Below are 101,685 nucleotides of genomic sequence, written 5' to 3'. Positions count from 1 at the left end.
ATAAGACTTCTACGTACGTAGAATAAATTTACCTGACGTGTTATACAACAGGTACATACAACCGTTAATAGCAGTGTTCGACTATCCTGTGCCGTAACCCATAGTTTTCATGAACATTCATTACAAAAGTGGTTTTGTTACTTAGCATCCTAATTGTTCTTAATTTTCGGGTAGACGTCACAACATGTGTTAACTAGGAAACCTACCTACCTACCTACTGTTTTCTTGAGTTCGTTAAATAGCATTCAATAGAAATAAGTGTTGCTGTTTACATTTCTGTATTCTTCAAGAATAAGTTTAATTAGTTTCCAATAGAAACGTAACAATTTTTTATGCAAAGGTTTCATTTTATTTAATTAAGCTTGTGATATCTTGGTGCTCCAGTACTATTAAACATGTTCTTCACGCTTCGAACTTATTTAAATATCAATTGGTACTTGTTTTCTTTGCATCATGCTTACTCATCTCTTAAGTCCTATAGTTTTCTGGTAGTGCAAGCCATAATGCATCTATTTGCCTATTAGTACATTCCTGTGGTTTGTTATGTAGCTCCTATAACTATTTTCTTATTAAATAAATAAAAACAGTTGACATCAATGCTATTAGTGGTGGTAGTTACTACGAATTATTCTAATACCTTCGTTTTGAGTTTCAGGCACCATGTCTTCACCGGAACCTCCTGATCGGGGTTCTAGACGAAGGCTTCAGACCCCAAATGACGTGGAACCAAATGAAGCCAGAGAAGCCACGCGAAGTCGAAGTCCCAGTCCTACGTGTCATCCTCGTCGAGAATCTGGCAGCATGCGATGTCACATGCTGGAAATGGAGCTGAAGAGAGAAAGAGCAAGACTTCGGGAAGCTGAAGGCCGGCGTCGTTCTTCAAGACGTAACTGCGACAGAAGATCAACGAGTCGGAGGCACCGCAGCCGGTCTCCACCTGCACCTCTAGCACATCTTGCATCCGCGACTTAGACCGCGACTCGAGTCGCTATTCCCGCGGCTGTCAAATCTGTCGATTTCCGTAGCATAACTTGTACCCGCGACTGCAATAGCCGCGTAGAGAACTCAAAGTCGCGGCGCGACTCGTCAGTGTTACCCGGCGAAATCAAAGTCTAAACAAATCGATATTTGCAAGTGGCAACACTGAATCGGAAACCAGGGATGCGCTAAATCATTCGTTCTTTGGTGGTAAAAAATCTAGTTTTTTGTCGATGGTTAAGTTTTTCCTGTCAAAGTCAAGGAACTTTCAAATTTTGCCAACATTTAATTACGGGAAAAAATATGAAAAAATGTAAGTAATAGAGCCTTATATAATTAATATTGATAATATCCCTTAAAATATATATTGTTTAAAAATTTCTGTTTAATAAACCTTTTAAATAAAATATTTTTGTAAGTAACTAAAATAATGGAATTGCTATTATTGGGTTTGTTCTCATATTCCTGTTGTAAATAGTGTTTTTTTTTTCAGAATAAGTTCAGCATTATCCTAGATACGATTGATATCCCAGCACCCAAAGGAAAATATTATTAACAGGAACGTGCCAACGGGACCCGAAGTGGAGATTCAGGAAAAGAAATACAGTAGGCAAGCTTGTAGGTTTCAAACGCGGAGCTGTCCCCTTTTCTAAATTAACTAAGATGTGAGAAGCGCTTTAGCTTTAAGAACACCACCGACGAAGTGAACTATTAATAATAACCCCGATGGTTATGGCATACCTATCGAAGCTTCCACAGTAACTCTCAAATAAGTTTCATATAGTTTTTCTTGTGCCAATAATGGATGGCATGTGTGTGTACTGTGTACCTAACTGTTTATGATTTGACAAATTGATATGAGAAGCTTATTTCATAGTCCTCGATGAAGTCATGACCATATTTTATTGTCTTGTTTATAAACCAATTTTCTTTCCAGGGTGATATTTAATTGTCCTACGCCGCATGTCGAAGAAAAAGGAAGAGAGATAATACTTTTCAAGGGTAATAAAGAAGATTCTTACAATTTCTCTATAGTGGTTCTAGATGTTAATATATATTAGGTTTAATAATAAGAAGTCGAATATTGCAAGAATATATAAGGCAAAGCAATATACTATTAATTTAAATATTGTTTTTTTTCTCTCCTGTATTTTTACCTGAAAAGAAACAAAAATAAAGTAGGTAGGTCCCTAGAACTCCTAGAAGCCATGATTAATTAGCTCCCCAAGGCCCAATTCATACCTAATGCTGACAGCAACGTATCATAGCATGATCGTATCAGGCCCTGTCAAACATGAAGTGAAACATCTAGAACACGGGTTTGATCTAGAGGAGTTTCAATATGGTAGACCATATGATAACCGTACCTATGCTACCTACGCAGACTACGACATGAGCGTAATAACTCCTTCAAAATATTGTTGGTCGGCTCGGTCCAGTCACGTCACGGTATGGTGTTGGCAGGGGACGGAATGGTTTAGTGGGTGATGACTGATAATATTTCATACAAAGTATGATTTTGAGCCGGACATGATCCTGTTATAGCCACGTATTACATCATTATGTTACAGTACGATGCAGCGGGCACAGGCCACATGTATAGTTCGTTTTTTTTAGCATTAGAAAGAACTCCACAGAAGCAAGCGTGCAGTTTTTATCAGGTTCGTTATTTGTTAATAATTATCGAATTATCTAATGTAGCATGGTCAATACATATAATTTACTTCAAATTATTACCGCTAAAAGTGCCGGATTTGGAACCACAAGCTTACTTCTGCGAAGTTCTTTCTAATGCTAAAAAAAACGGACTATAGGTATGTTTTGTTGAAGTCGAGGAAGGTTCCAAACGGTACCTAAATAGTAAGAGATTGTTGAAATTAGACATCTAACCGTGATCCTAAATATTACTACTAAGACTATGGCTTACTTAATAAGTTGGATAGTTTGTTTTGAACATTTGTACCTACCCACCTCATCGGCTTCATTTATGTACACTACAAGCAAGCGGGCTCCGTTGTTAGGTTGATGAAAGTTTTGTGTAAGGAAGTCTTAGGATTACTTTTACAAACTTACGAACCTGAATTGAAATTTAAAAATCCTATATGTACCTAATTACTTAATTGAGTACCTACAAACTAGCTGTTTGAAATTAAAGTTGTAAACATGATGGGTGTGTTGTGGTACTTGTAGGTATCACCGTGCATAATCAATATAAGAGTGCGTAAAACGCATTTAGTGATTGTTCCATACTTCCTTATTCCTTAGGGCAATAAGTAATTATACAAATTGTATTATTACATAATATATGAAACTTGTTTTTAAGTTATAATTATCATGAGTTTAGTTAAAAAAGTACAAGCAAACCACCCGCGAGAGCGAGTCGCGTTATAAAGTCGCGTAGACTTCGACTCGCGGATTGACATAAAGACGAGAGAATATTTTGTCTCAAAATAGGCAGTTGTGCTACGGATTTTAGTTCAAAGTCGCGATCGTTGTCATTTTCTGACAGTGACACCTGATCGCGAGTTTGTCGCGGCTCTCGCGCGTAAGTTGTGCTGCCAACACGCGACAAGCCGCCAAGTCGCGCCGATCTGTCACTTCTCACGCCTGTCGCGGCCAGTTGTGCTAGAGGTGCTGGTCGGCACCACACCTTACCCCACGCTGAGCAACGTGTCACAAGCCAAGCTGAGCAGCAGGTGGAACAGCACGCTGAGCATCGGCCTGAGAGACGGGCCAAGCGACCAGCCGAGCATCGTGACGACGCTGGACGATATGAAAGGTCACGTAGCCCTTCTTTTTCCAAAAAGGATTTAGTTGATATAATTTTGCAATTAAGGGGTGGTCTTACATCCCAACCACCTGCACAGCCCACACAACAGCCTTTACAGAAAATAGACCACAAAAACATCTTGCCTGGCTTTGACCCTTCAACCAAAAATCAACGTATGGATATTTGGTTGAAGAAGGTTAATGAATGCGCTGCTGTGTATGGTTGGGATGAGAGGACTACCACGCATTTCGCCATGCAGAAATTGCAAGGTCTGGCCAAGACGTGGTACGAAAGCCTAAATACGATTCTCTTTAGTTGGCAAGAGTGGCAAGCAAAGTTGCTGGACGCGTTTCCTTGTGACCAAAACTATGGCCAGATCTTGGAAGACGAGCTCAAAAGAAAAAGCAAGTTTAATGAACCCATAGAAGTATATTATTACGAAAAACTGAGTCTAGTTAACCAGTGTGACATAGTAGGGAAACGCGCCGCGGATTGCATAATACATGGAATCACGGATCGAACGCTTAGGTCTGGTGCTTTAGCGTTGCGCTGTACTCACCCGGATCAATTACTGCCTTTTCTGATGAGTTACAAAGAATCGAGTCAAATTAGTTCAGATCGTTACCATGTCAGAAATAGAACCATGGGTAATACTTTTGTCGGGGGAAATAGTACAGCTCAACCTAAACCTGGCCCTAAGCCGGGGCAACAATCGGGTTGCTATAATTGCAAGGAACCTGGTCATAGTTACCTTTACTGTACTAAACCCATCATTAAATGCACAAAATGCAACAGGATAGGCCATACAGCGGAAAAGTGCTTTACTAAGAATAGCGTCCCTGGCGATAAATCGACTAGTTCTAACACTACCGTACCAAAGGTCATGAAAATTAATCTTGTTGACTCTGATGTTACCTCTAGACCCAGTTCTAAGTATTTCAAGGATGTAGTAGTGCAGGGTAGGACTCTTAAGGCATTTATAGATTTTGGTAGCCAGCTCACCTTGATTAGGGAATCTACGATAAAGGAGTTGGGTATATCGCACGACCATATTCCAACACTAATGAAGGGTTTCGGTAATGGCCTAACTATGTCGTTGGGTAGCCTGACACTTGATCTCTCGGTTGACGGGGTAGGAGCCACTGTTAGTTTCAGAGCTGTCGACGACGAATTGTTGGATAGGCCCATTTTGGTAGGGCAGTCTTACACGGAGCAGGCTCATATAACAGTATACAAGGATGCCAACAAACTGCAGTTTTTCAATATTACAAATGAATTCACCTGCGTTGATGTAGTTGAAGACGACGAATCATTGTTGCGGTACCACACTTTCAGCGTTGTGCAGCTTCATGGTGCAGCTTCAGTTAGGGTCGGGACAAAAACAGCATTCGATGGCGATGTCCTAGTGAAGCAGTCTATAGCCGGTAGACCTAACGAGACATACATTGTAAGTGGCGGTCTTTATCATCCTGTTAAGGGGAGCATATATGTATTGGTAATGCCGTGCGCAAATTCTTGTCAAATTCTGCCAAATGTTGTGTTTTGTCGTGCAGAACGCATGCATATGGTTTAATAAAAGCATGTAACAACGAACTAACACCACCGATCACATTATTAATTAACCAGTCCTTCCATGAATGTTGTTTTCCTGACAAGTTAAAAATTACAGCTATAAAACCAATTTTAAAAAAGGGCGGAAACCAGCATAATCTTGCTGACTACAGACCAATCGCTCTCCTACCCACAATCTCAAAAATATTTGAAAGATGTATGGCAGACCGAATTTATAACTTTCTCGAAAAGTTCAACCTATTAGAAGAGAACCAATTTGCCTTCCGCCAAAATCGATCAACCACCTTAGCAGTCTACACATTTATCCAAGGAATACTGGAACACCTTAAAACTAAAAACTACGCAATTGGTCTTATGTTGGACATGTCCAAGGCCTACGACAGGGTCTCTCACCCCATATTACTCACCAAACTGTATGAAATAGGAATTCGCGGAAATGCTCATAATTGGCTAAAATCATATCTGAACAATAGACAACAGTACGTACAAATAGACCACCACTGTAAAGACTCCGACAAACTAATAAAACCGCAATCTAACTGGCACACTATTAATAGCTCTATTCCCCAAGGTAGTGTATTAGGATGTTTGCTATTCCTAATTTACATTAACGACCTCTCTAAAATTACCAACCACAAATCTATCATATTTGCTGACGACGTTACCCTCCTGTTTAGACATGACAACGACTCCAATGACTACTCGCACATTAAAGAAACATTCACAAATATCTCTGACTGGTTACAGGATCACAATTTAGTAATAAATACAAATAAAACAAAGTTAATACAATTCAGGCCCTACCAGAAAAAACCTACCGATTTAACACCGCTGTTGAAGGATCTAAAAATAAAAGAAGACAAAGACTGCACTCTATTAGGGATAACTCTTGACACCCATATCAACTGGAAAAAACACATATCAAAAGTAAAATCTAAATTATGTTCTTTCCTTTTTGCCCTGAGCATCCTAAAGGCAAACACACATACTGAGTGCGCCTTGTCCGCATACCACTCATACGCTCAAGCTTGGCTTCGTTACGGTATTATATTATGGGGTCATAGCAGTGACGTTCATGATCTCTTTATAGCCCAAAAAAAATGTGTCCGCATACTTACTAATATACAACAAATCGACAGTTGCAAGAAACATTTCACCAACCTCCAAATTCTGACTCTCCACTCTCTGTACATTCTAGAAATTTCAATTTTTGTCAGAAAGAATATAAAATTATTTGAATATTGTAAAAGCGCACGTAGAAATAATAAGCTCGTCCCTCCGGAACCAATTTTAGACATCTACAAAAAAGGCCCTTATTTCAGGGCCATCCAGATTTACAATAAACTGCCTAACAATATCAGAAACATAGAAAACTTAAATTCATTCACATCAAAATTAAAATTCGTATTAATAGAGAAGGCATACTATTCCGTCCAAGAGTTCATGGAAGATAACTTTCTTTTGTAACTACCAGGTACTAATACTAATCCCCTGTGTAAATAATAATGTAGTTAAGTAGGTACAACTATTTAATTGTAAGTAGAAAATGTTTTAATTTAATTTTAAATTAGGCATAGTCCTAATGCTTATAAACTACCTAGATGTAAGATTTTATTTGCAATGCCCTAACAGGGTGCCATGTGTTCTCACAACCTTTTACTGTAACAACAAAATGTACCATGGTTTCGCAATAAAGAATTCTATTCTATTCTATTCTAAGCAAGTTGCCCAGGTCCCCACAGATACAGGTATCGAGACAGAGTTTGATGTAAAGCAGGTCCGGATAGGCGACGGAGTGTCTTCCGATGATAGAGATAAATTGTTAGACTTACTGAAGAAATATAGGCATTGTTTTGCTTCTTCTCTTGCTAGTCTAGGTTGCACCAACGCTGCTGAGATGAGTATTGAATTGAACAGTCAACGTCCGGTCGTTTATCGTCCCTATAGGCTATCTCATCACGAACGAGAAAAGGTGCGCTCAATGGTAGGAGAGATGCTAGAGGCTGGCATAGTCAGAGAGTCTGTGTCCGACTACGCGAGTCCCATTCTTCTTGTTCGAAAGAAAGATGGATCTCTTCGGTTATGTGTCGACTATCGAATGTTGAACTCGGTGACTGTGAAAGAAAGATACCCTATGCCCATTATCGAGGACGAGATAGCTCGCCTCGCTGGGCAGTCTTGGTTTATCACTCTCGACCTCGCTTCTGGGTATTACCAAGTTCCCATTTCAGAGCATAGCAAACACTTCACCTCGTTTGTTACCCCCGACGGTCAATACGAGTTTAATCGCATGCCGTTCGGGCTAGCAAATGCTCCTGCTGTCTTTCAGCGCATGATCAATTCAATACTAGGATCGGCCCGATTTGGTAAGGCGACAGCATACATCGACGATATTCTCATTTATGGTCAAAGCCCCGCGGAATGCTTAGAGCGCCTCGAAGACGTGTTGAAGGCTGTCGAAAGCGCGAACCTTACTCTCAATATGTCGAAATGTCACTTTTTGCGTCAGGAGATTGATTATTTGGGGTATGAGGTTAGTGCTAGAGGAGTTAAGCCAGGTGAAAAGAAAATCTTGAGCGTGTCTAAGTTTCCCCGACCTGAGAACGTTCACAACGTACGTCAATTTCTAGGGTTGGCGGGTTATTTTCGGAAGTTCGTTAGGGATTTCGCTCAGATATCATTGCCGCTCAGCAAACTGCTAAAGAAGGATTCTATTTGGGAGTGGGGAGATAGTCAGGAAGAGGCGTTCGAAAATCTGAAGGCAAGGTTAGTTGAAAGGCCCATACTCTCTATTTACGATCCGGCAGCCGAGACGGAGCTACACACGGACGCTAGTAGGCTAGGTGTCGGGGGCATACTTCTGCAACGATCCTCAGATAACGATCCCTTTCACCCCGTTGCTTATTTCAGCCGTCAAACTTCTCCAGAAGAGAAGAATTTCCACTCATATGAGTTGGAAACTCTGGCAGTGGTATGCGCTCTTCGTAAATTCAGGGTCTACTTGTTAGGGCGAAAATTCAAGATTGTTACAGACTGTAGTGCCTTGCGGTCGACGTTCTCGAAAAGGGATCTTATCCCTCGGATAGCGCGCTGGTGGTTGACACTACAGGAGTTCGACTGTTCCGTCGAATATAGAGCTGGCACGAAAATGGGACACGTAGGTGCTCTTTCTCGTAACCCAATTGCGGAACCGTCAGATATTCTTGTGGATCAATTTCCAATCGTAATGTCCATCAGCGAAGAGGACTGGCTGCATACTCTTCAGTTAGGTGATTCGGAGTTAAATAGGATAAGGGCAATTTTGAGTGACGGGGTGGACGAAAAGGGTTTGCGATATATAAAGGACAATTATGTCATAAAGGAAAACAAGCTATACCGTTATTTGGGTGGTGATAAGGAAGAAGTTAGATGGGTTGTACCGAAGGGTGCGAGGTGGCAACTTTGTCGATTAAACCACGACGAAATTGGTCATTTTGGGGTAGAAAAGACCTTGGAGAGAATCAGAAAAAGTTATTGGTTCCCCAAGATGACCAAATTCGTTAGGAAGTACGTCAACTCTTGCATTGAGTGTGCGTACGGAAGGAACAATGTAAGTACTCGCGAGGGTTTACTTCACCCTATCGAAAAAGTGGAAGTACCCTTCCACACGCTACATGTTGACCACCTTGGACCCTTCGTCAAATCCAATAAAGGCTACACCCATTTGCTTGTTGTTGTGGATAGCTTCACAAAATTCTGTTTTTTGAAGCCTGTTCGAAATACTAACACACAGAATACAATCAAAGCCTTAGAAGATATATTTTGCACGTTTAGGAACCCTGACCGTCTTATTAGCGATCGCGGCAGTTGTTACACCTCTCGCGCCTTTGAGCGTTTTTGCCTTGACAAAGGTATTAAGCACATCCTAAATGCGGTAGCTAGCCCCCGATCAAACGGTCAAGTCGAGAGGTATAACCGCACCGTGCTCGACTCTTTGAGGTCGCTGAGTGTGAAGTTTGGCGAAAAGAACTGGGATAGCCACCTGGGGAAAGTTCAGTGGGGCCTCAATAACACTATTCAAAAGACTATTGGGCGAGCACCTTCAGAGGTAATGTTTGGTCCGGGTATGAATAGTGAGGTGAACCCCGCGTTGAACATAATCACTCGTGATACCAGAGATGATAGGGATGTATCCGATATTCGTAGCGAAGTAAAAGCTAGGATAGATGCAGAACAGGATAAACAAAAAAAATATTATGACAAAGGTAGGAGACCAGCTCGCTTGTACAAAGTAGGAGACCTTGTCAAAATAACTAAGACATGTTTTAACAACGACGGTCAGAGTAAAAAACTTATGCCATCATTCATAGGGCCTTACCGTATTATTAAGGATTTAGGTATGGATAGATACACGGTTGCTCCCGTGCCAGGGCTGTCATGTACAGAAAATCGACGACCTACGACGGTTGCTGCGGACCGTATAAAACCTTGGATCAGTATTGCTGCCCTCGAGGTAAATGACGATGATTCGGACTCTAATAGTAACAGTAATGATGATGATGATAATATTCGAGACTAATGTCATAAGTCGATTATAAATATATATTGTCATTTGTATTCCAACATAGTAAAAGTAGCATGTAACTACAGGATGATTAATGTTGTTTCAGACCACGACGATTGACTCGTGTTTCGATGCTGCGAAAGTCCTCCCGCACCTTTAGGAGTATTCGATCGGCTCCTAAGGTCAACGGCGAGGCAACTCGATCAAGTCCTTCCGCGCCCGTCACGAGTAATCGATCGGCTTGTGGGGCCAACGGTAAGGCAACCCGATAATCGATCGTTCGGGGTTTTAGTCGGTTTTTCGTTATTCGATCGGACGAAAACCAAGGTTCTTAAAGTGGATACCCATAATCGATCGTTGGGTACTCCACTAGTTTTGCAAGCTACTGCTAATCGATCGGCAGTAAGTCTTAAGTGATTTTTCGAAAGTTGCTTTTTCTATTGATCATGAAATTGTATGAATGATTTGCTCGATTATACAACATATTTTGATTTGTAAGCTAGTCGATTTATGTCATCGAGACATGTTATTGGCATTTATGGTCACTGACTAATGTATTTAATCTTCAATCAAGTAAATTTATCTATGAAATAAAACAATTATTTAATATATTTTTACTCAATCAGTTCGTTGACTATCGGGGCTCGAAATATCAGAATGTGATTAAATTCATAGGTATTCATAAATGTAATCTAGCCAAATTGTTTTATTTCATATGAAAGCCATTTTTGCCATTATTGATAGTTTTGATCTGATTATTCGAATTCATAAGTACATGTCGTGATACGCGAGTCGAGTTTGAGATTTATAAAACTGTAAAAGTTATTTAAAACGAGTGTAATATAATATAGTTGTTGGTTCTTTGACAACTTGAATTGAATACTATTTAATTGATTTTAAATATATATAATTTGTATGTAAAAGTAAGATTAAAAATATTCAATTCTAGTAGTTGTTAGTGTTGTTACTTAACAATACTAACAAATACGTACCTACCTAAACTTTATGATGTGAAGTTTGTGCAACTGGTCAAGATCCCGATTGTTAGGGTTTCCACCTGGGAACGTGTTCCGGGACGGAACCGTCATCAGGATGGTCGATTGTTAGGGTTCGTGTATAGCAGCCTTAATTTGATTGTTATTTTCAATAAAAAAACATGGAAACACCGTTTCAACATAGACAATTTCGGTCTATATTGAAATGGCGGGTAAATACTTATCGAGGATTGGTCGATGAAATGCGCGGTACGCCATACGCCATTATACCATAGACAGCCGTCTATGGCGCGAAAATACTGATCGGTGATTGGTGGAAATTCTGACAGGTGATTAGTGATTGGAAGGGGGAAGGGAGCAACGATGGGGAACCGGGCCAGTTGCGACATTCTAGTGTTGGTCGTGGAAGTAGGAACAACCTTGTAATAATACCTAAGCTAGATTAATGGAAGAGAAATAATAAAAGTATTTAATCTCAAGTCTGAGTTTTCTAGTAACCTCCAAATCGACGATACCCGAGTTAGCAGTAGTTCGAGTGAGTGGTATTTATACTCCCTTAGCTACGATTTTTACAGCAACATTTTAACGATATAAAGACATTATCATTTGTTCGGAAAATACATACATAATTATTATAGGCAAATAAACTACTTCAACGCCATCCTACGATATCTAACTTCAAATCAAAGCGCATTATTTTTTCCCCATTCCTAGTATCCGAAATAACTCGGAGCCCACTAAAATTTGCGAAACTTGTGTCCTTTAAATAACATATCGTTTCATAGGTATAAATCGATATTGCTTTAGGGCAAAAAATGTAACATTTTCTATGGTCAGTTTAGTTATGAAGTAATAAGCGGGAATGCAGTAATGGCCGGTTGCAGAGGTGAATGCGTGTAATGTGCAATTTGCGGGCAGCCATTCAGCGGTCACGCGACTTCACCTCACACAAAACAATATTAATGAACTGTTTTCAATAGGAAATAGAGTTGAAATTGCTTTAGCTAAAAAGCCACGTGTGTGTGTCGCGTGCGCAGTCACTTTACTACACGCGTCATGTAAAAAAAATGTTTGTTAGGAAAGCAATGAACTGCAATACCCCGGTATTGTACCTACTGCATGGTTTCGATAAGGACTAATAAAATATATTAGATTTTTTTCCCTATATTTTAATTTGTGTTATTTCAACTAGAAACATTGCTATGTAAATTATAAACCCTCCGTGTTTGCATATATACGTTGGAAAAATTCGACCCATGTCGGTGTGATCCGGTTGGCCGAGGGGTTTCGGCACCTGCCGCCGCGATAGCAGAGGACGCTGGTGGATTCCAGCCCTGGGCACTTTTTCTATGTACATACATATATTTTAACATTTATTTCGGGCTGATAAATTATTGAGTGCTCCGTATACGTATTTTCGAATTTCACGTACCTACCTATACAAGTATACGTATTTGAGGTAACAATAAATTATAATAATATAGCTGTAATAGTCTAACTAAACCCTAAATCTTTGAATTAATTCTCAGATAGTGTTTTAATTTATATTAGTTGTGACTCTCGAAACGTGTGCCAAAATTTCGAGGTAGTAGTTGTTGTCCTGCTGACATATGTACATATGAACTGTAAGAAAGAAAAAGCTGGTTGATGAATTTATAAGGTTAGTAAATTCATTTTTAACATATGTAACTAAAATCTAAGTAACTATTATTTGATATAGGTACATTCATCAGTTAAGCCGTTTTAAGTTCTCCCTTTGTAAAAACCGGCCATGAGCATGTCGGGCCTCGCTCAGTGTAGGGTTCTGTAGTCAACCAGAAATCCTTACATTTCCCCCTATCTGTACTTATTGTAAGTAAGTATACGCAGTATATTAAGAACGTCCTTTTTTCTAGACGTCAAGAGGATAAAGTTGAACAAACAGCCGTATTCGACACTTGTTTGACACTGACATATCCGACCCACATCGTTTCAAAATCTAGTATTTGACGTATCTCATTGTTCGAATACGGCTGATAATCTCATTAAGACAAAACATTTGCCTACTTGCCTTAACCGTTCAAACCCATTAAAAGCTACATTCTAGCGCGGCTGTCTAGAGATGCCAGCACCGACATAGAAAGTTCCACAATATGTTAGCGCTCCAAATGGTAACACAACTAGAAACTAGGCAAAACAAAGTAAATAAAAGTTATCCCGGTTGCGGTGGTCGGCAGAAAATAAATTGGTGTAAACCATTACTACGGTGTTGTACAATCCACCTGGCGTAAACAAAGCTCGGCCGTTTTAAAAAATCGAAGCCCTACTTCTTTCAGAATTTGGAAATTTATTTTTATCCTTGGTTAAATAATGAAAGATTAGAAGGTTAAGTAAGGTAAATTACCTTTGTACGGATTTCACAAAAAATATTCCTTAAAAATCCCACAATTTCCAAACATCATTATTTGTATCTTTATTCGACCTGGGTACCATGCCATACAATGAGATAAGAATGTGTTTACTTAAATGACCGAGCGTAAGCGAAGGTCTCCGTTTCAGCTTGGGCAAAAATGCTTTCGTATGTCCGGATGTTCACCTCTACAGGTCGCAATTCTCAACAGATTCTCGTGAAATTTTGTGAGCATTTTCGATGGTTAAATTATTGTTTTTTTGTCGATTTTTAAAAATATTTTAATTTTGATTCTAAGTACCTAGAAACAAAAGTTTCCACGAAGTACAGTAGGAATAAAAGAACCTTAAGTAGGTACTTAGTTAAGTTTTTTTTACATTTCCTAGATTAGAAGTTCTTCCCGTTTAGTGTGTAGGTACCTAATAGTGAAACGTAAAGTAAAACATGAACCCTTCATCCTTTAAGTAATGAGAAATGTTACGTCTATAAATCAGAAAGTAAGCCCGAGTTTTTGGGCACTGTCGTCGTGCCTGTGCCTGACCCATCTGGGAAATAAAGCTGTGACCCTGTTTCCTGTTACAAGATACACGTACACAATAGCTGCAAATATAACATCTTTATAAAACATTTATTGTGTTAGCTCTATGCAATCATATGAGTGTATTGCAACAAAGTACGTAATTAAGCGCAGTTAAGAAGCTGTCATTAGTCTTAACTTAATTGATTCACTTGTGTTGCGAAAATTAACTATGTAAATTGTATTTATTGTACATCATTCGTACACATATAAGTCTATAGCGTACCTACGCTAAGAAACTTTCATTCATCTAACTTAAATAGAAATAGCTTAACTGTGGTAACACAATGGAATCAATTAACTTTAGACTAATTAGGTGTGTGCTTAACTATGTACAATTTTTTTGTAATTTACTCATAATACGACGTGTACTATACCTACTTAAAACCTTAATTAAGTATTTATAATTAAACTATGTATTTCTTCATATATTAAATATTGCGCATCTTAGAAACTCGTATATTTACCTATTAATGATTTTTAAGTCTCGGTTTCTTAACTCAACTCTTCGTTTTTTCCTGTCGGCAATACTTTCAGCAATGGCTGATGATGAAAAGATCTAAACTAATCTTGAAAAACGTACGATTGAATTATAATATTTTAGTAAGTTAACATGAAGTTTCCAGGCCAAGCTTTCGTCCATAGGTATTCAATACTTAGCCCGCAACCGGCGCCGCTATGAGTATGCAATAGCCCTGCAGCCTCCAGGCCGTCTATTCGCATTGCTTGCACGAGCCTAGGCAAGTCGAGTTCTTCAACGAACCATAGAAACTTGACCTCTATTTCCATAACAAGTATTCGAGATCGAAAAGTGATCTTAAAATGTATTCGCCTAAGCGATCAACTTCGCAAGCGCATGGCATATCACCCCAGGCTGCAGTCCATAGCCCACGCCGTGCACTCGTAACATTTAACCTTTACTTTTGACATTTCACTTATGGGACGGTCATTATTGCGCCTAGTTTCCAGCAAATGAACCGCTTTTGTTCGAAGCGGGCTATTCACTAGCTACTCCTTAGGCGCTTTCTCCAAGTTTCGCAAACTTCCTAGTACAGAACACATTTGCCATTTAAGTACCATTTGCTTCAGTTGGCCTAATAAAGACTTCCAACAAGATTGCGTTCGACAATTGCATCTATTGATTCCTTATAATCCATCGGCAGTTAATTTAGCAACTGCCTAATACCTTCACTTTTTGTTCCTATTCGATGCAATTGCGTGTTTGATTGCGAATTTACATTTACGAACAGTTTCGCTATTTAAATTGTGCCCATTTTGGGTAAGAACCTGTCGGCCTTATCTTTTTACGAGTACATGTAGTTAGTTTATAAATGCATAGCCTGAAACTATTTTCTACTTTTAAGGCTGCTGTGATTACAATATTAAATAAATATTACCTACATTACTACCGACGCCGGGGAATAAGTATTGTCGGCTAATAAGAGGCCGGCAATTCTTTTCATGTCGATGTATAATATAGTGTTTTTCTCCGGCGATCCATTAAAATGCCTACATATTGATATTTGCAGCCTATTATCACGAACATAAAGACTATATTTCCCCATACGTTTAAGAAAAATGTTTTTTTGTTTGATCCAGTTATAAGACCTGTAGGTATTCATATTTGCAGCCTATTATCACGAACATAAAGACTATAATTTTTTCCCCATATGTTTAAGAAAAATATTTTTTTGTTTGATCCAGTCATAAAACCTGTGTTTGTCTAATAAAAGTATTCTGATTATTTCCCGGAATGCAAATTCGTTAGTTATCAATGTCATAATAGCCAATCAATTTTGATTGCTTAACTCTTAACTATGTTTGTAGTTCATATTTTTTTTATAATGGTCCCGTCATGCGCATACTCGTTTTAGGTACAGTCACCAGCAATAATATGTTACTGTGACACGCTCTTACGGCTCTACAAATAAGATCGTGTCAGATATGTTTGCGGCCTTTCTTGTGTAACATATTATTGCCGGTGACTGTACTCGTGCCTACTAGAAATTGGTAAGTTAATTACCGTCCTTGTTGTGACAAAATCACACCTGCGCTGCTATGCCCCTAGGCTCTGTGCCCACAGTACATAGTGCCCTAGATTTATCCCTTGAGCTGTCAAAATACCGTATCTGGCCCTTACGACCCTCATAACGCGCATATGAACTTTGGAGTTGTCCCCTTACCTAGTGTATTTAAGTGGAAGCTTTTTCGTTACGGTCATGTTGGCTGGTTTCGGCGCTAAGAAATACTGAACACAACATAGGTAATGAAAAAAGTATTTCAAAATATTTACTGTAATGAAGTTAATAATGTGCTTGAGCTAGACCAAGCAAAGTTGACAGCGATTTTGATAAATCGATCCAGCTAGGTCTTACTTATCTCTGTGAAAACGCGCATGTTTGAATTTTTATATATTTTCCAAGCAAAGCTCCGTCTCCCAGATATTAAGCTTTAATAGCGTAAGATTTTCCCATCTAATGTTTATTTGAGTCCAATGTTTATCTCGTAATTCAAGCTTCAAAAAAAAAGTATATTAGAGTCAGAACTTTCAAATTAAAAAAACGCAGCGTCACAGTAGATCGAGTGCAGCGAGTCGCGGAATGTCGCGCGGCTAATGTCGCGGAAACTGATAATGAAGGGTGTTCGCTCGTTACGAGCGCGCCGCGCCCGCTGCCCGACGTTTACCGCTTTCACGATACCGCACACTTTAATTGTACGATTTTTCTTCTTAGATGGCAGATAGTTATTAACGCATTCACTGCCAACGTTTTCGTGCGTTCTCGTGGCCGGTCCCAGCGTTTTCCCGCTTTGTAGAGGAAGGCGACTACGAACAGAGAACCCGCCAAGCGAATTCCGGGCACTCAAAGTGTTAAGCTATAAGCAAACAAGTTGTCAGTTCAGTAACAATCGATGAACACCGTTAGCATGCATGAAAAAGTGTCACGTTGTGGACAGATCTCCATGGTAACCCTGTGGACAGAACTCCATGGTAACGTTACGGCCACGTTTTCTTATGACGTTATCACGCAAAATTATCGTCCGTAAACCGACTTTACATACAAACATTTTTTTGGGGTTATAATAGGTATTAGCATAAGAAAAATACAGTATAATTATTTTTCCCTGTGCCCCATTGGTAAACAACCAGACTATGTATAAATGAAGTTCGTAAAAGGACAAGAACACTCGAAAGCTCTAATCAAAGGGTTCAACAGTAAAACTGCTAAGGAGCTTCTAGGGCTCAAAAGACACAAAACTTGTGCGGTGACTAGAATTTTGACTGGACACTGCAAGTTGAACAAACACATGTTTCAAATAGGGAAAAAAAAAGATGCGACATGCAGGTTCTGCCAAGAGTCAGAGGAGACTGCTATGCACATTCTCTGCTCCTGCGGACCACTAATGTCCAAAAGAAGTACCTACCTAGGGCGACATATACTGGAACCCTATGAGGTACAGAGCATTACGGCCCAAAGAATCTGGAATTTCCTGGATTCAACGGGCATTAGTAATGAACTTTAAAGGGCCGTCACAATAGATCACAGCTTGGTCGAAGCGACACTCATAGGCCCATATAAAACATAATAATAATGTATAAATGAAATACATATGTTACATATGTACTTACTTACAGTAAGCAAGCAACCCACTGCGGTGCATACAAACACGCATTTTCTAGCAAGCTTTTTGTACCTTGAACTCATAAGAGTGCTCGGCGAACTTTAAACAGCGCACATTTCACTTCTACTTTTACGGCTTCTCGCCACGGCTCATGGGAACCTTGGGTCTGCGTCCGCTCGGTCATTTTTCCCCAGAATTGGCCTAACTACTAGTTTTTACAAAAGCCTATGCCATCAGACCGTGCAACCCTGAAAGGAAACTAAGCCTTGGGGTTAGTCCTTTTCCCTCGCGATGCTTTCGTTCACCAAAAAGCGACTTGAATAATTATACCAAATTATACTTCGTACATAATTTCCAAACAACTTGGTATACTAAATTTATTTTTGTTTTAATTTAATTAGCATCGCTATACAGCGGGGAAATACGGCCAGCCTTCTGGGCACCTTGCCCGTTGACGGCGATCTGGGGCAAATTTTTTACCTATAGTTTTTGTAAGTTTTATTATGTTTGTTAATTTATTTCTTTGTTTCTATCAATAAAATTTAAATCACAATTGTATTTAAATCGAGCTTTTTTAACTGTAATTGTGAAAATACATGTTTCAGAGTAAAAGCTTTAGCCCTAGCAGCGATTTCTCTATCAAGTACCTACACTCTAAAAAATGAAGACCAACTAAGAGCAGTTTTCTCTTAGTTGCCGTTAAGTTAATTACAACAATAACGATCTTATATAAATCAAAGAAAGCTGATTACTTAAAACAATAAGTGTATCTGTGATTGAAATAATAAAGTAGGTATGTTATTAATCCTAACAATTGTATACTTTGCATCTATTATTAACTTGTTGGCATAATTATGTAACGTAGGTTAATTCAATCCTTAACAAACTAATAAGAACAGATAAATATGTTAATAGTTATGAATATTTTAATAGTTCATTGGATTATTTTGTCTTTGTTGATTTACATAAGATTTGGTAGTTCAATCAACTAAACATATAATATTTAGAACAACGAAGATAAAACATTCAATCCTATTATGATCAAGTTGTTGTATTAATTACGAAACTAATATTCCATTCTACTAAGAATTATTTGTTAAATCAATTTTCTTAATAATTAAATTAAATAATCCGTTAATCCGATCAATCAAGAGATAAGTAAGTACCCGCTCTTCGCCCCGCCCGCGCTCCTCTCAGGGCGCATGCGACCGTGCGACAGTCAGTCTCAGTAGCATGCAGTTGCGTTAAGCTCATTCAATTAATTGTTCCTCTGGAAAAACCTGGTGTATACAAAGTTGAGTGCAGTTGTGGTAGTTCGCACATTGGGCAGACCAAACGCACTATTGCCTGTAGAATTAAAGAACATATCGCTGCGGTCAAGAACAATAACGCAAGTCAGCTATTGCTCAGCGTCTCCTTGGGTCGGGTACAAATCACTGCTGGATCGAGTTGCATAGTCCCAAGGTCATTTCGACAGAACGCCACTATATACCAAGATTGGTAAGAGAAGCCATTAAAATTCACAAAAACGAAAAATTTAATCGTGAAGATGGGTTTTTAAACTGTAAAATGTGTGGAATACTGTGATTTGTTTGTATAAAAAATAACCAGTGACATCTGAACCAAACTCGCGTAGTAATACTGTGAGTGTAGTGTGCTTGGATAGACCAACAAGTGTGAACGCGATTGGACCAACGAGTGTGAATGCGTCCAGTGGTAACGCTGAAAGCGAACTGTTTATATGAATAAATAACGTCTTATCTTATTGTAATATTTTTTGTTTTATTCATTAACCCCCTTTTTATAAAACTTTACGGGCCTGATTTAGTTTAATTATGTTTTATCTCTTTCTTTGTTGTTATATTTTATTAACTACTTATTGAATTAAATGAGACAAAGTAAGTACAAATTGAACAAGAATGGTATTGTACTAAACAAGCTTCATAGTTGAAATGATTAAACAATTAAGATTCAAATTGACCAATATCTTAGTTCAGGCTACTAAATAAGATGCATAAGTCGGTGTAATCATGTTCTTAGTTGAACTTATTTGGGTCAAATAGTTAATACAGTAATTCTTCATGTTAACATTGATTTACATCTTAGTTGAAATGATTAAACAATTAAGATTCAAATTGACCAATATATTAGTTCAGGTTAATAAGGTGCATAAGTCGGTGTAATCGTGTTCTTAGTAGAACTTATTTGGGTCAAATAGTTAATACAGTAATTCTTCATGTTAACATTGATTTACATCTTAGTTAAAGTAACTTGTTTGTTTTAATTGGTACAGTTAAGTATCATGATAATAATTATCAAGCCCTTAGTTGATCTTGCTAAGATCAATTAGTTAGCATAATTATTTTTCGTGTAAATATTGAACAACATCTTAATTGGTTCAGTTACATAATAATAGTAATAGCAATTAGAATTACCTTGTTTGATGTATCTAAGTTCTTGTTAGGCTCGTATGGAATCAAGATGCTTGATTACGAACATCAAGATATTGATAGGGTCAACCAAATTTTTTTTAGAGTGTATATGAGTATAGCCACGTCCAAGATTCATGACAGAGCAGCAAAAATACGTAATGTAGCAAAGGTGAGGTGAGGTTGCTTTTGACGGCTGAGGTTTACGACCCACTTGACACCTTCTAAGTACGGCTACCACCACGGCATCTAAGTAATTTATTTTCTATGCATCTCGCTCGTACTCGCATATTAGTGCAAGCGAGATGTATAGAACGTAATTTACTTAGACACGAGCGTATCTGTCAATGTCAAAACTGGTGGCAGTGGTTCTTGAGACCTTCGTTACTTAGGGTACGGGTATGCCTGTCAAATGCGCGATTGTCCTTAGCAGCTAACTATTTATCTCACTTCTTATCCAACAATTAGCTACTTTCATTCTCATTGTTTCACTCTCTTCTCTCTCTCTCTCTCTTTCTCTCTCTCTCTCTCTCTCTCTCTCTCTCTCTTCTAATCTCTCATTATTTTCATTACAGTGAAAGCATATATTTATAACGGACAATTGAACTTTAACTGTCAAAATATTTATTTGTTAATGATGGAGACAGTAAAACGTATAAAAATATAATTGATAATATTATCATATGAACTTAGTTTCCAACAGGCAACAAAAGAGCGGTTAAGATAAATTGAAATGTAAGTGTACCAAAGATGTGTATCATCTGGAACTACCACTGGCGCTATCGTAATTAGATGATCACGTTAAGCTCCCCTCATTAGGCGATGATATACGCTTATCAGCTGGTAACATGGAAGTTAACTACTACGTGAATAGAGTCGAAGATGTACGGTTATCGCTCCAGTAGCACAGGTGTGTCCTAACTCACCCACTGAATTTTCAGCAGGTATCTACATATTTACTTAAGCACTTCAACTCAAATTCTTAGAAAAACATTTAAATTAGACCTGGATCAAAATTTAAAACAGGCAAACGAACATTTTGTGTATGAATTTTAACAGAAATTACAACGCCGAAAATTTCCTTCTGTTTTTTACGGCACCGTTTTATACATAATGAACGCCGTACAGATTGCCGCATATTTTACCCAGTCGAAAAGTACATACACATATAAAGTGGCACTCCAAGTTTCTCGGCAAATGTTGCGAGTGCGGAGAACTCCAGCGGGGTTAAGGCAGTGCGGTGCGGCGCGGGGCCGGAGGCTGGGCCCTCATTGATCGCACCCGCGCAGCATCCCCCGCCCCGGCCCCGCGCCCGTGCCAGCAATGCCTGCAACGCCGCAGCCCCGCTCGCGCTCGGCTCAACGTCAACAGAACTGCTGGATATTAGGAATACTCCTAATGGCGCACAGTACTAACAAATCAAACTTATTTCATGTATATTTTAAGCGTCTTTCACGTTCTTAATTCAAAGGCTTCTCTTAGTTTAGCAGCAATAAAAATTTGTAACAGCTTTTCAAAATCAATTAATACGAGTACATGTATTAATTAAATCAAGGTTGTTTGATTTATTATGGTATTATACAATAGATCATGCTTTATGTAAAAATTAGTTCGGAAATTCTATTTTCTGGATGTATTGTATTGACGTTCTAGATTCATTATAAATCTAGAAATCAATTATGAAAACTGGATTTACTATGGGTAGCTGTGCGCCTTGGCCTACCTCACCTTAAAGATATGAAAGGAGGACTGTAAAATATTACTTTACGTTTAATAGGCATGAATAGCAATAGTAGTCCCAATAGTCCCATATCCTATCAAAATTGTATCCGCCTCATTAAAAATAGATACGCACACTCGCACCGTATTCATCACATAAGCTCTCTACTTTTATGAAAACTTGATGCAGGTCAGTGATATATAGCTATCCATGCCGTAATCGGCAACGGCGACCCTAGCTAATAGTTACGAGCGTGAGCTCGAATGTGGCTTGCAAAGCCGAACTTACTTTTAAAAATTCTATCGCAGGTGGGGCAGTACAGTTGACCAGATATATTGTAGGTGTAATTATAAGAGGGTTTCGGCCGGGACTTTCGTATCTGACGTTTCGCGTCAAGATCAGTGAGACGAGCGTCTTCAAAGTTTTTTACACTCGTTTTGACACGGGAACGCCATTCTGGCCGCAGGGAAGCATACTCCTCCCATTTGTCAGGTGGTATACCGCAGGCAGTTAGGTGGCGCTTAAGCACGTCCTTGTAACGTAGGTGTTGCCCACCTTGGTTCCGTTTACCAGCTGATAGCTGGGAATAGAAGACGGCTTTCGGTAGTCTGCAATCACTCATACGCCAAACATGCCCACACCACCTTAGCTGACCCTTCATCAAGAGCGCCTCCATGCCAGGCATCTTACAACGACGAAGTACTTCAGTGTTGGGGACGCGATCTTGCCATCTTATACGCAGAATGGAACGCAGACAACGTAAGTGGAACGTGTCTAGCAAGCGAATGTCGCCTTTGTACAAACACCATGTTTCCGAAGCATATAAAAGAATCGGAAGAACCATGGCTTTGTACACCGACAACTTCGTGTGCAGCTTTAGATCATGCGATCCCCAGACACGATGCGTTAACCGACCGAAAGTGGACGCAGCTTTAGCAATCCTAGATGGGATCTCGGAGGCTAGTCTGTTATCCTTTCTGATCTGGCTCCCAAGATACTTGAAAGAGGGCACTTCGGTTAGGGGTTTCCCTTCTATAATTAGATTGGAAGTGTCCGCTTCGCAATTACGGGCTGGTTGTTTTAGCACTTGGGTCTTGGATATGCTTATTATTAAGCCAAATCTAAGGCATGACCTTTGCAGAGCATCCATGTAGGATTGAAGCGCCTCCATGCTATCGGCCATTAAGCAAACGTCGCCGGCATAGAGAATCTCGAGAACGGAGAGCTTCTTGACTTTCGTTTTAGACTTGAAACGAGTTAGGTCAAATACACTTTTGTCAGAACGAACACTTAGTTGTATTTGTCCAGAGCATCCAAGGAGTGAGTCTTCAAGCACTGTGGAGAAATATAACGCAAAAAGAGTTGGAGCCATCACACAACCCTGTTTGACTCCACTGGTGACTGGAAATTATTTTCCCCCTGTGCAAAGCATAATCAAATGTTCTCTGAAAAGCAATACCTATTAGCAAATTAGCATAATTTAGGTGGTGAGTGTCGGAAGGTCTTCGACAATGTGCGGGTGAAGCGTGAGCTTAGGGAGGGGATGTCATGCTCCCCGCGCTTTTTTGCCCTTTAATTTGAGATTTACTTAACTTGATTTATTAGACATTAACACGGGAATATACGCCTAACATTGACTACCATGACGATATGTAGCATGTACTTACTTATTAAAACTGTACCTAATAAATGCGGCTAACTGAAGTATCTCATGATGTGTAATCAGGAAACAAGGGACCATAGTTTTCAGATATTTATTCGTTCTGCCGATGCATCACGGCCTAGATCTACTGTCGTGATACATCGGGATACTGTTGATATCGGTTTCAGCGAAAAGTGTATTGGGCAACCCCGTCGTTGGCGGGAGATGGCAAGGTCGGAGGCTGCGTGCGGCTCGCTGGCGGCGGCGCGACTTGAATGGGCGGCAGCGGTGCGGGGTCGGCGCGGGGGTCGCGGCTGCGCGCCCACCGCCGCTCCGCCAGTCCGCACACCGGCGGCTCCGCTGCCCCACGGTCGGCCGCACTCCGCTAAACAACAATGCTTTAAAACACACCGTAACTACAAACCTCACCGTAACGCAGTCGGCGATGCTCGAGATCTGGGCGGCGAGCGAGGCCGTCGGCGAGCGGTCGTGATCATTCTAATTTATGTTAACGCCAAAAGAATTAAATTTTAAACTGATCGTGTTTAACAGAGGGTCGGGAGTGTAGTTGTCGTAGCGCGAGGGTGGGTGTCGCGCGGAAGCGGGCGCGGGCGCGGGCGCGCGGGCGGGCGATGGCGCGGCGCGGCGGGGAGGCGGCGCGCGGCGCGGCGGCGGCGCGGCGCTGACATGGGCGGGCGCGCGCGCCGCGCTCTGCTGGCGGCGCCCGCGGGCCTGCTGCTGCTGCTGGGCCTGCTGTGGCCAAGGGGTGAGTCGACAGCGCACCTCCGTACCTAAACTGTCATCCTAAAATCACGGTTAAAGCCCGTTTACATCAGACTCATTGAAAGCGATACCTACATAAAAATTTGGGGATGAAACAAGTTTAAGGTCTTATCGAGGCCAATTCGAACGTACATATCGATATCTTTAATGATATCATTTTGTTATCATCCGCACGTGCATTTCGCTCGTAGTATAATAAACATTATAGATGTCCGTACATTTAGCACGTAAATACGTTAGTAGATGTCAAAATGTAAATTTGAATTAACCTCCTGGTCTGTTATATCAATAAGCTAAAGCTTATATGCCTTGGTACATTTTTGTCACAAATTGGACCATTTTTGCTATGTAACTTACATGGAAAGCATTGCTACGAGCTACGGCGTAGCGCTCGTAGCACAGTTCAGCAGTGAATATTTTATCCGAACATTAAAGTACGCATTTATGAAGTTAAAACTAAAATAAGCATCATTCTCGTATTTATCGTATCTATAGGTATATAGTTAACATCCGGCAAATTTCTCATCTCCCAGGCCTCCGTTAATTGCGCTCTCGGATCCCAATTAGTTATTTAAACACATTGCCACCTCCTCCTCCTTGCGACGATACCCTAATGTTGAGGGTTGTGACCCATCAGAGCATCAGTTTCTTCCGTACGTAATCTCTCGTTCGCGATATCTTAAACCTTAATATTAAGTGTGGTGCAATGCAATACCTATTTGTCGACACTCCGCATTGGGCCAGCTCAGCTCAGCTACCTACACACCGATTTCATTAAGAAAATAAGCCCATTCTACGGAGTTTGCTTAGATTTTGCTAAAAATACTCTTGGAATATTGTAAAATTATTTTTACTTAAAGTACTCGGTGTTCTTCATCGTTAGCAATATTTATCCTTTGTTACATACTACGATAGTACAGATCTCCACTCTATCCTATTTTATTTAACCTCTGTTTTCTAATTTAGACAATATTCTTTCCATTCGAGCATTCGTCTTTCTCAATATTTCAAGACCAGAAACGTAATCTCTAGGTGTCTTCTAGTATTTTATATGTTTAATAATAGTTGTTAGTAAATAGAATAGGTAACCACTTCGAAGCATAATTGTACTTGCTATTATTATATTTTTATTCCATCTTAATCCTATCTTCTTATTATGTGCGTCAACACGTCCTGCCATTTTTCCAAACAAACGCTTAGTCACGCACGGAACATCAAAGATTTTCGTCCCGCCCCGACTACGAGCTGTAATTCCACAAAAGACTGCCTTGAGTTCCACTTGATGAAAATAACCTCAAGAGTCTTTCGGATAATGTACGTAACGAGCATTTAACCGCCCCCAAGAGGCCTATAGTGGGGTAACAGGACGCCGAAAGTGCTTTAGTTGCCGCAGCCGGATTTTAGAACAAAAGCCTTTTATTTTTTGATCGGGCTTAGTCTAGAAATGTCATGATAGAAAAGCGAAAGATCAATCATTCTAATCTTCTTTGAACGATGACCGGATGTTACCGATCAGTCAAAGCGCGACGTTATATTATTAATGCTTGTTAATTGTAAAGTAAACTGGGAAGTGTCCAAAGGTAGTGTCGTTTATTCTTCTATTCAGCCTTTTTTTTCAATTAATCTTAAACAATCTGTTCGAACGAATGATGCCCATATATTTTCGTATAAACTCAACACATCAATTGATAAGTATAGGTACTTACTGAAGTATCTACCTACCTAAAGAATTGTATTTTATCTCCTCATTTACTTTATTATCAAATGGACTACACTTACTACTGATTTGACTACATCAGTAACTATTAGCGACCCGGCCCGGCTTCGTACGAGTGCAATAAAGATATCTACTTAAATCATCATATTTTTTCACCCAATTTACATCCTCTTGAATAATTTTATCTATAGATGAATGCATCATTAAAATCCAATATTTCGAATATCTATTGTACGTTAAGTAGGTATTGAAAAGAATATTGACGTTTTTACCCAAGAATACTTTTCGAAATGGGTAGTGCTTACCTCAATATTTTCAAGCCCAACAGCAGTTTCGTATTGATGTAAGATTATGGCGTATATTTTTTACATCGGGTTTAAATGTAGGTACTTACAAGGAACCTAAGGTAGGAACTTAAAAATATATCCCCAAATTGCTTAGACTTTTTTAAATCATGTGAGATAAATAGTTTGAAAGTTTATCTGGTTACCTCGTGAGTATATTAGTATGGAGCATTCCATGAAATTGTCTACCGTTGTACCGTACAAACGCGAAGTTTCTGAAGATTTAAAGGTATAAGAGATTCCTTTTCTATGACAAATGGTCAAAAATATGCACAGAAAAATAATCGCCTACTTTAAATGCCGAGAAAAAAGTCGCAACACAGGAAATAAAATGCGTTTGTATACGGGACAGCCCGTGGAATGCTCCGTCTTTCGTCCTTATATACCTAGCCTATTAGACCATCATGTAAATAAGCACACCTCCGGAATTACCTTCACCAGCATAATAATTGCAAAACTTTCTGGCCGTTTTTTTCAGTAGGTACTATCACAGTGAGGTGTGAAGTGACACATTTTATATAGCTGTCTATCAAATCCCAAGCCAATTTCCGATACCATCTGCACAGTCAGGCACATAATTTCACATTCCGTTTTGACAGTTTGACTGTTACATCGCAAATTTATGACAATTGTTGTTGTGGTTTGACAATATTACAACAAAAACTTTCTTAATTTAACCACAATCGAAACAGCTATAGGGCCCGATTCGGATTTTGAAATAGACATCTATTGGATATCTTTTAGACATCACCGCAAGATACGATAACGATATGTTTAAGATCTAACCTGTCAAATTTGACATATGCGCGATTCTAGAGATACTCTTGAACGATTTCCACAGGATATGACTTAGAGATCCAATTCACATCTAATAGATATCTTACTCTCTCTAACGTAAAAGTGACATTGGTTGCCCGAATTGCGCTGCAAAAGAGAACTAGTTGATATCTAAACTATAACGTATCTAGAATGGATCTAATACGTGTCGTCTCTTGTGAATATCTTGAAGTTCGAATACGGCAGATACTCTGATGGAGCTGTTGTGTCAGGGTACACCCCAGTCGCTTTAGTATAAATCAATTGATGTAAGACGGGTAATGAAAGCAAGATTGATTTTGTTGTATCTTGATAACATACATACAACTTGTTGTATGATAAAATCATGAAACATTTCAAGTACCTACCAGATAGAAAGTTTTGATTATTTTTGATATTTCACTGAAACCTGTAAAATGTCTGCCTCTTTGCGTGTTAAAAGTTGAATGTCCTAGTGGCCAGATCGAATATACATTTTGACATCAAGATGATATCATTCGCCCGTGCCTGCGCCAAGTGTACGGACCCGTACGAGGGAAATGGACATAGAGCAGGAATATATTTTTTTAAATTTTAATATAGAATTAAATACATACAATTAACTTAGAACTAATCTTACATTTTTAAGATTATCAGAACTAACAATGATACTCAATTTGATGTCAAAAAGTACGTTCGAATTGGCCTCATATTTCGTCTTTTATGTTTTCGACGTGTTTAATAAAAGAACCTGCAATTGGTTTCATTAAGTGGTTGTGCTATCTTTCCTTTATTTGTGTTTGCACATAAGTAATAATTGTATTTTTTAACAACGATACCTAATTGGTAGAAATGCCTTAAGAAATTATATTTTCCAGCTGATATGACGATGAAGCTAATTTACACATAATTCGTAGGGTTTGCTACGAGTGTTCATGCTATCATAAAGCACTAATAATAAAGAAACTTTACCCAGTTCACTATAAAGCAAATGGAGCATTCCACGGGCTGTCCCGTACAAACGCATTTTATTTTCTGTGGCTTTTTTTCGGCATTTAAAGCAGGCGATTATTTTTCTGAGCTTATTTTTGACCATTTGTCATAGAAAATGAAACTCTTATTATACCTGCAAATCTTCAGAAAATTCGCGTTTGTACGGGACAAACGGTAGCCATTTTCCAGAATGCTCCATGTAATAAATTTATACATAGTTGTATAAGCTAAGAAAAAGTTAAAAAAAAAGTCAAGTAAAGTAAAAAGTAAGAGCGAATCGCCTAGCGTGGTACGGGCATGTGATGCGGAGGGATGAAAGTCATGTGACGAAAAAGGTATTACGAATGAATGTGGAGGGAAGTAATGGGAGAGGAAGACCGAGAAAAAGGTGGATAGACTGTGTGAGAGATGATATGAAGCGAACGCAAGTGAATGATGAGATGACGGGCGAGAGAGACGTATGGAAGAAAAAGACATGCCGCGCCGACCCCAAATGAATGGGATAAGGGCAAGCGAATGATGATGATGATGATGACATAGTTGTATAAGCTCTAAACCAGGTGATGTTTGTACAGGGGTGCGCGGCGGCTATCACGAGAAGCGGCTGCTCCACCACCTGCTCGACCACTACAACGTGCTGGAGAGGCCGGTGGTCAACGAGAGCGACCCACTGCAGCTCTCCTTCGGCCTCACGCTCATGCAGATCATTGACGTGGTACGTACAATGCAACTACCCTCTAAGGGGCCCACTGATTAACAGTCCGCCGCACGGTATCGGCCTGTCAGTTGTTCGGAACTGTCAAAATTTTGTTCTAACTGAAAGGCCGATACCGTCCGGCGGACTGTTAATCAGTGGGCCCCTACGTTATAACTAGAATGTGTAGGAGAAACCAACATAGCCAATGTGGTCCACTAAGACGTAGTTGTACCTTACCCATCCTACCCTGCTTCTTAACCATGTTGATGATGATCATCTGGATCATGATGAGAAGAGAAACATAATGCAAATTTATAATTTTTATCATGAAATAAAGAAATCTATATCTAAAATCTAAATCTAATTAAGGGTGCATACATTACCAGCGCAAAGATGAATTATCGTTGTTGAAAATGTACGCCATCCGTTCAGTTTAAGTTACATCGTTTTCTTCGTGAATAATGAAAGAACTTTGTGAGTTTAGCTTAGCGTGTTGTTAAATGGCTTTACCATCTAATAGAGATTAGAATTGTTATGTTTATATGTTTAGCTTGATGAAGGCAAAGGGTCGTAGAAGGTCTGTTTGTAAATAAAGGATCAAGAAATTCAAAATTAAATTCTGAAAATTACTTTTAAGAATCCCAATTCCAAATATTAACTTTCCTTTAAGAAGAAAATCACCGCGTATTATTTGCCAGTAGACTGAATTTTAAGGGAGCCGTCATGATCAAAATTTTTTTATACACCAATTCTATTATTATACATATATCAATCGATTAAAACCTTGGATTAAAATGTGTCTCCACTTTTCGATTCGACTTACAACAAAAATGGTAACCAAATAAAAACTCGCATGATTTACTGACTAGGTGTGAATCACCTGACATTTAAATCTCGTGGTAATCTGTTGGAATTGTGTTAAGCCTTGATTAAAATGAGTGTTAAGGATCGGTTTGTGGGTGATACGTAATTGCTTGCAATTTAATATCGTTTAACATAATGTCAGCGGTTAAAACGCTCATATGTTTTGGAATGTATATTCAGCAATTCAATTTTGTTCGCAGGATGAAAAGAACCAGCTATTAATAACGAACATCTGGCTCAAACTGGTGAGTATATATATTATATATATACATACGTAGCTATAGGTACTCTTTATTTCACCTGACATGACCTAATGTGTTTATCTGTTTGTTCAGCAATTACGCAATTAGTTAGTGTATCCATTAACTCAGTATGTTTACATGGAGTGCTGTTACTATTCTTTTTAAAAGCCGCAAAATTTACTTAGTTATACCTACGACTAGCCCATCTACTGTATCCATGTTTGCTGATCGAATTAAACTGCATGGCATTTATGTTGACATTATTGTAAGTAGGTAGTTTTAAAATGGACACAAATAAAACACTCATCATATAATTGTGGATATTTACTTACGTAACCGGCCAAGCCAAGAGTCTTACTCACGCCCCATGGATTCCGTACCATCACAGGATTTTCGGTCTAGGTCACAGTTTTAAAGATACAGCCCGCTAATAGACGGATAGGCAGACGGACGGATGCGGAGACTTTGTAATAGGGTTCCATTATTTGTCTCCCTTTGGGTACGGAAGACTGAAAAATCTTGCCTAATTCTTCTTTTAACCAGCTCTACATACATCTGGTCTGGAATAACGTAATAAGTAAATATATATAATTCTGTATAACAAGGCACTATATACTTCTTTTTTGTATAACCCTTCGTCTGCCAGACGGCATTTTGCACAATACATATCTGGACATCTGTCGTTCTCCCGCTGCTGTCAGGAAGGAGGATCGCCATTTAATTTCCTTAAATGTGCATAGCCATACGCCGAAATTAACGGAGCTTTATAAGAACACTATGTATTAAAAAATAAATAATAAAATTTAATTGAGTCAAATTAATTATTCTGATAAACTAATGAACGATGATCATTACTGTGTACGAGTTTAGAGATTACATTAATGTAAAGAGACTCAGTTAAAAACCTACCAATTTACTTATAACCTGAGGAACGAATTAATTTTCTTATTTACATGTACCTATATGTTTGTCTCTACAGGAATGGAATGATATGAACTTGAGATGGAACACGTCTGATTTCGGCGGGGTCAAAGACTTAAGAGTGCCACCCCACAGGCTATGGAAACCAGATGTCCTCATGTACAATAGGTAAACAACATTTACAACAGCTTTTTATAAATCTCCTTGTTTATACTAATGAAATCGTCACTTATTCCAAAAAATTTATAGTTTCTAAACTACAATAACAAATAATAAACCTAAGTAGAGCATTTCCGTCATATCTTGTCTGGCTTGAAGTTAAGTAAAACGTTCTAAATACTGTCTAAACCGTCAGCTTAGTTATGTTACGAAACAGACAAATTACGGCCTAGTAGCTTGTTAATCTGATAACTTTGACACAGAAAAGTGTATAAATATTTATTATATACATTGCTGTTCATATTATAACACATTGCTGTTCATAAACCTATTTTCTCTTTCATAAAATACTTATAGACAATCTACTGCAAATGGATTGAGCCTTACGGGCTTAACGATACTTTTGTAAATAAGTCATTGTAATTAACTTTATAAACAATAATAATTAATACAAGAACTTTAAAATTACCAGTCGCTCTTTGCAGCATGAGCAGAAAGTGACAGTTGAAAAGATAGATATACATCGATTCCTTGTATAACGCTTAAAATATCTGGGAGACCGAGCTTTGCTCGGAAAACATATAAAAACTCAAAAATACGCGTTTTCCCAGAGATAGGACCTAGCTAGATCGATTTTTCGCCCCCTAAAACCTCCCTATAGCAAATTTCATCGAAATCCTTAGAGCAGTTTCCGAAATATATAAAATAAATAAAAGAATTTCTCGGGTAAAGGTATTAGATAGATAGATAACCTAAATAACAGGTACATTATGTGTGATATAGCGCCGACGAAGGCTTCGACAGCACATACCCGACGAACGTAGTGGTGCGCAACAACGGCTCGTGCTTGTACGTGCCGCCCGGCATCTTCAAGAGCACCTGCAAGATCGACATCACCTGGTTCCCCTTCGACGACCAGCGCTGCGAGATGAAGTTCGGCAGTTGGACATACGATGGATATCAAGTGAGTTCTTTTGCCTTTCCAAACTGCTACCGCATCATTTCAAGATTTGGAGAGGTGTATGCCTTTTTTTTGACGGAGTGGGAATGCATTTTACGCACGGTGTGTGGGACTCGCCGCTCTCCTTGTCCCTCTCTTGGCAAGAGGAGAAGCGTATGCCTAACAGTGGGCGTATACTCGCTGAGGAAGAAGAAGACCGCATGATAAGATATGAGAAATTGTTATTCTAAGAAATCATTTATCAACATTTTTATTCCTGGGAACATTGTCAGTTGGAATACTAACGAATTTTTTGTTGGCATTGAACCTATGAAGTTAGGTACAGCCAGCCAAGAAAGTGGTTTACCACTTTTCAACTCTATCAATCAGATGATAGAGTCGAAAAGTGGTAAACCACTTTCTTGTCACTCTACTCACCACAAAGATTAGACATAATTTTCATTTTTGCATTGGAAATATATAAATATTTCTTAAAATAATTGATACAGTCAAGTATTAATCTGTTAAAATGTGACACTAATACTTACGGGTAAGTAATAGAACGTATACAAACCTATAATATATTGCTCAGAATATATAAATTCAATTAGTATAATTTTGAATGGCATAACGTGCAATTAGTATAACGTGCGATACGTATAACAATGAATTCTATAATTTTATATTGTATAATGTACTTTACATATAATATCGTTTATGATAAGTAGGAAAATGTATAACATTGAAATAATATAATATACACACAATAAATATAAGAGATGCAATTACGACGATAGCATGGATAGTAAAGTTGCTCCATAAAATGTTTTTCTAATTATGTGTGGGTAAGAAGAGAAATTATATTCACTCTTAATTTTTTTTTGTATAAACAATATACTTTGAGTTTGCCGTGATTAGTACGTAATTACGTGTTTTCCATAACCTAACCTAACCTAACCCACTTTTCTGGTAGCAGTTTTTTTTCTCTGAGGGGTCGCAGTTCAAACCTAACCTAACCCACTTTTCTGGTAGCAGTTTTTTTTTCTCTGAGGGGTCACAGTTCAAACCTAACCTAATCTACTTTTCTGGTAGCAGTTTTTTTTCTCTGAGGGGTCACAGTTCTAACCTGACCTAATCCACTTTTCTGGTAGCAGTTTTTTTTCTCTGAGGGGTCACAGTTCAAACCTAACCTAATCCACTTTTCTGGTAGCAGTTTTTTTTCTCTGAGGGGTCACAGTTCTAACCTAACCTAACCCACTTTTCTGGTAGGAGTTTTTTTTCTCTGAGGGGTCACAGTTCAAACCTAACCTAACCCACTTTACTGGTAGCAGTTTTTTTTCTCTGAGGGGTCACAGTTCTAACCTAACCTAACCCACTTTTCTGGTAGCAGTTTTTTAGTGTTCCGTACAAAACTTTGTTTACGGAACACTTATGGGATCACTTCGGTCTTGCAAATCAGTTAAATACGTTTTTCTCAGAGAACGTTTGACATAGATACCTAAAATTTGGAACAGTTATAGCAATTACCACCACTCATATTGTGAATAAGTCAAAACTGCTTATTTCTTATTAAAGGGGGAAATTTAGGGGGTTGAGGGGGGTAGGCTGAAACTTTTTTCATTTGTAAGAATCGTGTGGGGTACCATTAGAAAGCTTGCAAAAAATTGAGTCGATGGACTGATTTTGACTTCATTTTAGACTGCAATAGTTTCGTCAAAAAATGCATTTAAAGTTGCAAGTTTTCATACAAAAATTTTCACCTCTGTCCTGGCGATTTTCGCGAAAACTATAGCTAACAGGCAGCTGACCAGTCAATACCCAACTTAAAGAAGCATGGAGACGGCGGGAAAATTATCAGCTTAACTTTATCTTTATTAGTTTTTCAACTGCAGCTTGACCTTTGGTTGCTTAGGGCTAGCTAACTGATGCTTACACTGGTCAATTCATATTAGGCGAGAAACATCCTTAGTTAAAACTTTGGCATTGAAATTTATGACTTATGTCTTTGACACAAAGTTTTTCTGCTTGCTTATTTTTGTCGGATATTTAATTTTATCTCAATAGCCTACTATAAGTATGAGAGAGATCTACAAAATACGACCTTATTATATTGCAAATAAGTTTCAATTTCGAACGGGCTTTCCAAGCAATGGACTAGCAATGGCATCTCAAAAATCTGAAAAATTCAAATTAAGAATTCCGTTCTTGACTGTCGTTGTGTTTTTTTTTCCACAATAGGACACATAGAGTTGGTAAGGCGTATAGAGATAATAAAGTCATTTAATATTTATGAACAGCTTTGGCCTCATGTATAGATTTTATTGAGAGTATCTGATTCGTCGAAACAATATACACAATATTCCTTTTCATTAAGTACCATTACATTTCTGTATTAATTGTATAATTATAATATCTATTAATTATATTCAGTACTTATGTATATTTTTGAACGGATTGGTGAGCAACAAGATTCAGGGCTATAACCGCGAAAATAGAAGTTCGAAAATTGCGAGCATTTTTCTCTGTCACTCTAATTACGCCTTCATTGGAGTAAAAGAGAAAGATCCCCGCAAATTGCGAATTTCGGTTTACGCGGTAGCCCCTCAGTCCTGTTACGAGAAAATAATTTTGGAAGACATTAATAGTATATGACAGTTAAATATCACAGTTTATAGAAACAAAGGTAAAATTGACGAAATATTTAAAGTAAGCCGATCTTGTGTTTTAGCAGTTCTAAATAATATTAAAGTCTATATATATGGCATAGAACTAGAAACAAAATCAAATAAAAAATAATAATGAGTTCTAAATTCAAATTGAAGGAGTATGTTACATTTTAAGGTATTATAGGCCAAGCGCGCACCACGATATTAATTTTTGCGACACAATTTTAGAATCGCGCTGTAATATATCGCAGCAAATTCACTGCGCGCACTGCGATCTCTCTTCCTAGCTATCCATCCCACATGGTGGTGGGGTCAGCTTTCCTGCTTAACCTTCTCCACTTCGCCCTATCCACGACATCATCCTCGGATAACTTGCACTCACTCATGTCCTTTAGCACTACATCCTTCCATCTTGTTCTGGGTCTGCCCCTAGATCTTCGACCTGGGATGGAAAGTTGCAGCGCCAAATTTCCTACGTAGTCAGAAGGCCTTCTTTTTACGTGACCATACCATCGCAGCCTGCTCTCCTGCATTTTATCGGCAATGTCGCGCACGCCCAGGCTTCCTCGTACGTACTCGTTACGGATTCTATCGAGCCTGGTAACGCCGCACATCCACCTCAGCATTTTCATCTCGGCAACTTGGATGGTATGCACGTGTCTTTGAGTCGTTGCCCACGTCTCGCTGCCATACATAAGGACCGGCCTTATTATACTTTTGTATACCAGACCCTTGAGTTTGACCGGCATTCTCCTGTCACACGTAACACCAGTCACTTCCCGCCATTTTAGCCAAGCAGCGGCTATTCGGTGTTGAATGTTGCATTCCACATTCCCAGAATGGTGCATCATACTACCCAGATACTTGTACTGATCGCACATGGTGACTAGTTGCCCATCGATGGAAATTGGGCTATTGTCGCATGGATCTGGCTCGTTCAGGGACATGAATTGGGTCTTTGCAACACTCAACACTAGGCCACCGGCCTGTAACTGATGCTTCCATGACAGGAGTGCTTCCTGTAACTCAACACGGCTCTCGGTACAAATAGCCACATCGTCAGCGTAAACAAAAGTCCACTTTGCTGAGTTTTGCGCAGCCTCGGTGAGTGAGTCCAAAACTAAGCAAAACAGGAAGGGACTCAGAACTGAGCCTTAATGAACGCCTGCCTTAACCGCTATAGATTTTGTTTCACCCACTACCGTCCTTACCATTGACCTTGCACCCTTGTACATGTCGGTTATGATATGGACATACTGTTCTGGGACGTTCTTCTTGCGAAGGCTCCACCAGATCGTGTCCCTTGGGACTCGATCGAATGCCTTTTCCATGTCCAAGAATGCAATGTACAATGGTTGTTTTTTGGCGCGGTACTCCTCAGCAATCGTGCTCAGAGCGAACATAGGGTCGGTAGTAGATAAGCCAGGTACGAAGCCATAGTGATGCTTAGACAGGGAGCATTCTGCTCTTAGTCGACTATCTATCACTCGTTCGTACAGCTTCATAGTATGGCTTAGAAGCTTGATACCGCGATAGTTATTGCACTCATACTTGCTTCCTTTTCCCTTATAAATCGGAACAATGGTACTCAATCTCCATGCCTCTGGCATTTTGGAGGAGAGTAGAACACGGTTGAAGAGATTGGTAAGCAGCATGACTCCTTGTTCGCGAAGGCATTTCCAAACTTCCACCGGGATACCGTCAGGGCCAATGGCTTTATTGTTGGACATCTTATTTAAAGCTTTCTTAATCTCACCAGGGAGTATTGGAGGTATAAGGCCTATATTGGTTTCCATTTCTGGAAGCGATATAGCTGCTAATGTTGGATTTAGCAGTTGTTCGTAATATTGATGCCAGGCTGTTACAACATCTCTATCACGATACAACAATTCTCCATTTGAGCCCTTAATGGTTTTACACCTGGTAGGATCCTTTGCGCTCTGAGAACGCTGCTTCGCAAGTTTGTAAATATTCTTTTGACCTTCTTTGGTAGCTAACTGTCCGTATAGGTTTTTCTGGGAGTTCGCTCGTGAGATAGCTATAATTTTCTTGGCGTCTTTTTTAACTTTCTTGTATACTTCGCGATCTTCAGGTGTCTGGGTGGACTGCCAGGCCTTGAAAGCAGTTTTCTTGTTCTGAATCGCGTTTTGCACTTCAGTCGTCCACCACCAAGTTTCCCTATCGGTCTTTCTTCCCCCTTTTGTACGACCAAGAATTTTGTTTCCTGCAGTTATGATGGATTTTCTTAGATATTCCCATAAGGTGTCAACGTTCGACTCGTCATCTACAACAAGATTTTCCAGTTGCTGGCAGAACTCAGGAATTTTCTCACCTTTTAGTTTCCACCACTTGGTGAGTTCTGGAGTTTGAGTTGGTTTCTCCTTGGATGTTTTCTTAAACACCATGTCCATCACAAGAATGCGGTGTTGGGGGGTAACACATTCTCCCGGAATAACCTTACAGTTAGTCACTCGACTGATACAGGTTCGGTTTATTAGGATATAGTCTATTTGTGACGATGTCTGGCCACTTTTGTATGTTATTTTATGTTCTGGCTTCTTAGCAAAGAAGGAATTTACGATGGCAAGATCGAAAGCGGCTGCTGTTGTGAGAATGACCTTACCAGCATCGTTCAGTGTACCATATGCGTGACCTCCGTGTACTCTTTTAAATGCGTTATTTGCTACTCCTATGTGGCCATTTAGATCTCCTCCTGCGAAGGACTGCGCGCACTGCGATGAAAATGAAAAAGTCGACCAGTCGCTTGTCATGAAACTCGTCTTTAATATGCGATTGCTGTATGACTTTGAGCATAACACAAAGGTGATCCCCGTCTATTTCCATAATTAAATGGTCAACATCTAGCGTCTCATTTTGAGACTCCATTGGAGATGCAGGTGCCGAGATGTGGGGGTTTGGAGAGCGAAATGCCGACTGAGGTCCGGCCGGGGTGCGATTTTATTATCATAGTGCGCGCGGGGCCATACAACTCCGCATGCTGCAATTCACTTTGCGACAATCGCGTCGCGAACAATCGCGGAAAAATGTGACAAATCACAATTTTAAAATCGCTGCGATTTTTTTGTCGCGTATGCGCGCACTAACATATAAACACATACGTTGCATTTCTGCGACAAAATTATCGCAGGACAAAAAATCGTGGTGCGCGCTTGGCCTTACTCTAAATTATTATAATACATCAAGCATTCGCGAGATGCTCGACTTCGGTATTCAATAGTGATGTGCCGACTATTGATTTGGCCGACTAGCCGACTAGCCGACTAATCGGCGCTCGGATGGCCGATTAGTCGGCCGACTAGTCGGCTAGTCGGCCAGATCATTAGTTTCGTCTAAGTTCGGTTCAGATGCACTTAAAAAACAATTGTTTTACTCCTTTCGTCGCGCTATTCATCATATTATAGTAACGCTATAAAATAAAATAAATAAATCCTAAGGCTATATTTCATACGACAACCGGACAATCGGACATACGAAAGCGATCACATGGTCGATAATTCGAACAAAAGTTTTCGAGAGCATCCTAAATAGGAATTTGGGTAAAATAGGTGAAAATAATCTTTTCACCTATTTTATACTATTATATATAGTCAATTAATTGCTGTTTATTTCTTTTTGCCCTGTTTTTCTGTCACTTATAAAGTGCCGACTAATCGGCCATTTTTGCCGACTAGTCGCCGACTAATCGCCGACTACAAATCAGGCCGGATAGTCGGCTTTCCCGACTAGTCGGCGACTAGTCGGTACATCCCTAGTATTCAAACACAAAGCAATAGTACAAGAATCTAACTAAATGCAAAGGCCGAAGGAGCGATTCGAAGATCCGAAGCGTCCGACAGACGCGCGCCTCCCGTAACTTTTCCAAGTATTTTTAAGTACAAGTGTCTAAGTCGCAAGATCCAAAGGCTGAAGTCGCATTGGGCCGAAAGCCCGAAGCATCCAGGAGGTCAGTTCTAAACACAGGTAATTAATACAAGTGTCTAAATGCGAAGGCCGGAGGCCGAGCTCCGCGTAGGGCCGAAGGCCCGACGCCTGCAAGATGTCAGTGGTTAAACACAGAACTGACAGCCTGGACGCTTCGGGCCTTCGGCCCTACGCGGAGCTCGGCCTTCGGCCTTCGCATTTAGATACTTATACTATTGTTCTGTGTTTAAGTACTAACATCGTGGACGCTTCGGGCCTTCGGCCCTACGCGGAGCTCGGCCTTCGGCTTTCGCATTTAGACACTTGTACTATTGTTTTGTGTTAAAGCACTGACATCCTGGACGCTTCGGGCCTTCGGGCTACGCGGAGGTCGGCCTTTGGCCTTCACATTTAGACACTTGTACTATTGCTCTGTGCTAAAGCGATGACATTTTGTTAAAGCTCGGCCTTCGGCCTTCGCACTTAGACACTTTGTACTATTGTTCTGTGTGTGTAGTTGAATACGGTACCCGGTAACAGGCAAACAACCTCTGTAAAATGTAACGATGCGAGCGGTACGGCTACCATCAGTTTGGCATTGACATAAACGCTTCCGTGGGCGTGAACGTAATTTACTTTCTATGCATCTCACTCGTACTGACATATTAGTACGAAAGAGATATACCTATAGGAAGTAAATTACGTTCACGATATCGTTTATGTCAATGCCAAACTGATGGTAGCCGTACGGAACACTAAATGCCTCGAGCTATCTCGGACTTGGCCAAATTATTTTCTCTAAAGGTCACAGTTCAAACCTAACCTAACCTACTTTTCTGACAGTTATTATTGGTTAAGAACTATAAACTTTAAAATTCTGAGCTATCCTATCCAAATAATTTTACCAATGTTTTGTTCAGATAATTATATGAAATTTTATTAATTATTTTAATTTATATGCGTAATAAATGTTATATTAAATATAGTTAGTTTATATGTATAGTATACCAAACAACGATATGTGTACAGAATGTTATATTATTTTTATTTTATACTAATTGAAAATATACATTTAGTGCATTATACATAAGATGATTATACTTTTTGAACGTTTATAAACTGAAATTATACCAAAAGTGCATATTCATTATGAGACGCACCCAATACTTACTGATCGTTCTGTCATTTGTTAACAGTTGGACCTTCAACTTCAAGACGAAGCGGGTGGGGACATAAGCAGTTTTGTCACGAACGGTGAATGGGAGCTTATAGGTGAGCGTCAAACGTAATATATCGTGTAAATAAGTATATTATTTTTGTTTTAACTTTTCCATGTAGTTGTTTGTGGCTCACATACACAAGTTAACATTGAACAAATTGGGCTTGAGGATAAAAGCGAGACCACCCTGTACGCCTGCCTTTAAAGTTACCTATCTATTTTATTTAAAATATTAATCGGTAAAATATATATTGAAGTTATAAAGACAAATTTAGGAACCAGAATCTGTGTATAACCAGTAGGGTGATTCAAAAAATAAAATTCTTGATTATGTATTTTCCACAAGGCTCTTTTTGTTCCATATCACCTCTTATATCCCTATGCAAAATTTAAACGAAATCGAATAATATTTAGGGGTCGCTATGAAATGACACTTTTTCGAGTACAAAGAAAAGCAGTATTTTTTTTGTATATGGTACTTTTATTGCAAATTTTTAACTTATGTTATTAACATTTAAGTAAAATTATAATCATATTATCTTTAAATCAATAATTCAATACCCTACTTTTCCTTTTCTCCCGAGCTCATTTTCAATACGTTAGATTTCGACGCAACTGGATATTTCTTTCTGTGAATATCAACGACACGGAGAAGATATTGTTTTTGTTGTTAATTTTTTGTGATGCTAGAATTGTATTTTTGTATTCAAGCAACACCTCGCTCTGCGCAGTCATTTACTACTTTCAATTGGTGGACTTTTTCCTGCATTTCAGTGTAAATTTCATCAGTATGCCACTCTGAAGGATCTTTCACTAGAAATGCTTGTGACTTGTCTTGGCCCTCATTGACAAGCAAGTCAAACAGAGTTTTCCTTCTTTGAGTAAAAAAAATCTCTAATGGCAATGGCTGCTGTATTTGAAAGGTTTTTCCCTCTGGTCTTTTCAAAGCTTTTTTTGTTGGCGGTTTTTGGAGATTTTGAACCATTATTCTTTTTGTCTCGGGTGTAATTCTTGGATCGAATAAAGAAAGACCGATCAATTGCTCTGAAAAGTACCAGAGGTGACGGCGAAATGCTTTCAGAGCAATGGTGCTAATCTTCTTGTTAGGATAGTCTTGAAGCTGTGATATAAAGTTTGCATCGTTAAGAGGTGCTTTTGCTGCTAGCGGAGCTTCGTTCCAATATCGCCCGTAGAGGAGACTCTCAAACAGGGATAGCTGTGTAATCGATCGTTTTTCTGCTGCTGTCAGTGTGAATTGGTCTTGAAATAGATATATTTTTAGACAGTAAATACTCGTAGCTTTCGCCATCCAACGAGCTTGAAGTCCCGGGCTTGCGGAACTTAGCTTCAGCAGTTATTTCCGAGCTGCCGAGGAAGATACGGCACAAATTCAGCAGTTCAAGGTAATCATCTCTGGGTTGTTGATGGTTTATCGCCTCATTGTAGTATTGACTCATTTCCTGGCGTAATGCAATGAGTTCCGCGTTCTCATACAAATACAAATGTGCGAATAAAATGCCATACTTAGTAAAATAAAATTTACCTGCAAATCATAGCGACCACTAAGCGTTGTTAGAATGGGCTGATTTTTGGTGCACATACGTTTTTCGATCAAACGAACAAAATAAAACTTGTGGAGTAAGTAAGGAAAAACTAAGATTTTTTTTTTCCTTAGTAAAGTGAATCACCCTAATAACCAGGGGTGCGAAACTCCTGACTTCGGCCAATCTCGGCTCCGCTCGGCTCAGCATTGCTCCGAGCAATTATTAGGATTGACACAGCTAGACATCCCTTTGCGTGCACGATCACAGATAAGATTATGGGTTGAATTTTGACAAACCGGAAGGGATAGTGTCATATATTAGAAAGGGACAGCATGATTCGACCCTGAACCGCTGTCAAACTTCGGTTTTGTAGGAAGATTCCTTTCTGTACGGTAGTACTATTATTTATTATGTGTCATAAACTCAGGGGTGCCGGGCAAGCGCAACGAAATCTACTACAACTGCTGTCCGGAGCCGTACATCGACATCACGTTCGCGGTGGTGATCCGGCGCAAGACGCTGTACTACTTCTTCAATCTGATCGTGCCGTGCGTGCTCATCGCCTCCATGGCTCTGCTCGGGTTCACGCTGCCGCCGGACTCTGGCGAGAAACTTTCGTTAGGTAAGTTTGTCTGCTACACCGTTTAGACGATGCGAGAACTCGCATGCGAGAGTCATACCATTGCGAGTTTTGATTGGTCGGTTGAATTGGGTGTAATCCACTACAGTCCGCAATGTAACTAAAATCGCACATCATGCGACTTTGCGCGCCGTCTAAATCAGCGCTTAAAGTATCTTCCCTGATACAGGTATACATATATACTTACAAGGAGGACTCATCTATTTGTATTCCAATTGTACATAATAAACATTTTTTCATTTTTTTTTCATCTTACCTACGGAACATTATACTATGCATTTGAGCGCAGCGTATGCGTCATGCGTAGTGTTTATTATTGTTTATTGTCGATCATTGAAATAAAATGCTTAACCACTAAAGTTGGTAATATCTAATCCCTTTAGAAAAGCAAAAGAAACGGATGAATTTATTTAGAATTGCAGTAGGTATAAGTGGTATAACTACAATAAGCTTATTAATACATAATAATTTCAGTGCTAAATAAGGACAGTTTAAACTATTCACTACGTTTTAAAGGGTAACGCTTCACAACACTTTAATACGATTTCAAGCTAATTATAAGTCATTTAGATTGCGAGTATAACAATCAGCTAATCCGAGAAGATGGCATGTGCAACCGTTCCGACATATCAGACTCTCGAAATCAAATACATAGAGTAAATAAATACCCCTTTTTAACCGACTTCCAAATCTCAAAAGGAGGAGGTTATCAATCCGGTTGTATGTTTTTTTTATGTTTGTTTCTTCATATCTCCGTCATTACTGCACCGTATTTTAGGGTTCCGTACCTCAAAAGGACAAAACGGAACCCTTATAGGATCACTCGTGCACCTGTCTGTCTGTCCGACCATTCCCTCCCCCGTTTATATCCGAAATTACGGGCTCTAAAATTTTGAAAAAAATACACAATATAGTTCTTTACCAATGACATCAGGAAAACCTATTAGAAATGTGCAGTCAAGCGTGAGTCGGACTTAATTACTTAGTTTTTGATTCGAACCCTACGGGTTTTTTTAAAGACGTTTCATTACACGTTACGAACGCGAGTCCGACTCGCACTTGGCCGGTTTTTCATAGTACCTACATGACTCTCCGATGATGGATCGATGGATGGATGATCATGGTCTCAGGTGTAACGATTCTGCTGTCGCTGACGGTGTTCCTGAACATGGTGGCTGAGACGATGCCCGCGACGTCGGACGCGGTGCCGCTGCTGGGCACCTACTTCAACTGCATCATGTTCATGGTGGCCTCCTCGGTCGTCTCCACCATCCTCATCCTCAACTACCACCATCGGCACGCGGACACGCACGAAATGAGCGATTGGGTAAGTCTGTTTTCTTTTCGTTTTTTTTGTATTATATTAGGTACAGGTGGACCAAGCTCACTTTGCATGGCATTCAAAGTGTAGAGTCAAATTCCTATGAAAATTCAGATTCAAATTCAATGACGTTTATAAACAAACATGACGTTTATAATGATACACCCTCACTTTGTTATATTCAAGTCGGTGCAATTAACTTTAAGGACTCTACATTCGACTTATATTTATTTGAAATCTTTATGCTGGTATTTTTATTATGAAAATAATGACATACATAAATAAAAGACAATGTGGCCTCCGATGGCCAGGGCTGGCAAAATATTAAATAAGTCTTACAGTATTTTTCGGCCCTTTCTCATAAAATAACTAAACGAATTATGAAAACCGTGCTCGAATATTTAACTTATACGTGTGGTTTTACGCAGATCCGATGCGTATTCCTGTATTGGCTGCCGTGGATCCTGCGCATGTCGCGGCCGGGCTCGGCAGCGACGCCGCCGCCGACGCGCGCGCCGCCGCCGCCCGACCTGGAGCTGCGCGAGCGCTCCTCCAAATCGCTGCTCGCCAACGTGCTCGATATCGACGACGACTTCCGACACGGGCACGCGCAGCAGCCCCCCTGCTGCCGATACTACAGGTCCCTCGACGATCTACACGAACACTACTCGCCGCCGTAAATAGCACGGTTTCGATATTTTACCCCCGCCTCGAACGTTCCGCAGTCACCCGGCCCTAATAGCTATTAGTCGAATCAGTCATCAATCAGTAATTTATAAGCTTTTGTGGGTCATGGGTCTCATTAAATTTTTGAGCATAATTCCTGTAGTTCCCTTGAATCCTCGGTCCCACCTGTAGTGTAGAGCGCAGGCATCCGCATTGTCTACAGAGCCATAACTGTTGCAGGGGGGGCGGAGAGGAGAACGGGGCGGGGATAGCTGCGCACAGCTGCTTCGGTGTCGACTATGAGCTGTCGCTCATTCTCAAAGAAATTCGAGTCATCACAGATCAGGTAAATGTTAATGCCATTATAGATGAACTTTAATTTTGATAATATGAGTGCATACTTACTTGGCTACTTTGTTCCAGATGCGCAAAGATGACGAAGACGCGGACATTTCGCGCGACTGGAAGTTCGCCGCCATGGTCGTGGACAGACTGTGCCTTATTATCTTTACCCTGTTCACAATCATCGCCACGCTAGCCGTGCTGCTGTCCGCGCCCCACATCATGGTGTCGTAGCGACCCGCCCGCTTGCGGCTGCGGCTGCTCGTGCGTAACGATCTGTGATACCGCGAATACTTGTTAAGTTGTGATGTGCGAGTCGGCGCGGGCGCGGCCGCTGCGGCGATGAAGTTGCCGCCGTTTGCCTCCGCCCCCGCGCCTCCCTATAGTAATAAGTTAACGCTGATCGAACTGCCATCCCCCTGCGCTCAACCGAATACTGCCCATCTTAATCCCCTTAAAGTTTTCTTCCTTCCACCAGCAGCTCTTGCTCTTGTTATCTGAAGAATCGTTGTCACGCTAGGGGAAGGTTTCACTGACTGGTGCGCGTGCACACCATAGCACGGCGACAGCGCGATGCCCTTCTTACATAAGTGGTCCCAAGTTCACCATCCTGTCCGAGACACCGTGGCGATGGCGGCAGCCAAGAGGTCCACGCTAGAGTACTTACAATTGAGAATGGTTGCAAGCCGATACGGCGGCCGATTATAAAAATGTTAGCACAAAAACGTCTTCCTTCATACCGTTGAACGACCTGGTTCGCATTTAAAATTTAAACTTTGTTAAAACTTTCTCGATTCTTGAAATCTATTGTACAGTTTAGGATTTGGGCAGTAAGGCAATGGCCCTTTGTTTCCTTATTCTTGTTCGATTCCGTGAATCGTGGTTACGACCCTTATTTATTTTCGGATGTATTTGTGTCCGTAGCTAGTATAGAACTTTACAAACAATGTTGATTCAATTGGTACAGGTTGTGATATGCCTCGTTGTGAACGGGTCGATATTGTTATAAATGGTAAAATATCCATGGCTTATAGCTTAATAAAACATTCGTTAAAAGTTGTAGTTAAACAAAGTATTATTTTATTAAAATCGTACCTGGTCTTTCGGAGCGAGTTATACAAATAATAAATTAACATACATGATAACACGTTTATACATCTTTTCAATACCGTTACCGTATCTTAATAACAAGCAGTTCGTAAACTGCCGATCTTAGCTTTTGCGCTCCCCATTATTAAAATTTTGACAATTAATAAACAAACAACCTATCCTAAGAATTAAGTAAACATAACGAATTTGAACATTTATTCATATGAATCAGTCAAAAATCAACCAGTCTACTCACATCCATTTTATGTTGTCGTATTACCTAATGTACGACTGACGTGCCTATTACTGACGACATAGTACAATGAGTCAACGCATAAGTACCATCTTACCCATTTCACTGCCACCGGCTATACCTCATCAAGTAACATTATTATTCTTAAGATACGACGCAATAACGATTATGTTCGATGAATTATGTAATAAAATCCTTAAAAGTCATGTTAATAACGATACAGTTTATACTTTAATGTTTAGTTCTAGAAAACATTGTTACCCTTTTAGGAGGAAAACATCGCATAACAAAGCGAGTGCGCGGATACACGTTTGGAAAGCAATGTACCCTCGCATCGCTTTTTATGTTTTTCTTCTGCAAGGCAGCGCTTGTATATAATCTAAAACGGCCCATTGGAAGTTGCGGACCGTCTATGATTATGAAGCCAATGTTTTCGTTCGGGAACGCAGTTTCCTTGTTTACTTATTGTTGTAAATATCGTATCATCGACCACTCTGTGTCGGTTGCGTGACGAGAGCGAGCCGAGTGGTGGCTGCCGCGTAGCGCGGCCACGGCGCCTGTGGCCACTAGCGGCCGCTGGTGCCAGCGCGGTACGCGGCCTCCGACGGCGACGGACGACCTCTGTCCCAATGATTTGTACAATTGTTAGGGTTAATAATCTGAATTGCATTTTGTTTATTAAATATAAACGAATGAGAATGTGAAGTTTTATTACTATACGATGACCTCGTAGATTTTATTGTGTGACCGAGCAACCCTGACCTATTTATTCCTGGCAGTCGGTTAGGGAACGCATCGAGCACCGTGGTTGAAGACAATCGATGCTATCCCGTGGGATGTTGGCACATGCGCAGAGGGCCACGGCGCCGCCGGGCGAGCTCCCGTGCATGCCTTCGACTGCTCAGCCTGATTAACGCAGTGCAGATAACGAATTCAATTCTGTTTTTAATGGGAAACTAGTTTTCTAAACTAGAAATAATACGGACGTTTCCAAGAACAAGCTATTTTATAGATTTCAATTTAAATTTTCCGTCTATTGCTCCTATAAAATAAATCTTGACGAAATCGTTAGAGCCGTTTACGTGATTAGGTACATTTACATATCTATTTCACAGTAAGTAGGTACTCGTATTGAATATAGTCCCTTTTAGCAGTAGTAGTTTTTCCTAGGTATTGTCTGGATAGTTAGATGCCTCTAGGTGTGCAGGATGCCATATGAATATGCAGTCTGTTGAAGTCACAAAAATTTTAAAATAATGAACCGATATTTTAAGTACAAGGTATGTATATTATGTACCTATAGTTCTAGTTAATGGTCACTATTACTGATCTGCAACCGTAAAAAAAACCTCTGATTTGAATTGGAGATTATTTAGCGCGTACCACGTCCACTAGCTGGCACGTTTGCACAGAGCGGGCGTACGCACACGGGTGCCAATAGGTATAGATACGAGCACAGAATAATTAGTATTATCATATACGAGTAAAATCCATCGCACGTGGCCGGCCCAGCACAGAATAAATAATGCGCCAGTTAGCGTTGCTCATTCAATTTTTCGTTAACCCGTTCACCCGCTCTGTGCAACCGCGCCAGCTAGCGGACGCCCTAAAATAAATAAATACCTACAATAAACCAACTCGAAGAAAATAAACAATGCAAATTAAATTGGATGCCGATTTGATTGATTACGTAAACCTAACCTATATAAGTGAAAAAGCTAGCGAGGCAATGCTACACGGACATTTTAGGTCGTATCTACACACAAAAAATTTACACTTTTTTTTATCAACGACATTGGGTTAAGTATATCTATATACATACCACTATTGCGTTGTGTTACCAATTTTCTTCACTTTTAAGTACTACGTACAGAAAATATAAATTAAAAGCTAAATCCGTGTATGACCAGATATTTAGACTCTAAATTTTCCCATTGTCGCTATGGTATGTATTATGTATGGTATGATCAGTGGCGGATTTCCCATAAGGCACAGTAGGCCCGGGCCTAGGGCGGCGTGATTTTAGGGGCGGCAAATTGTGACAAAAAATTAGCTGATGATAACAAAAAATAACTCAAAATTAGGCCAGGCGACGAATTCTCAAAAAAAGATACCTATAGAGGGAAATGCTTGAAACACAATTTTTGACTTCGTACCTAACTTTATTTGGACTATCTAGGAGGTGAACATATCAAAAATCCCCGGCCGTAACCCTTGAGCCGGGGGAAGAGAGAGGTTTGAAGGTCACATTTTTCAGTTTTTTGCTTAGGTATATCTCGGAAACTATGCGTTCTAACGACATGATCATTATACAAAATGAAAGTTAGTTAAATTTGCTACAAGCTACAATTTTTATGATATCTGGAGGGCCCTCCATACTTGTGCGCGGCTCTGGCTGTCCGTCTGTCACAGCCTATTTTCTCCGAAACTGCTGGACCAAATAAGTTGAAATTTGGCACACATATGTAAGTTTGTGACCCAAAGATGAACGTGTAACGTAAATAAATGAATTTTAAATATGGAGGCCATTTTTGGGAGGTAAATGAGAAAATTTAAATAATAAAGTTTTTCAAACTATATCGTGTTACATATCAAATCAAAGAGCTCGTTGTAAGAATCTCAAATATTTTTTTTATAATTTTAGGATTAATAGTTTAGCAGTTATTCAAGAAACTAGGCAAATAAAATGATTTTCTTATGTTTCTTTTTTAGATTTTTTGAGTGTTTTTGTAGGTACATAAAAAGTCAATGTTATTGGTAAAACTGTCGCTTAAAATGAATAAGTATTTGCTTATTTTTTTCGTAAAACCTATGTTCCTATGATCATGTCACAAGGACGTATACTTTCTGAGATATAATAAGCGAAAAACCGAAAAATGTGACCTTCAAACCAAACCCCCCTACTTTTGATATGTTCACCTCCTAACGAGTCCAAAAAAGTTACTAAGTAAAAAATGTGTCCCAAGCATTTCTCTCTTTAATATATCTTTTCGTTGCCTGATCTAAATGTAGTCAATATGATGGGTGCTGATGCTGAGAAAGGGGCGGCTACAAGGCTTGGGGCCTAGGGCGGCAAAGACTGCAAATCCGCCACTGGGTATGATAAACATATTTTGTTCTCGTACATGAACCTAGGTATGGAGGCAGTATAACTCATTCACTGCCACTAACGCATATTATGCGTTCACTGTCATATGTCATACAGCTTGTATGATACAAGTTAATTGTTCCTAGGCCACGCCCCCTGGCAGTGAATGCGATAAAACAATATGATAATTCAACGTTTGCATATAGATATTTTATAAATAAGGAAAGTAAGATTTTTTTATCTCATGCACTAATATGCAAAGATAAAGAATAAAGAAAACATATATTTTCCTTATTGTTTATCTCTCGGAAAATAAGTACCTACCCCGAATTTACTGCTGACGTTTACGATGAGTACAAATGTATTACAGCCGAAAATACCATTAGACAGGTGTTGCAAAATTCGTAGGTACCCATGAATCGCAAAATCGTAAGTCTTTCTTGAGCATGTCTTGTCTGTATTGTACATTTTAGCGCTAAGTGGTGGTTGGGCGGGCGGGCGGCTTTAGTAGAGTGCAGGGTCATTGCAGGTCACTGGAACCGCTCTTATAGGTACTGCTCTGTATTCGCTCTATCTTCGCCTAGTTATCAAAGTAAACTACTGCATTTAGCAATTAGTTAAATGCTTAAGTACTCTACTAAGTATTAAATTCAAATGTTAAGGGTATAAGGGTATAATAAGGTACTCTCATTGACACCTTATGAAACTAATTTACGAATTTAAACTGTCGTGACTCATCATACTAAAATAAAGTTATTTTACGTTTTAATTGACGTATTTTTAGTCTGAAACATTATTGCGCGAGTAACTAAAAACGCGTGAGTTTAAAATTCATATAATATTGATACTAATATGTTCTTGATACAAAAAGTGTGTACATTAGAGTGTGTTGTTTTACCTACTCATTTATTTGATAATGCCTTATGTATGTCTTATCCAAAAAACGCTATAAGTAAATAGAAAAGTTTATCCCTTTAAACGATCTTTTGCCCTTTTACCTTTGATGAGGGTCAATCTAAAAACATGGACTTAAGACAACAAACGCCAGGAAGTAGTGTATTCCCTGAGTGCGAGAAAACCTCTGTTACTATCAAAATGTACTAAGGAAAATGCAGTATGTATGTCTTGACTTGAGCTACGTTATAACGTTTTCGGTTAAAAGGCAGAGCTATTATTCAAAACCCTGCCAGAAATCTTTCCAAAGACATCGCCACAAGCGGACCTGTATAAATTTGAGCTCTGGTTAGCGTTAAGTTGTTGAATTTAGAGGGTAAGAAGGGAAGAGCTCCCGGTCGTGTAAGGAATGGTTTGTGAATAGATAGGGAGTGGGCCGGGAGCCGGCGCGCGGCGGTACTCGCGGCAGAGGGCCGCCATGACGGGCGGGACGCGCGCTTGCCTGCTGCTGGCGGGACTGCTCGCTGTGCTCTACTCAGGTCAGTCACGATACCCAAAAAAACAAAACAACATTGACAAAATAAATATACCTATGCTTCAAAAAGTAACAGAGGTGTTTATTAAAAGGAATTGTTTGTTAAGGAAAACCGATTTACTAAACAATTACTTATATATTTTTAGTTTTGTGTATTAAACTATTTGTGTGACTCGAGTTTTAACTAAGCAAGTTATGTACTGTAAAGCTCAATAATGAACAAATGCAAACCAACCACGAACCGATTAGTAAAAACTAAACAGTGTCACAACAACTAGGTACCTATAATCTTAGGCAACGATTCAATTTCCATATATATATTATATATTACAGTTAAAGTGTTTTATGAAGAATATCATAATATTTTTTAATACCTGTTCAGTTTTCACGTAGTTATATGCACATTCATCTCGCGGTCGTGTCTTATTGATCTGCGAGCGCTGCAGCATCACGAACCAAGCGAGTGACAGATTACGTGCGAATCTAAGAATTCCGCTATTATATGATTAATCGAAAGAAAACGTTTATATACTGGTACATTGTGGATGTTTTAACAGGATGGTGTTCAGAAGACGAAGAGCGCCTAGTGCGCGATCTATTCAGAGGTTACAACAAACTCATACGGCCGGTGCAAAACATGACACAGAAGGTCGACGTGCGGTTTGGCCTAGCATTCGTCCAGCTTATCAACGTTGTATGTCACATTGCCCATTTTACTTGCCCATTGCTAGAATGTCCTTTAGATTTAATAAATACTTTGGAAATCAATGGCACCCTACGCATCTCTATTTACTTCGAAATCGAAAACGTCTTGTAGACAAACAGTAAGAGATATCAGATGCCCATAAAACATTATTCCTATAGTTTGCCAATTCTAAATTACATCTAAGTTCTGACGTGATTGACCAACAATCATTAACTAAAACACCCAATAGGTAAGTACATTTCTGTTTATTATATTAGAAAAAATTACATTTCAGAACGAGAAGAATCAAATTATGAAGTCTAATGTGTGGCTACGTTTAGTATGGATGGATTATCAGCTGATGTGGGATGAAGCTGACTACGGAGGCATCGGTGTGCTGCGACTACCCCCTGACAAAGTCTGGAAACCGGATATAGTGCTTTTCAACAAGTTAGTATCAAAGTTTTTCTCTATACGCGGGTATTTATCATAAGTAATAGTTAGGTACCTACATAAATAATATGTACATACAAAGTACCGATATATCCGCTCTAACGTTTTATTTTTATATTAGACGAGGTCAGGTAATATTGCACTGAGTGCAATTCAACATCGATTTATAAAAATAGCATTAATATCCGTATTAAAATAAACAAAATTATTACGGAAGCTGCTAATGTCAACTTTAAGACTTATGTCTAAGATACATGCTTTATTACATTCATTTCTAACAATATTTCTCAGTTTATCAGTGACACCAGCCATATCACAATTTGATAATGCAACGATTGATGTCGTTCTTAAATGATGCTGTTAATGACATTGTTGATAAATAAACACACTGTTACAGCGCTGACGGCAACTACGAAGTGCGATATAAATCTAACGTTCTCATCTACCCTAATGGCGAAGTACTTTGGGTACCCCCTGCCATATACCAGGTAACCATAACAAAATATTTGTAAGATCAAATGACGGAGGTAAGGCCTTCTAAGGGCAAGTACCTCTACCATAGACATATTGGTGTCTCTTGCAAATACTTCCAATACTCTCTACTTACTCTCGTAAGTAGTGGTGCAGACACTATTAGCCATTACGCCGAATAGGAAAAGAAGTGACCTAATTTTTTTTTTGTATAATATTTGTTTTAATTTTACAGAGTTCATGCACTATCGATGTAACATACTTCCCATTCGATCAACAAACCTGCATCATGAAATTCGGATCTTGGACTTTCAACGGCGATCAAGTGTCTCTCGCCTTGTACAACAATAAGAATTTCGTTGATCTGTCTGATTACTGGAAATCTGGAACATGGGATATCATAGAAGTGCCCGCGTATTTGAACATCTATGAAGGAAACCATCCTACTGAGACGGACATTACGTTTTATATCATTATAAGAAGGAAGACCTTGTTCTATACCGTCAACTTGATTCTGCCGACCGTGCTTATCTCGTTCCTTTGTGTGTTGGTATTCTATCTGCCTGCTGAAGCTGGGGAAAAGGTAACGCAATCATAAGTACTTTTTTTTATATTTAAACTTCTAAAGACCTAAGTAGGTAGGAAATATGACAAATTATTAATGTATTTGAGATAAGATCCGCCCGTAGATATCTCGCAACTCGCAATACTATTAGTTATTCTGTGGCAATAGTCTCAATGCATCTAGCTCGTATCAACAAATAAGCACCCTACAAACGAGATTACTTTCAATTAATTTCAATAAGTACAATATAAAAACAGGTACCAAAAATTTATTACATTAAAACAATCATAAGTACATAGGCAAAGGGTTAGGTAATATAAAACAATATAAAAACAAGTTTAATTTTTAAGTTCAAATTAATATAAAAACTCTGGTAGTTTTTTAATAGGTTCGTATTAAATTAAGATTAAAAGCAGGTATAAATAAATTGTAATTATTATTTTAGGTCACTCTGGGTATCAGCATTTTGCTGTCACTGGTTGTGTTTCTACTCTTGGTATCGAAAATCCTCCCGCCGACCTCTCTCGTGCTGCCCCTCATCGCCAAGTACCTGCTCTTCACATTCATCATGAACACCGTCAGTATCCTCGTCACGGTCATCATCATCAACTGGAACTTCAGAGGACCTAGAACTCATCGGTGAGTGTCATTAATACTATAAGTTAGACACATTTAAGCTACGCTTTCCAAGTCATCTGAAAAACGTCCTCTGCAGGACAGAGGCCTCTCCTAAAGATATCCACAATAACCAGTAGTGCTCTGAGGGCCTACCGCGAACCACATTCGACGTGTTGCCTCTCTGTCGCACTTGTAAATTCTTACTTAAGTGTGACATGGAGACAACACGTCGAACGTGGTTCGCGGTAAGCCCTCTACCTTCATCTATACGCAGATCGTTTATGAGATCGTCGGTACATCTTATGCTTCTTGTCCAGTACCTGTACCTATTGACCTTATATAAATATACTCGTAAATAGAAAGCCTTAACTGTAACTTTTATTTTCAGCATGCCCCTTTGGATTCGAAGTGTGTTCTTGCACTACCTGCCTGCCGCGCTGCTAATGCGGCGTCCACGCAAAACCCGCCTACGTTGGATGATGGAGATGCCCGGCATGGGCGCACCGCCGCACGCCGCCGCCCCGCACGACCTACCCAAGCACATCAGGTAATGCACGATATTGTGGGCTAATCAAAACATTAACCTCTTCGCGAATGAACCTATATTTAACTTTTCAGTGCTATCGGTGCAAACCAAAGCAAAATGGAGGCAATGGAGTTGTCTGACTTGCATCATCCTAACTGCAAGATTAATCGGGCGGCTGGAGGCGGTGGTGAAATGGGCGCTTTGGGCGGTTTAGGCGCGCTCGGCGGGCTCGGCCTCGCCGAGAGACGAGAGTCAGAGAGCTCTGACTCCCTTCTTCTGTCTCCTGAAGCCGCCAAAGCAACTGAAGCGGTCGAATTCATCGCAGAGCATTTAAGAAACGAAGACCTTTACATTCAGGTAAGCCCAACTTACATGGTGTATTCCCACTCGGCTTGTGCCCGCCGGGTACAAATTAGAATACTTAGGTGCATTCATATGAATCTGTCCCCGACTCACGTAGGGGACAAATGGGAATACACCCTTACATTACCTATCTAACTACCATTATATAAAAGTATTTTTCTATTGTATGTGCTTTCGTTCACTGTTGCTAATTAATGCCACTTACGATGCCGCAACCTTGCTCGCCTATCGATACTTTATGTACCTATTTAGCATTACATTGAAGTACCTACAGTCCTACACCAATTTATCGGTTTATAGACATCTTTTGTAACATCATGTTATAAATCCCTGCAGACGCGCGAGGATTGGAAGTACGTCGCCATGGTGATAGATAGATTGCAGCTGTACATCTTCTTCATCGTGACCACTGCTGGAACTGTCGGCATCTTAATGGATGCACCACACATCTTTGAATACGTTGACCAAGACCGTATTATCGAAATATACCGGGGGAAGTAAATGCGAACTGCGAGAAACAGCTAACTATAATTATCACATTCAGGGCCAAGGACCCGACTGTCGGGTACACTGTTTGTAGCGACTACGCGCTACATACGGCGAAACCGTGGCTACGCGCTACGAGCGTAACCCGTAGCTCTTAGTGGCAATGAATGTGTTATTATACAATTTTTTTAGAGATGCTTACTGTTTATTAGTCAACCCAGTTAAAAAATCTTCCAGAGCAACTTACTTCTTCCTTTAAAATAATAATGTAATTGATACCACTATCTATTAACAGATATTGTTGATTTGCAAATTAAGTCCAAACAATGCTCAGTTTTATTCAAATAAATTATTAAGTATTAAAAATACCTACTTAATTATATTTTAAGGCGCTCCAGCTTTGTAATAAAAGTAATAAAATATAGGTATGTATATACATATTTGTACTTACACATGCTTCCAATACAATCTCCATAACTAACGACTAGTTATCATTAAATTGGCCAAGGTTATTGGCAGTCAATCAATTTGGTTAATTAATTAGCAAGCTTAATCACTTAGACAAAGAAAGCTAAATATTGTGTAGGTATGTATTGCTTTTACAGTAGTTATGTCTTACATAATATTTCTTAACATTGTAATTGTGGTGGACAACACTGCCCATTCTCTTACGAGTAAGCTTTCGTGATTCCCTACATAAATATCCATGGAAATAACAAGCTTAAATACCTACTTGGCCGCAATGTGCGAAAGAGTAGACCTAAAGCCGCAAAAGCTCTCTGCGGCATATGATGGGCATGTAGCTACCTGACTTTGATAATGACACAGACCAACCCCTAACCCCTTAATAGGCGTTTTTCCGTGGATAACGATAAGCCTTGTATGAAAAGGTGGATAATCAGCGACACGTTACGTACCCTGCGTAGGTATATCTAAAAAGCGCCTTCAAAGAAAGTCTCGACCTAAGCAGTCCTACGCTTACACTTATAACGACCAAGGGCAGCTTTATTGTGCACAGTGCGATCGGACATTAAAACTAAGTTCGGTTATACGTGCTTATCAGAGGAATTTGTAAAGGTCGCCGTTGTCGGACACGACATGGAGGACTATATAGGTATGTCTAATAATTGAACTCACATGGTTTCATACCTACTTGCGAGCTACTCCAGCAATGTCAATCTAGAGCTTCAAAACGAATTAGGAGCCGGAAGTTTAGGTATTAAACAATAAAGCACTTAGTTATTAGTTCAAATAAGATTATAATAGGGTTATTACAATAAATTAATAGAAATTAAAATGGCTGTGTTCGAAGTTTACCTACCTAGCGTAAAAGCACAATATGTTTCGACATAAGTTTGTATTTTGACATGTAATTAGGGACGAGGTAATAGCGAGGTAATTTAAATCATAGTCTTAAGAAATTTTATCAAATGTACTATTTCCTTTCATTAATATACGAGTTAATTCCGGAGATTATTAAATTTATAACTACTTATTAGGCTAACAAAAATATAGTTGAAAATGAAAATATATTATGTTGCTGTTTATAACAAATTTTGTTGCTAACCTATTTAGTTTTAAGAGCTTACCGAGAGATGAAAAGCCATATATTTATTGTTATAATTTCTGAATATAATTAGAAATAATGTTCAAGCAAGTAAACATAAACATAGTTGAGTATGAGTAAAAATGTATATCGACTGGGGTCTCCTATAGAGTAAGGCAATCATATTAGCGTTATACTTAGATGTTTCTGAAGTTTTTGTTTTTATCATTAGAGATAATTAGAATACTGTTAAAGCTGAGAAATGAGCAAGTATCATCGTAAATCAAAATCTCGATATGGGCTTGTAAGATCCTGGTTTTAGTTGGAAACTATGGCATAAGTAAGTTATTTGTAACTCGGCCTATAGCACTAACTATACTTACGCACTTACTGTAAAATATCTTGTCCACTCATTACTTTTATATCCATGTTGTTTTAATAAATTTTTACGTGCGAACAACTGATACTTATTTGCTTCCTTTTCCATTCCCAAATAAAACTCAGTATCATTTTTGTCATTTTATTTACACTAACATTATGTAACACAAATTTTATTATTCCTTACACCGAAAACAGTCATTCTTTCTTATCCTAAATTAATATTTCTTAAATACTTTTCGGCAAAGCTTTTAAGCGATGCAGATTTCAAATACAATGTATGAATTAAAAATTGTATTTTTAAGATAGGAAATTCGTTTTACCGAATATATATTATAAATCAATAACAATAATTTTAAGTAATTATAACCTAATCGTCATCTTCGTTATACGACGGTGAAGTCGGCGAGTAGTTTGGTGAAGTCGGGGAGTAGGAGGTCGGACCGGCGGAAGAAGGAGAGTAGGCAGGGGACGAGGGAGAGTAATTCGGCGACGTAGGGGTATACGTTGGCGATGTCGGCGAGTACTTGGTGGACGAGGGCGAGTAGCCCGGCGACGACGGCGAGTAGTTCGGTGAAGACGGGGAATAGTTCGGGGAGGACGGCGAGTAACGCGTGCTGCCCGGGTGTTGGGGCGATGAAGGCGAGTAAGCCGGGCTGGCCGGCGAGTACTGAGGACTCGTCGGCGAGTATTGCGGGCTGGTCGGCGAATATGTCGGACTGCCGCCCGCAACCGACGGGGATGTCGGCGAGTAGTTCGGCGAAGTCGGAGAATATTTTGGCGACGACGGCGAGTAGCTGGGCGAAGTAGGTGAATACGCCGGAGACGTGGGTGAGTACGAAGGGCTCGTCGGAGAATAAGCGGGAGAAGTCGGCGTGTAATTCGGCGACGATGGAGAATAGCTCGGTGACGCGGGGCTGTAAACGGGGCTGGTCGGCGAGTAGCTCGGCGACGACGGCGAGTATCCCGGTGATGCGGGCGAATACGCGGGACTCGTCGGCGAGTACGACGGACTCGTAGGCGAGTAGGAAGGACTCGTCGGCGAGTAACTGGGCGAAGTGGGCGAGTAACTCGGGGACGTGGGAGAATAAGCCGGGCTGGTCGGTGAGTAGCTCGGCGATGTCGGGGAGTAGCTGGGCGACGTGGGCGAATACGACGGCGAGGTCGGCGAGTAGCCGGGCGACGTGGGCGAGTAGCTCGGCGAGGCCGGCGAGTACATCGGTGACGTGGGGGAGTAGTTGGGTGAGGTCGGCGAGTAGGACGGGCTGGTGGGAGAGTAGTGCGGGGACGCCGGGGTGAGGCTCGGAGAAGCGGCAGCGTACACGGGGCTGGTGGGGGAGTAAGACGGGGAGGCGCCGGCCGGGGACGCGTAGGGGGAGAGCGGCGGGCCGGGCGAGCCGGGGGAGCCGGGCTGCGGCGACCAGGCGCTGTAGGCGGGCGACAGCCCGGACGCGTCCGACGCGCCGGACGGCGAGAACGATGGGCCGCCAGGGGTCATGATGCTTCCAACTGGAATACAATTTCAATAAAATCATTATTGATTTACAATGTGTTAGCGACGCAGTAAGTTAATGATCCTACTATAAGCGGATTCGTTCTTTCGGAGCAACCACCACATAACTACCGGCTAAAGTAGCTTAAGTTCATCATTACCAAAAATAATTGTCAGTACAGCAGCAGTGTGGTTAACATTGCAGGTTCGAATCTCACTTAAAACAGTTTCAAATAATTATGGATAAAATCATATTGAAATACAGTAGAGCCCGCCTAATAAGATCACGTTTATAATTTCTCGCCCATCCCTGCAACTGTGTGTTGTTTTCATAAATTTAAATGCGTTTCTAACATAGCTTCTGCGTACTGCGTTGCGTTAAAAAAGATTAAGATCTCTATGTAGTTGCAGACATTACGTGAACAGATACGAATCTACTTTCACTCCCGAAATTCCGTGTAAATATTTTCCATAGCTACAACACATTCTTTGACTAGAAGACCAGACTGAGTGGACCAGGGCGCCATGAGTGGCGTCATGGTCAGCCTATGCCGAAGCACATGCCGCCGCCTATGCCCATGCCAACGCACAGATGCCGTATTTACATTTCTCGACGTCAAGGAGTAAATCGAAGCAACTTTTCTGTATCTACAACACATACCTTGACCAGGAGACCAGACGCTGCTGCCATAGCCCGGCGTGTTCTGCGTGGACCAGGGCGTCATGAGCGGCGTCATGGACGGCGTGCCCACGCCGAAGTACATGCCGCCGCCGACGCCCATGCCGACGCCGAGACCTCCCATTTCCATGCCGTGCTTGCATTTTTCGGCGTCGAGGAGTAAATCGAAGCAACCTGGAATTCAAGGCTGTTATGTTTACGACTGCAGTCTTGGCTTATAACATGAGAGAGATCCAAAGTAATAAAAGCAAAAACTTAAGATACAAGTTGCAAACAAGAATTTACAAAAAACAGTAGTAATTTATAATATGTGTTCATGAATTTCTTTTCATTTGAAATCTGTGGTTATTAAAATACAGGTAATAGCAATATGTTACTTGAATCTTACCTGTGCCCATTCTTGGCAACTGTCCCATGATAATATTTTCCGACACGCCTCTCATCGGATCCACTTCAGCATGACTGGCCGCGTCCAGCAGCACGTCCACCGTTTCCTCGAAGGAGCATCTCATGAGCGCGCCAGTGTCCTGTCTGTTGATACCGTGACGGGTGATAGCCATAAGGTGACCTTTAGCCGTCATGACGTCACAAAGCAACGCAAGATGCCGGTAGTTCACGTACAGACCGTAGAACTGCAGCACAGCGTTCATTTCCTTTTCTACCGATTTACGCACAGCTTCGATACCCAACACTTGGAATATTTCACAAATGTCGTTACTGAACGTCCTGATCGGATCAACGTCTCTCTCGGACAATACTTTCATAAGAGAAGTACCATCAGTTTCCAATAACCATTCGGCAATAGCCTTGAACTCTCCCTGTTCAGTGATAATGATGCGTTTCTTCGCCTCCGTTTGAGGCAAGTGCATGTATACTTTAGCGATAGCTTCTATACCCTGTAGAGTCATGTCTGACAACATGTTGGCTTCGATACAACGCAAGAACATATCGTCTTCCATTTTATCTACCGTCTCTTCGTCATTGTCTTGGAATTTGCTTTCTTCGTTATTCATGATTCTGATACGCAATACAAGTTTTTCCGCGTTGTCGTCGTTGAAGATACAGTTCAAATCATCTCCAAATCCGGCGTTAATTTTCTCTGCGATCTGCTCCATGGTAAGTTTCTTGTCTGTCATCCTCTTACGATCCAACTCTATACGCAGAAGCCAGGGCGAAATCTTTGTAGGATCGAAGTCAGGCATTTCATAATAGACGTTTACGAATTCTTGATCTTCAGCAATAACTGTATTTTGAGGATCAGGATCATAATAAATAGCTGTATTAGCCGTCACTTTACGCAACGTCGTGTGTTCCAGCCTGCAAAGCACATTCTTAGCTTTTTCAGCATCTCGAGCCGCACCGCCTGTTAGAAACACGGTTAGAGAAGGCGCCTTTGGTTTCTTGGAAATGTTGATAATTTCCTTCAGACGTGGCACACCAAGGGTTACGTTTTTGGACGACACACCAGCAAAATGGAAAGTGTTCAGTGTCATCTGCGTGGCAGGTTCTCCGAGAGACTGCGCGGCCAGGGCGCCCACCATTTCTCCAGGGTTCACTTGAGCCTGTTGGAAGCGAGTTTCAATTTCTCCAATCAACCATTCAAACGCTTCACTTGACAATCTGTATTCTTCAGCAACAAACTTAGTGCAAAGTGTAGATCTCACTAGACATTGGAACAACAAAGTGGCATTCTCATTAGCTTGTACGGATAAGCGATCATCGCCAGCTACAATGACACACTTTTTCAAAAGGTCCTTGACTCCCTGTATAACTTTGATGGGGCTCAGGTCTGTCGGCATTCGTTTGTTTATATGGAAAATCTTTTGAACATTCCAGATCATTCTCTTAAAGTTGCATGGGAGTACAACTTTAGATTCTCCACTGGGGAAGATTTGACGCAACACTTCTCTGTCCTTGTTCAGTTGTTCCCATTCGCTTTCAAGATCGGCAATAACATATCCGGATTCCGTAAGCTCTTTAATAATTTCTTCATTGAATATCCTCTTTAGATAACGTTCATTTGAAGGATCAAATTTGAATTTCTTTTCAAATGCCTTGTTTGACAGTTTCACAGTTGGTAAATTTTGGAACTCTACAGTTTCTCCAGCCAGGCCGTCCTCGCCATATCTCAACTGGATAAGCTGTCCGACAGAGTTACGCACGGTTCCATCATAGTGAACCATTACAGACTCCATAGCCTTTATGAGACGACGTTGGATATAACCGGTTTCAGCAGTCTTTACGGCAGTATCGATGAGACCTTCACGACCTCCCATGGCGTGGAAGTAGAACTCTGAAGGAGTCAAGCCGGCAAGGTATGAATTTTCTACAAAACCTCTGGACTCAGGACCATAATCGTCTTTGATGAAGTGTGGTAGAGTTCTCTTTCGAAAACCGAATGGAATACGTTTACCCTCAACGTTTTGTTGCCCCACGCAAGCAATAACCTGGGAAATGTTAATGTTGGAACCCTTGGAACCTGATACCACCATAGCTTTGAGGTTATTGTACTCAGTGAGTGATTTCTTAGCTGATCCACCAGTTTTGTCACGAGCGTCGTTAAGAATACGATTCACTTGATTTTCGAATGTCTGCCTGAGAGTATTACCAGGCGTAGGCTCCAACTCCATATTGTGAGCTTTTTGGATGACCTCTATTACATCATCCTTGGCTTTAACTATAGCTCTCTGAATTTCTTGATATGTTTGCGGATCGGCAATAGTGTCTCCAATACCGATGGAATGGCCTTCCAGCAACAACCAGTTGTTAATCACAGTTTGAATATTACCATAAAATCGGCCAGCAGTCTCATGGCCCAGCTCCAACATGCAAATGTGAAGAAGAGAACCAGCAGAGGCACCAAGTGACTTTTTACATAATATGCCCATGAGGAGCTCTCCATGCTCTACTACTACTTTTGTGTCTCCGGGAGAAATCCATTTGTAAGGCCCATCATCTTCTTCATCAGGATGTGTGGAATGTGTGCGAATCATGTTTACATTACCTGGGATGATCAGGGTAAATATTTGCTTTCCAGTCCACAGTGGCTGGGGTTTCAGAATGCAAGGCTGAGGAATTTTACCATCCCAAGTAGGTAAGAACATCAGAAGGTTCATGACCTGTTCTTTGGTTAAGAACACATCTCTCTTAGTCATTTTTCGAACCGCAGTAAGAGTGTCCTGCACAATACCCATAACGGGTTTGTTAGCTTGTGGAGTAATAATCTGTCGGGGTGTTATGTGAATATTTTCTACCTCGGCGCGAGTCTCCATTGACTGGGGCACGTGCAAATTCATTTCATCACCGTCAAAATCGGCGTTGTAAGGAGAAGTACAACTCAAATTCATACGAAACGTTGACCACGGCAGTACTTTTACTCTGTGACCCATCATACTCATTTTGTGTAGTGTTGGCTGACGATTGAAGATAACCAAGTCATCATCTCTCAGATGGCGTTCGACTTTGTATCCATATTGTAAATGCAAATCTGATGGTTTTGGGTGGAATCTCAAGTCTATCCTCTCTCCATTGTCACGAACAATATACTTAGCCCCTGGGTATTGAGCATTGCCTCGCCGTACAAGCTCCTGCATTCTGTCTATATTGAATGGTGTTACTAACTCTGGGAATGTCAAGTTTTGAGCAATAGATCTGGGTACTCCTACTTGATCAATACGCAAGTTCGGATCTGGCGTAATGACAGTACGTGCTGAGAAATCAACACGTTTTCCCATGAGATTTCCTCGAATCCTTCCTTCTTTGCCCTTCAGTCGCGCTTTGATTGCTTTAAGTGGTTTTCCCGATTTTTGCATGGCTCTGAAAAGGAAGCAAACCAATACATAAGAGATACTATGAAATATTAATGAGGTCAGTAACAAAGATGCTACATGAGGGATTTTTCATAGTGTAATAAGAATTGCCCAGTTTAATTTAACCACATGAATGCCATATGAATGAGTTTAAATTTACCACTACAACTTCCAGCCGTATATATGTTTATTACCTTTTAATGTACTAACACATTGATAGGCAGAGATTATTGAAGTCCTTACTTACTAAGAGAGTCAACACTCAGTTCACTAAAATTACAAAACTGAACAAGATTGACTAACTTACTTTGGCATACCAGGCATGTCATTATCAACAAACGTGGCCACATGGAACTGAAGCATTCTAATGTTGTCAGCAAGAACATGAGCTGCAGCACCTGACTGTTCATTCCTTTGTAATTCATTGTTTGCTTTGATGATGTCAGCAAGTTTGTGTGTCAAATCATCCTGATTCTTGGCGGCCCCAAACATGACCACAGCGGGCCGCACTGACAATGGTGGTACAGGGAGAACGGTGACTATCATCCAATCTGGTCTGGCGAATTTGGGATCCATTCCCAAAATAAAGGACTCCTCATCTAAAAATAAAACAGTTGTTACCAAAACATTTGTATATAAATGGATACAATAAGTTATTTTCTATAAAGGTATCCTTAACGCAATGCTCCTTTTCATGCCTTTAAAATTTTTCGTTATATCAAAATGCAATATAAATTATATTAATTACAAACATATCTTCTCTGCCTTACATCAAATAGGAAAATAAATCAGTCTTGACAATTAAAGTTAGTGGACAAAGATAATATCAAAACCCTTTTGTCTAAAGGGACAATCAGTGTTAAAAACATGCATGGAATATAATTATTTAAAAAATGTCCACCAAGTGGCGTAACTCAATCCTTACCAGTAATGTGTTTTAAAATTTCCCAAACTCTTTCTGCAGTAATGATGATCTTTTTCTCTTGCGAGTCTTCATTGACATGTTTCCATTCAGCAGAAAGGTCAAGTCCCTGTCTCCTGATTGAAGGCTGGTAATGACCACAACCTCCGTGGCCGGAGCCTTTTTTAGCCTCCTCTCCTTCTTTCCCTAAATCCATGTCTTCTCCACCCTCACAAATATTTTTGCCCTTACACAAGTCATACACATATGTTAATCTTTTACGGGGTTGTCCTTTTGACTTCATTACAACTTCTTTTATCTTTGGATTTGTCTGGAATAAAAAAAATAGTATTGATTATTCTTCCCCAGCACTAAACTTACGAAATGTAACATGGGTACATAAAATGGATATTTATTAAAATTGAAATTAAAATTTGGAGTGAAAATCGTGTCAGTTTAAATCAACATAAAATGGATAACTTACCGGACTGACAAGCAGTTTTGAACAATAAAAACAAACACATCTTAATATTTTTATAGTTTTTGTTATGAAACCAATATGAAATACTGGTTTGGCTAGATCAATATGGCCAAAGTGTCCAGGGCATTCTGTCATATTGCCAGCACACGTCTGGCATCGAGAGCTTCTGTCGATCACCCCTTGACGAGGATCCATAAGGCCCCCAAGCTTGGGCCTTCCGCCTTCCATGGTTTCGGGGAAGCGGATACCCCCTTCCGTGACTGACATACGTCGCTAAAAAAGTGTTTACATATTTGATATACATAGCACAGCATTACACGTATTTCACAATAAATATCACAAAAACGAAAGGTCACTAAAATTATGACCGTGATAAACAAAGTTTTGAACAAGGAAAACAGATAACATTTACACCATAATACAAGCGCAACTGCGTGACCAGTGAATACATGCGTCTTAAATACAAATCCAGCCACTACACCGTAACTTTATTTTATTGTTATCAGAAAGGGAACTTAAAATAACACTGTTTTCATAACTTACTATTTCATCTGGTGAAATTATACCAAACTGTACCCTTTTTACTTGGCGCAAGGGCGCCTTAGAGTCATTCGTGGTAGCCATTTTGAATGGCTCTGACTAGTAACATGGAACATGGAGTATTTCTCCATGACTAGTGACAGTAGTGACTCGCTCGACATCTGGCAACTTTTTTTGGTAGATTTCACAGTTGTTGCCACAGAAAAAAAAATTACACCCTATAAAAAGTTGCCATGCTAGAAGTTGCGAATACCCTTGTTAAAAAAAATGTTGCCTGGATAATAAACAAAGTATCGATAAGAAATGTAATAAATTTAATCAAAGTACCCCGTCGCATCTGTCTGTATATTCGCGATAAACTTAAATATTACTGAATGGATTTTCATGCGGTTTTCACCTATCAATAGAGTAATTCTTGAGGATGGTTTAAGTATAATTTGTTACCCCGTGCGACGCCGGGGCGGGTCGCTAGTTTAAAATAATATTATGTATCAAAAAATACAAAAACTAATTAAACTTTATTCCTTTATGAATGTAGGAATCAAGTGGTATAAATTAACCATGACTTTCATGAATGTGAAACAATCGTAAATTAACGCATCACTGCCGTTTTATGATGAAAAAGTGATATGATATAGCATAACTTTTTGAAGCACTGTTTCGCGCATGGCTAGTATATACCTATAACATTATAGTTAACATTAACAATAAAAAACAGATGTTGCCATTTTTTATTATTACTTAAATATTATTGCAAATTCTTGTTTATAAATATACTTTGGCAGAAAAAAAAATCTAGCTCTCATAATTAATATACAAGGGTGCTGTTACATAGTTAACTACTAACTTTAAAAAAATGCGTATCATCATACTGAGGTTTAGTTATGCTTTACTGCTGGAAGCACTATTTGTATTAAATTCTAGGAAATCTTTGAGTAATGTAGTGCGTCTTTTCTCTGCTATGTCCATTTGATTCTCTAAATCGCCGCGATCCGTCGTCTCTGCCCGTTCTACCTTCCATGATAGGTTTTCAATCTCTGCTTCCAGCTGGGCCTGCAAGAAACAAACAAATCGTCATGAACAACAACACGTAAGACCGTCGTTTGCGGGACTAAAAGCTCCGTCACATTGACGCGGTAGCGGAACCGACGCGGATTACGCGCGTTTCCGCTTCACTTCTAGGACTTAGGTAAATGTGACGTACCACGGCAAAAGGTACCTTATGGCGGCTGGCGCTTACGTCGCATAGTGCTGCAATAATATTGGAGCGGCGTTAATAATAGCGTAAGCGCCAACCGCCATATAAGGTACCTTTACCCGTAGGACGTCACAAATGTGTACGAATTAAGTACAATAAATACAATACAATATAATTTACATAGTTTAATTTTCGTAACACAAATGAATCAATTAAGTTAAGACTAATTACAGCTTCTTAACTGCGCTTATTTACGTACAATTTTTTTGCAATTCACTCATATGGCGCTACATGCTGTCATTTCTTATAGAATTGTCAAACTGCAAGCAAATTGTGACAAAATATATTAAATTTACACCTTGTCGATAGTCTAAGAATCTATCAAACTTTAGCTTACCTGCTGGTACTCAAATAGTTCTTTTCGAGGTCCAACCTCCATATAGTAAGCATAAGGGTATGTATACTGCAAGGTATACCGGCAGCGCTTCAGTAGTCTCGCAGAATCCCACAGGTACTGCCAGTCAATCCAAGTGCCCTCCCCCGCCATTACCTAAATAAATAAATAAACATTTTTGTAACACAAAATCTACAGTTATGGTGCGTCTAGATCTGGCTAATCTGTCAGGTTTGTGCGCCAATGCGACTTTCACGATTGCTTGCATTTCATAGTACCAAACATTGATTAATCAGTATCATGTGTAGCCTTAAAGGCCACCCCACACTATAGCGGCATAGCAGCTTTTGAACGTCGGCATCTAGTCAGTGCTATGGAAAATGGCATCGCTGTGCAGGCGCGCCAACGTTCCGTCGAGCAGCAGCCATATAATTGACGCCGGCGTTCGGGAGACGCTAGTGTGGGGTGGCCCTAAGGTCTACGAATAATCGTACCCCCGAGTGAACAGATGGTGCTGTATGGCGCCATTTTAGTCAAGGGATTGTCTGTCAAACATCAATTTTTGACGACCTACCGCGAACACCAATTCGACTATTTGTCTCTCTATCGCTCGAATATTCGATATGCGATAGAGAAAAAGATAACGTAATTTCGATTTTCTGTGTTCATGGTAGGTCCTCAGAATTGCCGTATACCGTACGGAGCACGTACAGCCCGTACAGCACCATCTACATTAGGTATCTATTAGATAGCTATTTAAATCACGAATTCGTTTCTACCTTACACATCTATAACAATCCATGAATTTTTGGTGGTTTCGTTGTTCAGCGCGTGTTCAGTACGCAATCGCCTGATAAGGACACAGATAGTTTTCTTAGCGTTACCTTTTGATTAATACGGCTTTTGAGACTTGCCAAGGTCTGCTCCTCGAGTTTCAGAGATCGTGCGTGATTTTCCCATCTTTCATAATAATGCAAATATTTTTTGAGAGCCTCGCGTGCCTATAATAAGGAAAATAAAATCAGATAAGTACCTACTGCTTTATTTCACGCAGAAAAATTAATGACAGAAAAAAGTGATGTTTTTAGTTCTTTGGTGTCAAAAATAAATGAGTAAGCCCATTCATAATAAAAAAAAATGGATAATATTAATAATATATCAATATTATTTCATTAGCCACTAGACTAGTTAGTAAATTGCCCAATGTAGAATTATGCAATAAAGTAAAGGGTGTAAATGCATAAAAATGATGGCTAACCACAGACGCTCATCGTGGCCAATTGTGTGGACGACCCTTGAAGTAGTATTCAATATATTTTTCTATATTAACTATTTGTATTTTTACCTGTGCATGTTGATTGTCATTAGTCAAATTAGGGTCTTCCTTATAACGACTGCACTCGTAGTATTCAGAGCCGTGCGTCTTCCAGTCGCCCAGGCATACCCAACAAAAATCGTGTCTACAAGCTCCGCACTGCATGTGATTGCAACCTCCGTTTTTCTCTATGCATATTTGGCATTTAGGGCAATCCTGGAACAAAACGAGAAAAGAAAAGATAATACTTTAGTAATAGCCGCAAGTTGTGCTACAACTAAATAATATATAATATTATTTTATTAAATATATTTTCATGTTATTTTAACATTGGCTACTGGAGGGCTAGGTCAATTTTACTTTAGTATATGACATCTATTTTAGTTTATAGTACTTAATTAATAATGCATATATTTATAAACTTGGGCAAAATGTACCTAAGACACTAGAAGTAAACTACCGCGTCACATTTCTTGGGCTATAGACCTATGGGTTTAGAGCTTTAGCCTGCCGTATACGGCAGTTAAACCAGTGAAAGACCGCGGTCTGGACGCGACCGGTGTGGCGACGATTGGCAAATCAAGGCCGTTCATACATTGCCTAATTTGCGTATAAACGCCTCAAGCGGAATACTGGTTTGTAAAAAAATTTGAAGAAAAAGTTTTAGAAACCGTTACTGTTCAACTGTCGGACTGCGTATAGTGCACAAACTATACGCAATGTTGGCATACCTTAGTGTGCGCACTGATGTAGTTGGCCGTCTCGGAGTCGTCCGCGCACTTGGTGAGCCAGCGGCGGATGGTGGCGCAGTCCGTGGGCGCGTGGTGCGGCGCGCCGCACGAGAAGCACGTGAGCAGCTCGCAGCCCGAGCACTCCACCCGCCGCGCGCCCGTCCGCACCCACGCTTGGAATATCCACTACAAACATATTTCAATGCAAACATCGCGTAATACGCCCTTTTAGGCTCTGTGCCCTGTTTATCAAAAGCTTGTATAAACTTGTAATACAAGTGGAAGTCCCTTTATGATGGCTTTTGTTAGAAATGGACTTCCACTTGTATTGCAAGTTACAAGCTTTTGATAAACAGGGCACTGGTCTGGTCTCTGCAACTTGTTGACGTACATTTTATTCATGATGTTCTTACCTGACAATTTGGACCTGGGCAAAATCTAAGTTGTGGATGTGATTTAACGTGATCTTTGAACATAAACTGCTGGTAGCGTTCTCGTAGCGCCGGTTTAGCCACATGTGACAACACAAAGTCCTCTGGAGCTCGCACTTCACAGTCCTGGGCCATGCACTGAATAGTGTTTGACACGCCTGTAACATTAACATTCAACAGGTAAGATCAATAGTGGTATTACATAGGGATTAGCTAACGGCTCTTAGAATCTGCAATTGTGGTTCAAGATACCTACAAAAATAAATACATATATTTAGAGGATATAGAATAGACCTCTGAACTCAATTTTTGTGGTGTTTTGAGATTCTACTGTGGTTTACTCTTCTCTTCAAAAGTTTGCCAACCTCTAGGATTGCATAATCAGGTGAAAGAGTAGGTACCAAATTAATCTAGGAGAGCTTGGTTAGGAGTGATGAAAGTGATAGATTAATGCCAGAATTTGTTCTTGTTGGTTTTATTGTACATCACAATATCAGACATCTCAGCTCTATATTACTGCTTACCCCTTATAGAACATGTACAACTAGCTGCAAAATTGCATGGACACTTTAAGAATGAATTTAATTTTTCACTGTACATTTAAATATTAAATAATATAACTTGATGTACATACACTAGACATCTTACTTTACACTTCATTTTTAGCCCCTTGTTCATTATTTGCTGATGATGTCCACGTCACAGGTGTGATTCTATCACTGTTTACTTACACTCTGATTAAATCATTAATATCTGATTAATATTACTCTATGACATATGTAAATAAATTTGACGTGATGATGTCATAGTTAAATTGACATTGAGTGTATTTTATTTATAGACCAAAAACCCCCTGTAATTTCAACACAGCTTGCTCAAGGTGGGGGGTCTCTCTACCTAAACAATGCTAACACTCTTATGGGGAGTCTCTATCTACCTAAACAATGCTAATACTTGTCACTCTTATCAGTTACAATGTGTCATAAAAACTATTAAGACTATAATTTACTATGATAAAGATAATAAGGTTGTTTTTCATAGAATGTTACAACTGTTTTAGCTAAGAATATAGGTATAAATAAATAAATAGGCTTGCCTTGCATAATTTGTACTTCAAAGTGCATAGCCCAGCATTCATTGCAGAAATAATGTCCGCAAGCAAGAGCACTGTACTTGGTCAGAGCTGGAGTGTTGGCGCAGACTGCACAGGACATCCTGCTGGAGCCTGCTTGGGCAGAGGGGACCCGAGGCTTCACCCGGCTGTACACTAGCACTTCATTAGCATTATTTTTATACTTAGCTATAATCTCTTGAGCATTCCATTCATATGCATGTAACATAACCTGAAAAACAATCACATAAACTTGAACTTGACTATGAAAGTTTGTACTTTGTAATTTTTTAGTCAATGGTTTAAAATTTAAGTTGCAGTTTATAGGAAACAGTGATACAAACCTTTGCCAGGGAAGGTGTTATTTGTAGGCTGTTGCTGAGCAATTCAATCGATTCGTTTAACAATTTTTCTACTTCTTCTACCTTGTGACAGGAGTATAAAAAATATTCGGGATCAGCCTTACTACGGTCCACCGCTTCCATATCACAATCATCTTGTCCTCCGTAGTAATCGTAGTCGTCCCCATCGTTATCCGAGTATTCCATATCAGATTCCGCAGACATTTTGGAGAAATGTAGAAAGGATGGGACGAAACGGATGGATAATAGGTTGGGTGGGTATCAAGAAGATATTAACATATTGTGATACACTGAAAATTTTAACATTTTAAATAAATTATATCCTACACACCAAATTATGTCAGTGTAAATGACTAGATTGCGACATTTAAGTTGGTCTTACTTGTTTATTTCAGGAAAAATCTTTCGTTTATTTACTACTGTTTTCTACTAAAAACTTAAGCAGTGTTTCCATAGCGAAACGAAACTATCTACGATAAAAATAATTATCATGCTTTTACTGAATCTTTTTACTTCCTTATTTTATTCCTTATTATTCCTTTTCTTAAATATTCTCCAAGCTGGTTTTTCTTAATTTTAGGACGAAATACAAAAGTAAATTACTTAACTAAATAATAATATGAAAATTACCAAAAACTTCCAAAATGCAACAGCTCCATTACTTGCAACACTAATAATGATACCAAGTTAAAAAATGTTCTTGTTGCAGGGTAAAATTCTGAACTAGAATAAACGGATCTTGTAAATATTTTAACGGTGACATCAACTTAACATTGAAATTAATTCAATGTTCATAGTAATGTTTGAATAATAAATACAAATTTGTTGATATCTTTAATGAAATTAGTTGTGAGGAATTTCTGAAAACCTTATCGATAATATCGACAGTGGCACGTGGCACCACTAGCATTTTGTTGTCAAACTTCAAACTTGTCATTCAAAGGTCACCTTGGTGAAGTTCATCTCTGACAGATTCAAATTCAAAAAGATTTTGTAATTCAGGTTTGGTGCGTAATTCTCAAATAGATAAGAGCTAAAAACTTTAGAGAACACTGGCATGTGTATTGTTTAATTCATGTAGTGAACTTTTTAGACTATCTTGTGTATTTTCAGTGATAATTGAGTATGTGTGTATTTTAGGTGTCGGGGGATATTTTAACCCTTCAGGATGGATGTGACGGCAACGCAAAGGTTTATTGAGAGGGGGTCCCATAAAGGGAAGGGGCTCGCAGTATTTACGAGCGGAGGTGACTCCCAGGGCATGAATGCTGCGGTGCGGTCAGTGGTTCGAATGGGTATTTACTTGGGATGCAAAGTATACTTCATTCGCGAAGGTTACCAGGGCATGGTGGACGGAGGAGACAACATTGAGGAAGCTAACTGGTCTTCTGTGAGCTCCATTATTCATAAAGGAGGCACCATTATTGGTTCAGCCCGATGCATGGATTTCATGTAAGTGTTATTGTTAGAAAAATTGATGAATCATTCCTATTTATTTACTAACAATTTATGCATCCCATAATATACTTCAGTATTTGAAGTTTTTGAGTTCATGTTATTTCACAATACTTAATAAATTTTATATTATGCCAGGATGTTTCATCATGATTACATCTTATTTCAGGAAGATGTAATCATACAGTTACATGCACTTAATTGTTATCATAAAATACTGTCTTCAATATGAATACGAAATTTAAGAAACTCAATAAGTATTTTTAAGGAATTATTCAGTCCTAGTACTATTATCTTAACAAATCTATTTGACGTCTATCCTTTTTTACAAAAATAATTTATAATGATATTTAATTTTAGCAAAAGAGAAGGTCGTCTGAAAGCCGCATACAACCTTGTTACTCGAGGCATTACAAATCTGGTGGTCATCGGAGGTGACGGATCTCTGACTGGAGCTAACCTCTTCCGCCAGGAGTGGTCAAGCCTTCTTGATGAACTGCTGGAAAATAATAAGATCACCAAAGATCAAAGAGAGAAATACAAATTCTTGCACATTGCGGGAATGGTAAGTTATAAGAATAAGAATACTAATTATTTGAAAGAAAAAACCTTGTTAACAACTATCAATATCCTGTGGCCTCACACTAAGCTATGCCTGTGATGTGGCAGCCAGATTCGCAATTTGTAGGCTAAAGGTTAAGAAAAAACTAATCTGGGTGATGTAATAGTTAAAGGATCTTATGAAATTGAAAGAAAGAAAATGGAATGAAAAAGGGTGGTTGGTTGGTTGGTTGGTTGTGTAATCCCTGGTTTTATGACCCCAATTGCATGTCCCAATGAAAGTTTGACTGCCTTAATGCTTCCAACCAACCAATCAATTTTGTACAAAATTGGAAGATGGGTAAAACTTGTCATTTTAGTAATTTCACAAAATATTAAGTCATTTTGTTAAAGGGTGTAGCAGGAAAGCCTTTCAAATATTGCTCCTAAAGCTTTGCATTCAAAAATTACCAAATGATAGCTTATGACGAAAAAAAATCTAAATCATTGGTATGAAGAGTTGTGAATATATATCAATTATCAGTTTTTTTTTTTAGGTTGGTTCCATTGACAATGATTTCTGTGGTACGGACATGACAATAGGCACGGACTCAGCTCTGCACCGAATCATCGAGGCCATTGACGCCATCGTGAGCACGGCATACTCCCACCAAAGAACTTTCATCATGGAGGTCATGGGTAGACACTGCGGGTAGGTAACAATAGTTTTAATTTGAATGCTCATTTGTAGGTACACTGTACATATTTATGTGTAATTTTATTGATGTCTACGTTATCTGTTTTGTATGTATTACAGGGTGTGTTCCTAAAACGAAGACATATTATCTTCATTTTTAAATTAAAAAAAGTATAAAAAACGGTTAAGATGCATTCACATTAAGTGCATCAAACAGTAATTCACGCGACAGCCGTGAACGATGTCCCAGGGCTATAACCGCAAAAATCGAAGTTCGCAAATTGCAGGCATTTTTCTTTGTCACTCTTAATTCGCCTTCATTGGAGTGAAAGAGAAAGATCCCCGCAATTTGCGAATATCGGTTTTCGCGGTAGCCCCTCAGGTTGCCTTGCCGAGATTTCTCTGTTGCGCTCGGCATTTCGAACTGAGGGCCTACCGCGAACCGCGTTCGACGTGTTGCCTTCCTGTCACACTTACGTACAAATATACAAGTGCGACAGAGAGACAACACGTTGAACGTGGTTCGCGGTAGGCCCTCTGATTCCAAGTTTTTACACGTAGTAGACACGTCGAGTCTATATTGCCGTACAACTCAATATTCAAGAGTTTGCTGCGCATAATGTGGATGAACTTTTACGATTTCTTAACTCGACTTTATTAACTATAAAATAATAAACAGTCATACATCACCACACAAAGTCACCATACATCACCACAGTAAGCTTGCATCAGAAAAGGAAATGGAACCTAAAAAAACAATTGTTCGTCCAGATATCTTGCTGTGGTAACGGGATTAGCGTCTGAAGCGGACTTTGTGTTTATCCCCGAGTCGCCTCCATCAGTTGACTGGAGCGCTAAACTATGTGATAAGTTAGAACAGGCAAGCTTCTACATTTATATGCGCCTTGCCCCCTGCACCCGTTGATTTTTTTTCCATCAGCATTCATGGATGAAACATATACAGGCCATTCCATAACTGGTACTTGTTTAGTTTTCTTGCAGTTTACACCAGCCTATGTACGGACGCTACTTATACCTTTATATGCGAGGAACCAGCGCCGCTCAATTGGCATAAAAAGTTATGTGAAAAGATTATCCAGGCAAGGATTTAATCTGTTATATATGTGGGAGCAGGATCACTATCCATTTCCTCTATTAATTCACTTCATTGAGGCTGCTATTTCTGTATCTTTAGGTATTTAAATAAAAATAAACAAAGAATTTGTACATTTTCGGGTAGTTCAACTAAATACAAAACCACCCGGATGCCACTGCCACTGAACGACCTGACTGTAACCTACATTATTCGATCATGTAATGTTTTCATCTACCCTCAACTGGCTTAAGGAGCCATTTGAGGGTAGATTTTGTTTACTTTTATTTAAATACCTAAAGATACAGACTATAGTATACTGACATTACGGACCGCGAAACACCGGCGCAAGGACGCTAATTTCTTTTACAGAATTTGGCCATGGCATCACGATCCGTAGCGTTAGTGCGCTCAAGGTTTAAATTCAGTTGGCAGGCTTCACTGGCGTTTTGTTTTGACCCAGCCTATGGTGGTGTGTAACTCTGACTGTACCTATACTGATCATTTAATGTGCAAGATGGGTTCCGCTTGCATGACCAACCCCCGGGCCGCTTGTTACAGTTACCTGGCCCTCGTGGCCGCTCTGGCGAGCGAGGCAGATCAAGTATTCATTCCCGAGGACCCTGTTCCCAATAATTGGGTTGAAAAGCTTTGCAAACGATTGTCTGAGGTACGCAGCTTAATTGAGTGACTCTGTGCACATATAACACGCAATCACTGCAAATAATATAACGTAAATTTCCCAGTGTCTGACGCTGCCCCAATAGTTGGCGTCTTCAATCTTAACTCCAGCAAAACTTTTATTCTACTGTCAACTGTTGGTATTAGGCTTTCAAGCACTAGGATTTTTACTTATTTTTGCTTTATATGACGCTGCGAATCACGCAATTCAATAATTTTAAGGTACCTACCTACCAACTCACTTGACTCGGTGATATCATTCTTAATCGATCCAATTTAGCCAATTGAAAGGAGATATTTTCAGTTGCCCCATTTGACTGTTTTGCCACGACGACTTGCAAATTTACTGAATTCGTTTATGCAATTTGACTGCGACCAGTAATAAAGTCCGGTGACTTTTACCCCGTTTTGATTGTGTGTTGTTTGTCAACCTCGTTATGTTCCTGTGAACCTAGTTCGTTCCTTAAAGTCTCAATCACTTGTAGCATGTCTTATCGAAAGGTGTAGGTACTTACTACTTACTATTACATTTCACAGTGGCACACCTATGTAATTTTTCACATGTTGCCTTGCATCACAAAGGATCGATTGTCGTCCTACTTGAAATGACATTTGCATTTGCAATCCACCCTGAATCCTGGAATGACATTAAGTAGCATGTTGACTTACCAAACTATAGTCAATATATTTAGATAACCTTTACAGCCTTCATAGCATTGCAAGAATACAGAAAAAGTCAGACAGTTGAATTGATTTGTACGCTTAGCGCTACGTGACCTCTACCATGTATTTCCCTACAATGCAGACTTTGCCATAAAAAGTTCCGAAGCTATTACCTAAGACCTTCATTTGTCTTGTATCCATGCATTGAATGCGCTTAGTATAAATTTAATGTGATGTACCTACTCATGTGGGTTAATATTATCCACTGGGATGGCATGTCTTATAGCTGCTGCATTTTCCCCCTAAAATTAGCGTGTCGTAATCTAATTGATAAACTATGAATCTGCTTAGAAATGCAATGAATTATATACTTAAAGTGTAGCTAATTTAGTACGATTGAGCCGAATTTATGTAGGTACCTTCTTAGTTGAAATTCCTTTTTATTTATAGATGATTGGTCGAATGACATTCCTACTTTCACCATTTCAATCTCTAACACAACTCCTGTGAAATAGGAAAGGAAATCGGGCCAGCGGCTAAACATCATCATAGTGGCGGAGGGAGCCATCGACCGGGAGGGCAAACCCATCACGGCCGAGCTCGTGAAGAAAGTGGTTGTGGACAACCTGCAGCAGGACACGCGCATCACCGTGCTGGGTCACGTGCAGCGCGGAGGCTCGCCTTCGGCTTTCGACAGGATTCTGGTAGGAACCAATTCTTAATCTATATTACGAGGCACGGTACGCACAGGGTCTCCTTCAGAAGTTTTGCTGTCATCATTATGACCTTATGGTCCCTAGACCCTAGACGGAGCGTAAACGATTGATCATCAAATATCATGATATTTTTATTCTCCGGTCACATGATAACCTGACAACCTCGCTTTGTCTTCTAAACATGATAGGTGAATGTACGATAGTGTTTGCCTAAGTCGCTAACGGTAGTTTGTACGCGACAAAAAAAACGACGACCTACGCGACCACAATAGAAATGCAACGGCATTTCTGATTCCTACGTATTTTTTAACATATTGGACAAATTATCGATTGCATATACGAGTATTATAGGTATAGTAGGGTAATTCGCCAGTAACTGGCCGCCCTAAACTAAAAATGAATTCTATAACGGATTTGATAGCCCACACAGTGAAAGCGTTATATTAAACTTCTATGAAATTATGACGTATAAATGACACTTGCACTGTGTGGGCTATCAAATCCGCTGCAGACTATTCTTGGTCTGACTCTAATCACCTATAAACAGAATTCATTTTGGTATAAGGCGACTATTAGTTATTGAAGGCTGGCCAGTTATCGAAACCTTATACTAAAATTAATTCTGTTTATAGGCGAATAGAATTCATTTAGTGGCCAGTTATTGGCGAATTATAATCATTAAAGTAAATTAGTCATTAAGCCATACTTATTAGATAAAACACAAATTAAGAATGGATATCATTATCTTTATAAAATATGTATATACCTAATATGTAGGTAACTCACACCGTACCCACCCAAGCGATGTTCCACAAGTCAAATAAGTATCTTGACAATTGATTCCTAAATACGTTAGGTAAGTACCTACATTATAATTATTTGATAGTTACGGGTTCGGGGTAATCCCCGATTGTGACTCAAAATATGCGTTCACGTTACTAGCCGCATTCTGCCGCATAGATTTTTTATAGAAGTGTCTCAAAACTAGATACTTTAAGTCTGTTGAACTCTGATTCTATAGTCGCCCACGTCCTCTACGAAAGATCATGCGTTTTTAGTTTTCAAATCTTCGCGTGACGTAAATACGCTCTCACTATATCCCGTCCAAGAAGCGCTCAGCTGACGAAGATAATGTTAAAATATCGAATGGCAATTCTCCTGTTTAAATTGAGTGTCGGAATGCGGACAGCGCAATTGGCCCGCGTACGATAATTGGACGCAGGTTCATTAAATGGCGCGCTACTAATTTAGCCCGGATCGACTTTACAAGTGAAAGCAGATTCCATAGATTTCGCTGTAATTGAATGGCCTGATAATTCTGTTGGAACATGAATGAACATAAAGGTTTCAATATTTTGGAAATCTACCGCCTGGGGTGATTTGACCCATCCTGTATCCCACGCAGGAGGAACCATAGGCACTACTTTTAAAGTTTTATTAACATTTCATTCAAAAGGAAAAAACGGAACCCTTATAGGATCACTCGTGCGTCTGTCTGTCTGTCTGTCCGTCTGTCACAGCCTATTTTCTCGGAAACTAGCCGGATAACTCGCACTTGGCCGGTTTTTATATGACTGCAGTGTCTGATGAGCCACGTTACATTTATAAATGTAAATATGTAAAACATAATAGGTAAGTAGGTTTAATTTCAACCGTACATATTACACGCCAGCACTTAACTACTTACTTACCTATATATTTTTATGTAAATAATTATGTAACACGTAAATAGGTAGGTTTAATATTGACCGTACATAATTTTACTACGTCAGCACTTAACTACTCACCTATATACCTATTTTTATTGCTTTACGAATTGTACGTTAAAAAGTAATTCACCTCAAGGCTAATCATTTTTTAAACACATTTTTGTACGCTGTAGGGCTGCCGCATGGGAGCGGAGGCGGTGATGGCGCTCATGGAGGCCACCCCGGACACCGAGCCGTGCGTCGTGACCCTGGACGGCAACCAGGCCGTGCGCCTCCCCCTCATGGAGTGCGTACGACGCACTAAAGCGGTCGCTCAGGTAACCAGAATAAAAATACCAGTCATTGGCACCCTATAGTCTGTGAAGCCATTTCCGTCAGTGGAAAAAAGCGGCAAATTAAAAACATTAGGCGCGAACGGTTGTCGTCCCATAGAAAATTTGAATTTCGTGCCTTTTTCTACTGACAAAGTTGTTTGACAGACTATAGTTTTATAGCATTCACACCCTCGACCGCGAACACGATATCGTGACCGCAGAAAAGTTACCTCTATATCATATCTTATCAATTAATTAAAAAAATAATGGGGTTATTCATAATCGTTGCCTTAATCTGTAATTTTGACTTATGTATTTGTAAGTAAGAGATTAAACATAAATTAAATAATTGAGGCTTGTAAAGTTTTATAAATAAGGGAGAAAGATAAACCTCTTAGTTTAGTTAGGCTCTGTAATAATAATGGTATCTTGCAGGCCATGGCAGACAAGAACTGGGACCTAGCGGTTCAGCTGCGCGGTCGCAGCTTCGCTCGCAATCTGGAGACCTACAAGATGCTGACGCGTCTGAAGCCTCCCAAGGAGGCCTTCGATGCCGACGGGAAACCTTCCGTAGGTGATATTTTATACCACTACACGATAACAAAACTCGGTAAGACGTATTGGGGTAACTTCGGAAGCGGGGTACTTTTAAAATCGCTTATATGAATTTAAGCTACTTAGACTCGTAGAAGCACTTTATACTTTGGCGTCACTTACTTTACTAATGATGTCGTAATAGAGATTTTTAGGTTCTTATTTACACGTAGAAATAGAAGACATCCTCCTAAGCCCCAAGGTCCTACCTATAGTACCTCTTCAGTTCGATGAAATTTAAATCCAATTCAATTGGAACGGAGTCGCCTTTCCTTTGCTACGTTTAATTTTCCAACAACGCAAAATCGACTCTATTTCCTACACTATAGGTTTACATTTCAGTGGCTCATATTGGATTTTTCATTTGTATGGCTGGGCCTTAGGAGGATATACACTACATTTGTAAACGAATCTCGAATATTATTATATAATAATTGTATAATTGGTATTAGGTAAGTAGTAAAACGTCCATATTTAAAAATTGAGTTCATAGTTCAATGCTGCACCTAACTTAAGTCATAAATAAAGATCAACCACGTTATCGCATGCCATGTACAGTGTATCTAGGTAAGTTTTTTTAAAGCGATATATTAATTGTTAAGGAGGGGTACACACTGGCAGTGATGCACGTGGGCGCGCCCGCGTGCGGTATGAACGCGGCCGTGCGCTCGTTCGTGCGCAACTGCATCTACCGCGGCGACACCGTGCTCGGCATACACGACGGCGTCGAGGGGTTCATCAGCGGCAACATCGTCAAGATGGACTGGTAAGTGGTAACTACATATAACGTAACTTATATTCATTGTTAAGGAGGGCTACACACTGGCCCCGGGTATGTCCTTAAACTACGTCCAAGACCACCGGTGGACGGGCAGCAGCGTCCCTCAAATTCGGTGTACTCGACTGCGATCGCCAACCCGCCTGCCAAGCGTGGCGATTATGGCATTCACCCCCCAAAGGGGGAGGCCTATGTTCAGCAGTGGACGTCTTATGGCTGAGATGATGATGATGACACACTGGCAGTGATGCACGTGGGCGCGCCCGCGTGCGGTATGAACGCGGCCGTGCGCTCGTTCGTGCGCAACTGCATCTACCGCGGCGACACCGTGCTCGGCATACACGACGGCGTCGAGGGGTTCATCAGCGGCAACATCGTCAAGATGGACTGGTAAGTGGTGACTACATATAACGTCACTTATATTAATTGTTAAGGAGGCTACACACTGGCAGTGATGCACGTGGGCGCGCCCGCGTGCGGTACAAACAGCAACTCCCCTAAGGACTGATTTAGACGGCGCATGCAATTTTAGCTACATTGCGGACTGTTGGTTACGTCCAATTTAACCGACCGATCAAAAACCACAATGTAATGAAACTCGCATGCGAGTTCTCGTATCGTCTAAATGAGCTTATAATCGCTTAGGTATTTGCTCCCCTTGTATAAAAACTCTTTGTTTTACTTCACTTACTCAGGTCGGACGTAACGGGCTGGGTGGGGCAGGGCGGCGCGTTCCTGGGCACTAAACGCACGCTTCCCGGGGACAAGAAGGCAGAGATGGCCGCTCGCATCAAGCAGTTCAACATCCAGGGCTTGTTGATCATCGGTGGGTTTGAGGTACGAACGACCAAAGATATATATATATATATATATATATATATATATATATATACAGTCAAAAATCAAAGATTCATATGGGTGTCCCTAAAACCAACGCCAAGACTTAACGGACTTATTGGAGAACAGCTGATGGACTACAAGATTAAGCAAATTTACCCTTAATGAAAATCACTATTTTGGAGATATCGGCATTTTTATAAGAATCCTCGTTATAAAAGGTATATAAAAGTTCCGATAACTCAAAAACTATGAGATTTTCTGGTACATTTGCTTAATCTTGTACACCGGCCAACCACTTAGACATACGGTTTAATTTGACCTTCTTGTATCGTCTTTTTACAGTCAGCAAAAGTATTTAAATGTATGTACATTCATCTAAATTTATAATTGCTTACAGGCGTACCAAGCAGGATTGGAGCTATACGAATCCCGTCACCAATTCGCCGAATTCAATATCCCCCTAGTGGTGATCCCATCCACCATCAGCAACAACGTGCCCGGCACTGACTTCTCGCTAGGAGCTGATACAGCCCTCAACGAGATCACCGAGATCTGTGACCGCATCCGTCAGTCTGCGCAGGTGATTTTCAACTTTGTTTATACGACCATAAGGTCATCGGGCTAGTAGTTAACTGAATTAGATATAACACTAGTGGTGATCCCATCAACCATCAGCAACAACATGCCCTGCACTGACTTCTCGCTAGGAGCTGATACAGCCCTCAACGAGATCACTGAGATCTGCGACCGCATCCGTCAGTCTGCGCAGGTGATTTTGAACTTTATTTATACAATCATAAGGTCATCGGGCTAGTATAGTTAACTGAATTTGATATCACACTAGTGGCGATCTCGTCCACCATCAGCAACAACGGGCCCGGCACTGACTTCTCGCTAGGAGCTGATACAGCCCTCAACGAGATCACTGAGATCTGCGACCGCATCCGTCAGTCTGCGCAGGTGATTTTGAACTTTATTTATACGACCATAAGGTCATCGGGCTAGTAGTTAACTAAATTAGATATAACACTAGTGGCGATCCCATCAACCATCAGAAACAACGTACCCGGCACTGACTTCTCGCTAGGAGCTGACACAGCCCTCAACTAGTTACATTACAGAGATCTGTGACCGCATCCGTCAGTCCGCGAAGGTGATTTTGAACCTTATTTATACTAGCATAAGGTTTACTATTTAAGTATTTGACTTTAACGTTTGTTTATTTATTTCACAGGGAACAAAACGTCGTGTGTTCGTCATTGAAACCATGGGCGGATATTGCGGCTATTTAGCTACCTTGGCAGGTAAAGCACTACCTCATTACATAATAAATCCAAACAAATAAATATTATAGGACATTCTTACACAGATTGACTAAGTTGTGTTGTGGGTACTCAGACAACGATATATATAATATATAAATATGATACATATATATAATATAATATGTAATATATAAATAATATCCGTACTTAAGGCGTTATTCTTAAACGTCTAACAAATCCTTGATAATCGTTTGTTGTTATAGTTCGTAGGTTTCAAACAGAGCCCGAGCTAATCCTATTGTCTATTGGTAAGTAAAACCGCTCGTGCCACGTGCCACCACCACCTGCATAAAAACCTGCGTACTTCGGTTACTGAGTGCCGGCGAGTCGAACGCTACAGAACCAGTCTAAAAGTGTCATCGAGATGCGTAACAAAGGCGCGTTATCGGAGAGCGCAACTACACTGGTTTTTTGAGCGTTGGACTAGCCTGCGCTCAGGTGCCAAATAGAATAAGTATGACCCTTTTTTACAGGTAAGTAGCACGTGCGGTTTTACTTAACAATAGACAATAGGATTAGCCGCCGGACTCAGTTACGAAGCTACGAACTATATCTGTAATTTTGAGATTTGAGTTTGTTAGAAAGGGACAAAATTTAACAAAGTTTTATAAAAAATTCTTACGATTCTTTTAGGCCTCGCCGGTGGCGCCGACGCTGCCTACATCTACGAAGAGAAGTTCTCCATCAAGGACTTGCAGCAAGACGTGTACCACATGGCGTCTAAAATGACGGGCGGCATTCAGCGCGGTCTCATCCTGCGTAATGAGAAGGCTAACGACAACTACAACACTGACTTTATCTACCGGCTCTACTCGGAGGAGGGCAAGGGACTGTTCACAGCCAGGAGCAATGTGCTGGGTAAGACCTGTACTGATTGTTTCTCATCCAAAAAGTGACCGTATCTCATCTATAATAAGGTAGAAATTTGAAAATGACGGGCTGCATTCAGCGCGGTCTCATCCTGCGTAACGAGAAAGCTAACGACAACTACAACACTGACTTTATCTACCGGCTCTACTCGGAGGAGGGCAAGGGACTGTTCACAGCCAGGAGCAATGTGCTGGGTAAGACCTGTACTGATTGTTTCTCATCCAAAAAGTGACCGTATCTCAACTATAATAAGGTAGAAATTTGAAAATGACGGGCGGCATTCAGCGCGGTCTCATCCTGCGTAACGAGAAAGCTAACGACAATTACAACACTGGCTTTATCTACCGGCTCTACTCGGAGGAGGGCAAGGGACTGTTCACAGCCAGGAGCAATGTGCTGGGTAAGACCTGTACTATTAATATATAACTGTTTGGGAACCGGAAAGATTCATTTCAGTTGGAACCGGAAAGATTCAGTTTCAGTTCAGTTGAAACTAATGATGTAGTGTAAGGCGTGTAGGCTAAAAGAAGACCACAGTATAAATAACAGTCAGTATCTGTGACAGCTCAGGAATTATTTAATTGTAACGTAGAGGTCGATGTTAAAATTTGGGATACAAATGATTACTTGTCCCTACTACTACTCAAAGTTAGCGATTCATTTATAGCGTTTAATGTCACATTTTTTCGGTTGTCAATTATTTTTAATGAATAAATCACGCGCAACGGGCATTATGGCCAGAAGGTCGCAACGAGTGGTGATAAATTAAAACCCTCCCAATGGAAGTGTTTTAAATCGACACGGGTTGCGAATTACCTATTCGCACGTATCGTACAACGTTTTATGGCTTATGACCCTTTAACACATTCAGTGCCGAAAACCCGACTATCGGGTATTTTATGATTTCGTTCCAAGGCCTAGTTATTTCTATTTCTAGGACGATAGTCGGGATCGTGGTACTACTGCTTTATATGACGAAATTGTTGTGTCCTGGCGCGGACGTCTTGTTTGGCTGGGTGGCAATGTGTTAAATTTTCGACATAGGCACGTCAAGTGCTAATTACCGCACTAGTGCGATAAAGTAAGCACCAGCACCGTATTATGTACTGTAAACTTTGGTATAACCAGGTCACATGCAACAAGGCGGCTCCCCGACCCCGTTCGACCGCAACATGGGCACCAAGATGGCCGCCAAGTGCCTGCACTGGCTGGTGGAGACGCTGCAGCGCGGGCCCGCCACCGGCGCCGACACGGCCTGCCTGCTCGGCATCGTCAAACGACAGTACAAGTTCACGCCGCTAGAGGATCTCAAGGCTCAGACCAACTTTGCGTAAGTGTTGAAATGTCCACTGTTTATTTCACAACGGTGACTGGTGATTTAACATTGACTTTCCTGTCCATTTACGTTACGGGTCAATAAGTAACGACAATACCTATAGTATGTATCTTTAGGAATTTAAATAAATGTAAACAAACAAGTTGTACATTTTCGGGTAGATAACATTTATTGGTTAACCAACCAAATACAAAACCGCCTGGATCTGTCACTGAACGACCTGGCTTCAACCTACGTTATTTGATCATGTAATGTTTTCATCTACCCTCAACTGGCTTAAGGAGCCATTTGAGGGTAAATTTTGTTTGTTTTAATTGAAATACCTAAAGATGCAAAGCATAGCGTCAATATTTACTTGCACGGCGAAGATAAAGAATAAAGAATACAATAAAGAATAAAGTGTCGCTGTCATGTAACAATTATCACCGTGGTGAAAAAAGAGCCTGATTGGTAGTACTACCAAGAATCATTTTGGCCGAATGTTTGTTTAACACTATTTGCTTATTGAGAGGCGATGTGAATTATTTCTTCGTTTTCAGCCAAAGAATACCAAAGCAGCAATGGTGGATGAAACTGCGTCCCCTGCTTCGTATCTTAGCTAAGCACGACTCCACTTACGAAGAAGAAGGAATGTACATGACCGTTGAACAAGGAGAGATTGACTCAGAAAATGTCATTTAATTTAATTTTATCTCAGTGGGATTCGTTATTCGAATTTTAAAGTTAGAATTTACACCAATACTAACAGCTTTATATGTAGGTAGACGTTAAACTGTAGCAGTCACAGTGATTAGTATGTGATTATTATTTATTTATTTCAATGAGATTCACTAGCAGTTAATAGATCAATTTTACAGGAGACACTAGTTAATAATGGGTGAAGTATAAAATTATGCATTAAATGGGTTGAATTTCATTAAGATGCTTTTTACCAAAAAATGGTATATCTATTTTATTGTAAGTTTAAGTACAAATGTCAACTTTTATTAGACATTAATCAGTAACCATAGCGTTATTACTATTGTTAATAATGAATATAGTTAATGCGACATTACCTAACTTTACAAATATGAGGGCTGTGGAGGGACCGCTTATTTTGCCGTTCATTTTGTTGACTATTTATTACTAGCGCAATTCATTTATTTTTAAACTGTTTATTTTTGATATAGTACAATATTGTGTAAAATGTAATAAGCATTAATCTTACATCAACTATGCATGTGAATCTATCAAAGTTATCAAACCATTTTAATATAAGTATCAATTTTTAATATTGATAAATCACAACTAATCTATTATAATATCGATGTTTAATCGAGCGTAGTAACTTAAGGTTTAAATATGTAATAGAAAATATATATTGAAATTAAGTTTGCTAACAGTATTTTTTGAAATTGTGAGACATAAAGTATGTTCGTCGATAAATCGTTACTATTGTTAGAGATTATTTATTCTAGCAGCTTATAAAATCGGAAAAACAGCAAATTCGTGGCAAACGAATATAAATGTTGTTAAATCATGTTACATTTTATAATAAATGTATTTAGCTCTCATTATTTTTATTCCTTTCCTCAACTACATACATATTACTCAATAATCCTACATCAACTTATACAAAACGTTTAACCTCGTGCCGCCCAGTGTACATTAGGATGTACACTTAGTTTCGATGGAATGTCAACCTTAATTCAATACAAAGTAGGTAGCATTTTATTTGTCTCATAAAACTTTTGAACAAATGAAATTCAACCTAATTAAAAATACAACAAGATTCTAACTTCCTTGGCTATAATTTTGTATGGTGGGCGGCACGAGGATAAATACGTATTTGCGTCTCACATTCTGAAGAGAGTGAGACGCAATGCACAGTTCCAAGTATCGATAATTACTGTATGTCATATTTTAATGGATAAGTAACAGCAGCTTATACCCTGCCGGAATAATCAGGACACGGCATGACGAATATTTCCGATTAGACTGGAATGACTGGATTTAGACTGATACTTGGATATGGCATGTAAGTATTCAAAATCCTAGTACAGACATTTTGACAGCTTTTGTTAGAAAGGGTCTTCCACTTGTATTACAAGTTACAAGCTTTTGATATACAGGCACAGACAAAACATCCTCTAGACTGAGCATAGTCGGGCTACCCCCGCTGCCAAGCATATGGTAATATTACTCCATGTTCGAGTCGAAAGTGTCTTTGTGTGACGTCCGTGAACTCGTTCGTCGTTTGAACGGACCAATCACGGCACGGGACTTCGCTCACCTCGTCCCGCGCACCCCCGCATTTTGGGCAGCATCGGTTGCATGAAATAATTGCTCTAAACTCCGTCTAGAGGATTCCTAGTCTATGTATACAGTACAGGGCACTGGTCCAGGGTCCCGTTTCATAAGGGCATCTATCTACATACACGTTTTGCCGAAAATTGTATGCAATTTGCGTTACAATGCGGCAGTTGATAATAGCCGGTAGTAATCAAAAATATTTATAGCATGCACTCGATTTGCTGGAAGGTCTGTGGAGGGCGGCCTCTGTTTCTCACAAAATAAAGTTGTCAAATGTTTAGTTTTATTCACTGAAATAATGGTTTTATAGCTGGTCAAGCAGATATTGTCAGTAGAAAAAGGCGGCAAATTTGAAAAATGTAGGCGCGAAGGGATATCATCCCATAGAAAATTTGAATATCGCGCCCTTTTCTACTGACAAGATCTGCTACACGAGCCAGCCAGCCAGCTATTGTATGAAGACCGTAGTTATGCAGAAAACGACCAACTCAATTTTTTTATCAATGCAGAAAGCGACCAAAACTACCGAGTTAGGGTGTAAGTCACTTTCACAAAAATAAAAAGTTGGTCGCTTTCTACAGAACTACGGATTTATAGCGCTTACCAGCGCTAAAATTTGCTTCACATCGCTAGATATCCCAAATGCCATTACATACAATTTTATGCTTATAATAAGTAAAATTAAATTAAATATATAAAATACAAAAGGATCTAACGTAATTTATAATAAAGTACTTTTTAAACACGCTTAAGATTCGGATTCTTGGAATAATAAATGGAATTTTCGATCGTGAGTGGAACGAACCAACCTAGACTGTTTCCTTTCCTTGAATAAATGTAAAAATAATTTATACTATAAATTTACGACATAAATTGTTGCTAAATATATGAATATTTATATATTGATTTTTAATTTTAAAATATTTATAATTTATCTTAGTAACATAAAGTTTAAGATAAATAAATTGTTAATTGACCGTTTTAGGTGCCAACACAACAATCAACAAACGACAGCGCTGTTGACGTGCGTAAAGTGAAAGTGTCACGTCGGCCAATTCGCTGTCAGTAATATTTTTGTTCCGATATAATTTCGTATTGGCTGCTTATTGGTACGGAAATAACGCTAGTTTTGAAAAAGAGAAAAATAATAATTGTTACTTGTTTTATGAAAACCATCTTACGTGTGTAAAACAGTAGTTAAGGACAAGTTATCTCTGATCTAGGTTATTGCCGGGAAAAATGGGTGTTAAGCCTGCAATTGGAAGAAAATCTAACAAAAGCCCACCTATATTTAGCCATGAATTTGTGATCCAGAATCACGCAGATATAGTATCATGTGTGGTTATGGTTTTCCTGGTTGGACTGATGGTTCAGGTACGTTCAAAGCAGTTGCCACGTAAGCCGAGCTTTTCGATGTTTCTTGAAATATTGTAGCATTTTGTTGAGTTATGGTCGTTATCTTTGTGGTTTTGGTTACAGTCGACGAGTCCCATCGCCAGTTTATTCATCAGTCTGCACCATAATGTTAGTGGCGTGGAGCCTACGAGAGAAAATCCTAAGGGTGAGCCTTTCTCGTACGAAGCGGGTTGGAAAGATTCCTGCGCGGTGTTCTTCTACTCGCTCGTATGCATCGTGATGCATGCAATCCTTCAGGAATACTTCTTGGACGTAAGTTTCCACCTATACATTTATGTTCTACCTTGTACATTGTTCAATATGTGTACAGATTGTCTATCTTGTTGTAGAAAATATCAAAGAAGTTCCACTTGTCAAAATCAAGATTGAGTTCGCTGAATGAGTCTGGTCAGCTGGTTGTGTTCCATTTGGTGACCTTGCTATGGGGAGGTGATGCTATTCTTCGAGAAGGATTTGCATTCAACATTTCACAGCTGTGGGATGGTAAGTTTTACTTCAAGTTAAATTAACTTCTACATAACCCTGTGATGTGACAACCAAACTAACACAGCTGGCAATTATGGTTGCAACAGTGCATTCATTATCTACTATTGTTTCTTCAATCCTATTTTGCAAGATTTTAGAAATAGGTAAATATCAGAATTAAAAAAAACAGATTTCTAAAAATATTTTGTTAATAATTTTTAAATAAACTGGACAGATCAGGGATACATTTTTGGCTGGGTTTAGTTAAATGTTTAGAAACATTATCCTTTTCTGATTCTTTACATAAACACAAATACCTAAATGAAGGAGCTATTAAACCTAGCCTAATTATGTAACCATCATCTCTCATTCTTCTGTTCTATTTAGAAAGAGGATAATTATTTTTCTAAGATAAAGACTTTCATGGTCTGCCCTGCTAGACACACAATAATCAGCTGATTAATACTTGTGTTATATTTTATTTCATGTTCAGGCTACCCGAACCACCCAATGAGCTTCCTGCTGAAACTGTGGTGGATCGTCCAGGCTGCATACTGGATCCACACTCTCCCCGAACTGTACTTCCAACGCATCAAGAAGGACGAGTGGGCCGGCCGTATCCGCCAGGCTCTCATCGCATTCACTTTTGTAGCTCTGGCTTATGGCTTCAAGTAAGTTTCATATCAGATTCCTAATTAAGTTAATGTACACAGTTAAACCATATCTCTAATTGTCTTGTGTAATTAATTACAGTGCCCATTTACAAATGTGTACTGTTATTAAATTGAATTTGTAAATACCTAAGTCATGTTACTTTGGGTTTATGTTGTTATTGAACTGGACAAATTTAAAATTATACTTGATGACTTACTTCTGTTTTTAGGGTTCCGTACCCAAAGGGTAAAACGGGACCCTATTACTAAGACTCAACTTTTTGTCTGTCTGTCACCAGAACCCTAAAACGTGCGGAACCCTCGGCCGGCGAGTCCGACTCACACTTGTCCGGTTTTTTTAAAACAGTGCACACTGCAGAAGAATCTATTCATAATTACCCAGTATCATATCTGTTTGATATAACTTTTCAATCCTAACATTGTTAGGACATTGGGCTGTAAGAGCAAACTTCTTACAACAATATATAAGTATCTTGGGCTTTGGGATTCAATTTTGTGGATATATTGTTGTTCACCTGTTTAGACCAATCTGACTGAAAACGAAATTTAATGTCCCTTAAGGGCAGAGTTGGGCAAAATGTAATCGACTGACGATTAACGATTAAAATTAACCGACTTAATCGCGAGCAACGATTAAAAGTGACGATTAATTAATTTTAGTCGAAAAGCTCCGACTAATATTGTCACGATTAAATTAATCGTCGACTAATTACCGGCGATTAATTTTTTTAATCGATTAATTAGTTCGATTAATTTTCTCTCGATTAATTTTAGCAATAAATATGGTCTTTTTACCCGACTTTAAAAAAAGAACGAGGTGCCTAATTCGTCTGAAACATTTATAAATAATATAAGTAACAGACGAATTTTTATGTATGTTCACTTGGAGACTATTAATTTCGACCGTCTTCGAATTTTGTTTTTGTTTGAAAAGGGATGTTTTAGAGTTCGTCCCATTTTGTTATCAATAAAATACTGAAATCGCTATAGGCATACCTAAAGCAAAATTATCATTTTTTTAAACAAACACGTGCATTTGCTCTCGAAAGGTACTTACTATTGTGCGAATTATATAGACCGGCTGACGAAAATATAATAATGGCATTTTAAGCTCTGTAGGCAATTTTTTTTTGTTAAAGGTTGTTCTTATCTCGGGTTATGTTGACAGTTCTTAAGGTCGTATAACAATGGCAAATTATGGATAAACGGATTGTTATCTATTTTGCAATTTCTAGTCCTGTGTAAACAATAAAACAAACCGACAAAGAGTACGTATGCTTAGTATTTTATGTCACTGTATTATATGCCACGTGTTATTAGTTTCTCAACTTACCCAGGTGTTTAACCCTTAAATGCATGATTTTGTGTTTTTGCCGGAAATTAATATATGTATCACATAATTGTTTCCTGATTCTAGGAAAAATGGTAAAAAAAATATAGCATCGATTTTTACTGCGAAATCAGTGTTGGAAGTTGCATAGGCTAAATCATATTTTATGTAAATATATAATTACATACTAGTAAGAGATATAGGAAAAATCTTACTGCCATCAGAAAGGTATACTATTTGTGATATTCCTATGATAAATTCTTGAAATATAAAATTATTACAAACCCCGAAAAATGTGCCCAAAATCACATTGTAAGTAATTACTGCATTGACAAGTTGAAACCTTATAGAAAACAACTGATAAGAGGTAAGTAATGTGTTTGCTCTTTCATACACATACGTCGTTCTCTTTCTAATTTTTATACCTGCGCTACAAGCCCTAAACCCTTACCTATAGTTCGTTTTTTTTAGCATTAGAAATTAGGTAAACAATCTTGATGTGTCTTTTAATTGAAAAACACATTTTAAAAATAAGTTACGGCAAATATGAAACAATTATGAATCTAATACGATCATCTATATTCTTCTGCTTTCGTAAGTAATAGTTACTGATTTTTAAAAAGCGTTTTTCAATTAAAAGACACTTCAAGATCGCTTACCTTCTTGCAAGTTCTTTCTAATGCTAAAAAAACGAACTATAGAGATGCCGCGCTAAGTTATCCGCATTATTATAGTAACCAATGTAACCATCTTATATTATTGAAGCACATTTATAACACTGGAATGGTTTTTAATGTGTACGCAAGAAGTTTTGATTTTTAGTTACATATAAAAATGACCACCTGTCTACTTTCAATCGAGAGTTAATCGAGAAATTTAATCGATTAATATTAAGATTAATTCAATTTCAATCGTATGTTAGGTCGACTAAATTAATCGCGATTAAATTAATCGCCGATTAATTTTGACGATTAACTTTTTTAATCGATTGATTAGTCGATTAAAAAGTTAATCGATTAATGCCCATCTCTGCTTAAGGGTAGAGTAATTCATCATCATCATCATCATTTCAGCCTATATACGTCCCACTGCTGAGCATAGAGTAATTAACTGATGCTAATGTATTGTCAGTGGGGAGACACTCCTCCTTTCGGGCAGACTCGGCTCCATTTGGCTCAGCAGTGCTTAGAGCAATTATAGGGATTGGCACCACTTGACATCCTTTTGTGTGCACAACCACAGATATGTTAATCACTTGAATTTTGACAACCCTAGATAGCCGAAAGGGATAGCGCCAAACATTAGAAAGGGATAGCATGATTCGTCCCTGAATCGCTGTTAAACTTCGGTTTTGTAGGAAGTGTCCTGTCTGCATGGTAGAAATATTATTTATTCTGTGTTATTGTTACGTAGATTCCAGCGTGTTGGCGTCAGTTTGGTTGTCCTGCACTCCCTGGCCGAGTTCGTGTCACACGCCTACCGTCTTAACGTCATCCTGAGGGGCGAGCGAGAGGACTTCATCGAGAAATGTAAGTTTTCACATATTAGTACAATGATGTATCTGATAAACTCCTGTGAGACTCAAGCATATTAAAATTTGGGTCCCATTTGGAACCCTAGCTAGAGGATGTTTTTTGAAATATATCGAAAAATGTTGAACACAGTTACTCATTTGATCTCATTAAGTATTTTTCTAAGTTAACATAATACATAATGGTATGAACATAGCCACAATAATTTCGGGTGTCTATTGTTTCCCAAATAGTTTCACGTCATAATGTATTGTTTTTCCGAATTTTCGTTAGTCATAATTGGTTTTTCTCAGAAACGCGTAACTTTTCAGGATTGCCATAAAACAAACCTAACCTATCTAAAAGATAGCCTTACGAAAGTCCTGAAAAGTTAACGGTTTCAGTTTTATGACACATTACATCACAATACATGACTTAAAACTTTATGGGAAACAAAGGGACCCCGGTTGATCAGTCTGCTAATTGTTATTGGTGCAATTGTGTTGTGTTGTTGCAACCCTAAAGGCCTGTGCACACCGGCTGCGTGTGCGCGACGTGCACGTGCGCGTGCGGCGTTGTAGTATACAGATCCTTATGAGAGATGGCACACCGCTTGCGTGACGTGTGCGTGTGCGGCTCCAACATTTTACGCGCACGTCACGCACACGCAAGCCGGTGTGGCTCGGCCTTAAGTTATGTGAATGTCGTGCAGTCGGCCGGCTGGTGAATGGGTCGGTGTTCGTGCTGGTGCGGCTGGCCTCGCTGGTGCTGGGCGTGCTCACGTTCTACTTCGGGCTGGCCGGCGCCGCGCCGCTGCTGCTCCGCGTCGGCGCGCTCTCGCTGCTCGTCTCCTTCCAGGTATTAAACTGTACCTCCTAAATCAGGGTGTTTTTAGGGTTCCGTACCCAAAGGGTAAAACGGGACCCTATTACTAAGACTTCGCTGTCCGTCCGTCCGTCCGTCCGTCTGTCCGTCTGTCTGTCACCAGGCTGTATCTCACGAACCGTGATAGCTAGACAGTTGAAATTTTCACAGATGATGTATTTCTGTTGCCGCTATAACAACAAATACTAAAAACAGAATAAAATAAAGATTTAAATGGGGCTCCCATACAACAAACGTGATTTTTGACCAAAGTTAAGCAACGTCGGGAGGGGTCAGTACTTGGATGGGTGACCATTTTTTATTTTGCTTTTTTTTATGTTTTTTTTTTTTGCATTATGGTACGGAAACCTTCGTGCGCGAGTCCGACTCGCACTTGCCCGGTTTTTTTACAATACACTTTTTACAGTCTACTCAGACCAGCTAAAATCTATAGTCTATTATTTTCCGCGATTTCGAGGTTGGGCCTGTTGTAAAAGTTGTTCAGTATGACCTATATATTCTTCCCGTAAATTATTGCTGGTGACAACAAAAACGCATGGTAAAAATTACAATCAAAAGCATCCTGTATAGTATATAATAACGACCCACTGTCCTAACACTAGGACGTAGGGGCTATTGATAAATTACGTCATTTCAAATTAGGGGGGGGGGGTCTGGACATCGGATGATGGTAGCATGACGTAGGAGGAAACGGGGTCATTCGAAGGATGATTTTTGGATGATTTTAGGGGGGTCAAAAATCGTCAAAAATAGATGACAATTTATGAACAGCCCCGTAGCACACATTTGTAATTTTTAGGGTTCCGTACCCAAAGGGTAAAACGGGACCCTATTACTAAGACTTCGCTATCCGTCCGTCCGTCCGTCCGTCTGTCCGTCTGTCTATCACCAGGCTGTATCTCACGAACCGTGATAGCTAGACAGTTGAAATTTTCACAGATGATGTATTTCTGTTGCCGCTATAACAACAAATACTGAAAATAGAATAAAATAAAGATTTAAATGGGGCTCCCATACAACAAACGTGATTTTTGACCAAAGTTAAGCAACGTCGGGAGGGGTCAGTACTTGGATGGGTGACCGTTTTTTATTTTGCTTTTTTTTATGTTTTTTTTTTTGCATTATGGTACGGAACCCTTCGTGCGCGAGTCCGACTCGCACTTGCCCGGTTTTTATCCTATCTTATCTAATTACATTCGAAAATTTGACCATGAGGGGTTGTTAGTACTTTTTGATGAGAAGAGAAAAGCTAAGCTAATATGTATCAGAATTATGTTTTTAAGCACTTTTAAATGTAGGAGTGATAATTTATATTGCTGTAGGCAAAAATTCAAGTGACATATTTTTTATTTAATAGCCTATTTTGTGTCCCACTGCTGGGCAAAGGCATCCCCTTTCTTCCGCCACTCATCACGGTTTGGTGCTGTCCAGTCGCTGTAAAAAGCGTCAAGGTCATCCCGCCATCTCTTTTTTGGTCTACCTCTGCCCCGGCTAATTTGCGGTGTCCATTCAGTAGCCAATCGGCCGACCCGGGTGCATACGGCAGACGTGTCCTGCCCAATCCCACTTAACACCCATATCTACTATACCAGTTCTGGAGCGCAGTTCGGTGTTCCTAACCCGATCGGTTCTGCGAACTCCTAGTATGCTGCGCTCCATTGCTCGCTGGCAAATCTTGAGTCGGGACTTCTGGGCTTCCGTTAATGACCAAGTTTGGGCGCCGTAAGTTAGGATAGGGAGGATACACATGTCGACGAGTTTGCGTTATAGTGTCACTGGAAGGTTGCCTTTCATTAGCGCCTTCATGGACCAGAAGCTCTTCCAGGCGTTTTCGATGCGTCGATCGATTTCTTTAGACTGCCTGTTATCGAAGGATGCTATCTGGCCCAAATAGATGTATTCATCGACATATTGGATAATGAAAATTAAACATTAATGTATTTTTACTCTTTTTAAGGTTTACCTCATGTTCAACTTCATCTCTGAAGCCATGAAGCAGAGGCAAGAGTCCCGCCAGCTGGCCCTGAACAGGCCGAAAAAGGAAAAGAAAGACAAACCTAAAAAGGAAAAGGGTAAGATTATTATAAATTAAAATTATAAATAAGTTAATAATAAGCCATTATTATATGCCTATAAAATTATTTTTCTGTCTGATATATGACGTGTTTTTTAACTTTCCCCATACCGGCCCGGAATGTCGTAAATATTCGGCACGTCGGTTTATTCGGTAAAAATCGAACCGAACTATTCGGCCGAATACGAACATTGAAATACTGAATAATTATCGAATAATCGGCCCATCTCTATAGTTCGTTTTTTTTTAGCATTAGAAACAACTTGCAAGAAGGTAAGCGATCTTGACATGTCTTTTAATTGAAAAACGCTTTTTAAAATTCAAAAACTATTACTTATGAAAGCAGAAGAATATAAATGATCGTATTAGACTCATAATTGTTACATATTTGCCGTATCTTATTTTTAAAATGTGTTTTTCAATTAAAAGACACATCAAGATTGTTTACCTAATTTCTAATGCTAAAAAAAACGAACTATACTGTAATGCATAATATTAAATCTATTCTATTTGTCAACAGTAAAGAAAGCACCCGTCGAAGAATCCGATCTGCCGGAGGTGGACCAGAACACGAACAAAACTCTAAGGCAGCGACAAGCCGCCGCCGCCAAGGCCAAGTGAAGCCCTCCTGGTAGCCCATAGACCTGCACTTCCGAACCGACACGCCGAACGGCCATCACTGCATATTCTAAAAGCATTGACGATTCGACACTGACATGACGAAATATTTATTGTAGTAGCTTCCTAAGGTCCAAGGTCCTACCTATAGTTACTCTACAGTTCGATGAAATTTAAATCCTATTCAATAGGAACAGAGTCGCTTTTGCTTTGTTTCGTAAAGCTTTCCAACAACGCAAAATCAACTTTAGTTCCTACACTATTCAGGTTCAGATTTCTATGGCAAATTTCGTATTTTTCATTTGTATGGCTGGGCATTAGGAGGGTAGAAAACATTGTATTGACTGTTCCTACACGACCCAAGGGTTATTAAAGTTATACCATGACATAATTAAACGTCGCAAACCATTTGTGGGAGATATTTTTTAAAGGTTTGGAGAAGTGACGACCATCTGAAGTGCACGTCTGGGCTTGATCTAGTTCAATGAAGGTTGTCCTCGTCCTGTCGTATCTGTCTTTCCACTACATAACGAGTCTTTCATTTTTAATCTTCCTATTTCATGTAATTAATAAACAATGTTGTGTTAACAAGTTAGAGCACAAAGTATATCGATATTTGGTCAACTATACATGGCTTTACCTACTTTGATTTTTTTTTATGTATATCCAACCATTACCAGAAAATTTTACCCCGACGTGATAATAATAAAACTTACTCGTCAAGAAATATGTTCTGTTGAGTTGTTAGGTAGGTATATTCTACGTAAATGTGGCGTTAATTTTCTCAAGTCATGATTTGGATAGCAGAACGTACTGTCATATAAAAGTATAGTGGATACAGGGTTGTAAAATATCTCCTAAAGTGTAAAAATAAATGTAATAGGTTAAAATGTTGTTTATATGAATATATTGATAAGGATTACGAGGTACTGTGTGTTCAACACTTTAAACGGAGGAACTGCATAGTTAATTTGCATTTTTAATATATATTTTCAAGAATTCCAATACTGAGTTATTTTAAATATATTCGTAATTATTTTTGTAATGCGGATTACTTTTTATTACATAAGTTCTTTTATTTTTGTGACTATTTATTCTGTAACATTCGAAGTGAAAATTGTTTTGGTGCTCTCGAGATTTTAATTTATGAAAGGTTTTAGGCTTTGTAATAGATTGCTCTGTTGCCGACCGCGAGCTCGCTGGGGAGCATTCTGTTACGCCATGAGATTGGATCCATGTTTGTTGTTATGTATGTAAACATTGTGAACTAAAGCATAAATGAAATTATTCTTCCTAAATGTGAAATTTGTGCTCACAATTTATAGTTATTATTTTAACATGAATTGTCAATTTTAAAAAGCTTGATGTTATTTTTATTTCAGAATAAATTTTGTAACAATAATGTAAGTTTTTTTGTGTCCCTAGATGACGGGTTTTGTCGAATTTCGCAGTATATAAGCTACTCAAATAAATACAAATATTCTGTAGAGGTGTAAAAGCCAAAGATACCTAATGGTCTCTTGCGTCAGCATTTATGCAGCATTTAAGCCGGGGCAGAGGCAAGCCATAAAAATAGATTGCATTTTGTAGCGACTGGCGGGAGCATGCATCAAACCGCGAAGAGTGACAGAAGAAAAGGGAGGCCTTTGCCCAGCGTAGGAAATCAAAATTGACTGCACAAAAATAGTGTAACATGTGTTCTATTACATGTATACCGACCACCGATAAAGAGCTACGTACTAGTTGCCTGGAGCTAGTAATAAATACTTACAGTAAACCGCAGCAAATTCCAAACTAACTTCGTAGCCCTAGTTCATTCATAGTCATCAACACATAGACGTGACATCACACCACTAAAAGTAGGTACCTTATTTACATACTGTTTTCTGTGCACTATAAAAGTAATCTGTGACTTCCCGCGCTATTAACTTATGCACTTTAGTTGCATGTCCACATCATTTGTTCTTTGTATCTTTATTTACGTCAATAATAAATTAAAAGCAACAACCGACCATGGAAATTATATTAAATTACGTACCTATACCACCTATAAAAATCTATAAACATAGCAAATCATTTGTGATAAATCATTTGTCTACTGATTATTTCTTAGTAGGTACCGTCGACGTCAAAGTTTATGTTTACATTTTTCGCCTTATTACAAAGGAGTAAGGTGCAAAATGTAAACATAATTTTGACTTCGACTGTACCTACCTCCCAATAACTTACGTTGGTGAAACAATGGGACATCCATTTTTAAATAGCTATAGGTACGCAAATAGATATAGTACATTATTGTCGAGGCTCGGAAGTAGCTACTTGCAGGCTGAGGATTCGTTTTAAACGGACGACCTTGGGAGTCCGTTTAATTGAATCCGAAGCCAGCAAGTAGCCTTCCAGCCGAGTCATATATAGTGCTTTTCTCAAAAATGGTGCAAGAAATATAAATATCATAGAAATATTTTACAAAAGCAACGTTCTTACATATATATTTTGACAGAAAAAAACCCTTGCCGCCTTTTTATTTTTTTTAATAAAAAACTAGAAGTGTATTTTTCTGCCAAAAATACGCCAACCTATTTGAGACATCTAAATAGTCGCGGTACTATTCATCTGTTTGGCTGTTTAATGGGCCTGTGCCTTCATTTGATATGGTAATTTCAACTTTTAAAAAGTTTGGAACTCGACAAATAATGGAATTTGTATGCAACATTGCAGTCCCAAAATCGAGACTGCAATGTTTTTAACTTTTTAATTTTTGTGTGACCATAAACTACGCGCGTCGCGACCAATTTTTTAGACGGCAAAGTCGACTTTGCCGTCCATTTTTGAGAAAATTATGTTTAACCATCTATTTTAGTTAAACATAGGTAAATATATAGTAGAAGAGCCGGCCGCAAATTTTCTAACCGACTTGATACCACGATGAAATGCACAATGGTTTCCCATAAAAGTGATGCTAAGTCCGAATTCGATAGTCTGCCACGGCGGAACTTGCCGAAAGTACGAAAAAGAAGGCCACTTCCGGTGCGAAAAAAGGGGGCTGATTTAACCCATCTGATACCGAAATAATAGTTATGGCAGCAGTTAGAAATTTACATGTAGACACATAAAAGCGAAGTCTGCCAGTATTTTTTTTGCCGGAAGTGCTTGGCAGACGCTCTCAAAGGTGGCCAACGGGACCCCTAATTTAACCCATCTGATACCACCATGAAACCAATTCCAGTCGGTAGGTATGAACGGGGTCCCTTTGTTTCCCATAAAGTTTTAAGTCATAATGTATTGTTTGTCATATTATCGTTAGTCATAAAACTGAAACCGTTAAGTTTTCAGGATTTTCGTAAGGTTATTCTGTAGGTAGTTTAGGTTAGGTTAGGTTTGTTTTATGGCAATCCTGAAAAGTTACGCGTTTCTGAGAAAAATCAATTATGACTTACGAAAATTCGGACAAACAATATATTATGACTTAAAACTATTTGGGAAACAATAGAGACCCGGTATGAACCCTCATGTCAGGAATATATAAGTCTGCCAAGGCTTTTCCTGCCGAAACACCTTGGCAGACGAGATTATGTAAGCAAGGTCGGCATCGGTTACCCTACACTAACCCATCTGATACCACCATGAAACCAATTCCAGTCGGTAGGTACGAACCCCCATTTTAGGAATATATAAGTCTGCCAAGGTTTTTCCTGCCGAAACACCTTGGCAGACGAGATTATAAACAAGATGACCATCGGTTACCGTACACTAACCCATCTGATACCGCCATGAAACCAATTCCAGTCGGTAGGTATGAACCCTCATTTCAGGAATATATAAGTCTGCCAAGGCTTTTCCTGCCGTAACACCATGGCAGACGAGATTATGTAAGCAAGGTCGGCATCGGTTACCCTACACTAACCCATCTGATACCACCATGAAACCAATTCCAGTCGGTAGGTATGAACCCCCATTTTAGAAATATATAAGTCTGCCAAGGTTTTTCCTGCCGAAACACCTTGGCAGCCGAGATTATAAGCAAAATGACCATCGGTTACCGTACACTAACCCATCTGATACCACCATGAAACTAATTCTAGTCGGTAGGTATGAACCCTCATTTCAGGAATTTATAAGTCTGCCAAGGCCTTTCCTGCCGAAACACCTTGACAGACGAGATTATGTAAGCAGCATCCACATACGATGGATCCGTATTTTGGGATTATACAGATTACGGACATTATTAATAGCTGTAGGCTCATTTATTACTTTATGCTTATACATATTTGTATATAATTATGTTACTAATAAAATATATTTATAATTTATTAAACCTAAACTTAATACATTGGGAATTCATTACCTGCTTACGGCAGTAGTAGGGATAAGTGGGTGAGTTCTGGCTCACTGAGCCAGGCCAACAGTCCCTCCCCCTTTTTTCCCTTGTTGAGGCCCTGCAACCTTGCCTTGAACCCAAACTAATGTCATTGTAGCTCGAATCTAACCTAATCTATTTTTATTGCTTTTAGAATATTTCAATTATCTACTTTTGCAAAGTTAAAGGTTGAAATCTCTATTTCGCAAAATGGAATTTTAATGTGACTTTAACACGTTCACTGCGTTACGGGGTCTTTAAGCCCCGTACGATGTCATCATTCAGTGCGAAGTTAAATTTATTTTAGAAGTTAAAGGGGGAGGGGAGGGTGCACACATTTTACCACTTTCGAAGTGTCTCTCGCACAAACTATTCAGTTTAGAAATAAATGATATTAGAAACCTCAATATCATAAGCGATAAGACCGCCTGTTGTTACCGCTATTGTCTTTGTTTATGTTATTGTCCATTTATTGTAAACTAAGTGTATGTGAGGCGTGCAATAAAGAGTATTGTATTGTATTGTATTGTATCATTTTTGAAGACCTATCCATAGATACCCCACACGTATGGGTTTAATGAAAAAGACATTTTAAGTGTCAGTTCTAAGTATGGGGGCCCCCAAAATTTATTGTTTTTTTTTTCTATTTTTGTGTTGAAATCTTAATGCGGTTCACAGAATACATCTACTTACCAAGTTTCAACAGTTCTTATAGTTTCGGAAAAAAGTGGCTGTGACATACGGACGGACAGACAGACAGACATGACGAATCTATAAGGGTTCCGTTTTTTGCCATTTGGCTACGGAACCCTAAAAATGAGGTATTAATTCGATTTTTTAATGTTTGATATCTCCGTCATTTCGGGATCGATTTTGAAAATTATTTTTTTAGTTGAGTTGTAACTTGTAAGTATATACATACAGATTGGTTCCGTCTTTGTCAAAACCCAGTTCTGATGGTGAGATTTATGAGGAATCGAGGGCACTCTTCAAATCTTGTAAGGGTGGTTCACGTTTGTATGGGAAAAATTCAAACTCTAGCTAGAAGAAGCGGCACCCCCTCATTTTGTTACACTTATTATGTTGACAAAATACGCCAAGTTTGTAATCTTACAATCTTAACTACAAGGGGGTGCTCAAAACAATTTGAAATTTTTCAAATTGTATGAAATAAAAAAAAATAAGTTACTATTTTTTTGATTTTTATGTAAGTAGTAGTTTTCACATTATTTGAAAGTGTGATTTAAAAGATATTATTTTGAAAGAAAATGTTTTTCTACTTCAAAACTTATACATCACATGTGCAAATAGTGCGAAACCAGATATTTAAATAAAATTCTGAATCATAAATACTCTTTTTGTTGGGTTTCAAACAACATACAAAATTTCAACGTGGTTAAGCATAGTTCTTGTATAGTTCGTTTTTTTTAGCATTAGAAAGAACTTGCAATAAGGTAAGCGATCTTAGCATGTCTTTTAATTGAAAAACGCTTTTCAAAATTCAAAAACTATTACTTATGAAAGCAGACGAATATAAATGATCGTACTATATAGTTCGTTTTTTTTAGCATTAGAAAGAACTTCGCAGAAGTAAGCTTGTGGTTCCAAATCCGGCACTTTTAGCGGTAATAATTTGAAGTAAATTATATGTATTGACCGTGCTACATTAGATAATTCAATAATTATTAACAATAAAAGAGCCTGATAAAAACTGTACGCTTACTTCTGTGGAGTTCTTTCTAATGCTAAAAAAACGAACTATAGATTAATAATTGTTACATACATATTTGCCGTAACTTATTTTTAAAATCTGTTTTTCAATTAAAAGACACATCAAGATTGTTTACCTAATTTCTAATGCTAAAAAAAACGAAGTATAGTTGAGATAAATTAAGAAACTTGGTGTATTTTATCAACATAATAAGTGTAACAAAATAAGGGGGTGCCCCTTAGGAAAAAAAATGTTTTTTGAACCACCCTAACATATAGTGATACTGGTGTATTTTAAACAAACCAAGCATTTACATTCAGAATTGTGACATTTGATGAAGTGAAACTGCTGATGATGATCAGAATGGAACTCTTCAACGACGCATAGCTCATGTTTGGGGATTTGTCCTCTTCGTTATGTTTGTTAAGCACGTTAGATTTTTAAGTCATATTATCGTGAAGCTCAAGTTCTGATGATGGAATCCATAAGGAATCAAGGGAACTCTACAAATCTTAATGGCATTGTATAGTGACTCTAGAGGATAGTCCGGACGACTTCGAACGTGCCCGAATTCTAGCCGTATAAGCCCCCGAGTCGGGCCATTGGCTACGAGCACTCCCTTCCCGTCAAATAGGCACCGTTTTGGACCCAAGTAGCTTGAGAATAGCTATATGCTTAAGGCTTGGGTCCAAAATATGTGTCCCTCATACTTGCGCCTGTGGCAAAAACGTCGATCAGCTATTGGCAGCCGGCCGCCTATTTCGCCACGGTACCATCAATGATTTGGTCCGTCGGTCGCTTGCCACCGCCCCTGTGCCTGCGATTCTCGAACCCGCGGGCATGGCGAGGGACGATGGCAAGCGCCCCGACGGGGCCACATTGGTGCCGTGGAAACTAGGTAGGGCCCTGTTGTGGGACGCAACGTGCGTAGATACCTTCGCACAGTCCCATATCCAGGCGGCCCGCACCCAGGCCGGCGGCGCGGCTGACCAGGCCCAGGTTCTCAAGCGCCGCAAATATTCGTCCTTACTTAAGGACTACGAGTTTGCGGCACTCGCGGTAGAGACACTGGGCCCTTGGTCAGCCGACATGCAGGCCTTTGTGAGGGCCCTGTCGGGACGGCTGATTGACGCCACAGGGGATCCCAGAGCTGGCGCGTATTTCTCGCAACGAATCGCCCTGGCGGTTCAGCGAGGAAACGCCGCCAGCGTAATGGGTACCATGCCACATGCGGACCTGCTAGAGGGGGTATTCTTTTTATAATTAGGTTTTTATTTTATAGGTAAGTTTCTTTTATTTTAGTATTAATTTTAATTTCTTTGTAGTTTTAGTTTATT

General features: G+C 39.5%; 6 protein-coding genes across 9 annotated transcripts; 4 read left to right on the top strand and 2 right to left on the bottom strand.

Annotated features, from left to right (window-relative positions):
* The first annotated feature begins 23,408 nt into the window (after positions 1-23,408).
* Positions 23,409-46,051, top strand: LOC134680084 (neuronal acetylcholine receptor subunit alpha-7). Of its 2 annotated transcripts, none has more exons than XM_063539122.1 (11): positions 23,409-24,002; positions 28,444-28,583; positions 29,630-29,674; positions 30,651-30,760; positions 31,535-31,715; positions 39,475-39,550; positions 41,469-41,663; positions 42,812-43,008; positions 43,431-43,678; positions 43,909-44,014; positions 44,092-46,051. In XM_063539122.1, the coding sequence occupies exons 1-11, from the start codon at positions 23,924-23,926 to the stop codon at positions 44,242-44,244; spliced, it is 1,530 nt and encodes a 509-aa protein (XP_063395192.1). In that variant the 5' UTR covers positions 23,409-23,923; the 3' UTR covers positions 44,245-46,051. The 2 variants fall into 2 exon arrangements, with proteins under 2 accessions (XP_063395192.1, XP_063395193.1); XM_063539123.1 differs by having other exon boundaries at positions 23,410-24,002; positions 43,431-43,642.
* A 3,668-nt stretch (positions 46,052-49,719) lies between these two features.
* LOC134680083 (acetylcholine receptor subunit beta-like 1) lies at positions 49,720-56,039 on the top strand. 2 transcript variants are annotated; one of them, XM_063539120.1, is made up of 9 exons: positions 49,720-49,873; positions 50,427-50,563; positions 50,850-51,004; positions 51,405-51,495; positions 51,714-52,061; positions 52,489-52,682; positions 53,050-53,208; positions 53,301-53,544; positions 53,887-56,039. In XM_063539120.1, the coding sequence occupies exons 1-9, from the start codon at positions 49,813-49,815 to the stop codon at positions 54,049-54,051; spliced, it is 1,554 nt and encodes a 517-aa protein (XP_063395190.1). In that variant the 5' UTR covers positions 49,720-49,812; the 3' UTR covers positions 54,052-56,039. The 2 variants fall into 2 exon arrangements, with proteins under 2 accessions (XP_063395190.1, XP_063395189.1); XM_063539119.1 differs by having other exon boundaries at positions 53,280-53,544.
* Positions 56,040-56,091: 52 nt separating this feature from the next.
* LOC134680058 (DNA-directed RNA polymerase II subunit RPB1) lies at positions 56,092-63,983 on the bottom strand. Its single transcript, XM_063539065.1, has 7 exons — positions 63,866-63,983; positions 63,326-63,595; positions 62,866-63,172; positions 62,248-62,539; positions 58,520-61,947; positions 58,114-58,305; positions 56,092-57,469 (listed from the first exon to the last, which is right to left on the bottom strand). The coding sequence occupies exons 1-7, from the start codon at positions 63,944-63,946 to the stop codon at positions 56,331-56,333; spliced, it is 5,709 nt and encodes a 1,902-aa protein (XP_063395135.1). The 5' UTR covers positions 63,947-63,983; the 3' UTR covers positions 56,092-56,330.
* A 595-nt stretch (positions 63,984-64,578) lies between these two features.
* Positions 64,579-69,847, bottom strand: LOC134680045 (potential E3 ubiquitin-protein ligase ariadne-2). 2 transcript variants are annotated; one of them, XM_063539036.1, is made up of 9 exons: positions 69,787-69,847; positions 69,387-69,694; positions 69,028-69,274; positions 67,914-68,089; positions 67,501-67,686; positions 66,800-66,985; positions 66,339-66,455; positions 65,458-65,610; positions 64,579-64,915 (listed from the first exon to the last, which is right to left on the bottom strand). In XM_063539036.1, the coding sequence occupies exons 2-9, from the start codon at positions 69,606-69,608 to the stop codon at positions 64,745-64,747; spliced, it is 1,458 nt and encodes a 485-aa protein (XP_063395106.1). In that variant the 5' UTR covers positions 69,609-69,694; positions 69,787-69,847; the 3' UTR covers positions 64,579-64,744. The 2 variants fall into 2 exon arrangements, with proteins under 2 accessions (XP_063395106.1, XP_063395105.1); XM_063539035.1 differs by having other exon boundaries at positions 69,387-69,840.
* A 418-nt stretch (positions 69,848-70,265) lies between these two features.
* On the top strand, positions 70,266-84,568 carry LOC134680125 (ATP-dependent 6-phosphofructokinase). Its single transcript, XM_063539177.1, has 15 exons — positions 70,266-70,411; positions 70,545-70,856; positions 71,220-71,424; positions 71,957-72,111; positions 73,751-73,859; positions 75,049-75,237; positions 77,132-77,275; positions 77,708-77,842; positions 78,469-78,632; positions 79,340-79,481; positions 79,882-80,064; positions 80,719-80,788; positions 81,443-81,667; positions 82,808-83,009; positions 83,555-84,568. The coding sequence occupies exons 2-15, from the start codon at positions 70,573-70,575 to the stop codon at positions 83,694-83,696; spliced, it is 2,349 nt and encodes a 782-aa protein (XP_063395247.1). The 5' UTR covers positions 70,266-70,411; positions 70,545-70,572; the 3' UTR covers positions 83,697-84,568.
* A 1,758-nt stretch (positions 84,569-86,326) lies between these two features.
* LOC134680097 (translocating chain-associated membrane protein 1) lies at positions 86,327-95,682 on the top strand. The gene is made up of 8 exons (XM_063539141.1): positions 86,327-86,681; positions 86,787-86,975; positions 87,053-87,206; positions 87,682-87,859; positions 90,606-90,721; positions 91,416-91,561; positions 93,546-93,660; positions 94,183-95,682. The coding sequence occupies exons 1-8, from the start codon at positions 86,547-86,549 to the stop codon at positions 94,281-94,283; spliced, it is 1,134 nt and encodes a 377-aa protein (XP_063395211.1). The 5' UTR covers positions 86,327-86,546; the 3' UTR covers positions 94,284-95,682.
* Positions 95,683-101,685: the final 6,003 nt, after the last annotated feature.

Source organism: Cydia fagiglandana, chromosome 3, assembly GCF_963556715.1.
Source record: "Cydia fagiglandana chromosome 3, ilCydFagi1.1, whole genome shotgun sequence".
Lineage (NCBI taxonomy): Eukaryota > Metazoa > Arthropoda > Insecta > Lepidoptera > Tortricidae > Cydia > Cydia fagiglandana.
The sequence above is the reverse complement of the archived record's forward strand: the minus strand, read 5'-3'. Positions and strand labels throughout refer to the sequence as shown.

What these genes read in the sequence shown, in the direction of transcription:
- LOC134680097 (XM_063539141.1), top strand. Translation starts at nt 86,547, where the DNA reads ATGGGTGTTAAGCCTGCAATTGGAAGAAAATCTAACAAAAGCCCACCT. An exon ending in AGAGGACTTCATCGAGAAAT is followed by an intron (nt 90,722 to 91,415) that starts GTAAGTTTTCAC and finishes AATGTCGTGCAG; the next exon opens with TCGGCCGGCTGGTGAATGGG. An exon ending in CAAACCTAAAAAGGAAAAGG is followed by an intron (nt 93,661 to 94,182) that starts GTAAGATTATTA and finishes ATTTGTCAACAG; the next exon opens with TAAAGAAAGCACCCGTCGAA.
- LOC134680084 (XM_063539122.1), top strand. Translation starts at nt 23,924, where the DNA reads ATGGGCGGGCGCGCGCGCCGCGCTCTGCTGGCGGCGCCCGCGGGCCTG. An exon ending in GGGCCTGCTGTGGCCAAGGG is followed by an intron (nt 24,003 to 28,443) that starts GTGAGTCGACAG and finishes ATGTTTGTACAG; the next exon opens with GGGTGCGCGGCGGCTATCAC. An exon ending in TCATGCAGATCATTGACGTG is followed by an intron (nt 28,584 to 29,629) that starts GTACGTACAATG and finishes TTTTGTTCGCAG; the next exon opens with GATGAAAAGAACCAGCTATT.
- LOC134680125 (XM_063539177.1), top strand. Translation starts at nt 70,573, where the DNA reads ATGGATGTGACGGCAACGCAAAGGTTTATTGAGAGGGGGTCCCATAAA. An exon ending in TGATCATCGGTGGGTTTGAG is followed by an intron (nt 79,482 to 79,881) that starts GTACGAACGACC and finishes AATTGCTTACAG; the next exon opens with GCGTACCAAGCAGGATTGGA. An exon ending in AAGGCTCAGACCAACTTTGC is followed by an intron (nt 83,010 to 83,554) that starts GTAAGTGTTGAA and finishes CTTCGTTTTCAG; the next exon opens with CCAAAGAATACCAAAGCAGC.
- LOC134680058 (XM_063539065.1), bottom strand. Translation starts at nt 63,946, where the DNA reads ATGGCTACCACGAATGACTCTAAGGCGCCCTTGCGCCAAGTAAAAAGG. An exon ending in AATTTTAAAACACATTACTG is followed by an intron (nt 62,540 to 62,865) that starts GTAAGGATTGAG and finishes TTTTATTTTTAG; the next exon opens with ATGAGGAGTCCTTTATTTTG. An exon ending in CGTCTGGTCTCCTGGTCAAG is followed by an intron (nt 57,470 to 58,113) that starts GTATGTGTTGTA and finishes ATTGTATTCCAG; the next exon opens with TTGGAAGCATCATGACCCCT.
- LOC134680083 (XM_063539119.1), top strand. Translation starts at nt 49,813, where the DNA reads ATGACGGGCGGGACGCGCGCTTGCCTGCTGCTGGCGGGACTGCTCGCT. An exon ending in GATATAGTGCTTTTCAACAA is followed by an intron (nt 51,005 to 51,404) that starts GTTAGTATCAAA and finishes ACACTGTTACAG; the next exon opens with CGCTGACGGCAACTACGAAG. An exon ending in AGAGGACCTAGAACTCATCG is followed by an intron (nt 52,683 to 53,049) that starts GTGAGTGTCATT and finishes TTTTATTTTCAG; the next exon opens with CATGCCCCTTTGGATTCGAA.
- LOC134680045 (XM_063539036.1), bottom strand. Translation starts at nt 69,608, where the DNA reads ATGTCTGCGGAATCTGATATGGAATACTCGGATAACGATGGGGACGAC. An exon ending in TAACACCTTCCCTGGCAAAG is followed by an intron (nt 69,275 to 69,386) that starts GTTTGTATCACT and finishes ATTGTTTTTCAG; the next exon opens with GTTATGTTACATGCATATGA. An exon ending in ATGACAATCAACATGCACAG is followed by an intron (nt 66,456 to 66,799) that starts GTAAAAATACAA and finishes TCCTTATTATAG; the next exon opens with GCACGCGAGGCTCTCAAAAA.